Consider the following 133478-nt stretch of genomic DNA (forward strand, 5'->3'; position numbering starts at 1 on the left):
AAACACACTGGTTTGTAACTTACAAGAGAAGGCCTTAGAAGCATGATGCTTATACCAGTATTGCAGCTGCATATGTTTTTCTCCATTTCCTGTAACATTTCTAGTTTGGGCTTTGATAAAGAGAATAACCAGGAAATTTTCTACATACAGAAAATCCCCATTTCCAGAAGCTTAAAAGGGCTGCTAAAACACAGCATAGCCGTAAATTTGAAATAAATTATCGTGCCTATACTAATTACCTCCAAAGCACAGAACTATTTTCGTTCTTTGCAACAAACTGTAAATTGCATCAGATTTACAACTGATGATAATACTCAAATGCATATGCAATAAAACATGAGTTAAATTAGAAGTGGAAATTGAAGCACTTTTGCCAGAGACATACAGAATACCAACATGGTAGTTGCTTTAAACACCTACTACATAAATAACAAACTGTGAAGGAAGTAGAAACCCTGTCACAATACCTGAAAGGGGGTTCTAGTGAAGTGGGGACTTATTTCTTCTGCTGTGCCTGCACTTGGAGGACCAGAGGAAATGGCCTTAAACTGAGACAGGGGAGATCCAGATTAGCTATTAGGGGGGAAAATATGACATTGTTAGGATGGTCAAGCATTGGAATAGGTTCCTCAGGTAGATGGTGGAGTTGCCATCCCTGGAGGTGCCGTTGGGTGAGGTGGTTTAGAGGTTACAGGAGCAGCGCTGGGTGGACAGTTGGACTGCAGACTACAGGTCTCTTCCAACCTTGACGATTCTATGACTCTAAATTGTATTGCTGATAAAATCCAAAAATCAGTATTAAATACAGCCACGGCATAATACCTGTAAGTTCCAAAGTTAAGTTTATTCTGCAGTGGCAAAACTTTCAGCAAAGAATTCTTGATGTGTGATTTAAGTAACAGAATTCATCTTAAAAACAGATATTGAGAGAGGAATAACTCAAAAATCACTATAATACAACAGGCCCTGGTACAATGTACAGTGATGTACAATGAGTGCAATTGTGTATAGTGGTTTCAGAGAATCACTGAATGGTTGGGGTTGGAAGGGACCTCTAAAGATCATCTAGTATAACCCTTCCGACAAGGCAGGGTCACCTTGAGCAGGTGACACAGGAACACACCCAAGAAGGTTTTTAATGCTTCTATTGACTGAGACTCTACAAGCTCCCTGCAACAGCATGTTCCACTGTTCTGCTATCATTAATATAAAGTTGTTTCTCACATTGAGGTGAAACTTTCGGGTTCTAGTTTATGGCCACTGCTCCTCATCCTTTTGCTGAGCATCACTGAAGAGTCTGGCATCACTCTCTTGTAATCCACCTTTGATATACTTATATGTATTAATGAGATCCCCTCCCAGTCCTCTGTTCTCCAGACTAAACAGGCAAAGCACCCACAGTCTCTCCTCATGCAGACAGATGCTCTGGACTCCAGATTATCTTCGTGGCCTCTTCTGGATCTCTCCAGTACATGAAATCTGACTACAAATGTGTACAGCGATTCCGAGGCAACTCCCAGCACACATCACTTGTTGCTCTCCGATCTCCCCCCAGCCAGCATCCACCTCCCCGTGTGGCACACCGAGTACGGGGCGCGCACATCGCGCTGCTGCCTTCGCCGAGCACAGCATTTGAGCCTTGGTTTCGATTTCCCCGTCGCTCGGGCCTTCCCTTCCCGCCTTCGGGCCCTTCACAGCCGCACGGCCGAGCCCGACGAGCACCCCCGGCACAGCGGCGCCTTGGGATCCCCGCCGGAGCTGCCGGGCAGGCCCGATCCAGCGGGACCCGGTAACCGACCCCGAGCGCCCCGAGCCCGCGGCCCCCCACGGCTGCCCCTGCCGGGGACTCGCTTTTCCCCGCCCGCGCCTTGCGCTGCGCCCGGGCCGAGCCGTGGCCGCCGCCGCTCCGCGCCGCCACTCACCGCCGGCCCTGCGGCTCCGCTCCGCCGCGGCTGCGCCCGTCGCGGGCGAAGGGAGGGCGGGGAAAAGGGGCCTCGCCGCGGGAGGAGCCGCTCGGTGTCGGCAACATGGCAGCGTCCAGCCGTGCCCAGGTGCTGCGGCTGTACCGCGCCCTGCTGCGGGAGAGCCAGCGCTTCAGCAGCTACAACTACAGGTGCGGGGAAGGGCTCCGGGGGCGGTGGACGCGGGGCTCCCCGCCGAGGCGTGGGGTCCCGGCGGTGCTCGGGGTAGGAGCTGCGGCCTCGGGAAGAGCCGAGCCGTGCCCTGGAGCGACAGCGGGACCGGCACCGGGCTTGGGCCCGGCTCCGATCGCAGGGAATGGGCAGCCCCCGGACTCTCTGCCGGGCCCCGGACTGCCGTAAAAGCACCAGGGTGTGGGCTATTTAGGAAGAAGGGACAGGACAGAGAGTGTCCTAGCCTGCTCTGAAGTACTTGTGCTGGGTCTGGGCTCCTCAGTACAAGAAGGACAAGGAGCTGCTGGAGAGGGTCCAGTGGAGTGCCACAAAGATGAGGAATGCTCTGGAGCATCTCTCTTCTGAGGAGATACTGTAGGAGCTGGGCCTGTAGGAGCTGGGTCTGGAGGAGGGAAGACTGAGAGGGGAGGTCGTTAATTCACATAAATATCTCGGGGATGGGTGTCATGAGGATGGTGCCCGGCAACAGGATGAGGAGCAAAGGCCATAAGCTAAAACACAAGTTTCACTTCGACATGACGAAGAACTTCTTTATACTGAGGTTGGCAGGGCACTGGAACAGGCTGCCCATGGAGGTCGTGGAGTCTCTCTCTGGAGAGATTCCAAACCCACCTGATATGTTCCTGTGTCACCTGCTGTAGGTCACCCTCCCTTGTTGGACTAGATGATCTCCAGAGATACATTCCAACCCTAATGATTTTGTAATTTTGTGAACCTGATATAGTTCGTGTCTGATCTGTGTGCTGCCCGTTTCCTGGCAGAGGAGAGCTGGGGTCAGGCTGTAGCCAAAGCCTGGCAGCATGTGCTGTTGTCCACGCTCAGGGTGCAGTGAGGGTTCGGGGTTCACTCTCCCCACCACACAGCATACCGGCTGCCTGCCTTCTCTGGCTGTCAGTGAAAGGCACACACTGTTTTTTTGGCAAAAGATAGGTGTAGGCTTGTTCTCCTTTAGCTATCTGCTGTGCTCACACGAGGTGCTGCTCACCCACACTGGCAGAATTGCATTGCCCAGTGGTAGTTCATTTACTTTACTACTCAGTTGTACCACAGGAAGAGACATGTGAGCTACCTGTGCTGTGAATCACCTCTCAGGTGAGAACAGAAGCCTTTAAACTTGCACAGTTGTGGTGAGCTCTGTGCCCTGCAAGGCACAGGTATTCTACAAACCTCAGGTGCAAGGGGGTGCTCTAGAAGAAGGACTGTGGGGCTGAAAATGAGCTGGTACTAATGAACGCCAGCAGCTGACTCCATGCAGCATTGTGTGTTTGCACCACATTCTGTTGCTATCAAGGCTTTCTCCTGCTCTTTGCTATCCTGAGTGTCCCTGGCTTGGTAGCCTTGCTCTGGCTAGCAAAGACAACATTATATGTAATGGAGATGGCTTGAGATGTGCAGTTGGTGAACAGCTGAATGAAGCTTATGTCTGGTCCACATGGCTTTTTTTCAGCCATGGGTTTGTACTTTGGGGTGAGCAGTGAGGAAGTGAAGTCCACAGCAGATTTTAAAGGGTAGATATTATATGGTGTGCTTACCTTGCAGATCTGGTTTTTTGACACCGTATCACAGTGCAAGTTGTGCCTTTCCTTTAAGGGAAGATCTCTGGTTTTGATGGGCCTGTCCTTAGATACTGTAGTACCAGAAACCATCTAAAACCTTGTGGTGTATACACATCTGTGAGCACAAAAAACCAGCAGTTTCCAGCAAGAAATGATCAGCAGCTGTTATATTTAAAGGTCTGCTGTGACCACAACAATAGTCCTGCCTCGGTGTTTACACCGCACCTATAGGGAAAAGGAACACCCTGCTGGCTTCTTGCCTGCCAAGATAAGCACCCTGTCGTGTCCTCAGGGCTGCTGTAATATGATATGGCAGTGCACGGGAGTTAATGCGAGGACTTTGTGTAAAAACCAACTTGCAGCAGAGTAGAAGGTGTTATAGATTAATATTATTGATTCATGAGTTCAGCTCGACTTCAGATATTTCAGTATCAATACTGTATTACTGCAAATTGTATATTTGTAAGAGTATGTCTGGAGTATGATCAGCTAGTTATTGTCTCTTTATTTGCTTACCGTGCTTTTTCTTCTAATTTGGTTACTCTGGTTTAACTTAGCAGGCAGCTAAACACCACACAAGTGCTCATTTGCGCCCCTCTCCCCAGTGGAATGAGGGAGAGAACTGGGGGGGAAAAATAAAATTAGTGGGTTGAAATGAAGACTTTTTAATAGAACAGAAAAGGAAAGGATGATAATAATAATAATTATTAGAATATATGAAACAAGTGATGCACAGTACAGTTGCTGCCAACCAATGTCCAGCCAGTTCCTGAGCAGCAGCCCCTCTCCGGCTTTCTCCCCGGTGTGTATACTGAGCATGACACTGCATGGTACAGAATATCCCTTTGGCCAGTTTGGAGCATCCTGGCTGTACTTCCTGCCAGCTTCTTGTGCCTCCCAGTCTACTTGCAGGTGGGTTGGTGTGAGAAGCTGAAAACTTCCTGACTTAATGTAAACCCTGCTTGCCAAGAGCTAAGAGATCATCAGCATGTTGTCAACATCACTCCCATGGTGAATCCAAAACACAGAACTGTGCCAGCTACCAGGAAGAAAATCAACTTTGACTTTCCAGAGTACATATAGATTGTGATGGAAAATTCAACTTTTTTGGTTTATGTCTCTCTGAGTAAATATATTCTTTATGTCATCTCATAGCTCCAGATTTTCTTCTGCCACCCAATAGAACTTGTGTGGTAAATGTGAAGAATATCATTCATATCTTAAAGTAACTGAGGTCACCACTGGCAGCCTTCAGAATAACACAGGAACATCTCCAGTGTCCTGAAGTAAATGTCACGGAGTGTTTGGAGACCCAGAAGTGTATGCCAGGTTTTAACAGCAGGGAAAGGGAATTTAGTAGACTGTAAGTAATTTCATGTCTGCCCTTCTGCCCTATTACCCAAGCAGACAGTCTGAGCATGGGAGAGTGATTTGTACTGGAGGAAAATCAATATGCAGAGAGGCAAGATGTAAGGTTTTAAATCAAAAGGGTGGTTTTTAACAAGTGTACTATTTTCTTCTGCTTGGATGACAAAAAGTAGAACCTCTGATGCTTTACAGTTTGTTGGATTATAGTCTCAACTAAATGGATTTAAGGGACATTTCTAAATATCATTAGTGATTTAAATAATGGTATGTTGTAACTGGTTTTGGTACAGAAAACGAAAGAATTTATAAACTTGTGAAAGCCGTTAAAATACATCTGGTTGCAAATGAAGATAATCAAAAGCTTAAAAATTTCTTGTTTGTCTTACATGACTGAAGCTCAGTGGGAATCTAGTGGGAGTTCTCTCCAAGACAGTGCAAGACTGGAGCAGGTCTTCCCTGAGAGAGTTTGTCATCTTCATTTTTGAAGGAGTTTCATAATAGGTTTAGACAAAGAGCACCATGGCTGACCTCACCTTGTTGCATGGAGGCCTCTTTCAAGTATGACATGGATGTGGAAAAGCTCCAAAGAGTCTAGCTAACCAACTTACTATGACTTTCAGATCCCTAGCCTTCCTGGCCCTATGAAGATATGAACAATGGGTAATAAGTTCAGGGTAACATCATATGACATGCTTTCAGCTCATCTGCTTTCTACTTCTTTAATTTCTTGTAGTTATGAGCAGTGTCAGAAGCTTTGAGCCTGTCTGTTGGAATTTTTCTGCAAATAGTTTTTAAGGTCTTTCTTGATTTATTGCAAATTTATTTCAGTTATCCATTATGTTCTCTTTTAACTGGTGGAAGTTGCATTTTTATTTATAGATACATTTCTTTCTTGTCTCTCTAAATTGAATTTTAATGGAATTTGATTTTTCTTTTAGAATGTGCAATATTATTTGGCTAATAAAGCTATCCAGAATATAGAAGAATCAGGGAAGAAAGTTTATCAAAACAAAATTTGTCAAAATAAATTTGTCAATTTGTTTGCATTGGAAACAAGTTAATTGAATGCACGCAGTCTCATCTGAGACATGTCCTTCAAGATTTTGAAATTAGTAAATCTGATTTTTGCAAATGACTGCTAACCTAGGAACAAAACAGAGCAAAAAAATTTGCACTGTTTTTTTTTTCAGTGCCCATTGCTTTTCCTACTTAGACTGACAGTTGTTGATCTGATTTTAGGGAGTCATGGAACATAGAAGTATCAAACAGTCTCAAGATTGCTGCCCCTTGTTTTTGTGGGGACTTCCATTTACCAGATGTCTGCTGGGAATATGATGCCACAAGAAAGGAAGGAGTCTAGGAGGTTCCTGGAGAGTGTGGAAGATATATTCCTAATGCAGCTGGTGAGGGAACCAAACAGGGAAGTCACCCCACTGGACCTGTTGTTTGCCAAGAGAAAAGGACTGTTGTGTGATGAGAAGAATGGAGGATGCCTTGAGCACAGCAGTCCTGAAATGATAGAGTTAGCAATTCTCACAGAAGTAAGGAAGAGGATCAGCATAACTGATCCCCCTTGGACTTCCAAAGGGCAGATTTGGGCCTGTTTAGGAGACCTGTTCAGAGAGTCACTTGGGAGGCAGTCCTGGAGGACAGCGGTGTCCAGGAAGACTGGACATTCTTCGGGACAGAAATCTTCAAGGTGCAGGAGCAGGCTGTCCCCATGTGCTGGAAGATGAGCCAGCAAGGAGGAAAACCAGTCTGGCTGAACAGAGAGCTTTGGAGGGAACTCAGGAGAGGAAAAAAAAAAAAAGAAAAAAAAAAGCAGAGTTTACAGAGTTTTTGACCTGGAGAGGAAAGGGCAGACTGTAACAGAGAACTCCATGGATGTCATGAGGGTTTGCAGGGGCAAGATTAGAAGAGCCAAACCCCAGGTGGAACTTTATCTGGCTACCCCCATAAAATAAAATAAAAAAATGTTTTTATAGATACATCAGCACTAGAAGAAGGGCTAAGGAGAATCTCCACCTTTTTTTGGTTGAAGAGGTAAACATAGTGACAAAGGATGAGGGAAAGACCAAGGTACTGAGTTCCCCATTTTGCCTCAGTCTTGACAGTGAGACTTTTCTGGATACACAGTTCCTTTCATGAGAGCACCTGGATTTTTGCACAAGTGTGGGTTAAGTTGACCCATATTTGCATGATGACCTATTCTTCAAAGGGACATAAAGCTGTTAAGATTCTGCTAACAACTCTTTCAAGAACATACCTCACACCAAGTAAATTTAAAAAAAAAAATTCCTGTCAGTGTTTTTTGTTGCACTTTTCACTTAGGTATTTTAACAGCAGTGTTAAAATTTTACATGTGACAGTTATCCAAGCTGAATAAGCCTTTTGCTTACTGGAATTACTAATGAAGTTTGTGATTGACAAGGCCTGCCAGCAGATGTTTGTTTCTGTGTGTTAGGCAGGAAAAAAGTCTTAATTGTGATTAAACAAATAAAAGTTCAAGACAATAATGAGAAAAAAGAGGCATGGTTTTCTGACCAAAATGGTAGTTTGTAGCTGAGATAAGAAATGCAGGAAAAAAATTAAATTGTCAGTTCTGTCCAGCAAAGATGACTTACTTCTTTTTAGGTGCACAGTGACGGAATTGCAGTTTACAGTATCTGTTTTTCCTCAGCTTTGCAAAGAATGCACATAACTTATTTTTTCTTCTTTGTATGTAATTGCTGACTGTATACTGAGTGGTAATAAGCTTCAGGATTTTTTGAGTTAATTTCCCATTTACTGACTGTGTGGTAATCTCTGTCATGTGTTTGAAAAGTATAAAAATGTCAGGGCTGCAAGCAGCTGTGGTATTCCAGAGTCCAGGGTGGTTCCCATCCTGCATTGGTGCAGACACTTGTTTTGGCCTGGAGCTGCATGACCCAGAGTCAACGTGCAAACAGGCATTGCACGTTTTCCAGTAATTTTGTGGAACAGTCACACAGACTTGTGGTTGGCCTTACTAATACCTCTTTTTTGGGGGAATTAAATTTTAGTTATTATTTCAGTGACCACGTACCATTTTGCCATTATATTATCTCTTTTATATATATATATTCTTATTATCCTTATTCTGTCAGAATCATGTATGCTTGAATAGAGAAGTCAGCATTTTAAAGAGTATAAGAGTATCTTAATGGAAATATATGCAGTTTTTGGGAAAATCTGAAGGTATAAGAACCTGGTTTTGGATTGGGGTCTGATGTTGTTAAGTATTTTCATTTTACATAAGTGTTGTATATGTATAAAATATTTTGGAAAGGCAGCCAAAGCACTCTGTTTCAAAAATGATAAAACATAGCCATTAGTTACCCTCAGAACATATTTCTCTGAAATTTTAAAATTAATGGAAGTTTTATCAAATACTTTGATTTCTTAATAATAACGTTACCCAAATGAAAATCATTGCATCAAAATTCTGTTGATCTTGTTCATTAGGAGTTGTCTTTGGTTTAAATGTGCAATTTGTCATTTTCCAAATACATTCACTTTACCCTTGTAAAGTTACACTCTTCCTAAACAATTAAATGACATCTGTGCATCAGGTCTGATGTAACTTTGTTGATTTTTGGTTTTTTTGTTGGTTTTTGGGGTTTTTTTTGGTTGGGGTTTTCTTTGGGGGGGCAGGGTTTGCTGGGATTTTTAGTGGTTTTTTGGTGTTTTCTAGTTTTGTTACTGTTTTGGTTTTTTGCAGAGGAGAACTTTGAACAGTAGTAACTTGGAGGGAGAGCTTGAAGCACATACAGAGTGTACAGAGTTCTGGAAAAATTGAAATTGAATATTTAGAAGACAAAGCTTCCTCAAAAGACTTATCTACTGTTTTAGTTATTTTATTTTATTTGAGTAAAGGCACCCAAAATGAGTAAATCTGCTGTGGCTGTTTGCTATTCTTTGTATAGAACTGAAGAACAGGGACATACTTCTTTTTACATAGGATTTAATTACCAATAGTGTTTGCTTGAGAACTAATGAGAGTAGAAAAAATACTGCCTCTGGTAGTGGCTCATACCCATATATATATGCTTATGATTTCTGGTAAATGAAAAGCACTTTGTTATGTAGCTGTAGTATTAAAATTCATTAAAATGCTGTCCCAGTTGACCTCCTTTCCTTACTCTTGGATGTGGCTTTCACACTTAGTTCCTCTGTCTTCATCTCTTTGCTGCCCATAATGAAAAGGTGCTGGCCTCTTAACTTCCAGATGTTTTGAGATACAGTAGACACGGGCTATTATAATTTCAAGTGTTCTTTAGAAGATCAGCATTCTGGATTAAAAAAAAAATCGAAGCAATTTAAAAATAAAAAAGGAAACTGCAGTCAATGAGGCAATGCTTAGAACCGCTTGCTGTAGTACTGGATGGCAAGGATGCTCTCTGAGCTACCTCTTCAGTAAAGCTCTTCCCTGTGTTCTTGGGTTCGCTGACCAACAAAGTATAGTCCTAGATGATACATAGTTGTCTGCTTTTCAAAAAGGAAGTGGGGATCAAAGGAGACTTTCTTGGTAGTTACCTTGTGTTTGTAAATACTTGAGCCAGCTGTTCTATTTTGCACAGAATTCAGTACAAAAATGTACTTAGTGAGAAGTATTCTTGGGGATTCTTGATACAGTTTTTTCTCAAGGATGGAGATTCCACAAGTCATCCAGACAGTATTCTGGCTCGGGTGGCATTATGGACTACAGCTTTTTTCCCTTAATTTTTTTCTGCATTCTATTCTGTTCTCTTCTAGTCTGTTCTATTCCTTTTTACCTGCTCTCCATATAAAAATTTAACATTTTTCTCAGGATACAATGCAACTGAACATTTAATATGATAAAAGAATTCAGTTGAGTTCCTATGCTTTCTTCTTGAACAGAATGTGTCCAACATAAAATCCTTAAAACATTCATCAGGAAAATTTGAAGATCCTGTGCTGGGAATGGTATTCAGAGACTCAGGGCTCAGTCCAGTACTTAGGGCTACACTTTCTTCAGCATCCTGTTTGTTACAAAGTCCTGGGAACTTAAGATTTTTTTAAAAAAACTTTTTAAATAAACAGCAATTGGTTAAATCTCCTTTTAGTTTCTGAAGAAGCCTATGCACAAGATAAATATTATGTGTGTGTATGCATATTGTATGTATTGGTATCAAGAAATCTAGAATTCACTTCTGCTCAAACCCTTTTGCAAAATCAGTTTGAAGCATGCTATGAATCCACTGTGGAGACTAGAGAGTGTATGAAAGGTGTGTTAGTCTTATTAGAAAATAATGTCTATCAACAGGTCTTGACAGTACTTCTGAGTGTGCTTGTCTGGCATGTCCTGGTCTGGAACCATTAAAGACCTGTTTCTAAATCATTAGCTTGTTTAAAAGTAATGCTGTCTTATTTTTACTGCCAAAGAAAATGTGTATCTGAAAAATGAAGTTAAAATATTTCCCTGAGACTATAATTCATTCTAGTATATTGTTAATAATCACTAATCCTTTATGGTATTGAAGCTTTTATAATTAAACTTCTGTGACTTTACGAGCCTTTGAAAATAACTCATTTTATCCTAAGACTTCAGTCTTTGCAGAATTGTCTCTATCTCTGTCATGCACAGGGTGTGATTTCTGCTAGCTGGGATTTGCTTGCAGGATATACATGGTATTGTTACTTGGTAGTGTTTTTTTACAGGCCTTATATGTTTCCTCAGCAAACGTACAGATTATCACAACACTCAGCTGCAGTCACACACAGATGTAAACATCCATTTATTGTTTGCCTGAGCAGGAGGGCGAAACGTGTGGGCAGATTTCCACAGAGCTTTGGTGTTGGAGAAATTGGTTTATCTTGTGAAGGTTACACGTTGTGTGAATGTTAAATTTCTGCAGACTATGTTAGAATAGCAATGAAAGAGCCAAATGTGGTTGGGGTGGGTGGTTGGGGGTGTGGTTCAGAGCCATCATTTATTTGCATTGTTAGTCACAGCTAAAAAGAGAGGAACTAAAAGTTGAAGGGGCCAGGTACAAACCATCACATTCCATAAAGTTTCAGGTTGAATCACTAATAGAATTCTTTGTGAAAAAATAATTCATTCATCCATCCATAAAATATATTCAGTGTTTTTATTTATTTGAATAACATCAGACTGCCTCCATCTCAGGAAAATGTTTTAAAGTCAATATAGCTCAAAGGAAATGCATAAAACAGTCCTTGAAGCTTATAGCTTGAATTATACTGACAATGTCAAATTGAACTGTATTGTGTTGCCATGAAACTAACCTGCTACTAAGTTTCAGAAAACATCTTTGACTCATCTAGAATATCACAGCATTTTCCTAGTACAATAAGTTAGCAAATAGGTTTTCAAATTAATGGTCTTCATGTGTAAACTACTTTTGAAGGGAAGAACATTGATTGATTGATCTAAGTAGTTTTATCACTGGCCAAAATAAATTAGATGTCTCACTCATAATGTTTTTTCCCTGATCTGACTAATTTACAGTATGAAAATAAATGTTCAAGTGTTTTGTTTACACAACAGTAATAAGTAATGCATTTCACATAGAACTCTAAATAGGTTTCTTGATTTCCAGAGCTATTGAGCACATTTTTTACTGAATTTAATTTATTATTTTCAGTCCATAATTTATCCCTAAAATTGCTGCCCATTATTTGCAGATTTTGTATGGAAATATGAATACTTATCAAACTGCTGCTGGCACTCTCACAGTCACTTCCAAAAACAAATTCAACATGGGATGAACATAGTCCTATAAACTACAGCAATACAGGGTTGGACAAAAAAGTGTACTGTACAAAACTCCTTGTTCTGCGAGCTAGTGGCAATGCTTACTTACCTGCATGGTCTTTGAGGCTTGGTTCTGGGCTTTTATTTCACAACAATTTGTTGAAACCCTTGAAGGAGAAATTTTCTGTCAGTGCAAGTTATTGCTGCCATTAGCTGGGGACCTTATGCCTCTGCAACTTGTGTTGGTAATTTGTTCGTAGATTGGAAACTTTTTTTGCTACTCCAGGGAGTGGAAGGTCATGTCTCATGTGAAAGGTAAGGTAATCTGCCCTGATCATAATGTTATGCAGAAAACTGTATGATAAGTAGATCACTCCTAATACCTCTTTTCCTCTCCTAATATCTCCTGCAGTAACCGTAGCCAGTACTTGTCTGAGTTATTGAGTTTTGAGCCAGATGTTAATTCTGCATTTAGAGTAAATGTTATCTGAGAAGAAATTCTTGCAGCCAGCAGCCATGCGCTTATGGGAGGAAAAGGAGCTGGTGTTTACTGTATGTTTTCTTTTTCTTTACTTCCACACAGAGGACAAAAAGTGCTACCAGCACTCATGTGAGTGACTAATTTTCTGTAACTTTTAGCTAGCTATTAAATATTATATGGGAGGTTTTGTAGCCCATTTTTGGCTTGACATACAAAATCTTTTATGATATATAAATGTACCAGTCTGAACCTAGCCTTATTAAATAGAATGTATAGAGATATATAATATGGTAATTTTTTTTCATTCATAGTGTATGACTCTTAGAGAGAGTGTTAAGAGGTTGACTGGAGGACTCTTCAAAAATTACTGACCTTAGCATAGGTTCACCTCTAAATTTTAATGTCTGTATTTAGCATACTTGGACTTGACTAGATTAAAAGGTGTTTGTCAATGCTTCTCTTCTTTAAAAAGGAAAATTGACTCTTCTCTTGTCTTCCCAAATACTTCTGATTTCCTTTTCAGTTAGAGTAGTTAAACTGCATAAGTGCACAGAAGATCTGACAGCAGGTTTATTGAATGACTTCTGTTCACTGGACTAGAATACCTCAAGTTTAAATTTAAACTCTTTTTTATGTCTGATATTAAAGTATATCTTGTCAGATCAAAGTATTGTGTTGTGTGCTGGGATCTACAGTTTGGGAAGTAGAAGTGTATGCACCACAGTTTTAGAGGTGGAGCTCATACATAGCCCAGAAGAAACATTTTGTCTAGTAGCTGCTCTTTGCTTCATGTTTGGCAGACAGATAATCTGTAGGAAAAATACTAGGAAAAAGCATGTAACCCGGATTTTTTCTCTCTTTCTTTAATGTGAAGTAGCTTTGTAGAATGTTACTTCACTTGGGTTTAGTATTGCTTTGATTCCTGTTTTACTTCTGGACTTCAGAGAAATGCATAGGATCTGTAGGTCCTGAGAAGCCGAATTTACTTTACTGGAGCTATCAGAGGTCTCAGGTATGTCTTAGCTGGACACCATCCCGCCCCAAAGATAAAGAGCTGTGGACATATTGTTCCATAATTTTCCTGTAAATGGTCTGGCTTTTTTAAGTGCTCACTTGTGCTGGTAGCACCTGGGAGGTGAGAGCTGTGGAGTGCAGAAAGTCAGGGTGGGCAGTTCTGGCACGTTATGCCTGGTGCACAGGGGTGTTGTGTTATTTACAGGGATGAAGATCGAGTGTGCCTACCTGAAAACCTCAAATCTGTCTCACTGCATGGTACATCAGTTATTCAGCTTTAATGAGCAGAATATTCTTTTTCCTTCAATCCTTGCCTCTGTTTACCATGGGTCCTCCTGGTCTTTTTTTCATGTAAGAAGCTGCGTCTGATTTCCTTTGGGGATGAAGTGACACCCAGAATCTGTATCTTTTGCATTTCTGGGTCACTGTTCAACTCAGGATGGGGATTTTAGCCTCTTTTTCTTTAGTCCGGATGTAATCATCTCTAAAGTCTGTGAAGACTTTCATATCCTGTAACTAATTAAATAGAGAGAATACAAAAGGAAATACCTAGTTCGCTTGACTTTCTCTGCCTTAAGTAGTGTTCAGAATGTACAAAATAACCCGCATTTCTTTTTTTCTGAGCCTTTGGTAATAGAGTCATCTGGATCTGAGCTTCCTGACAGATTGCATGCATTGTCCAAAGGCATATATTTACAATCCCAAATGTCTGAAAATAATACTCAGCACTCTGTTGTATGCACGAAGTAGGATGCTGATACTATTACAAATTCCAAATTCATTTTTTTAGGCTGTAGATTTGACTAATAGGCTTTGCATATATTATAATTTTATGTGCTGCTAAGAAATTTCAGATATCCATCATTGTTGTGAAAATTGATGTTGTAAATTTGCTAAACTGAATGAGGGAAGGTCATTGAGCCAAATGGGGGTAGGAAGTGCAGTGGGTGGATGTTTGTCATTGCTGACTGAGTTATAAGGAACAAAGATTTTTGAATAAGCTGTAAAGCTGATAGAAATGGATGAGAGAATAACTTTTGGATAGTAACTTCAATATTCTAAATCCTGTAACTTCCAGTATGTTGTTTATAAATAGAGCAGGTGGTGTGTTACTTCATGAGAGTAGCTTAATAAATTTTATTTGTAGTTTATTGTTGCTTTTCTTGTGAGATTACTGGACCCTATCTAATTTCAATGCAACGTCTTCCACTTGAACCTATGATGTTTACATCTGTCTCAGGAATCCCAGGTTTACTTGAGCAAAAATCAATGGGTAAAATTAACTGTCTTTATTGCTAGAATCCAAGGATCACTTCTGCAAAGTAAAACTTTGTTTGGAGTCTGTTCAGTATACTGAAAATTACTAGTCTGTCAAAATGGCCAATGAAGTTTCACCTCAGATGATGTTCAGAGAAGTGTTTCTCTAAATCTTTCCTAAGTCAAAATATCTCATTTATTTTAAAACTCTATGCTGTTAACATATTTGTGATACTTGACCTCGTTTCTCTTCTAAGAAACTGACATAATTTCCATATTAAAATACTATGTGTCTTGCAACTAGATATTTACTTTTTCTTTACTTTCAGAAATAATATTGTGCTTCAGAAATGTCCTATCAAAATCTTATCATCATCCAGACCAACCATACTGCAGACCAAGAAGTTAGAATATCCCAAGACTGTATGTTCTGCTGCTTAATTAAAATAATCTTAGCAACTATTGCTTCATCGAAGGCAAATCATTTTCCACTTTGAAGTGTAAAATATTTGCATCCAGAAAGGCTGATTAGCACCCAGTGCTTCCCTAAATAAAATCACCAAGAGGTGCAGTATGTTTAGCCCTCTTCAGCGTACCCAAGTCACAGAATCAGAGAACCTGGAGAGTTGGCATGCATCCACAAGGATCATCGAGTCCATCTCCTGGCCCTGCATAGGACCATCCTCAAAAGTCACACCATGCTCCTGAGAGCATTGTCCAAACACTTCTTGAACTCTGCCAGGCTGGTGCTTTGACCACTGCCCTGGGGAGCCATTCCAGTGCCCAACCGCTCTCTAGGGGAAAAAACACTTTTCTAACTAAATCTCCCCTGACAACTCCAGGCCATTCCCTTGGGCCCTGCCACATGGAGCAGATCAGTGTCTGCCCCTCCTCTTCCCCTCATGAGAAGTTGTTACTGCAATGAGGTCTCCCCTCAGTGTTCTCTTATCCAGGCTGAGCAGACCAAGTGACCTCAGGCACTCCTCATGGCTTCCCCTCAAGGCTCTACACCATCTTTGCTGGCCTCCTTTGGATGCTCTCTAATAGCTTAGTATTTGTTCTTATCTTGTGGTGACTAAAACTGCACACAGTATTCAAGGTGAGGCCATACCAGTGCGGGGAGAACCTCTAGCCATGCTGAAAAGAGAAATGTTGGCCACAGCATTGGACTAAAACTTATCTTTCCAGAAAAATACTGTAGTGGCTATACACAGCAGGTCAGGCCTTTTTTATGAACTCTTCAGAAACAGCAGCACAGAAAATGGAGGGGTATATATCTGTCTCAAAAGGAAAAAGAGAGAAATCAGCCTTATCAGGTTTTGAACTTGTCATTTCAAGGCATTCCCTGCCTTGTAATTGGACTGCTGAGCTACCCCGGTGTCCTGGCTGTAGAGCAGTTGGCAGGGGCTTGGCAGTGAAAGCTCAGCAGAGAGCTATTACTCATTTCAGGCCATCAGGACACTTTTCATCTGTGGCAAATTCAGGTTATAGTTCCTGCAGCACATCCTTGCCTGCTGCCTCATTAACTGAACAACTTGTGCAGTTGGGTCCTTCACTGATAACCCTCTTTTTAGCCTCTTCTGCGATATAACATTGAAATTGCAACTCCAATTAAGATTAAAAGGATACTTTCATTTGGATATCTTTACTTTTTTCTTATAACCCTGACCTTCTGAAAAGCACTCCCTTCTGCAGAGATTCCTTATGTTTAGAATTAGGCCAATAACTGCTTTTATTTTAGAAATATGGCAACAAAAATATATGTTTCAGTGAATTGCAAAAATAACCATAGTTAACTATGAATAACACCAGTAGTATTCTGGGAATAAGAAAGTCTTTGGGAACAGAGCTGTGTGCTCTGGCACACAGATGTGTCAGGAGTTGCTCAGCCAGCTGATTGATGGGAAGGAGTTCACATCTGAAGTTCTGCATCCAGTCTTGCCCTCCTCAGCCCCCCATCAGAAAAGGCACAGACAACCCGTAACAGCTCAGCAGGAGCTACCAAGGGGCTGTAGTACTTGTCCTGTGAGCAAAGGCTGAGGGTACTGGTCTGGTTCAGCCTGGAGAAGAAACAACATTGAGAGAACCTGAAAGCATCCAGTACCTCAAAGTATCCAGAGGGGCCTGAGAGGAGAAAAAATGACAGCAGATGTAAAGTGAAGGAAGAGAGGCTTTTCAGACTGGCTTTGAGAAGCTTCTTCCCCACACTGGCAGCCAAGCAATGGAGCTTGTTGTCTGGTCAATGTCCTGTTTTTCAAGACTTGACTGGACAAAGCTGTGAATAATCTGATCTGGTGCCATCACTGACCCTCCTTTCAGCAGGAGGTGGGACTAGAGACCTAGACACATTTCCTATGTGAATGATTTGGTGATCCTGTTGGTCAGGTGGTCATCCGCGCTCTCTGCTTTGAAATGGGTACAGACATAAACTGATGAAAAGATATAGTCAGAAAATATAAGCTCTCCTTCTCCAAAAACACCCACAGGTCTTTCCCTCTAAAAATCTAGGGAGGCTTTTTTAGGTTTAGATTGAAAAAAAAAATTAAAATAAACTAATGGAAAAGGTTCAAGGTTTTAGTAGACATTTTGAGATCTGGGATGCAAAATAGCAAAATTTATTTTAGAAAAAAGCTACAAATCCTTGTATCTGATCTTACAGCATGTGTTATATGCACTGGGTTACAGTCACCCTCTCTCAAATGTATTTTCTAATGTTCATCAGTCTTTATTCCTATTCTCTGTTATTTTGGGTTAATCCTCTCTCATAAATTATCTCTAGTGCTGTTCTATTCCAGTTCTATTCTATATTTCTTAGCAGTTGCATTGGAATTCATGTTTTGTATGTTAGCAGAGAAACCGAATAGTGGCTGGTAGGTTTCTTTCTGTAGGCTTTTTGTGAAGACTGTGTAGTGACTGTGCTTTGTTAAAAAATTCATGGAAATAATATTGAGTTAACTAGAAGTTCCAGTCTTTCTTTTTCTTTACTCTTCTTTCCTCTCTTCCCAACATCCCTCCCACCACCCTGATTCCCCCAAAGAAATCCTGGTTTCAAGAATGGGCTTTGCTTTGATTTTTTAGAAAACAGGCAGATGTAGTTGTTGTTGTGCTGTAACTTGAGGTGGCAATGCTGAAAGTGTGTCTAGTGATGGAGTTTGAGGAACAACTTGTTGATAAAATGTTGTGTCCATGCCCCTCTCTTGGTCTTGGGTTTAAATTAGACCAGTCACAACTACTTCCCTGTGAGGCACCTATCTTTCAGTCTCAAACACATACCTGTTGTAAAGTGTTTCTTTATTTAGTCTTAGATGGTAATTGCATGCAGCTTTTACTTCACCTTAATTGGCGTTTTAATAAGACCTTTATAGTGGAAAAAATACTGTAAATACATACATACACATATATATGGAAATATGCATGTGTACATATATACATATGTGTAAATAAGCATTCCCTCAGAAGTAATTCTGTACATGAACACATCTTCACTAATGCAAATAAAACTTTACTGTGAGCTAAAATTATTTTTCTGCAGATGCTTTTTTGTTATAAAAACTTTACCTTTTTAAATTATACATAATTCTGAAAATTTAATTGGGCAAACCTCATCTAGCCTTCATTTTGCTAGTAATAATGGGAAATTCTGAAAATTCATCCCGTTGCTACCATAAGTTAATAGATGTTACTTGGAAGGCAGCAGCGGTTAAGAAAATACAGTTTAGTAAAAGCAAGCTGATCTTCTATGAAAAGAGTCCCTCACTTGGTGTAATGCTACTCCATTGTAAAGGAGTATCTCACTTTTACGCATTGTGTCTTTAAGTAAAAGCATCCTATCCTTCATTCCAGAGCTGTTAATCCCAGTGGGCTTCCTAGAGCTCGGCTACTGCTCGCTTGCCTTAATGTGTTGAATGCAACTCAAGCTAATAAGGAGAAATGCATTTTACTCTAGATGAATTCCAAAAGTCTTGAATATGAATATTCTAACCTGGCCCCTTCCCTTGTGATCTGTTTTGCTTGCATAGATTGTGTACCACAACTGTCCTTTCCTATCCTCATGTGCGTGCTCAATGGCCAACAAACTTGTAGTAGCCGTTGTGTCCTGCAGTGTTGTGCCTGTGACTATGATGTGACCTATTAATATGTTGCATTTGTTGACAGGCACAAAGCCAAGATGTCAACATGTTTGTAAAGATGTCTTGTAAAGATGACTTAAACCTTTAGTGTAGTGCGATACTGGCGAATGCAAAGCAGTGCTGAGAAAAATATTGCTTGGCCAGGTTTATTTTGAAAGTTTGGAACTGTGTACTTAACCAAATATGTTTGTGTGATGTTTCAGCTTCTTTTCATTTACCAGAGCACGAAGATTTTTTTTTTTTTTTTGGGTCAGGCATGACATAAGTAAACATTTTGAAATAAAATAGATAAATCCCCAAGCAGTTATTATTTTCTGAAGTACCTGGATTGTGATTTCATTTTTCATTAACAGTCATTGTTTCAGATTTTGCTTCCTGTAAGACTTCATTTTTATGAGTACACGTTAGGCTTTTGATTGTGCTTCAGGGAAGAAAACAGGAACTCTTTGAAGGTAGAGTATTGGGCCAAAGACTGCTTTCTCTTTAGTTTTTGCTATTATTTGGCAGCACTATAGTCTCATAACATTAGCAGGCAATGCCCATTGCCTGAGAGTCTGTGATAATGTTTTGGCCCTGACCTTGTTCTCGTATTAACCCCCACCTACTCCTGTTTTCTGCTGATGTGCATCTGTTGCTTTGTGTAGTCATCCACCTGCAGTGGCTTTGGTCTGAAGCCATCACACCGAGTCTACTGCCCATTGAGGACATTATTTTGATATAATTGGGAATTAATTGTGTGGCAGATCCACGTAAGTAGGGTTCACAAGAGGTGTTTTGAGTGTGCATATGTATGAGACCGCTGAGTGAATATATTCAACTGTACACTCTTGCTTGGGTCCTGCTGTCACTAGGTCACAGGTCCTGCTGTCACTAGGTCACTGGAGAAGTCTTTGCAGAAGATAAAATCAAAGGTGTTCTCTATTCAAATTTCAGTGCACTTGGAAGATAAAAACAAAATATCTTGTTGCATCTTTCAGCCATTTTTCAATAACTGTTTTCAAAGAAGAGGTGGGGGAAATAATGAATTGTGAAATGTAGTTTAAGACTTAATTTAAATTATGTTTCCTAATTAATACCACTGCATTAGGAGCTAGGCTTTCCCCACAGGTCTGTAGGAGCTCTTTGAGTGTACTGTATCCAATACTGTTCTGTTCTGTTTCTCTGGAGAGCTAGCTTGGTACCTTCTCACTGAAAGGTCCCCTCTGTGTGACTCGCTTGGCCTTTCTGATGGAATCAATTGCAAACTCTGTCCATCAAAATCAGTACTGCTCTATTCCCTCCTCCTTAGTGATGTTGCTTATATAGTTCCATGGAGAGCTGATGAAGCTCACTCATCTGCAAAAAAAGCCCAAAACAACAAAAAACGAAGTTAACTCTTGTAGTAGGTTGGCCTTCTCTCCATTTCCCAAGCTGGACTGGCTCAGCTGGAGCCAAATATCAGACTGTGCTGGTCTGAAGGGGGCAGAGGGACGGTTTGTGCCTGCCAGGGTGGAAAAATTGCAGTAGCTCCTCTTCACATTGGCTTAAACTTGGTGCAGTTCCTTTGTGCCCCTTTGGGTAAATAATCATCTGTAAGGTACAGCCATCACTTCACTTGCCAGTCTTCTTTTCAGCTCTCACACTGGCTGCAGATAGTGCTTCTTTTAGGATTATGTAAAGTTCATGAAGACAGCCATGCATTCGCAGCCACTGGCATTTCTAGGTGTGCCTTCAAATGTGACAGGTTTGGGTTTGGTGTGTTATGCTCATTGAACTGTAGATACACTCCATTAGAGTGGCTGATCAGCAGACCAGTCTGTTCATCAGCCAGAAGATCTCTGTAGCAGTGCTCTGCAAAAAACAAACCCCAACAGATGCATGTCTGAATGAACAGGTTATTCTCATACATGTATGTCTTTACTATGTGTTGCTTACACACATGATTTTCAGAAAGGCTGTTTTTCATAGATTTGAAGCAATATTGCATTTCTTATGGTAGTTCTAGCTTTTAATGCATTCTCAGTTCAAAAACTGTTGAAATATAGTGTTGAGGTGCTGAATTGACACTGCTCACAACTGTTGTTGCATATAAAAAGATGTTCTTTAAAAGAAAAAAAAAAACACACACACAGACAAAAAAAAAGCCTTCCAGTTTGTTTATATCTTGACTTAACACTTTTTACATAATTTTAGAGAATTTGAATGTTGGTAAAATATTTCCCTGGCACCTCTCAATTGGGAAGAAAGGATACTTTGCAGTCATTATAGTATTGGATTTGAGCTCTGAATTGAACTCATCCTTATTTTAAGTGACACATTAAATCTCAGCGTGACTTTGGTAAAGAGTAGTGCCAGGCTATAGAGCTAGTCTTTGAAGTGTGCTTAGAGAGATATGGATTTACCTGTAGAATTAAGATTGTGTTAAAGCCTACGTAAAATAACTTCCTGTGGGTGTTAAAACTCCTAAAGTTTTAAAAAATTAGAAGGTAAAAAGAAAAGGAAGGTAAAAGCAGTGCAACTTTGTGATTATAGATAAAAATTGGTCTTTTTTCTATGTGCATATCTTTTTTTTCTCAACAATTGTTGGATGCAATTAGAGGAAGAGAGAGAAAATGGAACAATTAACACACCATATGTACAAAATAAAACAAACACTTCCAGTCTGTAGGTGTTACACTGAACAAGAATTGGGTTTTGTCCCATCTATATTTTTTTAATGTAGATAACATTTACTCGTTTGTATTGCATTTTGAAAGACTTGTACCCACTAATAGATACTTGCTGTTGTTGTTTTTCTCTTTTAAGCTAAATATATATATTTTTATCATCGTGTCTCTTGGAAATCTGTCCTTTCTTTCAGAAAATATTGTATCTTTTGGACAGTTTAACCCTCCATATGTATATAGGGTGATTTGAAATCTCTCCGTTATCAAGCAACAGAAATACACTACATATTAATGATTTGGGGTTGTTTCCTTTCTAGAAGAAATAATCAGCTTCCCCTTCATGTTTTGCTAGGACAACAGCTGCAGATGAGATTGAGCTTCCATACTTAACACATTCTATTAACTTGACACATCCAAACACACACTGGCTCGCTCCCTCCCGCACCCCGGTGTCACATTAGAGGTGAACAGGCCCTAATTAAAAGCACACACCATCTGCCGGAGAGTGGCGGCAGAGTGGCACTCCACAACCATCCTGATTCCTGTGATTGAAATGTATTATTTATGAGCTCAAAGACAAAATACGCTGCTTGGCTGGCGAAAGCTGCAATTAGGAGCTGGATAGCACCATCTAATGGAATGGAGTGCCACTGGCTATTCATCTGTCCTCTTCTTCCTCTCTCATCAGTCTCCTCCCCCAGTAATTCCACGTTTCAGTCCTGTCCTTGGATTTTCTATGATACTGTTTCAGACAATTTTGTCTCTTGTGTTCCACTTTTATGCGAGATTGGAAAGGGTTGTTGAAATATTAAACTAATTGTGGGGGCTTTTTGCAGCCTTTTGTTTCCTTCCAGTGCCACAATGCAGGGTTTTACTTTCTGTAGTAAAAGTGATACTGATGTGATGTGGTGGTACAGAATTAGAACGTGAGGAAGATAGATGAGCAAGATTGGTTTAGTGCATTTCTCCAGCCCTCCCAAGGACCCATGTAGTGGAAGTATCCACTGCTCCATCTGAAAATTTTATTTTCATATGGAATTTGGCCCTGTTTAGGGAGGGAGGGAAGGGAAGATGACAGTACACTACAAATTGTGTGAAAGTTCTTTACTGTGTTGGAAAGAAAGGGCAGGATTTGGGGAAAGCTGTAGCTTTGGACCTTCGTCTCTGGAAGTAGAGATCATAACCCCTTCTAGCTTGCAGAAATCATGTCCTGTTATTGCTTCTTCGTGGGGAAATGGATGAGGAGGTGTTGGGCTGAGGGGTGAAATACACCTTGTCAGGAGAGCAAAAAGATGAGGGAAAGGAGCTCTTTTTGTGTTAATTGGTCCACCAATCTCCCTTTGTTGACCACTAGATTGCAACATTGCATCTAGTAGAAATGTATATTGTATTTAGTGTCTAGCTCAGTGACCTTTAGAATATCCAGGTTAAGAATAATCAAAACATTCAAAATTATTCAAAATAATCTGGGGAGTGATTTTCTGGTCCTTAGCCTTTTCCTATGTTCTTGAGTTTTGCAGTATTCCATGCTGGGCATCCAACAGCATGGCTTCAGCACAAGCAAGTGGTTAGGACTAGAGTGATACTTGAAATATGACTTTTTTTAGAGTAACCTCCAATAGAACCACTTTTTTAAAATTATTGGTCACTACTGGTGACTGGTCTGGTCACTACTTCAGCTAGTGACATCTGGTCACTACTTCAACTCTGCAAGAGAAAACACTGAATAAAAAGATGTATGTCTAAAACTGAGCAAAATATATATGTGTGGGGGGGTGTGTTTTATTTTTTATATCAACATTTTAAAGAATGTTGAAATGACATAAATCATGGCACATCAATGAATACATGTCCTCTTATTGTTTGTCTTTAGAACATACGCCATCAGAAGGATAAGAGATGCCTTTAGAGAAAACAAGAACATAGCAGATTCTGAAAAAATAGAAGAACTGCTGAATAAAGCCAAAGCAAACCTAGAGGTTATTCAACGGCAGGTATGTATATTGCTCTCATTTTTATAGGAGTTGTCCACTACTCATTTAACTGTCTTATGCCACTAGAGATGGAAAAAAATAGCTCATTGCTCAAAACATTTCTAGATGAACATCAGTTTTGGTCTCAATTTGTTTGTCCTCCCATCCATAGGTTCAGAAGGGTGACTTTGACACTCACTTCGTCTCACTTCCTTCTGTGTTCTTTTTTTCCTATGTCCAAATAGTGTTAGAATAGTAACAGAACAAGAAAATCTTGAAGTCAATTAAGTAAATGCTGACTAAATGTGTCCAAACAGGCTGATAGGTTTTTCTTTGGAAAATGTGAGTCACAAAGTTTTCTTCAACCTTGTCTGAGTAGCATTTACAGTATCACTCTTCCTTCCACTAGGTACTATGTTACCAAGAAATTAAATAGCTTGGTTGAACTTTTTAACTTCTGATTCTTACCCACTGTCTATCTGAAGTGACCACTAAAAATTGGAAGAAAGCAAGTTTCTATGCCTGAACTCCCTGTGGGCGTTTGCAATGCTTAAGCTGCTCCTCCTTGAAAAATCTGTGCTTGCTGGCACCAGTCAGGGCTCAGTAGTACTTTTATTAAACTCTGAATGAATATGTGCACCTCCGTGCTTTGTTTTAATGTGACTCTTTAAACAACTAGCAGGTCAGTTAGATGGATTCTTATTTTAGAAGGGAGCTGGGCCCTTTGATTTGACAATTAAGTATGGATACTAAGGTACAAGTTCCCAGGAATTTAGGTACTTATTCCAGGAACAGGTGTTGTTTTGTGCTACCATAGTTTTGCTATCTTTTTTTAACCCAAACACTGCTATTTTTTTATTTAAGTGTTTCTTTAATTTAAGAAGCAATTTGGATTGGATTGTTCCAATGCAATTACATTTGAATGTTGGGATTTTTTTTTCTTAGACCTCTAGGTGATAATTGGCATTTTCAGCTCTTCTAATTCTTGCTTAAGATAAAGTCTTTCCAACTTTTTCTCATCAAAACATGATTCTCCTGATCTGAGTCCTGATAGATATCACACAGATTTTAAAATAAAACTCCTCTTTCCTCTTTTAAGTCCTGTGTAAGCCCATATGACCTTGTTTCTGTAGACCCTAAAAAAAAGATATTATTTCTCTAAAACAGACTCTTGACGGGCTGGGCTCTTGTCTAGGGTGGGGTTCTTGCCTTGCACATTTTATGAAGTTTTCTTTTAGCCTAAAAATTGCCCCTCAGCATCAGTCAGCATCTTTCTGTTATGCATTTGTTACTGTGTCACTAGGACATAGCAGAGTAATTCAGAATGGCCTCAGATATTGGTAAGCCTGCAGGGTTTTGCATGTTTGTTTCAAACATCAGCTATTTAAGAGACTTCTCCAACCTGAAAAACCAAATTGCTAAAGTTGGCTTTAAATTGGATCATTATCATCACATGTAAGAATTTCAGGAAAAATACACTTGAAAAGCAAGGAGTATTAAAGATACTGACATCATTTCCCATTTTTAACACTGCTAAGACAGTGAAGCTTACATTGAAATATCTCTTTAGTGATGAACTTCTAGACATTTTCCAGACAAAGTACAATCACATTGCATTCATTTTTGGAAGGGTTTATCTTACATGTTTTCAAGTGTATTGGATAATAAAATGTTATTATATGGTAACAAAATAGGAAATGGAAATTTTTGACAAAAAATAATCAGATAGAAGAAAACTATTTTATCAAGATAATTTTTATATGCATCCCTGCAAGAGTTGATTGTTTTGGTACTAAAGGCTTTTTTTTCCTAAAAAATTGCAAACTGTTGTGTTTTGCAGAACTTCTGTTATGTTTCGGTGTCATCTCACTCCCATCTGTAAAGCAAGAGATACATTTTGTAAAAATAGCAACACTGTCTTAAAAGCTTTTCATCAGGACTATTAAAAACCCGGGCATCTAAGTTCACATTAATATGTACTTGCTGTTGAATTTCATCATGCTCTATAGAAAAAGTTCATTCTTCCTCTGTTTAATTGAAGATCTAAGTAATGAAGTCATCTGACATTATTAAAATTTTATATTTAAAACTAACCAAGCATATTATAAAGTGCTTTTATTTTTAAGTGCAGAAACACTGAAACAAACATGAGATCTAGCATACAGTTTTTTGCTAAGTTTGGGCTTTATTATGATGTGGTTCATCTTGGTATTGCTGACTTTTTTCTAGTATGTCAGTAGAAATTAAATAATACCCCTCTTTCTGACAATTTGTTGTTACTTTAAAATCAAATTTATATTCACTTTACATTCTAATTTATGGTTTAGTCATCAAAGTGACCATTGAAGTGTAAGGTTCATAAATAACTATTTGAATCAGCCTAGTGGGAAATGTGAAGTAGTGACAGATTACTGTCATTTTGTTCATGTCAGTCACTGTACAATTTGCTTGAGTATTATAAAAGTAGCTTTATAATGCTGAAAAGCATGGGCGAACATTAATCTCCAGCTTAGTTCCCCTCTGGTTATTATTGGTTTCAATTTTATTATAGCCCAGCTAAAGGAAGGAACAATTAATTTTCAACATTGTTGGCAAAGATTTTTCTGCTTGTGTTTACTGTGTAAACAACAAAATTTTGTGACATCCTTCCTGTAGTGAAGGGTGTTGTGAGAAATGCATTGTCACAAATAAGTGTGAAATAGAAAGTTTTAAAAAAGTTTTGAGGTGAAGTCTTGAAGTTGTTTGAGGATTGTCGTAACAGCCATTCCCCACCTATGCTGATACAATTTCATTTGTGAGTTTCTATTACTGTTAGTAATGTTAGTATGTTAGTGGTAGAAGAATTTGTACTGAAATGTACTGCTGCTGCTGAAATTCAAGATTTATAAAAGCCTCTTATAAAAAACTTTGAAGATTGGCTAATACTGTTTTGAAGTTTTCTTTATGTCATTCTGTCCCTCGGTTTTTGAACTGAAAACATAACAGTGAAGTTCAAAAGCTATAGTAGACGTGTGTGCTCTGATTAAAGCCTTGTTTTTGTTTATAGGATGTCTCATTCTTCCATATTCCTTTGTAGTGCTTTCTCCTCAGTTTCCTCAGTTTTATATTGTAGCTAGAAACCGTCAGTCATCTTGTTGTCCAGCTAAGAAGGATTATTTTGTTTTTCTTGGCAGCTCTGAGCCTTTATTAACAATTTTACTGGTTGTAACATCACACAACTACAGTACTCTTCAATGAAAGGATTTTAATATTTCATAGCTTTTATTTGTCTCCTTAAATAATCCAAACTGATGAGAATCCTGGTTTGCACAAACCTTGGTCAGGGAGACAAGATGTACCGTGAATGCTCAGACAGGGCCTTGTGGATCTGCCTCCTTTACAGTTGTCTGGTCATCTGTGTTTTTTAAGGGAACAAATAAACTTTTCTTTCCAGTGTGAGTTGTTTTTCCTCAGGCTTGACCTCTCTTACTGTACCCTTCAGATGTGTAGAGCAAAGGAATGTGGTCTTGAAGCACGAAGCCTCAATTAGAAAGGTCCCGTTGGTAATGATAAATACTGAGTACTTACAGCATTTTTCATGTTTGCAGCATGTCATAAAGTACATTCTAATCCTTGAAATATCTGTTGCTTGTAGTAATTTTAGCTCCATTTCTCTTAATGGAATGCTTCATGAATATACTTTGATAAAAGCCCTTGTCACACTTAGTGGAAGATTTTGGTCTCATATGCCTTTATTTCTCCATAGTCAAAGTTATTAATGTGGTCTTGTACTGAAACTTGTGCAAAATAAGAACAATTCTTCTGGATCTTTTATTTTTCAGCAAGCCAAGTTGCCAGTGCAGTTGTGTGCAGCCAAGTACTGTGCCTTCTTGAGGTGTTCATTAGCAGTATCTTATATTGGCAGTATTGAGAATTTGAGTAACACTTGAATGGAAGTGGAAATTAAACTGCATCAGTGTACTAATACAGCACTCATATGACTATGAATTGATGACAATATAGCCATAAGGAAACTTTCTGTTAATCAAAATAACATAAATGTTAAAGCATGTTTAATAAATATTAGCAAGACAGGCAACTTCAGTTATAGTTGCTATAAAAAATTAAAGGTAGAAGTACTACCCTAGTTTACTAGACCTGGTTTGAATTGACTGCTTATCCTTTAAACAGCAGATATTCCTATATTAGTAATTGCCAAGGTGTATGTACTTCTGAACTGAAAGCATTTTGTTGAGTAATTGGAGGACTGGTACCAATTTACACAGTTTTGAGTTTCTGAAATTGGAATTGACTGTCTGAAGGAAGTTACCAAACTTTAAGAAATGTTCTGGCTATCTGAACAAGTTGCGTTTACACTGCAGAGCACTTGTAAGCTGGCCTTTACAGAAGATTAGTTTTGAAAACTCTTCTTAGTATTAATTTTGGGTTACAGGTCATACGTATGTATTCTAATTTTTATGAATATATAAGAAAGTTGCAAAATGCTGTGTAACATATTTCATTATGTTGGCAGCAGTTCTGAGGCCAACAGGAAAGAATAGCTGGAAAAGCTCTTTGGACACACGGGGCAGCACTGTGCTACTGCTCAGGAATGTGTATGGTATTGGCAAGTCATGTCTTCCTGCTGGCAGACAATTCTGTTGGAGTTCTAATACAGTTTATTCTTATCAAGCTTGCCACTGCAAGGAAGTTTTAAAATCGCAGATTATTTTACTGCTTTTCTTAAGAAGCTCTTTGAATTTTATCTCTTTTTTTTTTTCCAGCTTCACAATGGCAAATACCCATTTCTCTATAAAAATATATTTTTTTCTACCACAAAATTGTAGACTTACAGTTTTTAGATAAGAGGATTGCCCTTGGAAGTTTGCTGGGGCTTTCACTTGTGCCATGTATTTTTATTTATTACAGTTGGACATCATTTTCCAGCAAGGATAGAACTGACATTATACCCAGAGAATTTTTCTTACCTCTCCAGCCATTTACCTATATTTAAAACAAGTGTAGACACAGTAAAGTTTTTAAATGCTTCATTCACAGTAGAAGAGCAGGAGTGAGTGGCATAATCAAACAATGAACAAATATCCTGGTAAAACAGCTTTATCAAGTCTCTGCGGAGAATCCATGAACTACCCATAGACTTCTAAATCCTTGGACTGGCAGCTAGAATACATTTCTCTTGCTCCTAGCCTGTTGCAGTCCAGGTAATCAGTTTTTAATTGTTTTACCACATCATGAGTTCTCACTTGTTTGGTTCCTTACCTGCAATTACAAAAATTATGCTGGAAGCTGTGGCAAAGCCACAAACTGAATTCAAATCAGCTGACTTAGGATTTAGAAGCCACTGGGGGCATTTTCCTGTGTTTATTGGTGGTTTTAATTTTAAGTTTTTTAAATTTCAAAGCTCTTTGGGGTGATATTTTTAGGTATTTTCCTTGAGGTAGTTTAAATCCTTTTGTCATGTTCATGTTGCATTTACTTTACATGGGGTTTGAAAATTTCAAATACTTAATAACAGTAGCCTACCAGGAAGAATATGATTAAGAAAGCAATGGAAATCCTTAACATACATTAAAATTCAGAGCTCTTGACTTAGAAAGAGGCACAGATGCAGATGAAGAAATGTAAAGCATAGGATGGATAATACCTGTCCTTCAGAAAACAAAAGAAAGCTTCAAACTGAAATTGGGAAACAGTAAATAGAGATATTAAATGTAAATAAATACTGGTTTTGTATTTCAGTAGGAGAGTAAATATATTTTATGTACAGTAAATACCCATAAGGTTTTGGGGGTTGAAAAGGAGGAGGAACAAAGAAAAAGGTGTTGTAGGAGTGACTTTGAAAAAGGTTTGGTAAATTTAAACAGAAACCCAGCTGAATCAGAACTTGTCATTTCACAGAACTTGTCAGCAATGAGGTCTGCTTTGGCCAGTTTTTCCAAATACCTTTTTCATCTTGGCATGTAGGCTAGCTTCGGAGATGTGCAACATTGGAACAGATGCCAAAAGCCCAGAGCTGTCATATCAGCTTAATTTCTGGCATCTGAGGGCACAGGAAGTATAATAGACATTTTACTCCTCTTCAGGTGGCATGGCTCTCCAGTTTACACCTGCATGAGTCTCCAGAGCAGTGTTACTCCTTAGGCTTTCATTTAACTCTCCTGATGGAGAACAAGATTGTGTTTTCACAAGTGATTTGCTGCTGTTCATTCTGCTGACTAAACTACAAATGGCAGGTTCTGTCCGCAGTATTAAATTCCAAAGTAGACCATGCATTGAAAATAACTTTTAGGCTACCAGCAGCACAGGTGATTCTGAGGTAGAATGAGGCTTTGTCTTTCTCATGTAAGAGATTAGGGTAAAACACAGCATTTGATGCATGCAGTAACCTTTCCTAAAAATAAAGACTTCTGAGTGTTGGTGAATGCATTTAAAATATTGTAATTATCTATCATAAAGAACTATTATTATTTTTGTTGAATGTGTTTAATGGCTACTCCAGTGAGGTTGGGGCTTTATCATAAATAGTAACAGTAGTTATGTAATACATCCAGAGCTGTGAGTACCTGATGTTCTGTACAGATGAGGTCTGTCTGAAGGACAGGAGAAGGACTTGCTTTCTAGCGAGCAACTCAGCATGGCAGTATGTCACATCCAATAAAGCAAATGCTGGGTGTAAACTTCCACATGGAAAAGAGTAAGTTTTATCAGTCTGGCTGGTCAGTAGCTCCTTGAAACAGTTAGGAGCATTAACCATTCTGTGCTGAAGAAAGCTCCAGAAGCAAGGAAAGATCACATTTTCGAGCAGATTCGTCCCTCTGCCATTTGCCCCTTTACATTTTCTGCTTTGCTGTGTTTGGTGTCCCAAGGGTTTCAGCCCAGGGTGTAAATGAATATGGCTTTTAGAGGTGGCTGTTGTAACAAAACTTCAAGGAGGCTTTTCCAAATAAGGTAACAGCAAGTGTGTGTGTCTTAGTACAAATAAAAAATACTGTCAAGAGAGGGAAAGCAGAAATAAGTTCTTCAGTTTTGATCACAGAGCAAATTACTTCTGCTGTGTTTCTAATCTGACTGTGTGATCTTGCTTTGATGCCTGTCGGTCTGGTTTGCTGTGGTGCCCATTGAGGGAGGGTTTGAAGACTGAGTTTCTCACACTGAAGTGTATTAACCTTTGAGCAACTTCTTTTCTTTCTTGCTTTGTGATGTCTGCTGCAGAGCAAAACGTTTGTGGAGGTTCTCTTTTTTACTGAATAGGAAAAGGAGACGTATGGCTATCTTGCATGTTATTTAGAAAACTTATAACCTTGTAAAAGCCTTGTGTATGTATTGTGACTTACATTCACATCAGAATATTGATCTCTCGTGGGAGTCCCCTCTCAGGGGTAAACCAATCTAAGTACAGGTAGACCTTGAGGAAGTTAGAGGGATTGCTGTTTTGAGGACTTCTAAAAAAGGGAGAGAGACAAAAGTGCTGTTATTGAAACAGTGTTCTCTTGATGTCTCATTGTTTGTAGGTTGCTTTTTAATCTGTTGTAGTTTCATTTGTTGGTTACTTTTTAATCTGTTGTAGTTTTATTTCTTTTTTCATTAGTGTGAAAATTTTCCATCCTGATTTGGTACTGCTTGTTGGAAGGCGACACTGTCAGATTCATTGGCACTGCAGCTAAGCAGGCACACTTCCCTCCAGGAGGAGCTTTGGCACATTTGTCTGGTACCTCTGGTCCCAAGGACTGTGTTCTGCTGTCCTTGAAATGCAGTCTGTAATTCAGGATAACAATGTTGGTGTTGGCACCCTTACTGTCTGACAAGTCACCTGGTTCCATAGCTATGGTAAAATGGGTTTTTTTGATTACATTTCCTCCCCAACCCCTTGTTCAATCATCAGTGTCTCTGCATATCACAATTACAGTTTCTCCATTTTCAGCTAACAGAGGGAAGAGGAGGCATTTTAGCTCCTCCTGAAGCTACTTGCATTCTTTTCTGGCCTTTCAGATAAACATTGCTTATCCCCACAACACACTGAAAATATGTTTTAAAATTGTCCCCTGCCACTGTAAATCAAATGCCCTATTTTGTTTCTTCCACAGATGGTTTTTCAGGTCTAAAGAATTTACTCTTTTCTTGATTCTTAAGGGCAGTCTGAAAAGACCTCCATTTGCCTTATTTGCTCCAAGTTTCATGACTGCTTCATTTTTGCCCATCTATCTTATCTTTTTGCTTCTGTTGTTTGTCACTAAAACTTTTCCATTTTCTAGTTTCAAAGGTGACATTTGCTTTCTTATTTTAAAATTGCTTGTCCAAATGAAAGCTGTTTATACAGTCCACCAACATTAACTGTCATTTTACAAAACTCTGGAAAAAAACAGTTACTTTAAAAAGGAGCAATCTTCTTCATGTTCCTTTGTGTCTAGTATGTCTGCATATATTGTAATCTTCTGGGCATCCACTGAATACCCCTGTGGGTTATCATAGCACCAAATATGATCTCTGTCACCAATACTGTTTGACTGAATTTGCAGCCAGGTAAATTCACAGTGATCTGCTTTTGTTTTGACAATAAACATATATGTGGCCTTCACCTAAAAGCTCTTTCAAGCAAAGAAGCTTTATCATTGATGTGTTATTTCACAATTTTATCTTTTTTGCAGTAATTCAGATTCTATCTAGTGTGTCTGTAGTTAGTAATCTGCTTGTGTTTGAGGGAAATGTGTTTGATCCATGAAGTTGTGATGAAGGCCAAGCTTAGGGAAGAAAGTTGCTAGACTCGAATAGCAGCTTGTCTGATCAGGCCCTTGGAAGTTTAGGCAGGGAAAGCTGTTTTCTAGACAAGAGTGTACAGTGAAGTTTAATTAGTGTTTACGCAGTCTCCTTGGTACTTGGTGCATTGCTGCTGTCTTTAGCTTTGTGCTTTCTGAGGTGAGCCTGGGTTTTTTTTGGCCATTAAGAGCTACAGCTGCAGTACCCTTCATCTTCGTGACAGGCATTATGCCAGTACATTAATTCTGAAAGCAAGTAAAAAGAAGAAGAAAGAAGAAGCCCAAACTCTTCCACTCACATTTAAATCACAATTTGACTGATACCTGTTGTTATGCTTTCTGGGGTGTGTCACATAACATGTTTCCCCTCTGAGGTATGTGCTGCCTGAATGTCCGTCCTTGGCTGTTTGCTTGGCAGGAAGTGAAGCATTGCTAAGAGTTTTCAACTCACCTTTATAATTTTGCCACAAGTAGAAAATGCATAAGTGCATAGTTTAAAATAAAGAGCTGCTGTTTATGCTGTAAAAATAAGGTCCTGTCCCTCATCAAGGCAGTTATGAATATTGCAGTGTAGTGGCTAAATAATACATTCATCGTTTTTCTTCTGTGAGCATAATTGATTTGCTGAGCAGTTGCTTTGATAATTCTAATCGTATTTTCACCCAAGTATGTGGTAAATGAGAACATTATATGACCTAATCACTTAGCATTTCATGTTAATACAGATCTTGTTTATAATTATCTTGATTTTGTTGCTGAACCAATAGTTTGGTTCTGTGTTCAAATTATCTTAATTTTAAATGAAAATATTTCTTTTCTTGAAGAAGTCTAATTTCTATGCACATTTGTCAGAAGTGAATACTTAGTGGGAGTGATTGCTTTCTAACTGCTCGTGCCAGTATACCTCTGGGAGGTTAATCAATCTTGTGCTTTTTAATTGACATCAATAATGTGTTTACATTTATCAATATTTCTTAATTGTCAAGTTATAAGTGTGGAACTTCAATAATAAATCATGCCAATGGTTAACTTCATACATTAGATTTTTAAGAGTCTCCTTAAGCACTTTGACATGTTGTAAATTGCTTTTAAAATTATGTATGTATACTCATGGGAGAAGAGGAGAAGAAAATTGGTATGCAAATTCATGCTGTCAAATAATACTGCAGAACTGACAGTAACATACCTTTACCACATGTAGGATATGCTTTATGGGGAAAAAAATGGGGAGCAAGTCTTTTCAAACTGCTTGTTTTATTACTAATAATTTTGTGACTGTGACAGTGCTCATACATTTGTTGTGTCATCCCCAGGGAATTGTCAGGGCTGGAACTTTTTCCATTCTCTCAGCTGTAGACAGAGGACAAAGAGAATTACCAGTTCTAGATCAAGGCATCCTGATCTTGATGGTGCATTTCACCAGTGTCCTCAAGATACTGAGGTGGAAATTAAGGAGGCTAGCTCTGTTTAAATATAAGCATAAATTTAAAGGCTTGGGTGCACAGGGAAACAAATTATTTGCCCAAGTTCACAAAATATGCCTACAGCAGGAATTAAGGCATTATAGTCCAAGTCTTACAACACTGTCTATCTCAGAAGGTATACCTTCATCATCTGCCTTGCTCTCTTTACTGTCTCCTTTAAACCCAAGGAGCAGTATTCTGAAGAAGGAAATCTGCACAGACAGAAAGCTTGGCAGGATGCTGACCACATTGTGTCAGTTTTACCATGTTTTATGGGCTACATCAAAGACAGTATAAGAATTAAAAACCAAGCCTAATGAGCATGAAGATGATTCTGTTTTCTAGGTAAGTGAAAACCAGTGTAAACACCAGGAACATCGAGGCTGCTTTTTGTTTGAAAAGGCTAAGTATTAAATATTCCAGTTTAGTCTAGCAGTCATTTTGTTGACTTCTTGCAAATGTCATAAGTCATAAATTAAACCTCTCCCTCCTTTTTTGAATGAGACAAGGCTGATAAGAAACAGCTATTAAACAAAATTACAGTAGTTACCAAATCCAATTGCATTTAGAGCAAGTGTGTGTAATCAATCTCTTTTGAAGAGTAAAGCAATTCACAAGACAAATCCATTGGCACTTTCTTTAGTATGGCAGATTAAGTACCTTCATGCTGCATGGGGGCTTTGCATTAAGTTGCTTGTGTGAATAAGTGATATTTAGGTTCAAAAGCAGACATCCTGGAGTGCAGCTGGTTTGCCACAACAGCCCAGACACTGCTGCACAGGTTCTGAGCTAGAGGTCATTCATATCCTCACCTAGAAAAGTAAACTTGGATCAGTGTATGAATGTGTGCATGAAGACAAATCTTTAAGAAATGGTGACCTTTCAGCAGCATTGAAATTTTATTTGTGCTTTTGGTTTCAAACCTACTAAGGTACTTGAGATGTGTATGAAACTAAATTTAGTGTGTCTGTGTGGTTGGTTGACCCTGACTGGACACCAGGTGCCCACCAAAGCTGCTCTGTCTCCTCAGCTGGACAGGGGAGAGAAAATACAATGATATGTTCATGGGTTAGGATAAGTTAGGGAGAGATCACTCACCAGTTACCCTCATGAGCAAAGCAGACTCATATTGGAGAAATTAGTATAATTTATTACCAATCAAATCAGAGAAGAGTAATGAAAAATAAAACTAAATCTTAAAAACTGCTTACTTCCACTCCTCCCTTCTTCCCAGGCTTAAAATTACTCCCAATTTTCTCTGCTTCCTCTGTGCAGAGGCTGGGAAATGCAGGCTGTGGTCAGTTCATCATAAATCATCTCTGCTGCTCCCTTCTTCTCAAAAGGGACCCCTCACAGTCTTTCTTTCTCTGTCTCATCATGAGGTCTCTCCTGCAGGAGACAGTCTTTTATGAACTTCTGCAGTGTGAGGCATTCCCGTGGGGTGCAGTCCATCAGGAACAGACTGCTCCAGCTTGTGTTTCTCGCAAGGTCACAAATCCTGCCAGAAAACCTGCTCCTCTCCACCAGTCCAAAGGTCCTGACAGGAGCCTGCTTCCCATGGGGTCCCAGCCTCCTTCTGCACTGCAGGCTGCAAGGGAGTCTCTGCTTTGGCACCTGTAGCACCTCCTGGCTCTCCTACACTGACCTAGGTGTCTGCCGATGAGTTCATCTCGCATACTCTCATTCTTCTCTCCTGGATGCAATTGTGAAGGTTTCTTTTTTTTTTTCTCCTTCTTAAATATCCCAGAGGCACTACCACAGCTGCTGACCTTGACCAGTGGCAGGTTTCTCTTGGAACCAGCTGGCTTTGGCTCGCTCAGACACTGCGGGAAGCTTCTGGCACCATCTTAAAGAAGCTACTCCTGTACTCTCTCCTCTACCAAAACCTTGCCACAGGCTGTTAGCATGAAGAGCATAAAACCTTGTATGAACTGAGTTCAGAAAAAAATATTTTTTTTTCACTGTCCTCCACAAATATATTTAATGCCATCATAGCCTGAAGTGTAAGTAAATTTAGCTCTGTTGTCAGGTTTTCCAGTACTTTGGAGGAAAACTGAAATAGCTGCTACCAGGTCATCAGGTGGGATGTGTTTTCAAATATAAGTGGGCCTGATACAGGAAACTTGTGTTTCAACCTTCTTCAGTTTCTCAGACATCCTACAATGAGTGCATACTGGAGCTACTGAGAAAGTAAGGAGTGTCATTATTATACATAATGTATATTCTCATAGGCTGAGAGGATGACTCTTGTTCAGAGGGTAGATGAGCAGATTGAAAACAAGTACTGGGACTTGTGTTCACACATTTATGCTGACTAATATGGGTATTTTAGAGCTCAAGGTACTCTGGAAGTCACAAGAATGTAAGCTACAAAATTATTTAACGATTCAAGAACATGAGCTTTTCCCCTCTATTACAGTTTCATATTTGAATAAGATCAATACAGTGTAAAAGTAGAACTTGTGGTCTTTTTCATCTTTTGGTTAAGTACAGGCCATCTGTGATTCTATTCTTTCCTAAATCTTCAACTGAAAGGAAAGTAACTTTATGCTACAAATCTTTCAAGGAATACTTCCTTCAGGGAAGCTGAAGAGCACTGTAGAGCTTCACAGTGCACTTTATATTTCTACAGGTGCTTAGCATATGCATGTCCTGTTGTAAAGCTGAAAGCTTTGGGTAGAGCAGTGATGGGGCTTAAGAAGTTCGCAGTAGCAATCACCACAGACAAACAAGGAGCCTTTCATGGAGTAACAGAATGGTTTGGATTTGAAGGGACCTTAAAGACCATCTAGACCCAATCCAAGTCCCCTGCCATGGTCAGGGACACCTTCCACTAGAGCACTGAAGCTCAGCTGTTCAGGATTCAGTGATGGTACTTGTAATTTCAAATGTTTGTAACAGTCTACAGTTAAGAATTTATTTTTTAAAAACACTACACAACTTATGCTATTGTGTGCAAGTCAGTAGCCAGTTCATACCTGGCCCCCTGACAGGAGGACAGTTGCTCTGGAAGTAGCAAAGTAGTAGATAATTCAGTCTACATCACATAGGTCACGTATTTTTTATATCCACTTATGATAGTTAAATTCAGCTTCATAGTGCATTAGTTTCATAAGTTCTGCTTGAATTTGGTTTTTTGTTTTTAAACTTTTTTTCTTAAAGAAAAAAGTTCTTTCTTTGACTTGCTGGCTAAGGCTTTTTAAAATGTAAATAACAGTCTTGTACCTCTAATACAGAGTGCTGTGAAGCTGAGAGGAGAGCCTGACCTACTCTTACGAAAGAAAACAAAATTGAGAAAGGGTGGAACACAGGAACAGAGAGATCCAAGGTTTCCCACAGTATAGTAATGGATATGACCTTTAATATTGAGGCCTTTGGATCAAATTTAAGTTGACATTAAAATTTTCTAATAAATTCCCTGCTGAATCTCAGAGTTTTTTCCTCAGATTTAATTCAGTAAGGTCACAGTAAAGCAAGTGCTGTCTGTGCTATTGTAATTGCTCTCAGCAGGCTGATAATGTTATAGCAGAGAAGTACCAGCTACTGTGCTTTTATTCTATTCTTCAGGCACTCTCCTTCCTCCACATTTGCTCCTCCTGCTCTCAAGTCTGCCCTAAGTAGGAATTGAAACTGTTTTAAATGCCATTTCCTTCTCATTTTAACATATTTTTATAGTGATGCTTTCCTGGGTCTCTTCAACAATGGGAATAAAATTAGAGACAGTCTTATTGCAGAATAATTGGAGGCTTGTATTTCCTTTCCTTAATTTTCATCCAAACTTTAAATTCAGCCTCTTCAGTTCTTAAAAACTGATAGTTCTAAACATGCAATGCTTAGTTCATTTTAGACTAGTGGTTTTAGGATTGTGGAATAGATGTACAGCTAAATGAGTTTCCCTTAGACACATAGGGAGAAACACTGAATACTCACAGTACTGTGTTTTGTTTAAAAACAATTACAAATCACAGCTCACCACAGTGAGGCAGTTGTAGTTTGGGTCCAACACCACATCTTTTACAGCTTTCAGAAGAGTGTTGTTTATGTTTATTGTATGAGTGCAAATTTATGCTTGGCATGCTACTGGTAGATCTGTTACTGCTGTATGGGAGGTAAATAATGCCCAGCAGAGTGCTGTGATCGTGGTTCTCCCTGAAATGTGACTGTGAGAGACTCAGGGCAATTCTGCATGAGTTTCCAGATGCAGCATCCTCCTTTTCAAAATCAGACAGTCTGTCTAAAATGTCAGCTTTCTGTCTCTAGTGGTGTAGCTGTATCATAGCTATTCCTTTTTTAACAAATGGAAAGGTATCTTAAAACTCTGTAATTGGATCACATGATGGGGCCCTGATGGGCCAGTCTTTTAAGTGTGGGGCTGGATACACTTTTCTTGACTGTGGACACAAAGTAGTAATAGTTAATCTTCCTCAGCATAACTGGTAGCTCAGGCCTCTGCTGTTTCAAAGGCTCAGACTGGACCAGCCATTCTTATTTGGTTTCTGACACCTTACCTGGCTTCAGATTTCCCCATCTCTACCCTCCTGATCCATTATCTTCTTGCACTGTCTTTCCCTGAGGCCCAGAATTTCTTACTTAAAATGTCATGCACAGGCACATGTGCATGTCTCTGGCTACATGCTGGCATTGACTGTTCAGTGCCCATGGCATTTGTTGCTGCTAGAGAAACCAGTCTGGGTAGAACAGAAAATTACTGGCATGGGTATTCCACTTCTTACAAGCATAGTCAGATAACATATGTTCAGTGTGTGATAATTGATAAAAGATTTGTGTTAATCATAAAAGTATTGCGGTTTGTGTATACCAGAATGCTAAGGTCTGAAGTGAAGCATGGACACTAAATAGAGGAAAATATATGATTAAATCATTCTGTTTTAAATTGCCCCGTTATGAATATTATGTTTTCTAAGTAAGTTGCATCTATTACCAGTTTGCAAAATCAGACTTTCCAATAGTCTGATAGATTTTGCAAAATCAGACTTCTGCCTTTGTTTGATCAATGCTGCCTATCTACAGAGACCAGACTTCCTGATTTTTGCTAGTTTTTATCTACCAAGACTAGATGGTTATCTGTGAGACTGACTATCGCCCAAAGACTTTACGGATGTTTATTCGGCCACCACTGCTTACCTGGCAAAGTTATGACAACAAAAAAACAAAAATTATTGATTACAATGAGAGACCATACTGTAAGAAGAGGCTGTCAACCAAGGTTCAGTGGAGCATGGAGTGGGCAGTGACCCCTCACATTCCCCAGCGCTGCTTTTCCACCTATATCAAATAAGCAATCTAAATTTTGCTGAATATTGAGACTTTTTGTTTCTCATTTCTAACAAGTGGGATATGTCCTCTTGCCCACATGCGATTGATTGGAAATTAGGAGCAACAAAAGATGTTTTACAAAGGTAATTCTAGCATGCAGCTGTATTCTGCTGACCTCCAAACCCCATGGCAAGCAGAATTCATCAGGACATGTGGACAGTTTTGATAACACATAGTGCTGCATACCTGTGCTAAGTCTGCTTTGGTAATTGAAAACAACAGATGATGATCTTCAGCCATAACATTTCACCATTTCACCTGCTTGGTTGTTGCTTGTCGTTTTTTCTCTCTTTTTACCTGCTCTTGATGTCTACTCTCAGACATGGACCATACGGTGCTGGTGGAATGTATACCACAGTGCCAGCATGTTTGATGAGCTTAAGTGAGAAAAGCCATCACTTCTGCAGTGTGTGGAATTTCTCCCAGTCACTGTGCAAGCATGTGACAGGAGATCATTCCCGATCAATAACTGCCCATTGGTTTTTACTTAGGACATACACATTTTAATTTATACATCCTGCTGCTGCCAGAGGAAGCTAATTTCCTGTGCCAGAGATGCAGCATAGCTACTTTAAAGCAGAATGGTCCTGAGGTGGAATGATGTTACTGACCTGAAACACTTCAAAAAGCTTGATTTTGAAGCCTGCTGTGGTTTGAGCTTGCAGTTTCTGAGATAGGTTAACACTGCTGTGAATCATTGTGAGGCATGATCAGACTGTTGCTTTGTAAATTAAATAATGAAGCGTTTATGTGTGAGAGTTTCTACTGTAATTGGTAGTTAGACTGTGCTTTGAAAAGATCAGAGTCTGCATCATATGATGGTAGGATCTGGAATTTGTTTTGCAAACTTGACTTTTAGTCATAGAGACATGAAGTCTTCCAAAGTCTAGGTTTGATTTATAATACTTCATGTACTAACTGTAGCAACAGGAGTGAATAATCAAATAACCCTTTGGGTAGCATGATTTTTTTCATCTAAATTAATAATCGGGCTTGAGTTATTTAGATAAAAGCTCCTCGAGAGAGAGACTTTCCCTTAGTTTTCCCATAGATCTCAACTGTGAAGAAGGGGTTTCTTTGAAGGATTTTGATAAAGCAGCAAAAGTAAAACCTATCATCCTTGCCAATTCATGGCAATTTACATGTATGAGTTGCCATTGCCCTGGGACTTCTGAAGTGCTGTATGAATTGTAATAGCATTTGTGAATCAGTCTACTTTGAGATGTCAAATGGCATGTATTTAACACTTACTAACCTGGATACAACATTTTTAAATCCTGCATTCTTGCAAAAAAATCCAATTCCATACGCCAACTTTACCCTGGCTATTACAATCTTACCTCAACCTGCATGTGGGATATGGGATATCCCAGTGTGGGGTATGAATCCAGTAGTGAAGAAAACTCACTGCAGCAAACATCTGGGATTTTTTTTTTTTTTTAAATTTCTAGGCAGAATGTCCCTTATTGTGGTAAATAATAGAAAGTTTATCTCCCTTGCACAGAAAGTAAGACTTGAGTAGATTTGACTGTGATATTTTCTCCTGAATTTTAACCTGTGGTATTTTTGCATTATTTATAAATGTTCCTCTCTACTACTCTCAGTCTCTAAAGATGGTGTTCACAGCTTAACCCATCAGGTCAGAACACTTTTGTAGTAAAAACCATTAAATGCTTCCCAGTCCATCTAAAAATTTTCAAAGAACTGGCAACTTCATATCATGCTTCATTCAACACAATGAATCTTTCAGTGCCATTTGATTGGAGTGAAAATAGGGGCTTTTCAGATTTCTGGTTTTTTTCTTTTTTTATAGTGATGGATAAGCAGGGCAGTTTGTAGAAATTACGTTGAGAGGGGAATTAGAATTTCTGTCTTACTGAGATCCATTTAAGCAGTATCTGTTCTGGAAATATATCTATATTAAAAGAATCAATTGCATGTATTTCTAATTTGGACATTCTAGGGGTTTGAACAGATAAGGCAAGCTATGAGTCCTGCATCATATGGTCCACTGGACTTCTATGTTTGGTTTCTTTATGTGACTGTTAATCCTAGGATCAGTGGAAGGTGAAAAACAAATAAAGTTACAAACATTCACAAATTTTTGGTGTACTCAATCCTCACGAAGAAGACTGCATACAGAGATTTTATCTCTACTGGAGTTGCTCTTGCAATTTTTCTCATATCTTTAATGGCTATGAGTAGTCTGTCCTTGTTTGGGTGCTGTGCTCTCCTTTCTTTTCAGTGCTCTCTGTATGCGGTCATCCACCTCCAGATGATTTTAAACCTTAATCTTGAACCGTATTTTTCTTCAATCCATGTTTTAAAAGAAGTATTAAAAAAAATACCCCCCCCAAAAAAAAGAAAAAAAAACGAAACAAACAAACAAAAAAAACCAGAAGAGCAATTTAGAGTCAAAAGAAGACTTCTGTAAGTCCTGAAATAGGAAACCATGTCTGCTCTAATCCAAATGCCTGTTCTGCCAGTCTTTGGGTCACATTTGTATTGGTTTTGGATCAAGTAACATAACAAGTGCCAAAAAACCCAAGAAGAGGAGAAGAAGCTGATGAAATTTTTTGCATTAGTTTTCCTGCTCTCTATTATCACATTCAGGAGACTGTGACTCAAATGATGCTGAAATGCTGGTTCCAAGATCCCATTGAGATAAAGATTGCACCCTTAATAAGAATCCATGCTGTACTGTATTGATATACTAGGCCACTTTTAGAAATTTTTTTTTTTTCATTTTTAGATGAATTTTAGATGTGATTCAGACTTTGGAGATATTAGCCTGTTTATAAAGCCATTATTGTTGCTCATCTGATTTTGGAAGAAAAGGAAGTTTTGGGAGGCAGGAATGGAAATACCACTTTTCAAGGATTTGCTTGGATTGTGATACTATGTATTTAGAATTAAGCATTTCGTTGCTATTGTAGTAAATACAAAAATGCACTATACTTGTGGTTTCTAGGAATATTTAGTCTGTTGTTGTTAGCAGACTGTCCTCTTGTGCTGTAGTTATCAACACAAGTATTTTGGGTTGTTCTTCCATTTGTTACTAACTGAAATAAATTGCTTGAAGTTTCCAGTTATATATCAGGAGGTACAAGATAGGCAGCAAAGCAATTCCATCTGCATGTGGCAGTGAATGATACCAAAAGTACAGAACAGTGACTACACCATTCAGGGGGCTGCTCCCCTCACCTTGAAGTTTTCCTGCTTCCCTGCCCTGCAGAAGGCTGCACTCCTCACATGGTCCCACACCTGCTCTCTCCAGCACTTCTCTGGAGGGAATAGGGAGCAAGTTGTGACTCACAGGTAGAGACAGAGAGTGTCTCTGTATCCCAGGGCTCAGGCATGGGATGCTGAGGGTCTGTACCATGCACAGGTGGGAAGGATGAAGAGGATGTCAGTATCACATTGTATTTTGCACATGGAGTGCTCTTTCTTGACTCCCAGTGTGATGAACGTCTTGTTCCCGCAGGGACCCCACCAGAGGAATGAGGGAAATTCCCCCTCATGGCAGTGCTACCTTGCAGCCTCCTTGAGACCTGAAACCATCAATCCAAATGAAGTTTTTTCTGTCAAAAACAAGTATTTTAGGGGGTTTGATTCTTGTCAGTATTTTGTGGGCTTGCTAGGTTTACGAATTATTAGTGTTAGTATTTGACTGCATTAACCATCAGCCAAATTCAGACTTCCTTTTCATCAGAAATCTTTTAGAAAACAATGGCTAAGGCATGTCATGCATTCTTCTCCCCAGAATTTTCAAAAACATTTTAAGAGAGAGTTACATGTTTGCTGTGTAGCCCTTTCTCATGGGAACACATTTCTTTCAAAGCTGTCTCTGAGCACTTAACTAGAAGGCACAAAGAGATGTTGTTGTAACATTCCTCTTAATAAAATATTGAGGGTTTTTTTACCCATGGTACAAATACTTGTTGGCATAGTCTTTTCATTTTGAAAGATTTAAACACACATGTGAGGATAGTGCTTCTGTGACACAACTTTGGATCAACTATTGATATTTTTGCAGTAAGTTAGACTAAACAGTAGTCATCTTTTTAGTGAAAAAGATGAGGCATGGAGAGTAATGTCATGATTTGAAGAACATGACACCAAAAATAAGTCTGTTCTGAGATTAATTTAAATAGCCTTAATGAAACTTAGCAAGGGTAAAATAGTGCAGTCCCTTTGTCCTGTAACTGAGTGAAAAAGCAGTGTATATTTATGCTTATTCTTTTTTTTTTTTTGAATATCCAAGAAACTTGCAAAGGTTATGAGATAGTCAAGACAAGAATTTTTGAAAAATGACCTCTTAATTCTGATTCTGTCACATACTTCAGTCATGTAGAACATCAGTTTTGCTTTTTGTCTCTACCCATTGCCTTGGATTCTCCCTATTTTAAAACAGGTAATTCTTCAGTTGTATATATAACAAAGTTGGTTTACTGCTCACTTAATATGAAAATGCTTTTTAGTGTGGGGTGCTGTGAATATATTTTTCATTTAGGAAATGCCTTTAAGATTTTTCATCTTTGCTTTAGAGAGTTTGCAGTCATTTGGACTCAAAGTTCATTTGAGATATTGTGAATAGGGAAATCAAAGCATTACAAACCATACTGTTAGAAGAATGAACAGTATTTTACAATTACCACTGCACTGATAGTGTCAGGCTGGAAATGTTATTCATTCTCCAATTGATATCACATGTGAAAATGGCTTTCAGTTGACCTCAGTCAGAAAGAGCTTGAATTTTACCTCCATACAATGTTCTGTCCCTGAGGTTTCTATACTCCTTACCAAAGAATGTACAATTGGGGATTAGGTATATGTCTAGCCTAATTATTGACTACCAGTAAAGTAAATTATGCCTCTGAAAAAAATGGAACCTTTTTTTTCCCACCAATTTAGCTTTCATTGCACTAAGAGGATCTTAAAGTGTTTGCTGTTATTTTATATATCACTTTGTCAGTATATCCCTTTGTACTATGTGTATGTAATGGGCAGGTGATATTTTATAAACAAAATTTGATGTTTAAATTTTATTGATGGCACATTGCAGTTAATTCTTCTGGAATTTGATAGAGTCTTTCTGGGTTTTCTGCTTTTGCTTGAGTTGGGTTGTTTGTGGGGTTTGGGTAGGTTTTGTTGTAGTTTTGGCTTTCAGGGGTTTCTTTCTGTACTGCCTTTCATAGTTTTATTTATCATGCTGTGTCAGAACAACTGCAGGACTGGAGCATTCTTTAAATCCAAGGGCTTTTTATTCTTACTATTTGAGCTTCGTTGAACACTCAAACAGTATTTTAAAACTGCAGCAAATTTTCTGTAGTTTTAGAAAAAAATATTTTGCTTGTTGACAGTAATTTTCTGTGTCTGGCTATGAAATTCCTCCAAATTTCTGCCCCTAACATGGTTTAAATAGATTTAGGAAGTGGTGTATGTATTGGAGGTATCTTTATTTATCAACAGAGAAACCACATTTTGGAAAAACATTTAGGAAAATTAGTGGATCTTTTTTGAAGGAATATAGAAATGGTATGTAGAGTGACAGAAAGTGGCAGATTCACTTTCTGTTTCATTAGAATGCAAGCCTAAATGATTGGCTTAACAGAAAAATTAATATAGTCTGCTTTTTCCTTTAGAGAAGCAAAACTCCCCAGTAATCTATTTTAGGCTACATGACATTCTTTGTTCTCAAAAGACTGACTTAGCTGTCCTATGACATCCTGATATTTAGCATACTAGTGAGACTCTGAATTCTTGTAGACCCAATTGTGGAAAGTCAGGTAGGTGGCATTTTTCTTTGTTATATTCACAGCTTTTAAGTTGTACAGTGTTGCTCTACAGATACACTGTAAAACTTACAAAGGAGAAAAGCACAATATAATAATAATCAAAAGCCTCTTACCCACCTTCCTGTTTGCGTATGGCCCATTTCCATGCATGGTGTGGTGGGCATGAAGCCCCTGTACAGTGTACAGTGGGACACACAGCTGGTTGAGAACTGGGTCAGTCTTTCCTCTGTGTATCTGAGGCACGAAAGGGCAAACACAAGGGCAGCTGTTACTCAGCTTCTGTGCACTGAGAGCACAGCTTGTTTGCTTTGGTGCTGTTTGACCACTGATGCTCAAACTCAGGTTTTCTTACAGCAGAAGGCCTGGAAGGCCACATGACATAGGCTGGAAATCACTACAAAGCTATCCTGGTTTGCTAGTGCCAGTACCCTTTTGCACTACCATATCAACAAGCATCATCAGTGACTCATTTAGCTTACAGAACTAAAAGCTGCTCTTACTGCTAGTGCCTTGAGGACTTTGGTTTTTATTTTGTTCTATACCTGTGCTCCAGTAACAAAGAAACTTTACAACAACAGCTTCAACAAACTGAGGATAACATTATTATATAGCTACACAAGGAGCTAGGGAGCTGGGGCAGATATAATGTTACATGGTTTTATTGTTCTATAAACAATTTCCAAATAGGAGTATTGTTTAAAAAGCAAATTCTATGTCTGTAAATGATGCAGAGCGGAAAAGCAGTGTTTAATTTTATTATGGTATATAAAACCTGTAATTTTATTTGTTCTCTCTTTGAAGTAATCAAGTGACTGCTCTGTGATATATGTGCTACAGTTTATTTTTCATGCAGAAAGTGACATATAAGCAGTACTTAGGATAGATTTCTATCCATTGTGGCTTTCAGTTATTACGCATATTTGTTCTAGCATTAGTTTCCATACAAATATTTCAAATCTTTTTTAAAAAGATAAGTTGTTTTAATTTATGGCTCCACTGTATGCCCTACTGGATCTAGGAAGAATCTTGCTCATATTCCATGGGAAAAAATACATCTTTGGGAATAGATAAACACTGGAATTTCAATCAATATCCCAACATCATTATTTTTTCTGAAAACCTTTTCAGGGTAAGAACAGAAATTTGGCTAAAACAGCTCCTTTGTCTTAGCTATTGTAGCATCATCACTTGCCATAACAAATGAAAAATAAAGTTGTGGGCATAAAACAGCAGTGTATCCATAAGGTTGCACCAGAGGCAGAAGTTGTAATTCCTAAGTTGTTTCTACAAAAATCTGTTTGTTTTTTTTTCCCCCAGTGGAAGTAGAAATTAAGGTGTATTCTTGAACTTCAGTTTGTGGAAAGCTGTGCATGTTTCATTCCAGTGGCAGAGAAGTTTTGACAAGGCAAGAAAAGTGTTTTAATATCACCTTCAGTGCCACCCTTGCCTGTCATAATGAGAAAGATGCCTGTTTGGTGACTGTTTTTACCCAGCTCAAGCCAGCTGCCTCCAGCTAGATCTTTCTTTGGGAAGATCAATCACCAAATTACATCTATATCTCTTGGGAAGTTCAGTGTGTGTGAGCAGTAAGCACAAACATCAGTGAAAATTCCCTATTTCAAAATTTTCACTGACTTTGAAAGATTTGCTAGTCATCCTGGTAATATTTAACAACCATAAATAAAGAGCACTCTTTATGACTTAAATAAACAGCAAAGCATTTTTATTAATTATTGGGCTTGAAAACAAACCTTTTTTTTCCTCTCCAGGATTGGTCCTCCAGATAAGGTTATAAGATATGTTGTCATACAAGATATATGTTGTCCTGACAATGTAGGTAATTTATGATACAGCCAGAGGTGTAATTGTTCTGTGAATAAAGAGAAGCCTTTAGCTTCCAGGGATACAAAGTGTTTTTCATGAATATTAAGTAAACTTTAATGATTGAAGAAAAGAGCAAAATGGAGGACAGTCGTTTATACCCTGTCTAAACTGACCTACAGCCACATTAATGTTTATAACATTATTAGATTTAGAGCGTAGCTAAAATAACAGTAAGGATTTCCTCCTCTTTTTCCATACCTTTTTCAGCACTATTTAAACATACATGTAGCTAAAAGGCTGAAGGCTGTCTGCTTATTTACTGTAATTTACAGGACTCATTAACGAAAAATGAAAAGTAACTGTAATCACTGCTGTTTGAGAAGTGGTGATAGATGGCAATTGAATGGTTTGAGGCTGTTAATTGCGATGAGATTATACTAGTTTAGATACCCCTGATGTCAGGTGCTTGAATTATTAGTTATTTCAAAGACAAATTGGATTATAAATTATTAGTAAATCCGTACTGAGGTGATTAAACTCACTTATAAACTGTCAAACATGTAACTCCGTCATTTGTATACTAGAAAGGGAGTTAAGAGGTAAATTTAGGGGTTATATGGGAATATTTGGAATAACTAGTTACTTTTGAGACTGAGTATTTCCTGTGCTTTCTAATCCCGTAATGAATTTTTGTTCAGCCTTCAAGTTTTCATAGACCTCTACTGGCCTTTTCAGCTGACTGGAAGATCATCTGGAGAGGAAGGAGCCACTTCTCTAAGGCAGACTTACTAACTTGCTTAACCACATGGGGGAGATAACAAACAGCAGATCCGAGCAGCCTTCATGCAGGTCACAAATAAAGTTATGGCATCTTCGAATTTCCACTGTGGGGTCTGCCATTGCCAGACAGTACTGCTCTCAATAAAGCAGTAATTTCTTCCAGTACAATGAACAAAATATATTGCACTGCATGGGTCTTCTTGGTAATACCACCCCATCCCATTCTTCGTATCATTAATCAAATTTTGCTTATTGAAGCAGATACAGGATTGCTTAATGGTTTGGTATTGGATTTATTGAACTTTAAGGAATAACAAATTGAAACAGTAGAAGCTGAGGAATTGTTCTGTAGTTTAAAAAAATTCCTATCACTTTGTTCATGTAGCTACTAAATTTCACCATGTGTTTACAGTCTCACATGCACATACAGACGCTTAAAGGATTCCAATCCCCTGCACAATATAATAAAACAAAACTGAAAGGCTGAAGTGTGTACATTCAAAGTGGTGAAGGAAAAAAATACAAGAGGACATTCTTCTCCATTTATCTTCTCCCCGTCAGTGTTGTTTCATTCCAAGCTTGAGGCTTTCTCATCAATATGTTGTATGTGGCATGTGGACGTTTGTAGGAGGATGTCAGCAGAGCAACAGGCATTTTGGATTGCTATTTTTTGCTCATCATTTTTTTACATAAAAGGTTTAGTTTGGTCATTGCTAAACTTGGCATTTTAGATAGTCTTTTATATGTGCTATTAAAAGTGCAGTCAACCATGGGAAATATTCCCCAAAATTTTTGTTGGTAACTAAAGTAATAAATAGCTGTAGTTTATACAAAATAAAACCTCTGTGATAGGCATCACAGTTCCTCTTACATGCCCTGAGCTGGAGCTAGGATTAAGTGACGGGCGAGCTCCTGTTTTCATTCTGCTTTCATTTTTGTCTTGTGATATTTCCATTTTTATTTGGTTTTAGCCATTTCTTGTAGCTGAGGAACAATTCTCTCCTCCTCACTCCTGCTGAGTATCTGACGTTTGGACTCTGCTCAGTTGCTGAAGCAGTTTGCTCCTTTTTTTCATTTTGCTTCTCGTGAATGCTCAAAAAGTGTTCCTCTTTGGGTATTGTGACTCGTGGCCTACAGTGGCTTCTTCCCTTCCTCCCTGGAGCCCAGCATGAGTCCTTCCTCTGCTGCTTGTAAAAGGCAAGGTCACCTGGCTGCTGCTGGGGATATCCCAAGCATGCACAGGACATTTTGGCTCCTTGTCCAGAGATCCTGGGCTTCAAACCACTTCACAGAGCTGTCTGTCGGTAATGCCATATTTAGCCAACTTCCAGAGATGCTAATTGCCTGGAACTCCCAAGATCCCCTCTCTACATAAGCTCCTTCCTCAGGCTGCCCACTGTAAATGCGTGTATGGCAAGTTATTAAAAGAGAAAGATTGTTTATCAGTCTTTGATGTTTAAAGATACGTGACAGTCATTAAAAAATCCATAGCCCACCATCATTCCTCTATTCATTGGAGAAGCTGTAGCATACATTTCAGCCATCCTTAAACAAGTTGCCTCTAAAAGGACTAATCTTTCCAGTTATTTTAGGTAGTTCTCTCAACTAAGAAAATAAATCTATTTCAGTATTGCTTGTACTCCCATGCCTACCTCCTGGGTTGTTGCCTTTCTTGCCAGGACTTACAGCATTTTATGTCACTTTTACTTACTCCATCACAGAAACCCCTGATTGCATCCTCCATGCGTGCTCCAGAATCTTTTAAGCTGAAGAAGAAGCATGAATCATCAGCCATTCCTTTGCAATTTGGTGTTGAAATGGAAGTCCGATGTCCCTGGAAGTTGCAGCATTTTACCAGGAAGGGGCATCAGTATTTCATTCCTTCTTTTTTAACCTTTCTCACACTTTCCTTAAAGCTGTATAATTGTTAACACAAAATTGTAGTGTAGTATGAATGACATTTCAGTTAGGGAAGGACATGTGGTTGATTCAAGTGGGTGATAACACTACCTATGATTTGAATGTCTTTTCTTGTGGGTGAGGGAAGAGCTTTCAGATTTTTAATGTCTTGTCTTTTCAATTAAAGCAAAAGTTAATTGCTAAAGCCATAACAAGAATTGTAAGAGAGGTTTGCTGCTACCCTGCTCTATCTCACATGTCCACCTCCCTCTGTTCAGCGTGGGTGTAGCAGGCTGTGTCACTGCAGGTGAGGAGCTCTGAATCAGCATTCTGTGCTTGCTCAACGCTCAGAAATGTAAGGTGTGGCTGTAAATATAACCCAACAGGGAAGGGCAAAGCTGGCTGAGAATTTTGGTCTTAACATAAAGCTCCTTTCCCTGTAGCACATCGTTTGTCACTTAGGAAGCAATTGTAGACTAAGCTGAGAATGAAAATTTGTCTTCCAAAATAAATACATAGAGGGCAAAGTGAAGAAAAGTATATGTCATTCTTACCAAGAGAGGAAAGTGATCACAGCAATGCTTTTGTTTTCTAAAAATGGGTTTAAAGGGTGCCTCCTCCACATTAGGCAGTTCCCTGAATGACCATTTTCAGTCTATTTTTGCATGTCTGGGATTAAGAAAAATACTGTTCCTTGTACATAACTGTTTGTACCAGTACACAAGGTTAGCTACCTCTTCTTGGATGTAGGATAAGGAAGATGGCACAGGTCATATATTGGTGAATACTGACAAATGATTGCTGACCTTGTGATAATGCATGTAAAAGTGATTTTTTTTTTGTATTTATTGTCTCCTGTGCTGTCACACAGGTAACATCCACACAGACAGATATTCCTATTAATGGCCAGGCTGTTGCACCACTTTTTGGGCTGGCAAATGCTTTGAAGAATGGGGAGAACTGTGTCTTCTTTCACCAGCCTCTTCTTCCTTGCTGTTACCTGGCATCCATTGAAACCATTGCCAACACTGAGCTATACCTGGTGAAGTTTTAACAGATGTGCAAGCCACCTACAGTTATTACACCACAGGTCTTGATGATGCATTTCCTGCTGCTACCACCTCGTATATGACCAGTGACCCTTATAGAAGTAGGGTCCATTTCTCCACAAAATTACTTCAGTTTTTTACAGTTGGTTATTCTTTGTGTATGCATTTGGTTTTGGGGTACTGCAAGAACTTTTGTGTTTCACTTCACAGATTGTTGGGTCTACATCTACTGTATTTGGATCTCAGTTTTGCTCTACAGGTAGTAACAGTGGTGTTCTGCGGTGTAGAGTATGCCCAGAAAGAAACAGGAGTTTTCAGTGAAGCCTTCTGGTTTGTCCCATTCTTTTTATTATTATGAATAAGATTAGAATGCATCGTAGCCAAATTAATACATACATGCTGTTTTAAGTCAGCTTTACTTTTGGCAATAGAGTTGTGGTAGCCCTTGGTATCTGATAAAACACCTGATTATGGAGCTATAATGTGAAGCAAAATATGCTTATGCTTCAGATTTGTCTGGGAACAAGTTGAGAGATTTGGTGGGGCATTTTAAGTTGCCTACAGTGAAACCTGTGATCATTTCTGATTGTAAATTGATGGAGAATTCTTCACAGTAATCATCATTGTGTTGGCATTGCTGAACTGCTGTGGCAGTGAATTGTGATTTTTAAGAACCACATTGTTACATCAAGGGAATCATTACAGCTGAGCAATCCAACCAAAACACCCTGAACAAATGAAACTGCTTGTTTAACAGCACGCTGCCAATCAGTGCTGTATAACTATTTCATGTTTCAGTCTGCAAAGGCTCTGAGGACTGAGGTATTAGACAGAGAAGTGGCATGAGAGAAAGGCTTAATCTGAGAGTTGCTGCACAGTGTGGGTAAGGTAGAACTCAACCTGATGCAGTTGTTGTTTTCTGCATGACAGCAAATTAATTGGACATGTCTGTTTAGCTAAAGTGAGAAGCCAGTAAAGTTTCTTTTAATGGGATTGTACCCATACTAACTGAGACAGTATTCAGTAATTGTCTTTACTTTTTAAAAAAATATCAAGCATGGCAATTTCTTTTCTTAAAAAGACATGCCAGTATATAAAAATATTTTTCTTCTTTCTTTGATAGTGTATGTTTGCTGCTAAAGAAAAGTTCACTCAAAGAGTAATTGGTTTATAAGAACTTGACTTACTCTTCTTTGTCTTTAGTATGTGATTTTTTGTATTAGTTGATGTTACTTTGATGCTAGCAAAAATAATAGCTTGAAAATTAAAATTAGAAGAGGTACCATCTGTAAGTTTGGTGCTACACAGTACCACAGATATATAGGTGAACAACATAAATAACTATACCCCTTTTGCAGTGGATTCTTTTCATTATTCCACTAAAAGTGTAGTGCTGAAACTCGCGCTTTGTGCCTGTGTCTCCCTTGATCTGCTGTTATTTAAACTTTTCATCAGTGTCCGCAGGTTTGGGATCACTCACTGATTAAACTTGATGTGTTCAGGCTTCAGTCATAGCTGAGGGTAGCCCAATCAGCATCTTCATGCTGGGGTGTAAGATAATAAATTGAATGTACAGAAGAAGGAAAATGGAGGAAATCTTAAAATTCTTTCTTGTGCAAATATTTGATTATCACATTTTTGTCATTTTCTCCTGCAAACCATTTTGATAGAGCTGAGAACAGAATGTAGCCAATCTGCAATATGAATAGCAGAAATCTGTATTTGTATCTTGTTTTGCAGGCAGAGCTTCCCTGAATGAAACAAGGGGGTCTCATACAAACACAGAGCATGGCAGAAAATCCTACTTAGATTGCAGTACCATTTTGGGCAAATAGTCTGGTATATTTAATTCTTGCTGTAATTAAAGGGTCTTTCAGAGCAGTGATTAATGTGGAATCCAGAGGTTCACTGTGGGAATTGTTACTTTCACATTTATACAGACAAGATTGATTAGAACTAAACTGTGTTTATATGACAGAAGGTCTAAAAATACGAAATATGCTGTAAACCCTGCATAATTCAGCATATCAATGTCAAGTCATCTTTTGTGGCTTTGGTTTTGCATTTGTAACGTTGCTTTAACATGTTAGCAATTCTGTATTTTATTCTATGGAGGGGAAGAAAGAAAAGAGACACTTTCTGGTCTTGCGAATTACATACTGCTAGAATCAGAAACCTCTCCTGAATCTGACTTCCATAACAGATTAGAATAGCGGTCTCTCTGATCTCCTGAGGCTTCCAATTATGATTTTATTTTTTTTTTTTTTACATTTACTGAGCTAGTACTTGAAGTAATACAGAATTCAGAAATGCAGCCCCTCAGCAGTTTGCTGAATTCAGGTTTCTGCCTGCAGAATAATAAGGAAGTAAGAATGAAGTTTAGTAAAATACATTGAGGCATTCTGCAGCTATATATTGCTGCTGCAAAAATATTACAAGTATTTTGTAGGAAATAAAAGGCTATCATCCTATTAACATGAAATAAAATCTGTCCTGAAATTCATAAACAAAATCTAATTATGAATGCCAGTATGTGAAATTAAGGGAAGGAAGTAGTAGGATGCAGTTTTTCAGTGCATCCTTTTTAGTGATTTTGCCATACAGAAAGTACAAAGGGAGAGACAGCATTAGAAGATGCAAGTCAGAGTCTCCCCTGGCTATCCTTTGTTCTCCAGCACCTCTCCAAGGCTCTTACATATTCTTCTGAGACAGACTGGTATGTGCCTGCTTCATGGAGGAAGTTCATTTTGGAAATGAGACATTAAAAGGAAGTAGTTCACAGCTTCTGCTTTTGGAGAGGAGGAAGCCCTGTTAATAGAGATTCTCCTCTTAATAGGAGAAATGATGAAAGGAAGGGAAGAGTTAAGGGCACAAGGGCAAAGAATTAATTGATGGACAGAATGAAGCAGGGTGGGAAAGGAAAAATAGTTGCTGCTGCAGTCCCTCAATTTTTCAAGATTTTCAGCTCCCTGGTATTATTTATGTGGGTTTGACCAACATTTTGTAGAAAGAAAAAAACAGAAGGATGCAAATCTTTACCAATTAGTGTCTGCCTAAGAAATAACCTACTTTTTAATTATTTTTCTACTTCTTCTAGGCTGCTGTCCTGAATATGTCAGTTTTTACCACCTCCTTTGTAAATTATATGCCCTGATGTCAGCCAAAAAAAAGTACCTTGTTTAATAGCTGATGATTTGACATAGATACAAAATCACCAGTGTTACAGAGACAGTTTTCCACCTGTGGTAGTTGTACCTATTCTGCCCATCCTACCATTGTACGAGACATATTAAATCAGAGCAGGTTCTTTAGAATCAGTTTTATGTCTCTGCTTGAAAGATGTATGTTGATTTGGTATATAAATGAAATGAAAGAGAAAGACTCCACCAGGGTTTTTGTGTGCTTTCCCCCCTGTGTAATTAAGGTCTTGTGTTGATTTCACAGTTCTGCATATTGCTGTTGGTCAATGGCAGTAGCTCTCTCAGAAACCAAGGAAAATTGAAATTACTTTTTTTAAAATAAATTAGCACCAGTCCAATTACAAGATACTCTGGTGCTGGAAAGCAGGAAGCAATACATCTTGCTTCCTAGGAAGAAACTTCATTTTATTTTTAATCAGTGCTATTAAGGAAGACTTCCTTGGGAGCAAGCTTCACTGAGGGTTTGTTCATTATCAGCTCAAGGTGAAGCCAAGGGAAGCCTTTCTTATTTCATACCAGAATTGATTTTTAAAAAAGAATAAATAACAAGTACATGCACAGGAGGTTGGTGCATGTATTAAAAAGTGAGTTGCCACTGGTAACACAGCTGATTTCCTTTGTTGGACAAGTCGTTGTTCATTACTTACCTGAAGTGAAAGGTTAATGGCCTGTAGCAATCTGAAGAAACCCCTACAAAAATGCACAGCAAGGATCTAATGTTGTTGTACATTAGTGCTTTCCATGTACTTTTCCTCCAGTAAGACAGACACAGAAGATAGTGGCTGCTGTTCTAATAAATATACCTCATTTAAAGAAGTACCCAGTAAACTGGAAAATGAAAAGGTCCCTGCCACTGTCAAACAGACAGCTGTCACCACAGGCACAAATTTTCATTTCTTTACTGAGGTTTGCAAAACATGCTGAACTGCTGAAGTTTTCCTTAAAAAACATCTTTGGTGTAGTAGAAGTAACTTTTTTTGTAGTATGCCTGTTGCTTTAATTGCTTTCTCGATAGCTTAAAACTATTACTTTGGCACACTTTTTTTTTTCTTGCAGTTTGAACACAATTAAAATTGAGATCTTGTTTGGTGTATTTGATACTGGGGTATTCCGAAGAATTCTGTTGGCTCTTGAGCACAAACTCGAGCATTTCAGGAGCATCAATTAAGCGCCTCACTGAGACATGCCGGTGATGTCAGATTAAGCCAAGTCACTCAACAGCTCAGGAGAAAATGCAGCATATGTGTTTCAAACGTAAGAAGAATTTAATGGGTATAGACTGCAACCGTTGGTCTGTCATTGAAGAAAAACCTCTAGTTGCCACTGCCTCTGGAAATGACAGTGCTGCCCGGTCCCTTATGTATGTGTGGGTAATTGGTGTGGTAGTTGGGAAAGGGAATCAGGCTGGCTAGGAAGAAGTTTTTGCCAGGCAGGTACCATAATGATGTTTAGTAACTTGACCGCTTTCCAAGTCACTTCACCAAAAAGCTGTACGGATTTTGGTGTCAGCAGGAGCGGAGAGGGGAAGAGAAAATGCAGGAAGAGGTATAGAGGTATGACTGCTTTTTTTGAGTGAGAGGCATAGCCAGTAACAGGATAAAATGTGCATCAAATGAAAGCAGCTGATCTTTAAAGCTGTGAAATATCATCCCTCATCTTCTAAAAGATGTAAATGAAGCTTAGTCAGAGGTATCCGAAGAGCAGTAGTGCTGGTACGAGCAGTTCCAACACGGGGCTGGTTTCCCAATGAAGGTATCTAGGCAGCCCCCAGACCAGAGGAACAGTCCCTTACCAGGGGCTCATGGCAGGGGGGGAGCCCGTGGTGGGCTGCACTGCTACAGAGAGAAACCTCAACCAAACCAGGTGGGTGAGGACATCCTCAGGGCCATGACTCCTCAGGATATAAAGATAACAGGGAAGTGGTCTCCTCAATGCTTCTGAGTAAGAATTCTGCTAAGGGCTAACTTGAAGTAAGTGAAGCCACATATTAAATCATTAGAACTTTTTTTGCGGTGCTCAGATTTTCCTCCTATGCTGACCAGTCTCAGCTGAACCATAGTTTGAGAGGAGTTGCCATTAGGTATGAAATATGTATCAGCAGTTTCAATTTATTCAGTGCCAGGTGCTGCCAAAATGTCTGTTTGTCAATGATATTATCATAGTCATTGGAATACTGTATGAAATTACTTTTTCATCTGCCCCTACAAGCCAATAGCTGAGTGTTACATAGATCACAGTCTGTTTGAATCTAAAATTATTGCTTTAGTCTGACTTTTCCATATTGAATAAGAATTTATACAAGGCACAGATCTTTATCTTGATTTCCTGGAGTAATATTTGATGAACCTACGAATTTTGACCATGTCACTTAATATACATTCATGCTTCCCTGACATAAATGAAAATTTTTGAACCCAGTTGTCTACCTCCTTTTTGGTACATACCTTCCTCTCCAGTCTTCTCCCTTTTCCAGCATTATCATCTTACTTACTGTAAATTGTTCCTTACTTCTTGTTCGGTAATTTTTGCTTAATTAGTTACAGAACTCACTGTACAAGTGTTTAAACTTTGTTGCTGTACAGAGATGGGGCTGGAAAGACCTTTGGGAGGTGAGTGAAGTCTGGTAAAACAGAACCTTCTGGTGAAAGTTGCTGCTGCCTTGGCTGAGGTGCATCACCCAGCTGCAGGGACATCCCCATCCTGCTGCAGTGCAAATAAAAACTACTGGTGCTTAAGTAAGCTTGCTTCATTTTGCATCATGGTAGACTAGCAACGTAGATGCAGTCAGTTGCTGTCTGCCAGGCTGGAAGGTTAGAACTTTTACACCACCTTGATGTGTACTTAGATTGTCAGGCCATGTGTCGTGCTGGAAATGCTTCTTGGAATTGGCTGTGTGAAAAAGCAGCTTGTAAATTAACTTTGGGAAAAGCCCTCAGTGACAAACGTTGGTGGTGAAACTGATTGTCGTAAGGCAGGGAAAAAGATATACTTCTTATGCAGGGAATAGTGAGGAAAACTGTGGGCTTGCTCAGCACCACTGCAGCTCACAAATACATCCCTACCAAAGCAATGAAATACACCATTTATGTGTGATGGTTGCATTGTACAGAATTGCCCTTCAGCTGTGTGTAATGTATGTATTAGCTTTGGTTTTAGCTGCCATTCTAAAAAGGAACAGCATAAAAGGGAAGAACAAATCACTTTATTTTCCGTATGTGAGTCTTTTCCTTCTGCATAATCCTTCTCTACTTCAGTGAATGATTTGTCAATCCCATTGCTCCTACCTGGGAGTTAGCCTTCTTTTGACTTGTCAGTTTGCAGCAGCCTTTCTCTAATGATGTATGTAAATAAACCTGGGTGTACTACTTCACATAATCCCCCTTATCTGCATAAAGATGTTTGCTTTCTAAGTTTTCCCTTATTTATTTTATGTGCTGTTCATTTTGCTCAACTGAGGAGGAATGCAGAGAAGGGCATGAAAAGAGTAGCATAACACTAAGTTAAACAACAGTGGACAGGAGGTTACATATTAATAGAGAATAATAAATTTCAACAGCAGGATTCCAAAGAAAAACCTCGACAAGGTTTTGCAAATCTTTTTGAAATCATTGCTGGTGGAACTGTTGCTTTTCATTCTGAACTTGCAGGTCGTATATTGTGCCCTTGCTTTTTATCCTAGTATTTAAAGTCATCTCTATTGCAAATAGAATAAATTTAATAAATATTATGAATGAAAATTTCTTATTTGTTCTGGAGGGTTTTGTGGCACTTTTATGTGTGTGCTTCAGGCTGTTGTTTGGTTATGTTTTCAGTGTCAAAATAAGCAGCTCCCCTATTTTTATTTTTTTTTTTTTTTGTAATACTGTCTCAATTTGTAAAGCCAAAACAGTGATTTAGATCAACAAAGCTGGTCCAGCTGAAAAATACCATGTTTTATCCTTGTGGAAGATAGGAGGTGTCTTTCACCTTCTCATCTCATGGCAATGAAAGTATACACTGTAATAATCAAGGAATAAAGGTGGTTAGAGGAAGAACTGCTGGAGCTGGTACAAGCAGCACTGCCAAATAGGTGTGGGCTCAAACATCACCACCCTCAAAAGATACAGTCCTTCTCAGGAGCTGAAAACGTTGAGTAATGTCCACATTAATCATTGAGCAGACTTCTACAAACATATCAGAAAAACAAAATACTTTGTGTCAAGAACCTGACATCCACACTGTATATGCTTTGTGGTTTTTTGTTTTTTTTTACTGTGGACTACCTCTTGTCTAGTCTTGATAGCTTAAAGCTCAGTTACTGCTGGAGCACAGTCAGCATGGTTCTGGAGGTCTCCCAGGCAGCTTAGAGAAGAATCCAGCCCATGTGCCCCAAGATGCTGGGCCACAATATGAAACAAAGCATAGGGAGTGAAGAAATTCACTTTGCAAGTGCACACTGTGTACAAAGTAAAACCTCGGTATAGGTGCTTGACTTACTTGTCCATAGTGACAAAAGCATGCAGTCAAACAACTTAGTAATGGCCTTTCAGGTCTTATCAGCATGTTGCAACTTCCAGACAAGCTTCCTTCTTGATTCCCTCTGTGGAGGTTAGGAGAAACCTTAAATTAGAATGATGTCTTAAAAATTAGCAGGCCCTAGCTGTATACACAACTGAGTTGTGCTTCTGCTGATGGAAAAAGGCTGACCTGGAACAGAGAGTAGACACAGCAAAAGGAATAAAACAGGTATTTATTGAAAGGATACACTTTTGGCAGTACAAGAGCCCAACTGGGGTTACACCTAAATCAAATCTAAGATGGAGCCTGGTCATGAGTTTTTACATTTTTCTAAGTTTTGGTTCATCTACATATTGGGGTCAATTACCAGCCACAGCCCCAGTCTGTGAAGTCTCAGCCCCCTGGCTTGCCCCTTTCCCTCACTGTTGTTTATGCTTTTTGGGTACCAGCTGTCCTTGGTTCTCTAGCTAGGAAGGGATTGTTTTGTCTAACTACCCTGTGAAGAGAAATTACTAAGACCTAATATGAAGTTTCAGAGTTAATACACCAAGCAGCACAGATTCTGGAAAATTTGAAAGCTAAAACCCAAGGCATCACTGCCAGGGTAAGTTCAGCAGTTCCTACCTGTGACACCAGTGATATGTTTAATTGGTGTATTGATACCAAGAAGTATGTGGTGGTGTAAAGGATAGAGACTTGCATTACAGTTTTGGCAAACCTGAGCTGAAAGAAAAAGCAGCAGAGATGGCTGAAAATAGTAATAAAATATTTCATTTCACGTCTGCAGAAATCATTATACAGCAGTTCAAGGGTTGTTACTACTGCATCAGATTCACTTGGGAAGTTACGTTTCTGTAATGTCCACTAAAACAATGATTCTTCTGTTTTTAACTGGAGCCCGTGCCAAGTGCAGATGTGTTTTTGTGCAGCCATTAAAAAATTTGTCAACAGTAAAGATGCAGATTCTCTCAGTGGCTTCTGTTTCCCTTCTGCCAGCTCAGCACAGTAAGCAAACAGCAGCATGGCATGTCGTCTGCTGTCCATCATTGCCAAAATTCAGCCTTATCAGTTTTAGAGTTATCTCAAATGTAGAATGTTGGTTTCATGCTGGCAGTAAACAAACATGACAAGTTTTTATATGGTGAATCATACGATCAAAATATGACCTATGACACATTGCAACACACAAGCAGCTTAAATGCAATACTTTGTAATAAGGGAACCTTTGAAACTTTTTGCAGAGCTTAGGAGGGTGCTGGGCTGTACAAGTCTTTGATAAAGACTGAGTTTTAGGGCAAAATGCATGTGATTAGCCAGTGTTTTATCATGGGTGCTGAACACTTCTCACATTACTGCAAGAAATGAGCTAAAAGTCTCTCAACTTTTTCTTGGCTGCAGAGTTAAAAAGCATAGTTTTATCATGGTGTGTGACAAAGTTGCCCAGCACCAGTCGGCCCTGTAATCACATTTGCTCTGGAATGCTAGCAGAATCCTTTACAGGCATCACTAAACTATTACAGGGTCATTTATTGATCTTTATTCTCCATGAAGAACCACAGTTTTATTGATTCATCTACCATTTACAAGTCTCTATCTTGGTCTTAAAACCTTTATTTATTGGTACAATTTGGTAGTTTCTCTTTGGTTTATAGGTGTACTTTCTTGTTCTTCAGCGGCAGAGAGGTAAACAGATGTGAATAGGTAATCTTATAAATTTGAATCTTTCCAAGAGAATTCAGCCTCTCCAAGCTAATTTATTTTTTCTATACATGGATATTTTTGAACTTACTGAGGCAACAAGTTTGTCTTGAGCCTGAAGCAGCCTCTGTGTTTCTAGAAAATCTAAGATACAACAATTTTAAAATTCTTTAATGTCTCAAATTTAATTAAAAAATCATAAAAACAAATTAAAAAATACTGTCTCCTAAACAACATTTTTATCCAATCTAAAGCAAATGGATTCAGCAAGAAAAGCATCTAGCTTCCACCATTTCCTCCACTAAGTCTGTAGAACAAGGCTCTTCCTGAAAAGTACATCCTTTATAATAACAAATACACTGAGCCATGAATTCAGAGTTTAGTAGGGTTAAACCACCACTGTTAACTTCTTATTTGTCCTATAAATTGTTGTCTCCCCACGTGCTTGTCCTGCTGAGCTGTACTGCTGTTATTTTTGTCTGTGATGATCACAGTGGAAGTTTGGCTGTGCAGCTCCAGCTTCGTTTATATGTTATATCTGGCAAGTTTCACTGCCAAAGGCTGTGATGAGGCCTTGGTAACTAGAAATAGACTGAGCTAATGCTGCGCCTTGTACCTCCCAGGACAGAAATTCCATGGTTTTTCCAGTTTGAATGAATGCATTGTGTGTTTCTTGTTTTATGAAGAGTATGCTGAGAAAAACAAGAGCTCCTGGAAAGATTGTATGCTAGTGCCTCTGTGTAGAGGTCCTGAGTTTCAGTCGGTGGCTTACTTGGGTTGAATGTGAATTTTCAGTCTGTTTCTAATGGATGCAGATGTGAGTAGGTGGTTTTCTGGAGCAGTCTCATGAGTTTCAGAGTGGTGGTTACAAAATTAAAGGCAGACTGCACCTGAAATTCAATTTTTTTACATTTTTGCATTGGTCCAGGACAATTGCATGTTCAGTCTTAGGAATTCTAAATGAGCAATGTATTGATAGAAGAGCATCTGAATTTCAAAATGACTGTACCTGAAAACTATGTAATCTCTTTCACTTACTGTCAGTTATCTAAACAGGTGGCAAACTTAACCACATTTTTAGATGTTTTAAAAGGTATTGTCACTGGCTTGCCCTGGATAACTTACACACACACTTTGGAAAGCATCAGTGTCACTGCTGAGAAGTGCACTTTCTTAAAACAAGACTGGTTTACAGTTTCTCATTCTTCGGAAATGTGTATGTTAATCCTCTGGGATGAAGTAATTTTCTACTACAGTTATGTTGCCCTTGAAAAAATTATATATATTCAAACCATCCTGGGGGTTTAGATTTCTATCTGCTAATGAGTACAGACTTCAAACAAGACTTAACTTTCTTTCCCACAGTTAAAACAACTGTGTTGCTTTTTCAAATCAGTGACTTTAAATCTTTTTGAAGAGCAGATCCATGAAAGCTGCTTCAATGTTTTGTTAAAGTTGCTGCCTTTTGTGAAATATTGAAGCTGATGCTTTACCAGCATCAGCTGGTATGCATCTGGCAATCCATATCTGCAATGTTGCTGTTCTGGGAATGTCAAAATCTAGCAGAATTCTGTGCATTGTTCTCCAACACCTCTTTTTTACTTAAAATAGTTGTGGATAAGAGATTTATGTCATAGGTGAAGAGCTTAAAATGGTACTTGTATTTTTTATATTGATTCAGTTGTCAATTTGCCAAGTGTCTTCCTTTCCACTACCTCCTCCTCAGTATCTGCTTTTCAGTGTTCACAAGTGAAAGTTTTAGACATTAGTACACTTGTAAATCAATAGTTTGTAATTTCATTACACTAGTAGTGTCTAGATTTTGTGGTTATTCAAAGTGACAAAGCCAATTGCACACCCAAATCCCACTGTAAACACTCTAGACTAAGCTGTGGAGGAGCGGATGTGGAGAATCCATTTTTGAACTCCATAGCACTTGCAGGTGGTTCAGGCATGACTCATCTCATGCACCCAGCAGCACATCTTGTCAAAACTAGGGATGCTGGATGGGTCACTAAGCTCCCAGGACTTGTGAAGCTTCTTCAGGGATACAGGTGAAGTCCTCTCTCTCTCATTCTCAGTTCAGCTCAGTATGTAGTGTGTGCATCTACCAACTCTTCAGCTGGAGTTGTATGGGGACTGAGGGCACTGGCTACCATGCCTGCAGCAATTATCCAGTTTTGGATAATCTGCTCCACCTGAAGCTGCTTGGATTCTAGAAAACTCAGTGTCTTCATCACAGCTGGAGAGATGTGTAAGCAAGAACATAAGCAATGGTAGCTGATAACATCCTACTTTTAGGTAATCTGTGATTATTTGTACCACTTTCAGTAGTGTGCTTTTCAGTTTTTCTATACATATGCTTCTAATTTTTCATAGTTCATAAGTGGACATTTACATAATTAAGGGAGAAATTTCCAGTGGGTGTTTGCAAAATATTTCACGTGACATTGAAATAGTGAAAAAAAAACAACCAGTTTACATCTTTCCCCATTCACCCCAGAAAATTGCTTCTTAAGTTGAAGTAGTCAGTACCATCAGATGGACCAGACACAGTATCACAGTTCCCAGTATTTCCTTCTGGTAATGGTTAAGATACTCTATCAGTGCATTTTTCTACTCCTATTGTTCTATTTTCATCTTTCTAAATATCTTCTGATAGCTTACAGCTATGAATGCAGTCTAATATGGTCTGTTCTGAATATTGTACATCTGACTCAACCTGTATCACTTAGTCCTCATTTTCCAAAGCTCACCTGATCAACTCCCAGCTATTACTCAGTTTTGAATTTCTGCAGTGAAACACAAAAATATACAAGCTATTTCTGTGCTTTACATATGGATGTGTACAGAAATTGGCTGGTAGGAAAGTACAGTAGTGAATTCCCTTCTCCTCCAGGACAGTTTCAATCCAGAGAGCAGTAAAAACCACTATGGAAAGCATTTACAGGATTTATGAACTGCTGGGTGGATCCTGTTATAAAAGAAGGTGAGAAACAAAGCAGGGAATGGGCATCCATGGGGACTGGTTGCTTGGTTAGTGGTTTTAGAGGTTTATGGAAAAGCTTATCAAGCGATAAGGTGACCACAAACTCTACTGGATCATTTTTTATAAGGTAAAGTACTTGATCTTTCTGACTTCAACATTTTTTCTTTTGACGTTTTAAGACACTATGTATGCTTTTTGGTCAGAGGTATCAAGTGTTGAGAGGCTGGTCTGTCTGTGTGTATTTCTTGTGTGATTCTTTCAGGGACAAGTATGAAATTCACAGCAATTTTGCTGAGATGGGTTTCCACTGAGAATGTGGATCAGAGCTCAGTAAATAGCAATCCACATAAGCAAATTTTCTGTGTTTATAAGAACCAAGCTTTAACATAAAGACAGTAATAGTCATTTTGCTATTAATGTTGTATATGAAAGAAAGACTCAGAACCAAAAGTCATACAAATTGGCATCCAAAAGGACATGCTTTATGCTGTCTTCCATTGTCATGCTAATAAATGCTGTTTCTAGATTTGTGTATGGTAGAAATCCTCCTATTTCATCTACATGGTTCTCTAGAAAGGGAGAAATTCACTGCCAAAAATACTAAAGCAAGTCGTTATAAATGCAGTTAATTTCAGAAAGGTATTTCTTGCCTAAATAGATGCCATTTCGTATTACATCGATCTGTCTTGTGAAAGTGGATGATATTTATTCTTGATTCAGTCATAAAACGAGCTCCCAATTCCTTTTATTTAACAGAACAGGGTCAGACAGAGAGTTAGAGAAGAAGAGGATTTGATCTTCATGGATCTGAAAGAATCATAACTTATGCAAGGACGCTGTTGTTGTTGTTGTTGATGTTGATGTTGTTGTTGTTGTTGTTGACTAGGTATACCAAAATAGTGAGACCTGAGAATGTAGTGGTATTATTATATAAGCTGTCCTACATAAGACCACAACAACAAATTCTCTTCCACACTACCACACTAATATTTCTGTTGTTTAAAGGCTACTGTGTTAGGTAGACATATATCCTGATTTTTCATGGTGCACATGGAAAGATGTAGTCTTTTAGGTCTGCATGATGTTAGGTGTATTAGAGACAAAAGTACAGATAGAATTACTACTTAATGTCCTAATGTGCCCTTTTTTCTCATAAGAAAATACTTTATAATGCTTGTAAATGCAGTTACTAATTCTGTGGTAGAGCAGTGGAACATAGTACAGTGGAACATAGTGCATCCAAAAAGTTGGAAATCATGTGCTAATTTTAGTCAGTGATGGCTCAAAGGGTCAAATCTTAGTAATAATGTGGAGAAGAGCACCCACTCACCACCACCTCCTCTTCTCCTACATGAAAACCTGTTTTAGATTAGATTCTGTTGTGCTGTTTCATACACAGAATGGAGTTCATGGTTTAAACACGTGTGGAATGGAGAGTTTGTTTTCATGGATTGCAAATATTTTTAATAAATATTCCAAGCTTGATATATACTGTAGAGTTGTTTTACCATACACTTAATGTTGGGGAGCTGCCTAGTAAGGTCAGTGAAATGAAAATATTTTCTCTGGCATGTAAGCAAGTTCTAAAAGAGCTGAGGCAATATTTCTGCTGCAGAAAGTGTTGATTTAGAACTGCCCAAGTTCTGCTCTAACTTGTGAATTTTATTTTTCTAAAATAAAATTTTTTGGTTGTTCTTGATCTTTCTTCCATATGGAATTCTTTTATCAGATACGCTGTATGACTCTCTTATATTGCTTTGTTGTGTTGGTGGGGTTTTTTTATTTATTTCAAGGCCACTTTATGCTGTCTCAGAAAACACAGCAGGTAAACAACTTGGGGAATTTGAGCTATGTGTTAAAAGTCTTCTCTTAAATGTAACCTGGTTTAAGGTACTCAGTTAATGAACACATACAAGAAATAGATCGGTGATTCTACCTTGTGTTTTAGTTAATGAGGGGAGAAAAGAGCCTGTGGGAATATTTGCACTCTCTGCTGCCACATTCTCATGACCATTGAAGGTCATTAAGGTGCGGAGACCTCCTGGAGTCAGAACCCCTGCATTTCCATAACAAAGGTGAAAAGATGAGTGTATTTATCAGTATGTCATTATTCTTAATGTATTTGGCATGAGGCACTAGTATTTTGCTGGGTTAATTTTGTTTTATTTTGCATAATAAAATGCTCCTAGGTTACATGGCACCAACATTTATCATGCATTTGACACACAATATAGAAGTTACAAGTTAATATATTAAGTTATGCTTTGCTGAAGAGAGAGAGATTGGATGCCATTCCTTGCACAGAGGTGGAGTGAGTGGATATGTTCCCAGTCATGAACCAGCTGTGAAAATTAAAGTAGTTTATCAGGAAGGGAGGACATGGACAAAGGCTGGAAACCTGCCTTGTAATGAAAGGAAAAGGTGAGGTATCTCTGATGTAACCTAGCTCAGTGGAGATACTTGTATACTTGTGTTTTCTCTTTAATTTCCAAGCCTTTAATAAATGTTTGAATTTGTCAGTTTTGAATTTTATTAATTAGTAACTTATGTCCACTTTATTGTAATTTGAATTCATGCTGGATAACAGCAAAGCATAAAGTGAACCAGGACCAATAGAACACTTCAGACGTCCTTGTCCTCCAGCATATTTTTCATGACACAAAAAGAATAATAACAGGGAATCCATTTGAGCTGCTTGAGCCATGCAGTGAATTGGCACTCACTGCAAAAGAAAAAGAACTAGCCAAGGCAGCAGTTTCTTCTGTCTCCTGTTGGTTAACATTCCTGATGTGGATCCATGTATCAAAGACTGTGGGAAAAGTAACACTGTACAAATGTATTCACTTTTTTTGTCTCGCATAAGGTAAGGAACTGCTGCAAGGTTGTATCAATACATTACAACTGAGAGAAATATATTTCTTTTTGTTGTAACTGGTGGCAGTAGTTCCACTTGGCTTGTAGTTGTGTTTTTGAACCATCAGTCTCATGCTTAAGACCTTAAGCTTGCAAGAAATCTAGTCATTAGATATCTACCTGTTCACATGGAATAATACCATGTGGAACAATGCCTGCTTGGAGAGGCAATAGATTTCTAGGAAAAAATGCAGTCATTTCCATATTTCCTTTCTACAATATGTCATCCTTATGAGCTTCACCAGTTTGGAGAAATTGGTGAAGTGTATAGTTGCCTCATACATGCACAGTCTCTGGCATTATTCGTCTACAACCTCATCTTCTGCAACTACTAGAAGTTTTCAGAATTTGGGAAGTCTTCAATTTTTCAGCTGTAAATCAATTATCAACCTTTTTCTTTTGGGATCAGGAACTTATGCCAACAGAAAAAAAAAAGGACAAAAGTTACAATTGGTAAAGAATATTTTAAACAAAATAGTAACATTTAACCTTCATTCATGCAGTGCTTGGTCCCCTGATTCACTTTCTAAAAATTTATCGGTTTACTTTGCATATCCTGATTCAGAGACAGGAGCATGGATCTTACTGGCAGGAACTAAAAGTAGCTTGTGAGTGCTGACGACATTCTTCTCAATTCCAAGTGGTTCTGCTGGCTGAAAAATCATATTTTGTTTACATGCAAATGTTCAAGTTCTCTACCAGAAAGTTTAACCAGGTAGGGGTTAAGAAAGTTGGTCTCATTGCATTGCCTCACAGCAAATTTGTGAAATTAGCTAATCCACTCCGAAAAATGTTTTGAGCTACCTGTAATGAAATGTGGTGTCACAGAACTGAATATATGTTTTCCAAATTACTGATTTAAGAAAGAAGTTTGCAGTGCTGAAAACACTACAAAATGTTTGGTACAAAACACTAAAAAAAGTCAGAATTGGGAGCTTTAGTAGCATTTATGAATCAGTACCCATTCTATTTCAGTTGTTGCAATTGTATGGATTATGACCTGGAAACTGCTTTCTCTATAGGAATCTATTTATGTAATTATTTTAAGTAGATAATATTTTATTTCTGTTTGCATTCCTTGACTTACTAACTAAGTCCATGCATCTGCCTGTCTTGTGCATTAAATTCTCTGTAAATTCTACTAACTAAGGAACATAAGTCAAGTTTTTTCTAGTAAAGAGCTAAAGATCAGTACAAACAGCATGCTGCATTTATGAGTTTTATTAGGAGCCTTAAGGACTCATTTGTCAGGTCCTAGATAACCTTTGAAAGTGCCATTTATATACAGAAGCAAGTTCTGATAAATCTGGTTTTCATTAGTAGTCTTCTCAATAAAATCAATGGATGAAAAACAAGCACACACCTAAAGCTGAAACAGAAGGAAAACTTCTAAACTTTTGGAAGCTGGGGGTGACTGTAGTTGTGTATTTTGTCTAGCCTAGAGCCATCACCCAGGAAATCCCAAAATTGGCTGCCCTCTGGCTACCTTTCTCACAGTTAGTCTGTTGTTGACAACAGGGAGAGGCACCATGTGTCAGCTCGTTACTGATACTGACAGTCCTACAACTCTTCATTAAATGTCCTTTAGGATTGTGCTTACATTGGCAGTGCCCCCAGTTTACCTTTTGCATTGAACTAAGAACAGTTGTTCTGTTGGAAGTGGGACTGAAAGGGAGTGGGCAGCTTCCCTTTCAGGAAAAACTTCCTTTGGCCATCTCTTGCATATATACCATCATGGGAGGGTTTTAATACTTTCCATAGCTTGCCCCACTATTTATTTTTGTCTGTGCTTGGTATGCATTTTTCTGGAGAAGTAAAGGACTCATGGCTCAGGGTCTTGGTTCTTATAAGTGGGAAGGCAATGTGTCAGTGTTTGCTCTGCCTGAGGTAGCATTTCAGAGCCCTGGCTGTGTTGCACTGTGTACATGACTCGTAGCAAGCCTTATGGACATGTCTGTGCGCCCCCCTCGCAGCACCACCTGATAACTCTTATTTTGGGGAACAGCACGTGTGGAGCTGCTCTGCACAGCTCCCTGCCAGCAGGTGCCCAGGCCCCAGTGCTGCTCCTCTCCAGCAGCAGGGAGGGGTTGTGCTCTGGCAACCCTCAGAACATTCAGAACCAGCCACTGACACCAGCAGTTCCAGAAGTCTCCCCAAAAGGAAAATAGGGGGGGATATGAGTCCCCAAGCTGATTTGAACACAAACATGATTTGTCAAATGGGCTGCATCTCAGTAGGTCTCACTGCCTTCCACATGTTGGGTCGCTTGAGAATTTAAGGTACTGGCTTTGATGCTGAAATAGTAACTGAAGCCTCTTCCACACACATTTCTGGTAATGCTGATGCCACCACTTGCTGTTGTCCTGTTGATCTTTTTTGTTGTTACTGTTACACAGACTGTTGGTTTTTAATCTCTTCAACAGCTGACATAGTGGTTTACCATTTAATCATTCTGCCACCGTCCTTGCAGACCTCGGTATTTCCATAAGGCAGCAACTGTCAAATATTAGCCAGGATTTAGTTATTTGCTTTAATTCTTTACATAAGGACTTACAGCTAAGACATGCTTTTTACCTGTTCCGAAAGATACACTTGGCCTCAACGAAGAATGGATTAAATTGTGGGGGTTTTATGTAAAACTGTTTGCTCCTTCCTTTTCTATGAGAGCTGGTGGTGTAGGTTGGTCCTTTATAAAAATGAGAAAAAGGGAAAGTGTTGAATGTGTGTCCTCTTTTTGCTAGTACTTAGGCAGGGAAAAGTGTCTTCCCTTAAGCGATCATTTTGGGCACTTAATGAGAATGCTTTGTCTGTTTTCATAGAAGGCTGGTAACATTTTATTTCAAAAATGCTTGTGCAAATACAGAATTTAAAAGAAGTGAAGGACCTATATCTAAATAGTTACAGCTTGATCTCAGGAATTACTGGCAGTGTTATGTATGCTTTAAAACAGACAGTGTTAAGCTTTCCCTTCAGACTTAAGAGCGTGTCTGTTAATGTTAAACATATGTCCATTGACTGTAGCTGTGCTATGGTTTCTAAGACAGAAAAGATGCTCAGAATTTCCTATTCTTACAAAAGAAAAGGAGAATTTTCATTTTTATGAGATAGAAGTCTGGAAACTTTTCTTTTTGTATGCTGAATGAAAAAGCACTAACGTTCTGCTATTCTTTCAAAAAAAACACTAAATTTGGACCAGGTTGTTTTTCTCCTTGATAGGAAAAGCTTGTCAGCTAGACCTTTGGTACTGTTTGCTTTGTGCTATGACTCTATTATACTTTGGGGAGAATATTTTGAACCAGACGTTATGTTGTGGCAACAGTACAATCACATACTCTCAAGGAGCTCTTGGTGACTTGCTTGGCAAGGCAGCATTCCATAAGTGATTGCCTCAGCAAGATTCAAGCTAAAATTTTAAAATGTTATCTATTGTAACTCAATTTAGGTCCAGGAGGGCGTTTTCCCTTTTTTACAATTTTATTACTGTATCAGTTTAATTTTTTTTTTTAATTCAGGACTAGGTTTATCAGCTCATATTTCTTAAGCTTGTGGGACTGAACATTGTAAAATCAATATTTCTGCTAATTAAGGTGGGTTTGGGGAGTGGATAATCAAACAGTGTAGTGAATCATTAAAAACTTACATGCTAATATTGACTAGCATTATTGGCAAAAGGAGACGAATTCTCTAAGCCAGGCATTTCTTACTTACATTTTTAAGGCAGAAGCAAAATACGTTCAGTAAAAATTGATGCTCTCAGCATTTAATAGTGTAGTGGTGGTCCTTTTTGGATGCAAAAGCAATGTGTTAAAATTCTGAGCACTCATATGCAGCATTTTCTTTTCCATCATTTAACTTAGCAGTGATTGGTTTCTGCCTTCAAAGAGTCTTACTGTGTTTGGAAATAGGTGGAAAGCTATGTTCATGCCTCTTATGAACATAATGGATCATTTCTAATTATTGCAAATTTTCACCAGTAACTTTTTACCCTCCCAATGACAATGTATTATTCTTGCCTGACATTGGCTAATGTTGGGTTTGGTTTATTTGTTTACATTAGCTGTGGCCTTACTCATGTGTGCATCTGGTCTTCTCAGAGGGTGTTACTGAACAGACCAGTAAGTGATGATTTGCTTCAACATCAGGAAATAATTTCCCTTCCTCCAGTTCCCTTACAATGGAACTAGTGGCTGCCAGTGGGACATTGGATGCTGTTGAATGCCATAATTTTATTTCGTGGCATTTGACTGACTTTCACCTTACAAGCACATTCTCAAGAACCTCAGGTCTGCAGTCTGATTCAGAGTGACCTGACTCTATGCTTCCCTCCTGGGTCAGATTCTTGCATAAGCAAGCTCCTCAAGTTCCTTTCTGTAAGAGTGATACCTCTTCATCAGGGTTACTTAATGGCTGTCTCATGTGCAGGGGCTGCACCTCTTTTTTAAAGGAAAGAGCAGTAAGAAAAAGACTGAAAATACATTCTGAAAATATATTCATATACTCTTCAGGTATGAAAATATAAAGTAGAAAACTCGATCCAACGTGAGCCAAGCTCCACATTGCATCTCCTCAGTTTATCTCTGTGCTTGTGCAACTAGATCACAACTTAAGGAGCTATTCTGTGGTTCTTCATAACCTTCTTAATTAAAGGAAACTTGGAATCACTGTGGAATTGAGGCATGAGAGTTTAGCTGGCTGGAGGGAAGGAGGGTCCTAAGGAGAAATTATGTCAAATACTATCTGAGAAAATGATAAATATGTTATCACTGTATTTCCTGAGAAAATTTCTCCCTAAAATGCTTAATACATTTTGATTGCCTAATTAGAAGTTCAAAGGAGAAGCTTTTTTTGATGAAAGCACAGCATTTATCATTATTTCTAAGATTAACTTCTTCAGTTTGCATGAGAAGCTTTGTAACACTTGCATATTGATTCAAGCAGGCTGTAGTAATTAGGGCAAGTTTTAGTCCATCTCTTACAATGTCCCTTAAGAATTCAACATTTCCCTCTGTGACTGAGAGAAATTGAATTTGTGTCCCTTAACATCAACTGGGACGAAGTAACAGTGAGACACAAGCTCCTGTGGCAGGTGCTAGAGGGTTTGTATCTGAACTAGAGATGGGCAGGTATTTGTCACCCTCTGGGACAAGCTACAATGTGACTTTTCAGGGAAGAAGTGACCTCAGTCTGCAGCCATCACATTGAGAAACTTTTGCCCTGTGTCCATTAAAAGGTAGTTTAAACTGGGACTGGAAGTGAGGGCCAGTAAAGAAGGGTGGGTGATGAGGTCTGTAGCCAATTCAAGGGCAAGGAACACCAGGGAGCTGGCAGTGACTCTGAATGTCCCTTCCCTTATTTCGTGGTAGCTTGTTGGTCTGTCCTGTCTGAACTTTAAAATGACGGTTTGTGGACGTCGGAATTTAGGAAATCACCTTTTCTACATTGCTGGGCCCCGTGGCTTGATGTCTGTGGTTACCTCATCACTTAAAAGATCTTGTGTAAGCTTACCCTGTAGTTGCAGCATTTACAACTGCCCTCTGCTGCACTGATTGTCCGGTGAGTAAACAGAAGGACTTGCACTCAAGCTGTAGCCTTTCTTCCAGCGGAGTCATTAATTGGGTGTTCTTTTTTAGGTGATTGCCAGGTGTCCATAGGAACTTGAGAGAACATATCTTTATTCTGCTGTGAAAGTGAGGTGCAGCTTCAGAAGTTACTACCAGCACAAATGTAGACAGCATAACCATAAAACCCTACCAGGTTTAGAAAAATGGTTTAAATGTCATTTAGAAGAATTTCTCTATAACTAACAGTGCAGCCAAAGATTGAGTTTATGGAGGGAAGAATGCTCAAAAATCAAGTTTAAAAATTTTAATTTAGTAGTTCAATTTGATTTGCATGCTTTCAGCTTAAAGGAATTCCTAATTGGTTAGCTCCGCTTTGTATTTTTTCCTTGCTGGTGTATTTTAATGTAATTATTGATTGGACTGTGAGCTTGAAACAAAGTGAGAAATACTAGCCTGTAAATGCTGATTTGTACAGAAAAACCAAGGCACCTGTTAGTAAGATGTTTTATTTTTTTCTTTAAGAAACAAAATTCTTGCTGAGTTGAGAACTTTTTCTTTTGCTTGTGAACAGTAGACATTATTGTGCCTCACACAGATTTGCTGTAGGCAGTGTTGGAGTGCCTGGAAAAATATGTCAAACTGCCTTCAGAAATGGCAAGACATTGTCAATTAACCCTGCAATTGTACAGCAAATTAGCAAATGTAGTATCTTGAGGATAATACTTTTTCTGTCGATCTGCTTTTCTTAGTGAGAGCATTGAGAGCCCCAGTGATTTAGCCCAATATTTAGGACTGAGAAGTACTGTCACATAATTAACTCTTTAATTTACCCAGGGGGTTTAATTAGCCTTATTAATTTCATTTATTATTATTTATCTGCCCAAGTGACTGGTGTAAAGGACATCAGGTCAGGCAGGCAGAAAAGTCTGGAGAAGTTGGCCATCTGTTTCTCCTTCTGGACAGATGTTGTAATTGGGATGCCTCCAGCCTGAGGGAATGGTGAGCCTGAGCTCCCTGCCTGGTCCAGATGCTCCATGGCTGTATGTGTGTGCATGGTTTAGAAAGTTGCTCTTTCACAAATAGTTACCAATCCTACAAGCAGTGGAACACTTCAGAGATTATGTTAGCGGGAGGTCTAGCACAGATCTTCCTTACGCAAGTAAGAGCAGGCTTGGTTGAGTTTTTCTCTAACTAATTTTGGTCTGGAAGAGCAGTGAAAGCCTGTAACACCACCAGAGTTGTCACCATTTCTTTAGTATCCGAGAAAATTCCCATTGACTAATGCTGGGTTTAACAGTGGCCTCTGCTCTGGTGAATCAGCACCATGTCCATTGTAAAGTTTCAAAATTTGTACCACTTGTTTATAATGTGGACTTCTGAAACAATAGTCATCTTCCAAAAAAACTCTTGTCTTTGGGATTAGCTGTATTTGCCATTCTCTAAAACAAACAGATACTAAATATGGAATGATTTGTTTAGATGTGGCTGAGCACAGCATCAGGAGCCACTGAATGGGTTGAGAAAATACCACCTGGCATGATGAGAGTATGAATCCTTTTGCATATATGCTCCAGCTCTTATTGTGTTGAAGCATTGGCTGCATGAGAAGAACCAGTATTTATGAGTACGTCAAAGGACAAAAAGTTCAAACACTTGGATGGGTTTGGAAGGAAATCAAATTCTGTGGATTCAGCTACAAGGAAATCTTTCCACAAAAAGTTTCTGTCCTTGGTCAGGCTGCTTTCCTCATCAAGGATTCTCATGATAGCAGAGGGTAGCTGATGCACACAAGAAAATTACCAAATTGTTTTTCTCTCTGACGTGTAAGTGGTGTCCCCTGCAAATCACAGCTCAATGCAGGCATTTGTCTTTGATCATGAGGCAACTTTTATGGCCCCTGGCCTGCTGGAATTGGATGAGCTCCATCTTGCTGTTGAGGGCAGAAGGATGTATGCATGTGTGTCATATTCATGCTCCCTTTCTCTGAAGAACTGCTTGTGGACTATGTTGAGCACAAAATACTGGAAAAGGTGGATCCTTAAATTGATCCCGTTATCATTGCTTATGTTCTCCCCCCTACACCATTCTATTCTCTTTGAAATGCTTTTGGGTTTGTGACAGTTTTTGTCTACCTTTAAGGATGGAATCACATTGAAGGAAGTGACATAGGAGGAAGGTACTGTTTTTCCTCTTCTCCTGGGTGCTCCAGCCCAACCTGACCACCTCTATTCCAAAAAGGAAATAGCCATTTTTATTACCTAAACACTCGGAGTAATGCTTGTAACTTCATAGGGGATGAAAGAAACACTTTTCTTGTATCCTTTTGTGGTTTTAAAATCTATTTATAGTCGGAAAAGGGAATTTTCACATATAAACTCCCAGCATTGTTCAAGTGAGGACGATGTTTTGTAGATATTAAATTTGCAAAAATATTTGATCTCTTAGTTTGTGGATGAAGTTTTAGTTGCTTCTTTGTTTCTTAACTCAAGTATTATGCTATCAGGCAGTGGAGACCTGAAGTTGAATCTTTTCCATCAGGAAAACTAAACTGCTTTAGTTTGCTCTAGAACTGGCGCTGTATAGAACTGGACACTTGGAGTATGCTATTGAATTTAATTAGGGTCCTTAAGGTAGTCATATTGATTTACACTATCCTGAAAGTTTTTCCTTCTGAGGATTTTTAGAACTTCCTGAGAAAATGAATACCATAGTGAAACTAGACCTTTTCATGAAGACTAATGTCATGAGGGGCATTGATATATATGCCTCAGAGAATACCTGGGACTGGAAGAGACATCCAGAAATCTCTGCTCCAACCCCCTGTTCAGAGATGATCAAGGTGAAGCAGGTTTATCTATAAAGTAGCTTGCAGATAAATTACTGATAATTGCAAGTCTTGCTTCAGTTTAAATACGTTTGTCTGTATATGGAATATGATTCTTAAACTCAAAAGGTCTTCTGTATGTTGAGTTCTGCAAAATTACTTCAAATTTGTGTGGTTTGAGCAATAGACAACTGTTGTGTTATACAAGAAACTGGTGGGTTGCTATTGCTACAGTCTTCTCATCTCTAGCTGTGAGGGCGTATCAGCAGCTTAATTGAAACAAAGTGGGAATATTCAGAAAATACTTAAGAAATTTACTTTTAAGGGGTATCTAATCCACAGAAGTTGCTGTATGGCAGAAAATTGTATTATCTGCATTGATTGTAAGATCCTGTATATGATTCCTTTTTAGTAAATATTTTTCCACTAATCACATCTATTCTGCTGTATCTATAATGGCCATGGCTCGTGGGGCATTAGTCATCAAATAAGGATCATCTTTTCAAGACTGGCATTGTAAATCTAGCGTATGGAGCTAATTGGATTTGGGAACCAGAGCAGACAAGATTTGTTTCAGGGCTAGTGCAACAGTGGAGTTACATCATGCAGTTTTGTTTATTCTGTTGTGCATGTGGAGCACAGAGCAGGAGTAAAATACTGCACTGGTTAAGCAGTAAGTGGTTAAACACAGCACTTAGGCTTGCATGTTTTTTAAGTGGAATTTTCTGGAATGTCTTTTGAAGTGCCACAATGCCATCTACTGGCTCACTTTTCTGTGGTTTTTCCCAGAGGGTTTTTGGCTTTTTTTTGTTTTTTGTACACAGGCTTATATGTAAAGTTTTTATACAGTATTTTTGAATAGCAAAACAAACAAGCTGAGATAGAATGAGCAAAGTCATTTTGGATGCATATGTTTGTTGAAGAACATAATTCATTATATACATTAAATAATCATTTTTAATCTCTTACCAGTTAGTCTTGCTCTCTTCTTGTTAAAACTGAAATGATTAATGCTGAATGATAAAAGATAGATCTCTGCTTTACATAATAGCTTGTGTGTAGTAACTTCACTGTTTTCTGTTTATAGTCAATCAGTTTCCCTTTCTTTTCCAGTGTTTTTATACAGAAAAATAGAAAGAAAATTAATAAATACTTGAGGTGTCAAGCCACAGAAAGAGGAAAGTGCTGTATTAGAAATTATTCCAGACATGATTTCTCACTGACAAATTCCTGTCTGCCTTCATCCCAACATGTGTTTAAGTAGTCTTTTCAAGATTCATCAACAGCTTTCCTTTGACCAAAAATTCCATGGGCTTTCTTACAACTGTTATGTAGATGTGTGTATTAGAAAATATCGTTCTCATTATCAGACTGTTCAAACTGTAAATGAGCAGCGGGCAATTCTAAGAAGTTTTATTAATTCATGTTTTTCATCAGACTGACTGATATTACCTATAGGAGTAGGTCTCTGTCTTCCATTTGCTGCCAACAGAAAAAAATGGGCAAATAAAAATAATTTTAAAAAAAACAAGACAGGAACAGTAGGTACAGGTAAACACTGTTATTTTTTAGTTTCGTTGCTAGTTTTTCTTTAGGCTATCTGGAAAGTTTACTTATCAGTTGGTCATTTTGTTTGTCTTTATAAAATACACTTCACTTTTAATTTGTCTTTCCCCTTCACATTTAGTTTTTCCTAACAGAAGTATTTCATAATCCTGCCTTTATTCAGTCTATTTAGGAGAAAAAGAAACATTGGTAGTGGCTTGTAACAATTTGAATTGTTTTTTTAATAGATTTGTAACTCGCCCAAGCACAGCTCCAAAATAATTATTCAAAACAACAGAGCTAGAAAAAAAAAAATCCAGCAGTTTCCTAGGTGGCCTATAATGAAGGTAAATTCAAACATCTGTGCCCTTCCTGGCCTTTTACCCTTTATCTCAGTGACATTCAGAGGTCAAGTGTGTGTTGCCAAGCCCAGTTTTTATCTGGTAGGAGCTGTATCCTGCTGACAGCAGTGCTTGTGGCCAGCTCGTATGGGAAGGAAGGTGTGGGTGTGCTCAATAACCCCCTGCTCGCACTGTTAGGGGCAGTGGGTTATTGCCCTGCAGTGCTGCGCTGTACGGCGGGAGCACTGGAGCTGAAATGATCCTGCTCGGCACCCGCGTTGTCTTTTGTCACGTCAGTGATCCGTGGCACAGAGGGTGCGCTGGGGACTGCAACTCGTTGGCAGCTCGGGCTTCCCAGTCTGTGCTAAACAAGGCGCGCAGATGGAACGGGAGCTCTGCCCAGGGGAAAGCCCTCAGTGGTGCTTCCATCACTCTGCTGCTTGGGTTTGGCCGAGGTGTTTTGGGTGAGGAGCGCTCTCCGCTGACATGTGCAGAGGAACAGACGTTGATCCCTGCCTGTGTTTGGAATAAGTGCTAACCTCCCACTCCTAATTATTATCTGTGCTGCAAAATACTAGGGCAAGCCTCTGCTGAGTGTGACAATAGAGGGCCGGCAAAACCCAAAGAGCAAACAGGATGATTTTATACCACATCTTCCATTACAATCTCTTTTTTTTTCTTCTTTGAACTGTCCTATGCTATTGCAAAGGAGGAAGAACTAATTAGGCCAGTTGCTGAAAGTGTTTTGCCACCCACACTACTGAAAAGAACTCTTTGTACAGAATTAGCTCTTATCAGCTGCGCTAAATCCAGTAATTTATCTTTGCCAAAAAATAAAAAAATGCTGCTTTAGTTTAGTCCAATTAAACAAGTCAATGTAAGCTATACCCTATATCCACACAAACTCGGGTATCTCCTGGTCAAAAGCTGCAGGGTTTGCAAATAATTATTTTCTCCCTCGTTAATTCTTCTTACTGTTTTTGTGAAAAGGGCTGGGCGGAGGCGCACTGGGAAGTTAAGCCATTAGTGTGTGGAACTGGCTGAGTGTGAGCTGTGCCCCCAAAGAGCAGTGTGATGGCAGGACACCCAACCTCAGCTTGGGCAGATTGGAGCACGACAGCTTGGCTTTGGTTTGGTGTCATGCTGGAGGGGATGTTTGCCTTGGCACTGAGAGGCAAGGGGAGCAATTCCCACCCCAGGGGAGAGGCTGTAGGAGGTCAGAAGCCTACCTGCCCTCACATGGAGTAACTTGAAGAACAGAGTGGTTCACTGTGTTTGCGGTTATGGCTCCGCAGAGGTTGCTTAATCAAGTAGATCAAAGACATGGTTTTTGACTGGGTTGTTGGTTTGGAAACTGAGCTGGACCTGAGAAGTGATTTCAAGGTGACCCTGGCACAGTGGATAACAAGCAAGAACTCACAGGCCCAAACATTGACTGAAATTCAACAAATCCATCCTCAGACCTAAAACATTAATGTCCTTTCTTCTCACTGGCTTCCTACTCAGTTTTTTTAGAGTGTAGCTAGTCCAGCAATGAGGTTTTTGTATGGCTTTCACTGGAACTATTCTAAAAGAGGGGAGGAAAAGAAAAATGCTCTGTGAAGCTTGGAGGCTTGGAGATAGTAAACCAAGAATGATGGCTGAGCAAGAAAAAAGAAATCATTGGATATCTTCCATCACAGAAAGTAAGATAAACAAGGAAATTATGATTTTGTCAGGAACAGATGACCATAGTTTATTAATCCATAAGAATTTTGCCAAAAAAAAAAGGGAAGTCTTTTTAATGCAGAAAAATAAAAATTTACTCCTGTCCTGATACACTTAGAGATCTTCTAAACACTGCAGTATGGACATGTAAGTATTTGCCTCAATGGGGTGCTCCTTTCTGGGCGAAGATGCAAATTGAATCAAAAACATCCAATACAAAATTTATCTTTGTAAATACAGCTATATTTTCTAAAGATAAATTCAATCTGTTATTTCTGCTCTTTCAAATTTAATTTTGTGATTTGAATGGACACAGAGAAAAGCCCAGCCTGTAATCACATCTGGGGTGTATGTAAGGTAGCATCAGTGCAGAGGAAGAAACATATTGGAACCTTAAAGTAAATTGTACCTCATATAAAATTAAGTTTAATCCTTGGTTATAGCCTTCTTGAAGGATCAGGGAAAATGAATTTTTCTGTCTCTTAGGTCTTGGAAAATTGTATATGTTACAGAATTGACTTTATTTTTTCCTGAAACACAAAAGGCCTTGTTACTTTAAAATGCTAATAAAACACCTGTCAGTTTTACAAAATGCACTGTACCTGGTGCCGTCCTGTAACCAGCACCAGGAGTTTGGTAAGGACAGTTTGGAGTCTTAAAGAAGACACATCACCACCAAACTATGGCTAACATCTATTCAAATCCAAAATTCATCTGGTCACTATGTCTTTCATGTCCCCAAACATAGTTTCAATAGTAGATTAAAGGGCATTTTTAAAACATTCTTCTGGCTCAAAGGACATTAACAAAACAGAAAACTTAAATTGCTAGGTTAAACAATATTATAGTTCTGAGTCACCGGAACTTTTCCCCTTTATGTTTGGTGTTTTGGATAAGATCAGAATAAATAAAGAAAATAAATCCAAGTGTATTTAGTTAATATGATATTCCCTTACCAAGTGTACACAGTGTGTTACACTTGAAAGGAAGGATATTTGATGCATGTTTCTGTAATAGGTGATTATGCCAGCCTGTCTTAATTGATGTAGTTTTCCTGCTAGCTGCAGATAATTCTTTTGATTAAGCGAGTAATCGAAGATCTGAGCTGTGAGAGTAATTATATATCTCTGTACTTCTGCTACCTATATATACTTCCTATAAAATATCAGGCAGGATGCTGCAGAGAGAAGTAGCTCCCACAGGAGAGTCCTCAAGCATAATGCATGTTGTGTACTTGTTATCCATTTGTCTCAGGGAGTTATTACTGCAGGTGTTCGTGCAGCCTCACACTTTGGTACTGCAGATGCTGAGAAAGCTTCTTGTTCAGAAAAATCAAAGTGAAAGTGTGCAAATGTGCACAGGTGACAACTGTGCTGTGTGAGATACTACAGGGATAAACTCTGAGTGGACAAGAGTGGAGGCCCAGCTAGGTCAGAACCACTGCTGGCTTCAAAAGCAGAGGTGACCAACATTTTCTGTGCTGCCAAACCAAATGCATTTTCTGGAGCCATCAGCACTGCTGTGTGCCACAGCGTTTTCTTCACTGAAGAGTCAGTGACTTTAGCTGTTCCCACCACTCTGGGCTCGCTCACTTCTGGGCTGCTTTTGATTTGTGTCAGCTCCAACATATTCTCCAGCATGTTTCTTGTGTGCATCTTCCCAGAACTACATCCAGCCGGTCCTGATTTCCAGTCCTGGGCATCTTGGTGTACCTGCTGTCTTAAAATGTCTTAGCTCCTGAAATCCAGCATTTCCCAAGGAATGTGTTTTATGTACTTTTCCCCTTGCACTTACTTTATATACTGCTCACTTTAAAATGTGGTGAAGACAAAGCTTTTCAAGGCTTTAAACAATCATTTAGATAAGCAAATCTCAGTTAAAAAAAGAGAAAGTCCATGTACCTTTTGCTGCTCTGGAACTTTCTCTGAGTTGGAGTGATTTGGGACAAAATCAGGTATTTTCAGGAACTGGAAGGGAGAATAAATGTTGAAGGTGATGGGCATTAAAAAAAAAAAAAGCAGGGAAGTTCAGGTGGGTAGGTCATTTTCTATAAGACGTTAATCTATAAACATGCCATATGCATATTTGTGTAACTGTTTCACAGCTCTCCCCAGCAGCCAAGTTCCCCAGTTTACATGAGAAATAAGACTAAAGATGGTTCTTTCAGTACCTTGTATTTGTGGCATCTGACTTTAAATACAAATGTTGTAAAAGGTGGTCTTTAAATTATGATTGGTGTCATAATGTTGTGGCAGCTCATTTTAGTACCGTAGTAGTTCACAGTATGAAAGTTTATTAAGGTTACGGAATTGCTTGATCACATTACCCAGCATATTTAGTATCTGCTTATACCTATCTATAATGACATTTTCTTCACTGTTCCATTCCAAAAGTCTCTCAGAAGAAGTGATCCAAGAAAAAACTGAAGAACAAAATATTTTCCTTTAATAATGACAATTTTTTTTTTTATATATGTATTGTGGGGTTAGTATATCTGCAATACACAAACATTACAGCACTTTCGTGGACCTAGTGCAGAATGTGTGTTTTGTGACACTGGCTGTTGTATTATACTACTAACAAAAGTAAGGCAGGCACTCACATTGATGAATTCTGCTTATGTAGTTGCTGCAAAACATAGGGTCCTCTGTGAATGGTCTGGGTATTTACATACCAAATGTCTCAGCATTACTAGACTACCTGTTATACCACACTCAGCACAATGTTATCCAGGTCTTTGTCTCTATATTTTCAAGTACTAATGTTTTATATTCCTTTCCTTGCTACACTCAGCATCTTAACTGAGTGATTTTTTTTTTCTCTTCTTCATGCTATATTGAGAAAAGATCAGGCTATATTAAGTTTTTCCCCTTTACCCACATGGGACTGATTCTTTAGAAGACCTGCTTCTTCTGTATTTGGCTTTTTGAAGAGTTTGAGCTGCTCTGTGACGGTCAAGGCTTTCTATGCAGGTGCAAGAGAAAAAAATAAAAGATGCTGAGATAACATCAGGTAACAAATAGGGAGGGAGAAGAGCTGGGAGCCTGGAGATTGCCAGGATGCTAAAAGCATGAAAAGATCACAGTCAGAGCATCACATCTGCAGACCTGCTTCTTCCTTGGATGCATGTTGTATCAAGCCTTCACCTAGCTGTTTAAGCCCAAAATTAGTCACTGCTTGCTTTCCTGTGGCCCACTCTCTGACATCTTTGTGAGGTGACCTTTGCAGTAGCAGAGGGTTGATTCTTCCCCTTTGCAGCCATCTGCTGTTGGGCCCTGCAAACCTTTGAGATCGTGTTTTTCTTGTCATACTCCTTTTTATATGCAGGCTGAGTGGCCTGCAGGAAACAAGAGAAGTGACACCGGGACTTTACTGAAGGACCACATAATCCAGTCCACTTGGCTTTCATAGAAACCTAGAACAACCCATGTTGGAAGGGGCTTGAAAGATTCCTGTTCTGCCTTCTCTGATGGGGGCCCTCATTACTTCAAGCTACGTCAGGTATAGTTATTTGGAGCAAAGGCCATGTCTGTCATGCCCACGTTGTCTCTAAGGAGAGTAGAATGTTGGGGTAATTTTAAGAAAAAGGGGCTCCCTTAACTGAGAAACAATAAGTGTTTAAAAAGAAGAATCCCTTGTTACTTTAGGTCACCATATACAAAATACATATGAATATATATGCTTACAGTATTTTATGTGTAAATCATTGCTGGAATAGACAAGATTTTCTGTTTCTTTCACTGAAGAGTATGTCTTCAGAGAGCCCAACAGAATAAATTAATGAGAGTGTTAAATAAATACATCATCCTGCTTCTGATAGGCCAAATTAAGGTGTTCAAGATAAAGTGCACATGGTTCGTATGGTTCTGACAAAATTACATAATTTATCATTATTAAGAGAAATAACCTTCAGATACATTCTCACCTATTAGCTGTCTTGCTTTACTTCACACCTTTGTGAAAGCCAGACAAATGGTAGCAATAAATTACTATTTCCTGCCTTTTCAAAAGCTTCATGTAGCAGTGGTTGTAGGATACATTGTGGCACAAAGAAACAAAGAAAACAGCATTTGCAAAGCACAGGCTTACAGAAGTAAAATACACAATAGTTCTAACTTCTCAGCTCTGTGTTTTCCTTCACTTCCTTTCCCATTCTCTGCAGACAAATGGAATTGATTAAAGTAAGGGAAATGTCTCCAAAATATTTTTTTTCCACACTGATTCCAGCTCTGAGGAGCTGGAATAACCTATGTGTTTAAGAAGCCAAATGCAGTTTTTCAACATTCTTTCCTGAGTAAAAATAAATAAGGCTGCTGCTGCTGCAGCATTTAATACTAACACATAGATTTGGCAAGGAGCTAAAGTTATTGATGAGGTTTTGGTTTCATTTGAGTTGTATTAATTACTGTGTACCACACTGGCATGTTTATTATTGCAGTAAAAGATAATTTCAAAAATGGCTGTCCATATTAATTTAAAAGCAAACAAAATCATTAAACTGACCTTAGTAAATGTGAAAAATTATTATAAAGTGTGCTGTGTATAGCATGTCCAATTTTGAGCATGTGGGAGAAAAAGTAATGCTTCTTAAGGGCAATAACCACTTCATTTAAATTTGCAATAAGATTGCAGATTAGTTGGCATCATCTAATAGAAAAGACTCTAGGTAAACAACTTTTAAGACTTCTGCCAGCTCTAAAAATCTCCTTTATTCTTGTATATTTCTGTTCTTGTCAGCATTCACTTAAGATGCATTTTATAGTCACCGTGCCAGAAAATATGAATGTGGAACGTGTTTGTGTAGTGTTAGAGGCCCAGATTAGCAGCCATAAATGCAATGTTACTGTGGTGTCATCGGGGATTTTTCCTCCTAGTTAAGATTCAGTGGTGTGCCCATGAGATACACCTGTTAACTTCCTAGGTGCAACAGGAAAAAATCCCTGATTTTATACATCTATATGTGTGTGTGTATGTGTTGTAATGTAAATATATTATTACACAGGACTTTTACCTTTTCCTCCATAATAAAGAACCATGACAATGCATATGTTTATTTGTAATCCCCGGCTGTAATAAGGTAACCACTTCTTGCCTGAAGATTTGTTACAAAAGAGAGAAGATGGCTATGTTTATTATCTAGAGATTGGTATTTTTCATATATTTATGCATGTGTATATAACAACCTATATATATATTAGATATATAAATGTGTTTAGTATGTAAAGCTATCTGTTGTACATCAGCTTTAGTTATGAGCATTTCTTCATGAAAAACAGGAAACCATTGTTACTTCTCCAGTACTGACTCTCTTGGGAGATCAATTTTTTAAGAAATGACGCCTAAAGAAATTGCTGTCTTGCAGTGTTTTATATTATTCTGCTGTGATGTCACTTTTATGTGTTTAGGCCTTGCATTGTCCATTGAAGTTGATTCTACACAAGGTGAGAGTTTTGCACCCTCTCCTGTTAGGCCGCTCCTGCTTTTTTCTGCCATCAAAAAACAAACAGTGGCAGGAAAAAAAAAAGTAGTTAGTTTGCCTTTGAGGGCAGAAAGGCTGCTGCCTAGCTACTTACCTGAGTAATTGTAGGGCACTCACCCTGAAATTTATCAGTGAGACCTCACTCAAGCAGGTAGCTAGTTGTTTGGAGATTGGCAAGTTTGGCAGAGTGATAAGGATGAGTAATTCAGTGACAGTGAGAAAAAGTATCTTCATCAGGGCTCAGCAGGATTTGTTAGAGCTCGTGGGTTGTACACCACACAATTACAATTCTGTCAAGTACATGTGAAAAAGAGATGTCTGGCCACCTTTGTGCTGCAGAGGATAAGGAAGGAAAAATGTGGTGATTATTGAAGTAGACAGACATTTATACAGAGCTGTCACGGAAAGATGCCATCATACTTTTCAGAGCAGAACTGTGTACCTACCCTGAAGCAAATTTAAAAAAAAAAAATTAAAACCCAGCCACCTTATTTTCAGCCCTGCAGAAATACAAGCAGTCACTTCTACCTCAACTCGGAGCTGCAAAGTAAAATCTTCGTGTGGATAAAATACACAAGACATGCCACATACCTTCAGAAACTGGAGATGATAATCTAGTAGTAATTTGCAAGTAGGAGCAATGGGTCTACAGCCTCTACTCCACCAGCTGTGTCAAGATGGGAAGGCAGCCCCTAGGATTCAGGTTGCCTCCCAAGCCAGCACCATCCCACTGCAATTGCATCTGTCACATGGCTTGACATGGAAGCCACACAAAATCTGCTCACCAGCCACAGGTGTCCCTGTGAGTCAGACACTGGCAGCCAGACACCTTTGGAGAGAGCAAAGCTCAGAGCTGTCAATTTGACTGGATTTCTTGAATTTTTTTACTAATGTCATGTTCTTTCAATGTCTGCAGGACATTCAGATTTTGCTTCTATAATTCTTCTTAATTCTGTGATTTAATTCTTTCTGCACCTCCCCATACATATCTCTGATGCTCTGTTATATAGGGAAAACCTTTCCTGCATGCTTTTCCTCCCCAATAGCAGTGAAAGATTCCATGAAGTGGCTAGTTCTTTTGGTTGCTTCCTGCCAGCTATGACAAAGGACTAGTACTTATTTCCCTACGAACACACAAATACCTAATAACCAGAGAATTGTTGGGTTATAAAATGGATTAGTGCTTACTCTTCAGTGATTTCTTTTTCCCCATTTGTTGTCTCACATCTGCTGATAAATCCCATTCCGCAGCCGAAAGCCTTCTCCTGGATTCAGGCAGAAGGCAATAGTAGGGTTTTCAAGAACAAGTCTTCTGTTCACAAGAAATAGCTGACCACATAGACTCATACTAAATCTTTGAACAAAGACAAATTGTCAGGTTTTGAGGGCTGGACCTGTCAGAACCAAAGTACATAGTTTTGCAGGCAGAATTTAAACACCAAATAATTCAAAAGGAGCTGAGAAGCAACTTCTGTATTTCTATTTATTGTCTTCTTCTGGTGACAAAGCAGTTCTTTATTACACAATCTTTACTGGGGAATTCAGTTGCAATGTGTTACCTAAAGAGGTAAATAAACTTTTGGGTAACCAAGTGGCAGGGCAAGTTATAAAGCCTTTTTCCCCAAAAGTATCCTGTGCTCAGTGAAACTCCCCTGGCACTGACCTATGCACTGGCTGCCAGCCACCTCCCAGAAGAGTAAATGCAGTGTACAAGCTACAAACATGCAGTATGAAGAAAGAGCACAATAGGTACCCAGTTAAGTCTCTAATTTGGGAGAATGATCCACAGTGAGTGTGTGCTGCTGAAGTGCTTTCTTTGGACCCGGGTGTGGAGAACACTGTAAGAAAGCTGTTGTGGTTCGTAGGGTTAATGAGTGTCAGTGTGTAAATACTGGTGCAGTCCTTCTGCTGAGGCAGGGGATGTTTATAGATGGGAAATTTTCAGCAACTATAAATGGAAGGTCTGTTTGTTTTGTCAAAGACACATGGGAAAGGCTTGATCATAACTTTAAAAATTCAATGCTAATAGCTTAAAAAAATCCTTATGTTTCAAAGTACAGCTTACAGTGCCATGGCAGAGGTTCTGGAAGGGAGGCAGCAGAGCAGGCAAGCTGCAGCAGCCCAGCAAAGGCTGACAGCACAGCACTGGTTGGCTCTGCACTTGCTGAAATGCCTGCACGCCTGTGGTTTGCTAAGGAAGCAGCTCACACATAAATCCGTGCTTTTATTGCGTTGGAGTCAAGAGGTGCAGCAGTAGATAACATCACCTGTTGGCACAGGGACAGCAAACAGCAGCTTGTACCTTTCTCCTACAAAGCCATCTGCCCCAGCTGAGTATGATTGACTGAGAAGTCACGTACTCAGTCTCATCTATCTCCCCAGTTGGGGGAGGAAAAAAAAAAACGCAATTCAGGTTTCAGCATTTTTGTAATCCCTCTGAGCCTCCCATTAAATTTGCTCTACTGTGTGGGAAAGGATTAAAGATTCTTTGGGCTCCAAAACACAGTATACAAAAATTAAGTACTTCAGCATGGTCTGTGGTAAGGCAGCAACTAAAGTGTATAGCCTGCCACATAACCCAGAGCAGCAAGTTCTCTTTGACAAGTAACACTTGTTGACAGCTTAAAATTTCTGTTGGTAACACATGCCACAGTTGTGTATGGCCTTTGTTTTAAATATTCTGTATGCAACATATTTCATGAGTGACTTCGAAAATAATCAGAGTTGTTCATATGCTGTTACTAACTTAGCTCAGAGTGCCAAAAGAAGGAAATATTTTCTGGCAAGGAAAACTTCTGTTCCTTTACCAACAGCTTCATAAATGCTCCCTTGTAATAAATATTTCAAGATTAAAATCAATGTGTTACAAGTTTCAGACAAGGCTGTTTATCAAAATTAAATAGTCCATTTCCTAAAAGGCAATATTATTCACATTTTATGTCAGTATGACCATAGATGAGAAATTTTTATTCAAGAGCAGACAGGAATTTTTCCCCACAAAAACTGGTAAATGGAAAATGCCAAAAGCATTCCTTCCCTGATTTTTTAGCCTGACTTGCTGTTAGGCTTCATTTGCACAATATTAAATTCTACTAAATATACCATGCTTAGTGTCATTCAGCATCTAACCTTTTCTGTCCTAATTCAACACTTAAATGTATGAAACTTTTCTATTTTGTGAAAATGACACAGAGCTACTGAGCACCCAGACCTGAAGGAGAAAGCAGGGGCAAGAAAGGGCATAACAGATATTAAAAAGTAGACTCCAAAATCCATACTTTTAAAAATAAATGTTGTCCTCTGCTTTCATTACCCTACTTGCATGAAACTTCTTCCTTCCCCATCTCAGCTGCTAAGCCAAGAGCTGTGTGTGACAACTGCCAGCTGCTCATCCAACCACAATTTACCAATGTTATGGGGCAGACTAGAAAGTGCTGAAGAACAAGAGGAGTTAAAGCATCAGTGTTGCATTTCTGTCATATTTCATTCCCACTTTGCACTAGAAAGCACAAATTTAGCAGGTCTGAATTCATTTCGTGAAAAAGAGGTTGCTCCAGTGTGTGTAAAATGCTACTGCTGATCTAACAACTATTGAACTGCTTTCACCATTTGTAAGGCGAATTAAATTAGGATCCCAGCAAATTAAATTAGGATCCCAAAAGAACTGGAAAATAATACCATGCCATGCAATTTATATCTAGGGTCTCCACCCAAAAAGCATAAGAAATATCTGCTGATTATATCCATATTTATTCTTTTTCATTATATTTGCTTTTTCATTTTTCTAAATGTAGAACCTGCTTGCTCTTTCTCTGTAGTAACTTCTAATGTTATTTTTTGAGACTTTAAACAGTATTCTTCAGTGTCATTATTTCAAGATTTTGTATGTGCTGGTATTTTACGTATTGGTTATTTTTCTTAAGGTCTAGACAAGTGTATTAATTACAAAAAAGAAATGTTTATAGAAAGAAATATGCAGTTATGAAAAAGCTTAATATCTGGGTTGTTCAGTTCCTGGGATGTTTTGTGCAGCCTAAATTATAACATGTTTACTGATATTTTGGTTTGATTTCAGGTTAGCATTGGCCAGCTATACTCCACAGAAAAATTGGTCATTGAGAGTCCAGGAAACACATAGCCAAGAAGAGCCTCTGATCCTGAAGCAGCACTGGACCATCTTAAACATCCTACAATGCTACATACAGAAGTACAAACTCACTGCACATGTCTGAGCTTGTCTATTCCGCAGAAGAAATGCCTGAGAGACTCATTTTTGGCAACCAAAGTACTATTTTCTAATGGGTCACATGTTCTAAGATAAATGGCTGTGATTTATAATGGTATGTAAGATAGTCTTGAAGTCTGTTTGCCTGTGTGTCCCATGTGATGGAGTAGTTCCTGCCCTATTTCGACAATAAAACTTCATTAAACTGCCTGTAACCAGAGACATTATTCTGCTGTTGGCCTTGTCTCTCACTGACCACAAAAAACATGCTAGATTTAAAACCCCTCACCCAGTTACTAAGTTTCTGTTGATCCTGTTGCATTTTAAAATACCCAGCATCTCAATTAAATAAGTATATATTTTATTTAAAGTATTAAGACCAGAGATGGTCAGAATTTTTGTCTCCTGGACTTTGATGCTTTCAAATACAACAAATAGGCTGCATTGTGTGGTTTCCTTGAAGAGCATCCCTTGACATTTCAGGAGGTGACATAAGAATTTCACTAGTTCTTTCTTTAGTTTCCAAGAGTTAAATACCAGTATTGTCCTACTTTTAACAATTAACTGATCAGAATAGCAGAATGTAAGACTTGAATTACTGAGGCTTGGGAACTTTCAAATGTTTTTTCACGACCAAGTCCTTTAATTTGTTGAGGTGCAGCTATTAGCAGAAAGATCCACATCACTTTATGAAAGATTCCCTTTTTCACAAACATAGTGAGTTTTGGCAGAAGATAAAGAACCGAACTGGAACAGTAACTCAAGTGCTGTAAGTCATGAAGTGGCAACAAGCTTTGCCTAGAAAAAGTGGAACACTCAGCATAGCATTTTATTGGTTATTCTTAAATTTCTTAAAATATTCTTAAAGACCACAGATTAATAAAAAAGCAGGCAAAAATTTTGATCAGGTTCTGCTCAAGTCATTACTTTGCTTAAATTTGTTTTCTGTTAGAAATCTGCAGAAAAAATAAACAGTGCAAAGCTGGCATACAGGGAGAAAAAATGTTTCCTTTTATTTCAGTGAATTGTTGTGGTTTTTTTAAGCAGGGAAATAGAAGTTCAAAACTACTTCCATGACACTGTGGACTTTGAAATCCAACCCTTATTTTTCTTGCTTCACAAAATTCATCTTTGTTTATGTTCTTCTGTGTTGTTCATGCTCTGTGAAAACATTACTAAAATGGAGTGTCTAATTAAAGTGTCTAATTTAGAACAAACTCCCATTCCTCACTGCCACTTAAAGTGTATTTTACCATATTGTACAGTTAGATTGAGATGTATAGTAATGGATTTCATATGGACAATACAGTGTACAAAATAAAATAGTGTGTACCTGAGACTGCAAATGTAGCCCCTTCTCAATTTCAGACAAAAAGCAAATACAGTAATAATTCTCCCCCTATTAGGTGTATAAGTATTGCAATGTGATATAAGTGATATAAGTATTGCAATTGCAATTTGCTTTTAGTGAACATTTTATTAAAATGGAATTTAATTACTCTAATAGGTAATATGCATTAGATTCTGTATTTGAAATCTCCACATTCACAACTAGATAATTAAGTGCACTTAAGTTAATGGTGAAAGTGCAGGGGAGGAAGGGTTTGATTGCTCTTTAAGCTTCCAGTCTGCTCACAGAAAAGCAGTAACGTCTTACACTCTCGGCTGACACAGGCTTGGAAGGGCTGCCAGTTTTATACTGTAAGAAACTTGGTTGCTAAAACAGTACATGTAAAATCCTTGTCTAAAACAGCTTAATTACTGGAAGAAGCATTGCATACCATTTCAAGGTCTGAGAATGTATGCTAGGAAGCAAAATAAACATATTTATAAATAGCATAGCCCTGATTTATAAAGAAGGACAACTCCATCGGTAACATTTTTACTATTCAAATCTATTTTTTCACCATATTTGCAAAAAAATAAAGGAATTATTTCAATGCGTAATCAGTTCTTCCACAATACCTTTCCACTGCAGCTGTGGATGGTACGTGCTGTCATACAGGCAGGCAGTCACAGGAACATGAAATGTCTTATTAATTCCCTCCAAAGTATGAAGGAGATTACTTCTCCATTAATGCCTGAAAACTCTGTTGTTAAGTTTTTGTGGTAGATAGAACTGCAGTCCCGGCTCATGCCATCTGCTCCAACCTTCTTTCTCAAGGTTACCACTCAGATTCTCTCTCCTTTTACTTATTTCTACCTTCAGAGGAGCAGTAGCAACCTTCAGGTACAGTCTACAGAGAGGACCATCAAGGTGGGAGAGGGGAAAAGTAATGGGGGTCTGTAATTTCCCTCTGTCCCCAGTCCATACTGCAGAGGGTAAGAGAGCTGACCTTCTCAGTAAAGGACAAATTAGTTCATACTCAAAATTACTGATCAGCTTGTCATAGAATATTTATACTGTACTTATGTAGTATTTATACATTACTTATTAGAAGCAAGGTAAGAATGCCTCTGCTGCTACAGTCCAAAAGTCTGCGTACCACTATCTAGCTTGTTAACAGGAGTGCAAAGCTAGCAAAGATATTATCACTTACTCTTCAAACCCAATGGCATTTTAGATGCTTGTTCTCTGTTTTGGACAGGCCTGTATGTTTCCTTTGCTTGTAACATACATGTAAGTGCACGGTCAGTTAGTGTTCATTAAGTACATATCAGTTGTACATGATTCAAAGAGACCTACAAATATATGTTTTCCTTGCCTGATGTCCATTTTAAGGTATTTTTCCAAAACGTGCCCAGTTCTGTTAACAACAGCTTAACAAATGCTTTATCATTGAAATGCTACAAGCTATGGAAGGAAAATACTTGCTAACCACACTTGGCTTAGGAAGTCGAGCCTAGTTGCAGGCTGGGATGACTTCAGTGTTGTGTTGGTGCTCTGTTCTTACTCTCAGTTAGGGATGTGCTCATCACCACCCGTGGAGAGAGCAGCCTGGAGAGCTGGCAGTGTGGTCCAGCCTCAGAGCTGCTGTGCTCTTACAGCTGCACCTTCTGTGCTTCACCAGTTCCGTTTACGTTGCAATACTCATTAAATCTCTCTTGGCAAGCTGTCAGAAGCTTTGTTGGATTTTGTCAAAGCAGTGTAAACAACAGGAATAGTTAAAACACAAAGGAATGATCCCATGACTTACGTACAATGTCCCCTACAATAAAAAGTATATATTTTTTCCTTAGAACAGAGTGCAATAAATATCTTTACTGATGCTCCAATGTCTTAGCAAAATAAGTTTGCTTTTGTATTATATTTAAAATGTTTTTTTCCCAATCTCGGCATTTTAGCAAACTATTGACCTCAGCAGTATGAACCAAAAATTTGAGTGTGTGCCTATACTGAAGTTTGTCCTTACTTTTACAGGATAAACTTGCAAACAGCACTCTGAAAGGAAAAAAGGAACCATATGATTAATATTAGTAACTGTTCAAAGGACAGGCATTTCTGTTGTGTGCTACAACCACCAAGAAATTTTTCTGCAGTTGAAAGCACAGCTTCAAAATGCCCAGATTTATCAGAGGTACAGATTTTCAGGAGAGAAACCCAATTGGAAGTATATAAACACTTTACATACAGTGTTTAAACAGGATAAGAAGGATTATAACTTACTACTCCATTTTCTCAAAAGGTATTTTTGTTGAAAAAAAAAAAAAACCTTCCAAGTTTCCAGGCTCTAAAAGCAAAATTTTACCCTCTAATACCGGCAGAGAGAATAACTTTATGGAGAAGCACCAGCCCCTCAACTTTACTTCCTGTAATGCAACATAAATGCATCTTTCCCAATACTCAGCACAGACCATACATACACGTAAACAGAGCCATGAAAGAGCTGTGCACTGACTGTTTTCCTGAGTTTTCCATAATGATCTACAGTGAAATCCTGCCATTATTCAAGTCAGGACTATACTGTTCGCTTTGTTCCACTATTCTTAACACAGGCATAATTATTTCATACTCTTGGGAATATTTTGCTTGATGACCTTTATAAAAAAAAAAGAGCTAAGCTCTGCAGCTCTTTAGCTGAGCACTTACGTTCCTGCTTTTTCTTTTTTCACTATTTTATAATGTAAGAATAGTGCATGAGGCCTTAATGTGAAAGCATGGGGAGAAAAAAGAGAGAAGCCAGTAATTCTTCCAAAACTGTGTATTTTCTACAACTGTATAAGGAAAAAATTTGGAACTCTCAAACCTGTTTCACAAACATATGCACCTTCAAAAGATACTGCAGCTTACAGAGGTAACTAAATATGTTTTGCAAGAGATGCTTCTTTCTAAACTACTTACCTTTTTTTATTGCTAAACCAGTATCTACTGAAGCTTTGCAAGAGGGGGAAATAATGGTAATTAGCGCATTCAAGTAACTACTCTTCTGTGTTTGAGAAAAAGAACTATGGAGACCTGTGAAGAATGTACAGGCTTTCTATTGAAAGAGTACACCCCATAAATATTTATAACAGTCTCTGGCAATATGCTAATCCAAGGCAAGTAATTTTCCTTCTCTCAGAAAGAATCATGAAAAAACAATTAAGGTGATTTAATTACTGCCATGCACAGACAGCAGATTTTGAACTCTGGACAGATGAACATTCATCACAGTGCCATGTTATCCTAACCCCATAACACAAGACTCTGAACAGAATGGACAATTAAACCTAGATCATTTCCCTTACCTTCCTGCAGAACTTTGGGCTGGATCCAAATCCTAGGGAAGCCAATAGGAGCAGAAGCCAGACTTCCCAAGTACTGACTGAAAGCTCCAATTTTAAATAAAACAGAAGTGGTTTTCATGCAAGCTTACAGATCTTCATGACACCAAAGTAAATTTAGCTTTGCAGTCCTTTTCTGAATCATTTAAGTCTGAATTTAAAAGTAAGCGTACATGGCAAAAAATTTCTTCAGGAAGATTTAACTTTTATGTCCTTCACAGTTACCCCTACAGAGTTTCAACTATATTAAACTTCCTTCATTTATATACACCTATAAAACCAGTTATTCCTACCCAAGTCCTTAATCCATGGTGGGGGAACAAAAATCTGCATAAAATAAAAATCTTTGGAGCTGGAGTTTTTCCAAAAGTGCAATAAATCTTGAATTTCTTATTTAGGTTAGGGGAGGGAGCATGTTTATGAGAACATTCTCCAAAAGTTATGCTTTGAATCTTTATGAAATATATTAACAGTAATGCAACCAAACAGAAAGAGTGTTTCACTTAACATTTTACTCTACTGGCCTTTAGATTTTAATGGAATTAAAACTACTTTGTTTTGATTACATTCCTTCGAGAATAATGTTGCAGTTATGCCATGTGTCTCAACCTCTGACCAGGAGTAGGAGCTCTGGGTTTTGCTGATACAGGCTTGCAAACCTTTGATACACACATGGTTCAGCTGGATTTTTACAACTGCTGCCCAGTGTAAACTTTGATAAAGGCTTGCATTTTCATAACTCTCAGTAACTTCAGCTATGGAAATACAGACAACTGTGATTAGGCTGTCTTTGAACCCTGCTTTGGAAATCTACGCTTCTGTAAAATCTTAAGACTAGAGAAATGTACTCTCTGTCAAAAGGTGAGTATGTCTGACTCCATCTACAGGTTTTCTCCTTCTTTTCACAAAAAGTAGTTCTTAATAACAAATAAAAGCACTTTACCAGGTATCAGAGCACAAAAATGTTCTGCTTTAATTAACACAATTAGCAGGATTTTCGATTGGCACTGATTCTCTGACGCACTCAGATTTTACTGTCTAACCTCAGCAAGTACCTTCTTGCATTTTGAATTTCAGGTCACACATCTGAAAAGCACACAGAAACTTTACATGTTCTGGATGTTTACAGTGGACCAGAGAACCTTTCCAGGCCTCTATCACTAGGCACAGCTAGCCAGGATTCTTCTCGGTATCACCTCTGCCCAGACACAGCCATCAGAATATGGCCTTATTCATTTTAAATCCTTTAAATTCTGCTAAGGAAAGATCACTCCCCTCCTTTTTCTGGTGATGTTTCCTTCTTCTCTGAAGCAACTAATAAACAAAGCACAAAATATGGAATGGGCTTCAGAAATCCCAAATATTACATTGCACTTAAATGAAGGCTCCATCTTGACATGGCACTACACATCAGTTTAAGAGCACACTATTTCATTGATGCAGCAATCTGAAGAAAGGCTAATTCATACCAGGTTATCCCATGTAACATCCTATAATGCATGATAGACTTAAACTTGTGTAGGGAAGTAGCAGTTTTTCCCCCACTATTTTCCCTTTAAACCTTTTTTGGCGGGGGTTCACATGTAACTTGAAGGACAACAGTACAAACTTCTGTTTGCCGGCAGAGAATTTTCCCTCTGTGCATTGTCAAAGCAACTGATACAGTCTAAGAGCAGAATGGTTTCTGAAGGAATTAAAAACTTCCTTGTCTCTGGCTGCATTTTCACACTGTGCTGTACATACAGGCTTTTTTGGGAGGAGGGAGGACAGGCTGTGTTGCAGCACCAGTGCGCATGCGAGCAGAACTGCAGGACCTTTAGTCTGAAACTCCCTCTGCTTCGCATCTTTCCCCCAACAACCCCGTTATTAGCTCTGGGTCTATTCCAGCCATCTCAAAAGGCAAACTAGCTGTAGTCTTGGAAATATTCTCAAGTATGGGGAATTTTATAACAAAGCTATATTTTTCTAATGTTCTCATAATAGCCTTTGAGATATTTTATATCTTCAGAGGAAATGAACACCTGAGAAATCTGGTGGTATGCTCTGTTTCAAAAAAGGAAAATGATACTCCATGATCTTACTGAAGACCATACATCCATGTCAGGGAATTTTCTGCACTCTGGCAATGTCTAATCTATTCTTCATTAGCCAAAAATAACCCATATTTTGAGATACTGCAAAAGAAAACAAGAAGAGTCAAAGTTGCAGAAGAGCCAGAACAAAACTTGACCAAAACCCATGTACTTTCTACCCATGCTAGTAAAGTTCACTCACACCACAGCTCTGCTCAAGATGCCTGTCACAGGAGCTTAGAGGGTGATTTGCCTTGTGGCTCTGGCAGGACAAAGTCATTTCCAGCCCTAAATGCTGCTTTCAGATGGGATCATTCCTGGTCAGGAAACACGCACGCGACAGGTTGCAAAACTGTGAAGCTTCCTGTTACATTTTGCTAAATAGAAAACAAAAAACAAACAAAAAAAAGTGTAATGGTGAGCTTTATGGCTTTTTTTAAAACTTTTTTTTTATTCGTACAAACCCATTTGCATTGGTAGTTTTTTGCTTAATTTCAAGAGTTGGGACACTAGTAGTAGTCAGCCTCTAGGCTTGCAGTGCAAGAGTGAAGACTGTAAAATCAATTCAAGTGTTCAGCGCCATGAAGTCCAACTGTGTGCACAACAAAGTCCTTTCCAGCAACATACAAATACAGAAAAATATGTAGCAAAAAAGCTGAATAAATTATAAATACTTGAGAAGTGTGGTGAAAAATGTAACATAAGGAGAGCTGAACTAAGGCACTTGTTTCCACTTGTTACTGTTTCCATTCCTCTCTGTATCTCAGGGTCACTCCTCAATGAGAAGGGTCGTCCAAACCAGACCCAAATCTGAAAATACAGAACCGTGTGTGAGACGCACAACGTCTTTCACTTCACAGTGCACAACTCAAAGGTGTTACCAAAGTTCTCCTGATAAACACAGCATCAGCAAGTATTTTAGCTCCTCCTTCGTCCTGGTTTTAGACTTGTCAGTTGTGTGAAAAGAAGTCACCAGTCTATTTTAAGCAAAAGCATTTCTGCAGAAGTCCCTGTTGGCTGCTATTAGCCAGACGGGATGTACATGCGAGCCTGGGGAGCGGATTCAAAGTGTGTTGAGTGACAAAAACCAGGGCAGCCCAGTCCAGCCCCAGATCCAGCCCCAAAACAGAATGCCTGCTCTTCAGAGCCGCCGCAGCCATGGCAAAGGTGGGACGGGCACACAAGCCTGTCACGGGTTTGACAGGTGCTCACAACAGTGAATCGTGTTGTTACCGAGTCCATTGAACTAAAAGAAAATAACAAAAAAAGGACAAAGCACACCACTGCTGTCGCAGTACTGTGTCTTTCAAATGGATCTGAGAACAGGAAAACTGGGATCCTCAGTTAAATCTGTAGCGAACACGCCACCAAGATCTCACACGAGTGCTGTTGAGTAACCGGGTAAGTGGAGTCAAGCCCAAATCAAGACCTCAAAAATTCACTTCAAGAGGGGAAAAGCAAAGCCCACGCTACTCAGTCTCCTTACTCTCTCGCTCTCTCTCTCTCTCTTTCAAAAAAAAAAAATAATAAAAAGACAAAATCCAAAAAGGAGAACAATTCCACAAGCCACAGCAATGCGAGCCTACGCACATCCATCTTTCGCTGGCAGAAACGGAAGCTCCCGCTTAAAAATCCCCAGACTTGGGGCAGTCCCCGGGACGGGGCCCTGGGAGCGCCGGCTGTCTCCCTCCCGAGCCGGGCCTCACTCCGGGCGCGGGGTGCGGCCGCCTGCCCCTGCCCGGCCGGGTGCCCTCGGCTCCCCTCGCCCGCCCGCCCGGCGTCAGTAGCGGGGGGCGGCGGGGGCCGGCGGGGCGGCGGCGGGGCCGCCCCCGGGGCAGCCGCAGCAGCGCAGCGTGTAGTTGCGGCCGCCGTTGTTGTCCCAGAACTCGCCCTGCGGACTGCGGTAGCGGATGGCGAAGTGCAGGGCCGAGCCCTCCCGCAGGCTCGGCGGGACGCACAGGGTGAAGCCGTAGCGCTCGGCCGGCGGCTCGGGGGGCAGGGGCGCGGCCGGGACGTCCACGAAGGAGAGCCACTCGTTGAAGGTGTAGCGCACCGTCACCTCCTTGGGGCCGGGGCCGCCCAGCACTTGCACCGTGCCCCGCACGTCGGTGGGCGCCGCGGGCCGCCCCAGGCGCTCCAGGCAGACGCGCTGCCGCCGCAGCCGCTCGGCGCCGGGCTCCCCGCCGTCGGGGAAGTCGGGCACCAGGAGCAGCGCGGGCGGCGGCGGGTCGGCGCCGGGCGGCGGCGGGTCCCGCTCCTCGCCGGGCGGGCTCTGCAGGTGCGACAGCGCGGCGGGCGGCACCTGCGGGTCCTCGGCGTCGCTGAAGTGCTTGACGCTGGCGAGGCTCAGCCCCAGCGAGTCGGCGAACTGCACCCGCTTCTTGCACTTGCCGCAACAATCTTCGCCCGCCGCCGCCTCCCCCTCCTCTTCCTCCTCCTCCCCCTCCTCCTGCCGCTCGCCGGGGCCGGGGGACGGCGGCCGCCCGCAGCGGCGCAGCTCCAGCAGCCCCGGCCGCTCCCCCGCCGCCTCCCGCTTGGCGTCGCGGGGCACCGTCGGGGCCGCGCCGCGGAGCCGCCGCTCCTCGGCCGCCAGCTCCTGCCGCGGGCGTGCGGGGCTCGCCATGGCGGGGCGCCCCGCTGGGCCCGTCCCGGCCGCCCCTGTGCCGGCAGGCGGACGGGCCGGCACCGCTTTATCCGGCGCCCCCGTCGCAGGCCCCGGGCTGGGGGCGCGCCCCCCCCGCCGGCCCCGGAGCCTCCCCGCGGGGCCGGGGCCGGGTCTGGGGCGGCCGCGGGCGGGGGCGGGACCTCCCTGGACGGGCAACGCGGAAACAGCCGCGACGGGCGGCCCCGCACGTCCTCCCGCCCGCCGGGGGCCGCCGTTACCAGGGCGCGGAGCAGCGAGCAGCGAGCAACGCTCCGAGTTTTACGGGCTTGGAGCAGAGACGGGCAGCGGGGAGAGAGCCGCCCCGCCCCGCCCCGCACACCCAGGCCGGGGGGCTGCTGGAGCAGGCTTCGTTAGTACTGCGATTAATTATTTATTGTGATCACCATCGCCGTCGTCGTTATTCAGGCTTCCACCCGTCGGAGGTTCACCGAAGAAAGAGCCCGGAGGGTGACGATCGAGCAGAAGCACCCCAGCCGCAGGCTGGCATCGCCGAGGAGTTCCATCCATTCAGGGAACGGGAGGCGGTGGGAGGTGAGCGGCCCCTCGGGACCGGGGCTGAGCCGCCGCCCTCCCCGCCGGCCTGGGCGTAAGAAAGGCTGGGTCAGTGCTGCCCCTGAGCCGCGCTCGTCTGCTGCTGGGAGTTTGTGAGACCCCCCTGCTTTCCTGTGTAAAACAGTTACCCACCATCCCAACTGCAGAGAAAACCTTTGAGACCAGAGCTCGAGGACAAAACCCCGAAGGTAAAACAAACTCCGAAGGCATTAACTTTTTAAAGTACGGTATGTTTTGCAAGCAGATCTCTACTTTTTACCCACACCCGGTACTAATTGTACTGTTACTTGTGTAAAATCAAGTTCGAAGGCTCAGGAGGCATACACGTGTGTGCAAACATCCTTCTAGAAGGCCACGCTATCTCCAAAGTTTCCAATTAAAAACAGAAAATCAAGAAGGGAAAACAAAACACAGGAATTGACGCTAAATAAACAAAGAGAAGTAGTATCCCTCGCAGTTTTATTTTGTAGGCATGACGTATAGTAAACAGCATCCTAAGTAGGATGAGGTCCATATCTGAGAAGTTTCCAAACTTGATTCTATACATTGTGCGTGCCACAGCTATTGTCTGGGGTGATTTGCACGGATGATTGTAAAAATACTATATTATTAAACTTCCCTCCATTTTCTCATGGAAGAGACACCAAAAACATATGCAGACAACCCAGTGCTTTTTGAAGCAACGTACTCCCACTATGGATTTAGCAAGGAGGTTTTTTGTTTGTTTTGCACAGGTTGTTTTATTTTTAGCATCAGTCTGGTTGCCAAAAAAGCAGTCTCCCAGTGTGAGCGAATACACTGCAGTTCAACTGAGTGTGCAGTCTGGGTGTCACAGAGGAATGAATGTCAAAGCAGCAGAAACATCACCAAACAGTTTCTCAGCAGACACTGCTGTGAGGGTATTCTTGCTACACCTTGACAGAAGAGCTGCAGGGCGAGCAGTGCCGGACATTTGTTTGTTGTTCAGTTTAGGGCATTGTAAGAAGAGGAACGAAGGAAACCATCCTGGCTGACACCTGCTGTGCTGGTGGAAACCATGATGAACACCAGTTTGCCATCGTCTGCTGATGACCAGCTCTGCTGGGAGCTGCCGGGTTTGGCAGGCCGTTGGCTAAACCCTTCAAGGGAGCCTGGTCTGCTCCAAGGGAGCTGGTGTGCCACCATTTCAGCCCTTCGAATCAAGCAGCCTCAACTTAATGTTGCTAAACCACAGACCATGGTCCTGAGTTACTCAGCTGACCTCCGTGGTGTAGCACAGGAAGGAGGAACACAATTGTCCTCTTCCTGGATGTGGCAGTAAAGGTGCTGGTGTCACCTGTTTGCATCCTCACTCCCAACCTGCTGGTGTCTCTAGCAGAGCAGTGGACGGAAATGTTGGGTCTCTCCCAAAGTAACATTGACTTGATGAAAACAGGTTGCAAGCACTTTGTTACTTGTGCCTGGAAGCGAGACCTCCTCACTCACCTGTCTGAGGCTTGTGGCACCTCAAATTACCAAGCTGGAAAGAAGAAAAATGAATAGATGATGTGCATAGATGATGTGCAGGATGAGTCCTGCACATCATCTATTCATTTTTCTTCTTTCCAGCTTAGTACTTAAAATATGTTCAAGAACCCTAACCTAAAATACAACACTTCTACTTTAATTTCTTGAAGTGCTATCTATTATACGGTGAGGAAAGCAGAAATGAAGAAACCAGCCCTTACTTCCTCATGTGGAAGCTATCCCAGCCTACCAGATCATTAACAAATGTTTTAAACAGCAAATGGGAAAAAATGTGCCATTTGCTCATAAGGCAAAACCATTTGGACTACTAGAAATTTCAGAGTAATGTGAAAAGTTTAAGCAAAATAAGGGACAGCAAAAAGATAAAACAACTGTAAATATTGATAAGAGTTAAGTAATATGGTAGCAATTAATACACATTTCTTACATGCTCCATAACTCTGGGAGATAGGCCTGCAAAAAGAACTACAATTCATAGAAAAATAAGCAAAATAAGTCAATGAAGCCATATTGCAGGAAAATAATTAAAATCAGGCAATTAACAGCACACAAACTCATATTTCAGTGGGAATCAGTTGCTACCATTTTGAAAGGAGTAATTTAAAATCAGGTAAACCTTTAAAACAGATGTTCAACTACACACCAAACCCTGCCAGACGACATTAGTCAGGGAGGCATTTAGTATTCTCTTACATGTTTTAAAATAGCTTCTCCTAAAAGAATGGTGCAAACCAGGTCTCAGGGTCTAAGCACTATTTACCACATTTGCTATTAAAGAAAATGTTGTGTGGTAAAAGCTGAGGGATTTCCTAGTAAAAGAGAGATAGCATTATTAGCAGCCATGAAGCTTTGTGCATTCCCTGAGCTAGGATCAGATATGTTTAGGGTTATCAACTACACACAGGATCGACACAGCACTTTCTTTCATTTCCCTGCTTCTTGTTTCACAACAGCCCACCTTCACCCCATCCCGCAATCAGCATACACATTTTGCAGAAGCATTTGCATCCTAAGATGATTTCTGAAAATGACGTTGAAAAAAAGAATGCAAAAATCACTGGTAAGCAATCCATGATATTGTTTTTCAATTCTCACTATGAATGCATGGGAATATATTTCTCTGGACCATTAGATCAGTGATTTTGGGCTGGAGCTATATTTGATATGGAGTTTGATAAATTGGTCAAGCTGCTTGGATCAAGTTGTTATCATTTGAACAGAAAATTAATGTGAAAATATTTGTTTGCAGACACCCAGAGTCAAGTAACTGGAGGAATCTGTGGATTCCACTCAACCTCACAATGTAAAACAGAAACCCATTCAAATACTGTTCATAATTTCTTTTAATGCACTTTTAATATTACCTTCAACCCCAGGGCTAGCAGATTTTCCAATTAGTCCAAGGTAAAGTATTCAATTTTTTGGATGTACCTTGTTCAAATATGCCAGATCTCTCCAATTTCCTACTTATGTGTTAGATCTCCAGTGACAATAGCTTGTCAGAAAATGTGAATGAGTCATAACTTGTAAGCCCTATGAAACAATTTACAGGGATTTAGAAATAGTCAGGGATTATAACAGTTCACACACAAAATTAATACCACCTTTTTCAAATGCTAGCAGCATTCATTCAAACAATATTGTTGCTTTGCTTTGAAAATTATGTAGCTCTTTAACCCAGTTTTAGCAGTCTTTTTTTTTTGGTACAAAAATACCAGCAAGGATATTAATAGCCTCCTCAATTATTAAAAAAAAAAAAATGCTCCCTATCCCATATGAAATTCTAGCTTCTCTGTGTTTCTAATAAAGATAGGATTTTCAGTTTATTATGTTTATGAGGATGGTCAAACACTGAGAAACTCAGTTGATCTATACAATATGAATAGGAATTATTCATGAGTTAGATTATTAGACCTAATTTTCTTCTTTATTTAGGAAAACCAAGCAGCTGTATTTTAAAAAGGTATGCATTAGGTCCGAAATGGAAGCAAATAGATGGAAGTGATTACTTTAATTTCCAAATCTTAAATACAGATATTTTAATGTAATTTCTGCAGGATGCCCAGCAAGCAAAACCCTTCAGAGCTTTGAGTCTCTCAGGCAGCACTTTTAGAGATCTTTCTGTATAGGTTTTCTTGTGTCTCAACAGACTTTCATCTGATGCTCCTAATGAGATTAAATGCATGAAAATACCCCTATTCAGTTTTTCTGAACTACAGCAATGGCTGTGTTTCTTATAATGATGTTGAATATCCTTTTCAATTACTAAGACCAAGTCTTTGGCAGTAAGGCAAGGAATGTCTCCTCATTTGGGTGAAATGCTGACCTCCTCGAAGGTGGAGTTTTGCTTTCATTGATTTCAGTAGGTCCAAGATTTCCCTACATCTATATATACATATATATATATATATATACACACATATATACATATATATATTTATACATCTGGTATAAAATCACAGCCATTCTTCGTGATAAGTAAATATATAGTAATGGCACAAAGAATTCTAAATTCAGAATGAAACTGGCATTAACTGTGACAAAACCACGTTGCACAAAAACTTTCCATGCACTAAGATTTCAGAAATACTGCTTTCATCTTATGGTTCATAAAGGTGTCAAGATTGGTTTAATGCCTTTTGTATTTATAAGGTATTTATCTAAACTTTTTATGTTCTAAACTTTTTATGTGGTACACTGAAAATCTTAGGCCATTTGTCAAGCTTTTAATTTGTAAATTGTATGGTTATAAAAACCCCCTCCCATGTACAAGTTGTCATCCTGCCTTCCTTATAGGCTGTTGTTGCATTTCAACAATTTAACTCAAATAAACACTCTCTGAAAAGGAAAAGTTCAGATTACCAGTGAGAAAAAATGGTTTCAGCTTCTAAAGGGTATTCACAGCATAGGAGCTGAAAAGGGTTTTGTTTTATGGGTTTTGTTTGTTTTAATGTGGATCTCCAGAAAGTTGCAGAACCGCATCTCTTTCAAAAGTTTCTGATGAACACTAGGATCCAGGTTCTCACATGTAAAACCTCTATGTTTATGTGGGGTTTTGTTTAGTTGTTTCAGGATTATTTTTTTTTCCAGTTTAGGAGAAGTATAATTTGGTCAAATTCTTGCCCTACATTATGCTAGTACACTGCTTTGGGCTTGAGTGAGGAAGAAACTCAGAAGCTCAGAACCTAATCTTACCCAGAGTAGGTTGATATAAAGGACATTCTACCCCCAGAACTATTGCTGAAGTATTAAAATAATTAACTTTTTTTTCTTGCCTTCTTTCTTAAGTTGCTGGATTTTGCTCCTGCCCTGCCACCTAGCAGCCTGCCTTTGGAAAACATAACCCAGTATCTTCTTAAAATTCTGTAAGGAAACTTATTCAGACAGAAGATGTTTACCTCTTGTCTAAGGACACTCAGAGATTCCAAATGTTTTACACACCCTCCAAAATTAACTACTAGAAAGGATATAAAACATGACAAAACAACACATCTCTAGATCACCTTTTTGAGTTGTTAGCACATGACTATTACATGTCTGAGTCATTAGGTCCCTCCCCACTTCTTTGCCCCCTCTAGCATTAGATTTTTTTTACCCATTGCAATTGCAACATGAAAATGGAAAGCAAGGTGAACTTGTAGCCACATTAATTCTGTTTTGTATTTTTGTGTTTGCCTTTGTTACAAGCAGCACTCAATAGCTCACTCAAAATCAATAGCGGCATGAACTCATTTGGTCTCTCCCAGGATAACAGAATTTGCCAGCTGGTCAGAAGGACCTTCGTGACGTCAGCTGGCAAAACCTTGCTGGGCTTTAGAGTCGTGTTTGACGTGGCACAATGGAATGCTAACCTGACCTCATCAGCTCAGGTACCTCCCTGTCCTTTGGGAAAACACAGTTGGGCAATCTAGCCTGTTCTAACAACTCCTGGCAAATGCAGGCCAACCTTTTCAGTCCAGCAGTCACAGCTGGATAAGTTGTACATCAGCCCCATTTCTTGGGTCAAAAAGGGAACAGGCTTCCAAGCAGTCTTGCTGTATATATGCTACATTAACATTTGTTAGCTTGAATGTGTGTTTTTTCACACTGTCGAAAAAGGAATAAATTCAACCACGTCTCTCTGCATTTTCCCCAACTGCCTCAGTTACAGTCAGTTCTCAATAGCTCAGCTATAATACCAGATAGCAAAACAGGTATCTGATAGGGTATATCATGTAAAGAGAGAGAATGTTTATCACAGTCAGTTATATAGTTTCTCATGACTTACGAATATCATAACTTCAATTAATGTATATAAAAACCAGTGACTAGGAATCTGTAACACAAGATTGATAAAAGCACACAACTTCAGAGATTAATTTCAGTGAATAAAATAGATTATGTAGTGGGTTGAACACAGAGAGGTTTGCTTTTCTAAAGACTGCTAATAGTTTTTACAGTAGGAAAGAAAAAAAAGAAAGAGCAGAAATATGCAGTGCTTTAATATTCCTGTGCCATTGTAATAAGTGAGCCTGCACTTGAAAACTCTCAAGTGCATGAATAAGAAATGGGACTGCATGATAAGAGCCTAACCCTGTAAATGCAAATAACTGGCACAATAGCTGTCATTAACAGTACACAAATAAAAATCGCTGAAGTAGCCATCTATGAATGCAGGGATGCTAAGTCCTGCATCACCAGAAATGAAAATAGAGAGTTTTCTATTTCATTGGCTATAAAAACAGGTAAAGTCCCCAGTCCTAGAGAGCTCAGTTCCACAGCTTCAGCACCTTCAGCAGGAAAGGCAGAAAAGAAGCTCCATCTGGTGGTGTGGCTGATTGTAATTGCTTTTCAGTTTCATCTGATTGCAAATACATTCCTCTCCAACAACAAAATGAAAAATTGAAATAATATGTAAAAGATCACCTGTCATGCAAATGGAACCGGCGTTATCTAACATCTTTAATATCTTTAAAATCAGAAAACATTCTAAAACCTGGACTTTCTATTTGAAGCAAATCAGAGTTGAAGCTTTTCAATACAACACACACACATGATCCTATCAGGGTAGTAATCTAACAAACATGAAGGGGTGCATTAGCACATTTCAAGAGGTGACCTACTGCAGCCTGGGGCAGGTGAACATGAAGTCAGGGTTGCTGCTGCACCTGTCATATAAAACTTTATTATTATTATTATTATTATTATTATTATTATTATTATTATTATTATTACTACTACTACTACTGGTACTATTTGCAAATATTTGCTGAACAAACTGCAGCGATGCTGGTAGTCAGGTAAAATGATTTGACCTAAGCTTACAAGTAATTTTACCATGTTTTTAATTCTAAGTATCTGTGTACACGATTTCAGCAAAGTCACGGCTTTGCAGGACTGGGAAACATGTTCCCCCAGGTTGATGTTATCAAATGTAATAAGCATTGAATAAGCATTGTAAAGTATAAGCCTAATTGGGCAGATGATACTAGGTGGAGCCTCTGGAATTCTATGCTTACTTTCACGCACAAATTCATGTCTGCTACTGCTCCTTCAAGAACCCATGGAAATTTTCTCAAGACATGTTCCTAGTCCAAGTTTGTGTTAAACAACAGCAATTTTAAACACAGATGCACATAAACCTTGTTCTGTGGACTCAAGTAAATAAAATGGGCTTTGTCTACTCTTCTGTAGTGCCCACATTTCAAAGGGCAATATGCTGCATTTCATCAAACCAGTGTGTCATTACTTCTTTCCTAAGTAGTAGAACAGAGCTTAATATTAATTACCCACAAAAAAACACGTTAAAAGAATGATGGGAATACAGTTTCAAGCATCAATACACTAAAAATTGCCTGAAGTTATGTTTCCTTTATAACCTTAATGCAGCCTTTTTTTTTTTTTTTTAGCCCACCATTAAGGTTACAGCCTTTAATTATGCATTTTGAGACCATTTTTCTTTCTGGACTGTCTCATTAAGCACATAGGATAGACAGCTACTTAATGGTGTTGTCACTGCTTTCCTCCACATTGCTCAAAGTGTAGCTGCAGGCCTGACCTATTGAACAGTATTCCAGTCCTGCTCTGGAGATGTGATCAGATTTCCTCACGGGATCCTCCATTGTGATCAGCACCACAGGATCTTCAAGTGCTTCAGAAACAGAAGTGTTCCTGATTGTTAGCATTAGAGAGCTGAGCTGCAGAGAGGTCAAGGTAAAAAGTGTCCCTTTATTCTAAGTGCTCATTTTGGAAGTATGAAACTTGACTTTTGAAATTGCTTATAAGAATAGAAGATTTTTCATGGACTCAGTGCATTACTCCTTTTGATTTCAGCTAAAGCTCAGTATTTCTGAATCTGATTGCTTGGGTTATTGGGCCAGTATGCATTAGGTAGTCAAGTTAGTTTGAGCGATTTGCATAGTACTGCCCGGTGCTTAATGTCTGGAGCAGCAATAAAATTTAGTCCCTTTAGGCTAGAAAATCACTTGCCTCTGTGGCAGGACCATCCTTTCCCTTCATGCATTCTTTGTAATTTGAAGAAAATGAAGTCCAGGTCCTCCAGCCATGTAATATGTGATCATGGCATTAAAACCTTACTGAAGAATATTATCATTATTGATATCACCATGAATTGGAATTGCAACCTTAATAAAGCTCTTTTAGACCTTTTGTTCCTACTGGCTTGGCACAGTTCAGGGCAGTTCCTTTTACAAGTCATCTGCAGATAATACATAGTTCAATACACTTTCATACAGTAAATATTTAAGAATAAGTTTAGCAAAATATGTTTCCTTTGCTGGTATCTAGACTACTAATTTGCTGTAACTCCACTTCCGTCTCCATTTTTATATCCAACTAAAACAAAAAGACAAATCCCATGTCTCCTATTTGTTTTCACTCCCAAACTGAGGAGACATTTAAAGGCTGCTGCTTCCATGATTCAGTACAACTTTTCTAATGTCTCTGTAATATGATAGACTGTGAATGCAACCTAGTGGTGCCAAAACTGAGTTGTTTATCTTTTTACCCTGTGAAGCAGAAGGACTCACTTCAGTTTGAAAATACTTCAAGAAGTCACACTGTGAGGAGTTCAAAAACAATTCAGTTGAAAGAAGACACTTTGTTTTCAAAATAAAGATGTTCTCGAGGAAGAAGAAGAAGAAGAAGTGGTGCCATTCACACTCTGCTCCGTCTCCCATCCAAGAAACAGAAGTGCCTGAGCACAGTTAAAGTGAACAGGAAGTTTTCACTGTTCCAAGTTACCCTCCTCCCAACAGCAGTAAGTCCATGGCTGCCCACTCATCCCACTGAAGTTGTTGCTTTGATTTCTGGTAGTTAATGTCCCTCTCCTGTACATACCACTACTTCCTAATCACATAAGCAGTGCTACCCAGACCCCTTCCATCTGAGCATTTAACTTGCAAATCTACAGATAACTCAACAAGAGCAAGATTGGCCAGACTAGTCTTAGGGAACCAATATTTTGAGCCCTTAGTTATCTTGTGAATTATTAATCATGCTGGAGACATGAGGAGGAGCAATTTAACAACCAAGGGGGATTAATGAATTGATAAACTGAGCAAGACTTTTAAGAGCAATGGATTAATTTTTGTTGTGAATATTAAAAGGATTCAGTGATTAAAAAAGCTAAATTACCTCAAAAACCTATTTCAAGAGTAATTTTCTCTCCTTTGCAGTTTTCCTTTTTTACCTGTTGTGTTTGAAGATCGCATTTAATTTCACTTAATTTTATATGTTGTTTTCTAGTTATCCTGGCAAATGAAATAAAAATGGCATTTCTTATTTCTCCCACAAGAAGGATGCATTCATTCCCCAACAGAAATCACTTCCTTTGCACTCCAAGAGCAAAAAGTTTATCTTGGCCAAAGGCAGAGTGTTTTATTTAACTGTGATGCCTGTCTTACTTTCTAATTTGAAAATTAACTACTGCGCAAAATTCTGTCTCTTTCCTGCCATATGTTCAGGGGATTGTCTTATCACTATGGTTTACAAATGAACCCATGTAGTCATCATTTCTTGGTTCACCTTACAGAACAGGAAGAACCACAAAGTTTTGTCACTCAGCTGCAACAGGTTGCAAGTCGCCTTCTTTATTTTTCACCTTTAAATGCAGTGGATAAAAGCAGTGAGGTGGCCACCTTTCCATGTGTTCTGCAGAGAGCTCTAATTCTCCAGGCAACCAGTGAAGTCTAAAAGTTTATTTGAGATGCCATGTCTTCACACTGATCCAATTTTTGCTGTTTGCTTAATTTAACGGATTGTGCAGTTTCTTATCTGGATTTTTTGCCTAAAACAAAAACCCAGGCACATACAAAGGTTTGCCTGTTCCTTAACATGTTCCCAAACAAAGCAGCACCTACAGGAAGAAGTTAATCTGAGTGCAATCTACTAGACAGCTGAATACAAAGTCATGAATTCTAAATACGAAATTAATTTTCCTTCTCATCATTGCTATCAGTAGCATATTTTGTGTCAATGGGTTGTACAGGCAAAGAGCCAACTTGCAGTGGCGGAGCTTTTATTCAAAATTTTTTTTCAAACACTCAGGCATGAAAAAATAATAGAGGAAATCTCACAAACTTTTCCCAGTTGTTTGGATAAAACTGCATTTATAGAAAATAGAATTGTTTTAAATTCATCAAAAATTAAGTTTAAACCATAATCCCCAGATTGCTGTTCTTTGAAAGTAGCATTTTTAATATTTCCTTTGAAATATGGGCTTAAAAAAGAAATGCAAAGACCTCAGAGTCATTCTGGACAAAAACCTAACCAAACCAAACCAAACAAACAAAAAAAAAAAAAACCTAAACAAAACAAAAACAAAAACAACAAAAAAAGAAACAACCAAACAAACAAAAAAAAAAGTAAATGAGAATGTGAGTATGGACATTCATGGGAAGAAAAATAGAAAAAGGAGATTAGAACAGGCTGCTTGCATAACAACTTAACTGTGCATACCTCCCAGGAAGGTGCTTGGGAGGCCTCCAGTCTTCAAAATCATGGGGACCACAGGAAAAAAATAACCTCATGTCTGTAGTGTTGGCTTCAACTCACATATGCATACATATTTCTATGTTTATACTCTTATCTGCGTTCCTGGCTTCTCATACTACTCTCATGTGTTTGTAGTCATATCTGTGTGTGTATTTACCTTAACTTGATGGTCAACCTTCACATAGTCTTCTAAAAACTTCCTGTACTAAACTTGCTTCCATTGTTCCTATGAGCCAGTTTAACATTGGCCTAGTCGGAAGGTGAGGGAAGGGATAATATTTTTAGTGTACTTCTAGGTTGAAACTTTGAATCTTGCTTCAATGAAGTAAATGTACAATTTTCATTTTAAACTTTTGATAATACCACACTGGTCTTAGATCTTGCTGAAAATACTACTCTTACCAAAGAATGTGGTTTTGGTTTGTTTGTGGGTTTTGGTCTTTTTTTTAAATATTGGGTTATTTAAAATACTACACAGTTTCTGTTGCTTGATTTCACAAATAATATTAGGGAGAGAAATTGTGAATCCAGGCACTCCAGTAACTGCTTTTGGAGAACCTATGGGTAGGCAGGGTGCCTGAGGCACACTCTCCACCCAGCCATAGAGAAACAGGCTTCCAGCTGGCTGAGAGAACAGGCTGCTCTCCCTGTGACTTTCTTCCTCTGCTGGCACCATCTCCAGCTTCTCTGTGCTTGAAACCAGCAACCACGCTGGCTCCGATGTTGCACTGCAAAAGGATGATTGAAATTTTACTGCACTAAACTTGCAGGGCCAAACTTTGGCACCCATCCTTGGTGGGAACAACTACAGCCAGCCCCACACAAAACTGAGGTGCAGTGCAACACAGGACCTTTTATAATTTGGGGGTGTCAGAGAAACACCCTAAGTCAGAGTTCAGCAAGGGAAAAATGCCAGTGGCCTTGCAATCCCAATACTTATTAATTACATGCAGTAATATACAAAAGAATGAACAATAACAGGTACAAGTAGTAATTTATTAGTATTAATTTATTGGTGGGAATGGCAAATTGGAGCAGTCTGGAAGTTTGAGCTGTGACAGGAAGGAAGTACTCTGCACTGATCCTAAGAGAAAATGCACCCTACTTTTAAATTTCTGTGCCATCTTTTTTTCTTTTCTTTTCTTTTCTTTTCTTTTCTTTTCTTTTCTTTTCTTTTCTTTTCTTTTCTTTTCTTTTCTTTTAAAGGTGTGGACAGGAAGGAATGCTTAGTTATATTTTCTCTTTGCTTTGCATTCTGTATCTTCATGATGGTGCATTAAAGTGACTGTGATTTTCTGCAATCTCAGGAACAGCACTAACATTACTAGAAATAAAATGTTCTAAGGATATTATCAAGACAATTTCTGCAATTGATATCCTTTTAGCATATCAGGTCATATAACTGGGAAAATTATGTACAGATTGAGAACAAAACTGCTCTAATGAGTTTAACACCATCCTGTTAATTGGTTACTCAGTTTGAGGGGAAATGGTGTCTGTTACCTGTGGAAAATGCAGCATTTTCCCTATTTGTTATGGTATCTTTACTGTCCATGGAAGGTCGAGTTGGGTGTGGAAGTGTTCCCTAGGATGTTTCCCAGCAGATGAAGGGGCAACCAGAGGAACATGGCCACAGTTTCTTACCTACTGCAAGGAAGTGTGAACAGAAAACAGAGTACATGTGCCTCATATTAGCCATAATGTGAAGGACAATTAATTTGTTTAGGAGGAGAGAGAAAGTGCATGAAAATTCCCCACTATTATGCAGGACCCTGACAAAATCTGATCCTTGGGAGGCAAGTGAAGGTGATAACCCTGCCTGAACATAGATGAAACACACTCCTGCTCCCCAGAACCCTGCTGGAGGAATTATCCCTCTCTTCTTCTACCACTGTAATACCACAAAACTGAGTGAGTAGGTTTCTCAGATTACCGAGGGTTTAACTCTAAGGAAAACAGTTCAGATGGTTGTTTAGGGGTTTTTAATGGCATTTCAAACCAAATCAAATTTGGCCCATGGTTAGCATTCACAGATCTTCCTGGCTTGAATGGCTGCTTTGGGGAGTAGCTCGGCAGAACAAGTCTGAGTGGGACCTTTTTTTGCAGTCCATCACTGCTCTGAATGTATGGACTAAAGTGTGTAAGAAACGGGATCTCAAGTAAATTGCTGTTTTTCAGTTTTATGCATTTTATTATTTTTAGATTAAAACGGTGCCAGAGGCACATGATTGTTTTTGTTTTGCCAAGTACTAATTATAATAGCCAAGGTTAAAATACTTATACAACTTCCTTCTCTTCTGCGGTCAACACTATTTAAGAAAAACAGTGACTGAAAAGCAAAATACTTTGATTCATCTTAAAGACACAAACCAATATCAAAAATCTGTAACAAATACTTGTTTAGATTTGATTTAATGAAACTCTTAAGGATTTTAATAATGTTGTTTTTTAAATCAGAAAATCCAGCATTTAAGACAGTTCTTCCATAGTGAAAAAAGTATATACAAGAAGCAGCTGGGCTTCACAAAAGGAGGTACCATACCTAATGTGAAGATCAGACTTTTCTTTCCAAACTGTCATTTTATACAAAATCAGAATCAAATTTCACCAGTCCCACCAGGAAGTATTTGAGAGATCCTTCCATATTCCAACCTATTACCACAAGTTGCCTCAAGGCAATCCTTTCCTCTTTGCTATATCCTGTAACTGTCTTTAAGCATGCAGAAACTAAATTGCTGTAAAACTGCATTACCCTGTCACAGGTTTGAAGTCCTTTGGAAAATTGTGATAGATTTACACCTTAAATTATTTAAAATATTTAAAGTTTAAAAGGTCTTTTTTTAACCATATAAAGAAATCCCACACCAAATTACTCATAAAACTGTACTAACAACTGTAAAAATGTCAGCATTAACTAACAATTTGTATACGCACACACACATATGTATGTATACATGATTTATGTCTAGTTTAAAATTTGGGAAATTCCATATGTTACAACACAAGACTACTGGACTTCTAAATGGGGTTTTTAATGTAGTCCAGTGTCTTCAAGGAGTTCTCTATAACATACATACTCCATAGTAGGACAGCCAGTATCTATGACTAAGGTGGGTTAAAATTAATTGCCTGACATATGAACCAAACTGACTGAACAGTGATGTGAATCCTTCAGTGCTCCACTGTGCTGCAGAGAACTACACTCCTGCCAGAATCCATAAAATACTGACTTAACACTGAATATGCAACCATGATCTTGACTCTCTTGACCCTTCCCCAGCATGATTTTTTCCTCAATTCTCTTCCCATCCGTTCTTATCCCCAGCAGAAAGCTTAAATTTTATTAGCATAGAGAAGCTCATAAAGAGCCCAAACACAACCCACAAAAACAGCCCCCTCCCCCGGCCAAAAAAAATTAATCAAATCAAACAAACAATTAAAAAAAAAAAAAAAACACCCTCCAGCGCTGCTCTGAGTATAGCTGAGATTTCCTGCCTGACTCTCGGGGTTTATTGATCAGAGGCGTGAACTTTTCATCCCTTCGGTAGCACAGGCTTCCCGGTGGCCGCAGTGCGGGGCTGTGTGCCCGCAGAGGCTTCTGCCCGCGGGTGTGAGAGCAGCCCACAAGAACCGGGCAGCTCCTTCCCCGCTCACGTCGGCGTGCTTAGAAGGCTGCTCTGATTACACAGCCCTTTGTGGTTCCAATAATTCATAATCCGCTCCGATTTATACAGAATTCAGCCCTCCTGCCCGGCTTCGCCTCCAGGCAGGGCACAAGCGCCGATCCGCGGTGTCCCGGTGTCACTCCAGCACTCGGGAAGCTGAAAACCCTGGAAGGCGGCGGCCGAGGCGGCCTGACGAGCCAGCTGCACTAGCGGCTGTGCTGGGTTCAGAAACAGCGACTACCCAGAAAGCTGCTCGGTGCCATTTTAAATTGAACTGGGAGCCGCGGAGCCGGGGCACGGGCGAAAGAAACGCAGCCGGAAGGCGGAAAAGCCGGGATTTCTGTGCGCTCTTCGTGTGAAATCTACACGGCGGTGGGTGGGACAAGGCAGCGCATCCGAGGCAGGTCCCACTCCGTGGATCCTGTGTAGTGTCCTTTAGCCGTCAGGACTGTCAGGACATTGCTGCCCGGCAGTGCATGAGACACAGGGAAATATAATTATTTTGTTTAAATCACTTTGCTGTGAATTGTTGTTTGGGGTTTTTTTAATGTATTTTTTATTATTATTTTGCCACTATAATTATGAACTGTATCCACTTTTTATGAATAAGGAGAACATGGGCTTGTGTGAACATGAACAGGCTTGTCACTGCTGTTACCTGCTTGCTAGGAGTGTAAGCCGAGAACACCTTCGAGCCTTCTCCAGACCTGGTGGGGGCTTGTAGCCGCTGCTGCTTGAGTGCTAGCCAATATGTTCGGGCTTGCTGGGACTTGTACCCCAGGACGGTGGGCATGATACAGACCACCAGAGACTGCCTACAAAAAGGTCAGTGACCGCAGCTGAGATGGACGAGTTGGTGGAAAGCAGACTCCCCGCATCCCCAGTGCTGCTTGCCCGTTCCTTATCAACGATTGACCTACCTGATTGTGGTGAGTAATTTAGAACACACACCTTCCACTAGACCAGGTTGCTCAGAGCCCCATCCAGCCTGGCCTTGAACGCTTCCAGGGATGGGGCATCCACAGCTTCTCTGGGCAACCTGTTAGAGTGCCTCGCCACCCTCACAGTAAAGAGTTTAATCTCAATATCCAATCTAACCCTACTCTCTCTCAGTTTGAAGCCATTGTCCCTTGTCCTTCACTCCAGGCTCTTGGAAAAGGTCCCTCTCCAGCCTGCGTGCTCCCTCCGGGCACGGCCCGCTCCCTCAGCGGATGCACACCCATGCCCTGCGGTGTCGGTGTCCGATCCGTGCCGGGGCTGCTCGGAGGCCGCAAGGACCGAGAGCCCCGAGCGGTCCCCGGCGCTGGGCTGGGCAGGCCAGGACAGCGCCCACCGCGGCCCCGCCGCCGCCACAGCGGAAGCGGCTGCGCCGCCGGAACCGGCGGACGTGACCTCACGGCACGGCCCCTTCCCGGCCCTCCTCGCCGCGTCTGGCCGCTCCCGGTCGGCGGCAGAGGAGGGAGGAGGAGGAGGAGGAAGGCGGGCGGGATCCGGGATGCTGCCGGCGCAGCTCGGGCGCGCGCCGCGGCACCTGCTGGTGTGCGAGCGGGGCCACGCGCGCCACCCGCGCTCGCGGCACGCGGCGCACGTGCGGGACCACGCCTACAGCTGCCGCGTGAGTGGCGCGAGCGCGGGCCCGCGGCCTCGGCGGGATCCCCTCAGGGAGACGGGGAAGGGAAAGGAAGAGGAAAAGGAAAGGGAAAAGTCGGAGCTGCCTGAGACCCCGGGGGCTGGGCCCGCCGGCCGCTCCAGGAGCGCGTTGCCGGTACCCCGCTCTCGCCGGGCTCGGTGTTCTGAGGGGGGCTCCTCCGTCTTTGCCAAAGCTGGCCCGAGCGCCCCACTTTTGGGAAGGGGAAAAAAAAAAGGCAAATTAGCCTTCCCTTTGTGTTTGTGGCCTTGCGCAGCGTGAGAGAAACAGCCGAATTGTTTCCTTGGTCCAGGGCAGGAGGAGGGAGAGGGGTGAGGCAGCGGGAGAGGCGGTGGTGCCGATTTTAGGAGCGCTCTGAGCATGGGCGCGGGGTCCGCTGGGGGAAGGAGACACTGTTTATTCCGCGCAGATCGCGGGGCGGAGGATTGCCACAAATCAAGTACACCGCCTGTCAAAGCTTTTCACTATTTGTACATTTTCGCAAACGAAGGAATTCGTATCGGTTGGCTACAAGTTACGCGGTTCTCTTATTATTAATTAGAGTTCTGTCTTCTCTTGGTTAATGTGTCTGCCGTGCTAATTAACCCGCATGCTCATTCCTTCCCTGCTTAGGACTCAGGGGTTCCTGGGGTCGCTGGTCTGTGAGTCGGTGGCAGTGATCTCCACCTGTCGGAATTTCCTTTTATCCCCTCGGAGCTGACTCAGCACAGTTGCTGGGTTTATTAAGTTTCATCCTTATCTTGGGAGTTTGCCATATGTCCTTGTGGCCCATAAATTCTGCATTCTTTCTGCCCACTGTCAGTGGTACATCCTTCTCCCTGAGCTTTTGTTGACTTCACCCTAGGTCTGACATCACTGAAGCTTGTTCAGCCCTGAACTTTAACAGAGACCTGGACATCACTTAGGGCTTGTTAGCTGTGCTCTTGTTTCATGGATTAAATCTCCCTTCTTGTTGATTAGGCCTGAAAGTGTACAAATACCAAACATCAAAGAACATCCTTCCTTAAGAAAACTTTTAGGTATTCCACGTTTTGCAGTAATCAGACCCTGATTGGTAATCCTTTTCCCATTCCCTGTAACTCTTCAGGCTAATTGTTAACTGTTTGTGACTTCTGAGATGCTTTTTAGCAGCTAATCAGAAAGCTTTCTACTGGTGTGGTAGGCAGCTCGTTTGTCAGTCCTTACTTCTTTTGAACATGTGTGCGGAGGGACCTACCTTTATCCAAGAGCTTTGGGAAAGAGGCTTTTTAAGGGATGGAGGGAGGAGCAAGGGGACAGACCCTTATGCTGCTGGGGAGGCTTCCTACTTGCCCATGTACTGCTTGCCATGGTTTTACCTTGTTTTCCCTGGTCTGCCAGACTTCAGGGTTCTCTTGGTCTATGGAAGATGTGCAGGAAAAGTTTTAACCAAAAGGTAAATTAATGATTCTACTTTGGTCTTTGCTTTTTTACTAAGATTACAGAAATGCTTAGTGTTAACACTGCTTCAGCAAGTACTCCAGCAAGGCCTGAAGGAGGTGTCCCAGTGTGACATCAAGCTAAATGTATAGTGATGTGAAACAAGATCTTCTGTTAACTCATGCTGTGTAGGATCACATCTTTACACAATACATCAAATGCTATTGTATAGCAAAAACAAACAAACCACCAAATAATGTATTTGGTGTACATAGAGACTGTTAAAGCTGATACATTTCAAAGGCCTGATACTACTTTTTTCCATTTCATTTTGATATAAATTACTGATACATCTTTGAAAAGTAGAGGTTTTCTTTTGTATTTCTTGTTGTTTTGTTTGGTTGGGTTTTTTTCAGAGCAGGTTTTAGTATAGAATTTACATTACAAATATGTTCCTAATAGGTGTCTTTTCTGATCCCGGAATGTGGCATGCTACCTGAAGTTCTGAAAAGCACAATTGCAGATATTGGAGAGTACTACCTGGTGAGGAATTTACCCCTTCATGAATTGGTTGCTCATGAATTCATTGATGCTTTCGTAAAGAAAGGTAAGGAGAAAATCAGAGCAGAAAAAATGCAGTCGTAATGTACTTTTTTATAGTACAGTAAAGTATTTAATAGTCTTATTTATTTTGAAAAGTGTTTCAAAGGAAGGAAAGGAAAGTACTAAGCAAATTTTGCATATATTTGTTTGTATGCTTTTTTTTTGCCTTGTCATGTGTGACATTTGTTTACATGCACGGGGTCCAAAAACTCCTGTGATTCTTCCTTATAAATTTCTCCCTATTCCACCTCAGTTCTGAAAGCTAGATATCAAGAGGACATCCATGTATCCTCACACCTGTTTCTCCTACATCTCACCTTTATGCACATTCCTGTAGAAATCTTGCTTCTCCCTTTCTTGTTCCTTCATACTTCAGCACGGAACTGTGCTGAGCTGTGTTTCACAGCAGGCAAGAGAAAAATGTGCTTCCTTATTTTTTATTTTTCACTAAGAGAGCTGTGACAGCTCATCCTTACCCAGTAAGGGCAAGGAGGATGCAAAGAAAGATAGACCCTCTGCCCAGCCACCTTGCTATTGCATAGTCAGACCATGCTGTTTTCATCTAGCAGAGCCCACTCCTTTGGCTTATGATAGCTGTTGTACCCTTCAGCTGATAGCCAGAGAGAAAAAGAAAATTACAGAGAAAAGAGAGGAGAACAGAGAACATGTAGATGAAACAGGAGAGTAAGAGATCCATTACTGGCTAAATATGGGACTCTTTTCTTTCTTCCTTTAACCTCATTAATGTTTTTTATGCTAGTAGTGTTATGGAAGCAATACAACATTTGTACACAGAGTACACAGCATCTGACACTTGTATTGTAAAAACGGAATTGATTAGTGGCTGATAATGTGACAAAAGTATTTATGTAATATGAGCATCTTCCACCTTGTCTTTGTGTGAGCTGATAATAAAAATATGTCTGGGAAGAAACTGGGTTTTCCATTTGCTGACTAGGGAGAGTCACGGGTGGAAGGAAAGAAAATGCTCTCATACTGGAACATACTATTAACATTATCCCTATTATAGGTCCTTTAAAATATAGCCAGAACAGGGTTTATAAAAATAATAACAATGTCATTTTGCTTGAGAAGGTGGAAGAAAGTGTGTTGGTGAAAACTCGAGAACGATTCAGATGGTGTTTATCATGTTTGGTTGTCTTGAAGTGAATTGTTTATCTTGTCATGTCTGTCTTTACAGACTGTGTAATCTCATGTTTTTCTTCTTTACTCTTAAAGGTTCATGCTATGCACTTACCTATAAGACAAAAATTGATCAAGATAATACTGCAGCTCTGCTACCAAATGGTATGGGGGATTTCTTTTAGTTTCAGTAATACGTGTCAGTTTTGGTCGGGGTTGTTTCTGTTTTGTTTGTTTTGTTGTTTTTTTTTTTTAATTTGGAATTATGTCAACTGGAATATAATGCTTCCTGTATACTTGCCAGCTTTGTTAGAAATATGTGTAAATTGGAAAAAAATAATTCTAGCTTTTCTTCATTCGTGCTGTTAAATTATTTATTTCCTCTAAAGAAAATTATAAAGCAATAAAAAACAGCTTCACTTATGTATAATCAGATTGTTAATGCTTCAGCCATAATTACAATTGCTACAGGGGGTTATTTTTGTCAAAACATTGCATTCCAACTTCTTGTTTCCTTCTGGCCTTTAAGACAGAATTTGTACCAAAAAGAAAGTTATCAGCACTGCTTACGAATGCTTTTAAAATATTAAGTGTTTATTCTGATGAGACCCTACCTTGGCTACTTCATTCTACTCTGGGTCCCCAGCACAGGAAAGGCATGGACCTGCTGGAGCAAGTCCAGAGGAGGTCACAAAGGTGCTCACAGGGCTGGATCACCTCTCCTGTGAAGACAGGCTGAGAGAGCTGGGGTTGTTTAGCCTGGAGAAGAGAAGGCTCTGGGGAGAATTAGAGCACCTGCCTGTACCTAAAGGAAGCCTGATAGAACAACAGAGGAAATTTTTACTAGGTCATGTAATAATAGGGCAGGGGGAAATGGATTCAAACCGAAGGAGGGTAGGGTTAGATTAGATATTAGGAAAAAATTCTTCACTGAAAGGATGGTGAGGCCCTGGAAGGGGTTGCCCAGAGAAGTTGTGGTGCCCCATCTCTGGAAGTGTTCAAGGTCAGGCTGGATGGAAGTCTGTGACTAAGATGCTGGTCTAGTGGAAGGTGTTCATGGCAGGGGATGGAACTGGGTGACCTTTACTGTCCCTTCCAACCCAAACAGTTTTCTGATTCTGTGAAGATTCTGTGATTCCCTGAGAGCTATCTCACACGTTAAAAGTCTATTTCAATTGCATCACAGTTTTACGAGAAGACACAAAATGTCCCACATCTCAGGTGAGAAAATGAAGGTATTTTGAGCTTCAACTACATTGTTTTATTTCTGTTTAACAGTATATAAGAGATAATAGAAATGCAAACTGGTCTACCTGCCCTCTAGCCTAAGAAGCTGTAATATGACAAGCGCCCATGAGGGCATGAGTGAATTCAGATTGTTCAGAAGAATTCTTTTATGTGTTTGTTAGCACAGTCCTGGCACAATGGATACCTGATAGCAATGAAGTGGTGTGATACGGGTGTTACAAGCTGTGCACAATTATTGCAGAGGCAGTTACAGTTCCTGGTGATGTCAGTCTGAACTCTTCAGTTTTATTTGTGTTCTGTGCTGTGCTGTTACTTGTGCAGTAGAACCCAAGGACTGTCGTAGAGAGAGAGCTGTTGTGTGAAGCTCTGTACCAAGTAGCAGCAGCCAGATCTGGTTTGTGAGCACAGAAGCAGAGTTGTTCCAGCATGTTCAGCTCATCACTAACAAGCATAGTTTACTCAGTGTGACTTAGAAGAACTGCTTTTATTTATTTAGTTGAGCAGTGCATGTTGAGCATGAATGTTTACTAAATCAGGTCCTTGTGCAATTTAGTGCTCAGCTAATGACACAGCAAGTACTAAAGGATGAGTGGAGGAAGGATGGAGACAATGAACTGAGTAGTACAGTAAAAAAAGTTTGATTAACTCAGGAATAATATTATGCTTTTCTTACTCTGGTTCACAAGATCTCTTTGATAAAAAAAGAATAATTGAGTTATAACATTTTTTTTTTTAAGGATTAAACTGGTAATCCATTTAACCTGTACTGAGGAGTTTTCATTACATTAGTTATACCATTGATCTGAAGCTAACATTGTAAAAGGTGTATGGTTCACAAAAGACTTCAAAGGGAACCAAGTAGACGATTATTTCTAGTAAAATCTGGTTTGTTTATAGGTAAACTAATTCTGTCAGTGGATAAGGATACTTACGAGGAGCTTGGACTGCAAGGTCGCCCTTCTCGGTATTCAGGAAAAAAAGTAATGAGATACAGTAAGTATGATTTATATAAACAGGGCTTATCAAAGAAGCACCCTTGTTAGGATGTTGAAATTTCCCTTTCTCTAAAATTAGTTATTTGTTGTAACTTGGATAGCCGTTAAGATGGTTGCAAGTAAAGAGGCAGGAAGGGCTTTTGTATAAGTTCCACAGAAATGTTTATTTCAGCCACGTGCGTGGATAGTCCAGAGACTGAGGCAAAGGCAAAAGCAGACTCCTGGTGAGGGTCCAGGTTCAAGTACATCGCTCTTTGGGGCAGGGGGACACATCAGAGACCAATGACCACGGGACGTGGGGGTGGCACAAAGTTGGGGTTAGGGCATGGGACCCAACAGGGACACAGGATGGGAGTGACCAGAAGACTGAGAGACAGGGACCAGGGATGGGACTGACCCAGGGAACAGAACAGGGGGACATTTGCATTACAGAACAGGGTTTGCTATGAGAGAAGCCACTTGTGTCTCCCTAACTAGGGAATGCCTTTTAGGGTCTCCACGGTTACTGTCTAGGTTATATTTTCCCAGATGCAAATACAAGGAATGCCTGAAGAGAGGAAGCAGTTTTTCTTCAAGTAGTTAAGCAGCTTTAAGAACACAAATACATCATGTTTTCAGTACTCTATAAAATTTTTAATTTCAGGGGTTCTCTCTGTGTTGTTTGCACTGAAGAATTTTTGCATACTCTGCATAGTATCTATACATTCTGATTTAAGTCAGAAGATTTTAAACTGGTCAAGGAGGTGTTTAAAGTGTGTGCACTATACAAAATCAGTGAAGAGCCTCACCCAAGGCTGCTTGCTTGAAAGGGAGAATTGTACTATGTTTCACACATTTAAAATGGTAATCTCCATGTATCAAGTACTTGGAAAGCATTATTTTTTTTAACGGCTGCAGAGGAGACATCTTCAGTGTGAATTTTATTAATTTGTCTTTTTAGGAAATAAAAAATCCAAACATGAACACTGTCTCATCTCAAATGTATTGGAACTTGCAGCAGTTGATAGGTATAGTTATATAAAACCTTTAGGAGGGAAAACTTATTATACCTAGTAAGTATTCTGGCATAATGGGACATCATTTTATCATTCTGATCATCAAAATATATAATGAAATTTCCATTTGAAAAATAAATACAACTTACCCATGGGACAGTTCACCTAGGAAAAAAACAACCTATTGGAAAAAGTGTCATTGCTGTATGCATTGCTTTTGTTGTTAGAAATTCTAGTTTGGGGTTTTGTTGTTTTTTTTTTTTAACTGTTAATAGCTCACCTAATTACCAAGATATTTTTAAGACACTGTTCAGGGACTTCTGTCAGTGCCATTTCAAGAGGAATCTGTCCCTCTAGTCACCAGGAAGCCGTTCCAGATAATATCAAAATAAGGACAACAGGAAGAGAATATTTATTTACATAATGGGGAGTCATATTAGCCTAATCAAATACTTTGAAAGGATTCTGTAGATGTAAAGAGGAATTTTAATGTTCTTTCATTTCTTTGTGCTCATCTAATTTAATAATAAAATTTATTTCAACTGAGTACCAATGGCTGTTGTGCGTTTTCTGCAGTTATCACTATTGACTTGACTGATGCTGGCTTTCACCCTGAGAGCAAGAAACATAACAGAGTGCTTTGGGCCTTGAAAGAAAAGAAACCTTTAGAATTTGACTTCCTACTGGCTTGGTATAATACAGGTAATAAGAGCTAAATGTAAAACTAAAATGCAACTGACATGAAGTCCAAATATTTTTAGTTTACTGTTTTTCTCTAGTAATTGTCCAAATGCATTTTCAGTGGAGGGAAAAATTAAGATGAAAATGTATATGGGTGGGATTTTTTGTTTGTTTTGTTTATTTGTTTGGGGTGGGGAAGGTGTTGCTTCCTGTGCACAGAACATCTCAGTTCAGGGACACAACAGTGATTCATAGGAGATGTATTAGTTGCTTCATTTCCTTTCTCTATGTTGCCCAGGCTTTCTGGCAAAACTTTGCCTATTTGATGGTGTTGCCTCTTCTTTGTAAATCATGACATACATAACCATTATCAATACCCTTTCTTTGGTTTGTTTGCTTTTATTAATACATGGAAGTTGTGTATGTGGTTACATACTTAGGATGGGGAGCTTTGATTTCCTCAGAAGTGACAGGACGTGTGCAGATTCCCTGTTTACATCGTGTGCCATGTGCCTGCATGCACAGAGTGCTGTTTGATCACTTTATTCTCAGGCACTTGTTTGAGGTTGGAGCCAAGTAAAAGGTTGCTATAAGAAACTATACTGTCTCCAATAATCTTCTAGTATTTATCTGCTGATTTCTAATTACACTAAATTTTTGGACTCGAGTATTTTTCCTTCTCTGAGGGAAATTTTTCAAAGTCCCTAGTTTATATTACCTCAGAACAGGCTGTATGTAGGGATATGTAACATTTGCATAGAACTGATTAAAACTGCAAGTGTCTGTACTGAAAAACATGGGGTTTTTTTAATCACAGATGTATAGCTTTTGGTGTTGTTTTTGCTTTGAGTCTCCACACTAGGGAGAAAGGTCCCTGAGAATGCTTTCCCATCTGCTCTTTACATTGTTATTTTTCCTGGCTCTTCAAGGCCAGGTCTGAGAAGGAGTTAACAGATCTGAGAAATGGAAGCTGCTCACAAGCTCCTTTAGGAGTGTCCCATGTTTCACTTTATTCCTTCATGTTTCCTCTCCCCCTTTCTAAGTACTAATCATATGAGAAGGATCTGTATGACAATTGTTTGTCATACAGAAATTGTTTAAAGGCTTGCAATTCCCATCCTTGTAGTCTTCAGGAAAGAGTCACAGTGAAGGCTGTTGCTACCATAAATGGTGACATAAATCCAACTGAGGTGGCAGATCTTCACGCTCAGCTTGCTTGGATTTATTGACCCTGGAGAGAGAGCAAAACGCCTCTAGGGCCACTATTTTTCTTATGTTTGCTGCTGCCCACGTTAACAGCATTCAGGAAGAATAGCATTTTTTTTTCCCCTCACTTTGTTACATCCCAAAAACAGGTCAGGTCAATCATTTCCTGAATATGGAGTTAAATGTGGATGTCTTTCTGTGCAAGAATCTTGTGCTCATAACACACAAAAAGACTATTAGTTCCTTCGTACTGACAAAAATAAAACTTTTATAGGATTTTATTAATAGATATGAGACATTGAGTAGATTCTACTGGAAGGGAAAAAGTGGGCTGTGTTTTGTCAAGAGAATCTGTGTCCTCTGTGAACATTCTGCTTTCAGCCTTCCTGCTGAAAACTGGTGTTTCTTGCTGTGGCCAGCACTGCAGGATTTTTGGTTTTCATACCCAGTTTTCCCACATTGTGGTTTTGGCACCAAGAACAGGGAAGGGCAATGTGGAGCTTCTCATGTCTTTAATGACAGAGGCAATACAATCCTGTTTTCTGTTGCTGTAATTTCTATCACAATTTTATGTGTTTATTGGATGAAATTCAGTGACCTCTGAAAAGCTTTGATAATGTGCCTGGTTGCTGTTAATATAGAAAGCTGTGCTTAGCTAGAGGAATTAGCTAGAGGTTCTGTTAGGGTTTTGACTGTAGTCTTTGAGATTTCCTGCATTTAGGGCTATAGCTGAGGTTCCCACATGCAGCAGGCATGTAAAATGTATGATTTTCTATATTTTAATAGGAACTCTAGGGCAATGTTATACATGATTTGAACCTATTAGGCTAATGAATGCCAAGAGAATGTAAGGAAGATCATCTCTTCTGGCACTCTTCAGACTTAAATATATTTATATAAAAATACTAAATTAAGAAGAATTCAGTGATTGCCTCTCTTTGTGGCCTTTGGAACAACATTTTTTTTAAAGAATGACTGAAGAAAATGAGCTTAACCCTCCTTCTCATTCCCCCAAATGATTGTCCTTGATGACATAAATATGGCTGATAGACTTGAGGCAGTCCATATTTTCTGATAGAAAATTTTAGATACAATATTCCATAGTGAACTCTACCCTATTGTTGAATTTCTGCTGTTTACACATGCCTTTTCTGTGGTATTTAGATGTTGCTCTTCAGACTTTTCATGAGTAAGGCATTATTTCTTGGTCTCCTAGACACCCATGGTTCCTTTTTTGACAATATCACACATTATCTGGAATTTGAAATTTAGAAGAATTTATTCCATATCAATTACCTTCCTGCTTCAAAAGCAAGTTGGAAATATCTCTGAATTTAAAATATGCCTGCTTAGGTTAGTTTTTCAGTCTAGGTACCTGCTGTTTTGGATCTCCTGTTAGTACTTTCTCAAAAGTCCACTGAAGTACATTCAACTCTTATAGCCATACTGCATTTGAAGAGTTATCAGGGAGAAGGGAGGAGGGATGAGTTTATTCTTCTAGTAAAGTGACATTTGTGATGTATTTTGATTTCTTTACACTCTCCTCTCTCATCAGTCCTTATGCTCCAGATTATTCTGGAATTTCTCTTGACATCACTGATCTATCTGTTCTTAAACCTATAATCACATGCTCACTTTTCTATTATTCAGGGAAAATGCTGTTCTGAGGTGATGTTCCTGCTCCATTTTATCTGTTCCTTTTCAGGAACACTGAGTTCCTCTTTTTAATGAGCTCATGTTATTACTTGCACAGTTAATTCTGCTTGAATTTTCTATGGGCAAATCTACACGTTGCAGTTAGATAGCAAATTTGCTGAGCTGTACTAAGTTGCTGAATCTTGCACTAGTTTTTATTTCCAAGAAAATAAGGAAGCTTAAGATTCTAAGGTTTTGCCATGGATTAAAAGCACACAAGCAGTTTCACATGCATTTTTTGTTTATGTACAACTGTTTCATGTATTCACTGCTTCTTTTGTTCAGTAGTTTCATAACAGCTGTTTGTGGTACTGTGTTGTTAAGGTGCAGAGGGATCATCAACATTGATGTCATACTTTTCAAAAAACCAAATACAGGCCCTGAAGCCAAAAGTAACATTCAGCACCTTAAGGGACTTGCAATGTCCAGTGTTACAAAGTAATGATCTACAAGGAAAACCAGAGGAGTCCTGCAGTACGGAGGAGCTCTTTGAATGGCTGGGTGCTGTCTTGAACCGAGTTAGCTTGTAAGTACTTGAATTTGTTTGATCTTTAAAAATGTTTTAAGTAAGGAAAGCCACAGTTTATTATAAGAACTAGTTGATGAATAATTAAAACAGACACTATTTTGTAAGTGGTAGTCTTTTATGCACTTAAATGTTTGTTGTGAGTCTTGAATGATTTTATCTGTGTTTTTAGGGGTTACCCATATGTACTGGATTGTTCTGGGATAGAGTTAATTTTCTTTGTAGTAACTGGTATGGTGCTGTGCTTTGGATCAAGAGTGACCAGGAGTGTTGGTAACAGGAGATGTTCTAGCTATTGATGGGCAGGGCTTGCACAGTCTGAAGGCCTTTTTCTGTCTCCTATGGCCCTGCCAGTGAGGAGGCTGGAGTTGGGCAGGAGGCTGGGAGAGAACCCAGCCAGGCCAGCAGACCCCTCTGAGCAGAGATATCCCACACCATGGGATATGGTGACATGCCCAGCAGCAAAAGCTGGGGTGAGGATAGATGGGAAATGTTCTGAGTTCCAGTGTTTGCCTTCCCAAGTCAGTTAGAAGCCCTGCCTTCCTGGAGATGTCTGCACATCTGCCTGCCCGTGGGAAGTAGTAAATTAATTCCTTTGTGTGCTTTGCTTTCCTGTGGAACTTTTCCTCTGCTTGTTAAATTGTCTTTATCTTAACCCATGCATTTTTTTCCCATTACCCTTTCAGTTCCATGTGGGAATGAGTGAGGGAGCAGCTGTGTGGTGTTTGGGTGATTACGGAATTAACTCACGGCACCATGAGACGTTTTGTATTGTTCACTTGATCATTAGTTACTTTGGCATTAATTTAGATGATATACATAGATCCTACTTTTTTGGTACAAATTCTGATTACTAAGGCATCCTATAGAATATTTAAAGCGTATTTATTTCAGTTGCTTTATTCTTTCTTCCAGAGACAACAAATCCTCCAGCTTCTTATCAACCTATTGCTGCCCTGAACCCAACACAGTGGTGGAAAAAGCTTTTTTGTGCACAATCACAGGCTTTATCATTCCTGAGAAGATTATTCAGTTATTGGAGCAGCTGTGGTAAGGGTGACAGGAGCACATTACTATAACACTTGTACTCAAACACTTCTTATTTGAAATCACTTTTAAATACTTTCCAGTTGAAAATAAATAGCAAAATATATAAATGTAGACTTTTGTTTTAATTAGGAAATGAGTGGAAACTTAAGATCAGTATAAAAAAAAAGTAATAAACAATTTTGGATGCCTTGAATTTGAAAAAGCTTGCCCTGTATTCTAGTCATTACTGTTTTTTATCTGAATTTCTAAGAAACTGGCCGTATGGTACTCCTACATTTTTAAAATGCGGAGTGGATAATACCTGGCTTTGATAATTCATAATCTATTTCCTCTCTGGTGGTAAAAGTATTTGTATCAAGCATAGCCTTAGACTGTATTACTTCCTCCAATGTCTTTTTTCTTCCCTGATAGCAATTGTTCTCATTAAATGTTCAATTTTCTGAAGGACAGTGCATGCTGTAGCAAAGTCAGAACTGCTACTACTCTACTTTACAACTTAGAACTTTTTCTAGTTTAATGCTAAAACTTGCAGGTTTGCTATGTATAAAACTACGGTAGAAATAATAGATAGTCAATCTTACTTTGTTCCCTAATGTATTCTGAATATTTTCTTTTGAGTTTATTTATTATGGACTAAACTTTTTAACTGTTAAAAATTTTTCACTGAAGTGTGTCTTTGATTGTTTTAGTTCATACTGTAGTCTTGAATGTGCTGCCTATTCCATTATAATCACTGATTATCTTGTCTTCTTGCTTGTAGTTGCTATTTTGGTGAACCAAAACTGGCATATTGGCTGACCTTAACTGTGCATGGCTTTGCAGACAGCCCTGTTTCCTGGAGAGAAAGTGAACATGGTTTCCACAAAGGAGGAGAGAACTTGTACAACTTCGTCATTTTTAGGAATCTGGACTACTGGCTTCAGATGGCTGTAGGAGCTCATGATGATTGCCCTCCATAAAGCTGTGTCCACAGAAGAAGTTCTCTAATAGTCCCTTGTTACTGACAGAAAAATAATAAAGTATTTTTGTACAAATAGTAATGTAACAGATTAAGTACTAAGAGTCTGTTCATGTTTTTGTTATTTTTAGCCAATGAAAGGAACGGATTTTTGTTTCTTCTGCTGTCATATGGTGCCTTCTGAAAAACTTCACAAAATGTCACAGCTTTTAGGAGAATTTAAATTTTTGAGGGTTTTTCTCGAGAATTGACTGTAGGTAGTCCTGTTTTCCAGGAGAAAATTTGGAATTTGAAAGTTAGCTTTACAGATCGCTAGCTAAAATATTTGACAGGAAAGCTCGTTTTGGGATTATTTCTTTACATTAAGAAACCTTCATATCCATGTTTAAGATATTTCAGCGTACGTGCTAGCAAAAAAAAACAAAGGGGGAGGTGTGTTCTCCCTGATTTGGTAGGGGGTAGGAGAATAAAGGTGAGGAGGAAGTGTGTGGCACTGGGAGGAGCACCCATTAAACATGGAAAAAGTGAAGGCTTACTGACCTGCCCCCCTGAATTTGCAGATCACAGCTGGTTATCAGAAGTCTGTTTCTGACAGTGATGCAAAAGCCTGCTGCTTCCTTTCTTGACCTACGAACGGTCTCTACTTTCAAAAGGAGGGTGTGGTTCTTCCTTACAGGACAACTCATGGAGCTGAGTCCCGTCGTAATATTGTTGCAGACACATTTCTGGGAAGGAAGCTGTGGACATGCCCTCACATGATGCACTTGATGTGAAACAGGTTTCATTAACAGTAACTAGTAAGGCTGAGAGCATAGGCAGCTATAAAAAATCCCTGCTACTCCTGTTGGAATTAATGGAAAGGTGGATGGTGGTTTGGGGAAGGCAGGATTTGGGGTTTGTTTTGAGGAGTGGGTATGTCATTAAAGTACTAATGCAGTCCTAAAATTGAAGTTGTTCACTTGATGGAGTGACAGAGTGATACTGGAAATTGGAGAAAAGCTGTAGTGGAAGTATCCAGTTGAGTGGCACAGAAAAACAGAAAGCCCATGGGAAGCAGCTGAGCTCTGTATTAATCTATTTATTGTTTTTCTCCAGTAAGCAGAATCATGCTGAATGATTTACAAGGTGGTATTTGTCTACCATGCCCCTCCACTGACCATAACACCCCTTTTGCTCAAGTTCTGTTACATGTCCCAGGAACACAACTGTGATGAATCAACCAACACGATGTTGTTTCTCAAAACTGTGCTGCCATGAGAGGTTTCTAGTAGGCTACCAGGAGCACAAGTCACATGTATACAGATTCACACAATCACAAACTGAATAGGCAATGGTACAAGAGTCCGGGGAAAATTCTTGCCTTGGTATTTGACTAGGGAATACTTAACATGGTTGTGTTTCATTATTGTGCATCAGTGTGAAGGGCTTGAGTTGTTGACTGAAGTCTCCTCTTGAAAGTGTCTGTTGAGGCATTATGGACTTTAATAAAAAATACTTGTAACAAGAACTATTTTCCTTTTTCCTCTTGACCTGAAGGTTGAGTTTTTGCTTGAGACTTCCTGGAAGGTACACCTTAGCAAAAAATTTGAATACAAAGTTAAAAATTCTAAATTTTTATGAAAAATTAAAGTTTGTAGCTTCAGAGGTACTAACTATAGGTCCTGTGAATGTGATCACCTTTCTACTAGGTTCTAGAAAAACCTTTTCCTCAACAGTGTGTGTGTGGGCATAAAAGCAGGTCTAGTATATACTGCTTAAGGGGAAGAAAACCTCCCATAAGTAAGAATCTTGTTTGGGTGGGTTTGCTTCCCATAGTTGTTCCAGAAGCAGCTGTGGGATTTGGAAGTGGCAGCAGTAGGACCAGGTGAAGGGATTTTTCTAATGGGTACTTACTTGGGTGCAAGAGCGGGTTGGGCTCCTTGGTGGAGAACAAGCTGCAGAAGTGCTGAGGGGATACACAACGATTGCCTCAGCGAGACCCTTCTGGAAGGCAAGCTGAGAAAAAGGATTTCAGCTCCCAGCTTTCTTCAGCATGTGAGCATTAAGGTGATTTTTTTTTTCTTTTTTTTTTTGTGTCTGTCTAGGGAAATCTCAGCGGATTGGTCAGTAGTTACCTTTGCCTCCTGTGCACATAGGCAATGAACTGCCAGCATTTCTCAAAGCTCAGCGTTGCAGTGGCCGTGCTGTATCCTACAGTCCTTAGCTTTCTGCTGCTGGTGGCTTCAGATGGCTTTTCCAGCTAAGGAAGGGATTAAAACACTGTCTGCGAATCCTGTAACTGGAGATGCTGGGTTGGTTTCTAGCTTTCTCTTGTTTTCTGTAAACCGGTGTAAAGTAAAATTGAAAAACCTCGTGCTGTTAATGGGCACTGCAGTTGGCCTAATCTTAGGCTCTGTGAGGTGATACTGTGCTAACCAGATCCTTGCTTGCTAGCAAGGTCCAACGTTGCGCTCACCTCTAAAGAGACTTTCCTGTGCTTCCTGGATTTTGTAGTTGCAGAGAAGAAAAACTGGGGTGGAATTTACTCCTATCTTAACTCGAGGGAATATATTTTTTTTTTCTCTGGGATGAGGTACAGCAGCCTGTTCTTTACCATATGTACAAGATTCCCAAGCATGGAGGAATTCCCTTCTTTTCCATTCCTTGCTGAGGAGAGGAAGGCATTGCTCACATGTTTGGGGATCCCTTTAGGACAGAAGATCTGAGACTGAGTCAGGTGGGCAGTAGTTCAAGGAGGAATTGGGCAGGGCATGTGAGATGGAGATAAAAGTTTTTGCCTGAGAATGCAAGATGGTTGCTGGTGATGTTCTTGTCCTTTGTGCCTGCCTGTAAGGGAGGACAGGAAAATGCAAAAGGTTCCTGAGAGCTGCAAAAGTAATGGGGAGCAGCTGTGCACCAGCTGCTTCTGAGATCAAAGGCGACTAAGTGCTTACTAAAAAATTTCGCCTCAGGGGAGTGTTTTATCTAGCATGGGGAAGGAGAGCCAAAGATCCTAATGCAGAGACAAGCCTGAGGCTAGCTGCTTGTGTGAGAAGTAGAGGTTTTGTTGTCCTGTAATGCGGACAGATGGTGATAAGCCACTCCTGGAGAGCCAGGGAATTGCTCTGCTTTAGCCTCAGCTTTTCTACAGAGCTGTGCAGTCCTGCCTCTCTGCTGGTGGACAGAGAGGGAATTTTGTTGAGAGGTTACTGGGGGGTAGCAGAACCCTCTGGAAATGGGCCACAAAGACCACATGCTTTTTCAGGCACACTGTGTTTGACTCAGTGTTTGTGTGTGTTCATAGATTGTCCTTTATTTGTTCCACACACACCAAACTTTCATGTTGACAAAGGGAGATTAAAGCTGAGGTAGTTGGATAGCATGTGTTACACAAAATCACTCTAAATAGAACATATCTGCCTTTTTGGTGTGCAAATGCTGCCTGAATGAGAAAACTGTATGTATCCTATAAAGGTGTACATCCCTTTAGGAAGGGTGGGAGACTAATGATGGTGATGGTACCGCCATTGATGGTTGTGGGAGGAAAGGAGCATTAGCATGAAGGAACTCTGAGGAAAGTTAGAGGTAAGTATGTGAAAGAGAAATTGCTTAGATCCTGGACCTGTTGTGGTTGCAGGGGGAAAAACAACAAGACTTGACACAGGCGGAGTTTGGGGAATGCAGGAGAGAAAAGAACCTGTGCTCATCTAAGGCAGCTTGAAAAGGAGGTGACAGAGCTTAATAAAAGAGAAACATCAGCTCTCCTCTGGCTGCATCACGCTGTCATTTACTGGGAAATACCCATCTTGGAGAGGCTAGTCAATATGTAAATTTGGATGGGTGGGGGCGAAGCCAAGTTCACATCTCATCAGCCTGGGGTTTGCATAGCAATTATGGGAGTAAGGAAGGTTTCACAAAGATGGACCATAATGATCTTGTTGGAAGGAATTTGTGTGCTTTTATTATTCATTGCTACAGGCTGCCTCTCTTTGGTTTATAGAGAAGTTATAGAAATGCCAAAAATTTGCAACCCTCTTGAGATAGGTCAGATTCTGTTGATGTTGCTGTTAATTGCAGTTAGCAGCTGGGCTGTTCACCCAATGCTGCAGACCCTCGGTGGAGATTTGGTCATGCAGGGAGTGCCCCGGCTACAGCTAGGACAAAAAGAAATGGGAAGGCAGACAAAAGATATAAAGAAAAAGGAGAATTTAGGGGGGTGTTTCTCTTCCCCCTCTCACGGGAGGTACATAGCAAATCGGTGGCTGATCTGGGATTAGAATGAAGGCTTTTTGTAACTAGTCCAATACTCCAGCTACCAGATTATAGTTCCTCTGATGCTGTTAATTACAGCATGCAATTGACTCTGTCATAATGTGGCAGCGATGCCGGAACATGCTTGAACTGTTTCTCTTTATCATTTTTATTCACAGAGTGGAGCTTAAAGACCAAAACTGGAGACTAATTAAATTAGCGGGATATTAACTAGCCACCACCTTCTGAATAGTAACAAGAACTTCAGAAATATCTACCATAAACTAACGCAACTTCTTATAAAGCAGTGGCCTCTGTTTCACCCTTGGAAGTAGCTTCCAGCACTACTGAACAGTATTTATTTTAATGCAGCTGTAGACAGGAGCAAAAAGGGGAAGCTAGAGTAACTTTGAGCAGTTTTCAGCTTTCCAGAAGGCAAAGAGTGGGGAGCCTTGGCTAAGGCAAGTTTCTTTTAGTTGGCTTTCTTAGAACAATTTAGTTATTAGAATATAGATGAGTTTGACTTGGGTAATTGAAGAATATCCTAAGCAGTGGAAGAGGCTGTTCTGCACCCTCCCCACCCCACTGTAAAATATAGATAAATATTGTTATTAATATTATTGCTGTTAATGCTTAAGGCAGATCTCCAGGTTCTATAGATACCAACAGAATTTCTGCATCATCTATCAGTAGGGTTACAGAGAATGCAAAGGGACTAAGTTTTATTGTGTGGTTACTGTTGAATAACAGCACATTTATTGATTTATCATGAAGACATTTCTGATTTTGTCACTGTTGAAGTTTTTATTCAGTGCTGCCAGAAGAAGTATGCATTTTTAAAAGGCTTTATCTTGAGACTCTACAGGAAGCTAGTGCTATTGCATGGCAATTTTCAGAAGTTTTTGTAGTTTGGCATGGAATAAAATCCTTAATGAGCTAGGCACTACTGTCATTTGGAGAACACTGATTCCTATTTATGAAGAGAGTTTTCTTCTTTGTTATTGATGGGAATTAAGAATTTAAATGGTCAGCTTTTGCAGAGCAGATACAAAACCCAGAAGTGACATATTGGTCCTTGTGCCTGTTTTTTAGTCAGATATTAAATCCATCTTTAGCTCTCCCGGTCAGAACAAGGTGGTGTAGCCCCATAAAATTATTACAAGTGCTCACATCTTTTTGAGCTTTGCAATCATTTGGTATAATTTTATTTCCTATAATTACTTAAATACCATATCATGTGCTTGACTGATTTGACAGGAAGGTGGTGGTGTGTTCCTGGTGTCACTGACATCTGTGCTGCTGTTCAGGATGGCATGACTTGCATCTCTCATGTTAAATACTTCCAAACCACAGTCTGAGACTCCTGGAACCTCTGTGCCTGCACTGATCTTAAAAGTCAGTAGCAATAGCTGGCATTTAGCAATTCAGTTTATTGGTTTGCAAGTTCCATGAATTAAGTATTTAAAATTATATAAGCATCCTCAGAATATATCTGTAAAAAGCAACAGTCCCTACAGAGTTTTGAAGACTAAAAAAGCAGACCATTGTGGTGTTTGTGACAATTAATTCCCCAATGACATAGACAGCCTTCAGGCTGGATACTCAGCCCCGCAAAGTGTATTTCCTCTTCTTAGAACATAGGTGCAGAAAAGTGGGCGTGCTGAGTAGTGAGATACCTACACTATCTGGGAGACAGTGTGAAGGATTACAGTGCTCTTTTGGATTCTAGTGTAGCCTGCTCTGGTGGAGGTTCTTTGGTTGGATTTTTCAGGTTTTTTTGAGGGGTGTGGGACAGGACATGAGGACAGACAGTGTGAGATAGAAAGAGAAGAGTGCCTGAAGTGCAGTGATAGAGACCTCTGGGTTTTACCTGTAGCCCTGGTAACAAATTGCTGGCTGACCTTCTACAAATAGCTCTGCAGTTCTGCGCTGCTCTGACACTTTCCCATTCAATGCAACAGTCTCCGAGTGCTTTGCAAAGCAAGGAGCATCTCTGAGAGAGCCACAGGTTACCATTTAGTGTTCATAGAATTTACCTCAGAACCTGGAATTGGTGCTTGTCACATCCCTTTTCCTCTGAATACTCCTAATCAGAGCCGGGGTGGTTTTGGCCAGGCCTTCAGGGCAAAACAAGTCCTATCTTTCCTCTACCTGCCTGGAGGGTGATGTAAGTGAAGGAAGTGGGATTGGGTTTGCTCTGCTTGAGGCAAGACTGTAATGTGCTGGAAAACCATGGCTCCATTTAGTCGGTGGCATTGCAGGGAACAGAGGGATGAAGGGTAACTAAGGGTAACATGGAGCATTTGGGATATTTATAAAAATGTGAAGTGGCTTTCCTTATTAAAAGAATGGCTGTGCATCATTAAAGGCATCAAAAGCAAAGTGGGAACATGCTTTGTGAATCAGGAGGAAGAGCACTCCTTAGCAGTTGCTAATCTATTTATGTTCCAGTTATGCTCAGAGTGTGGCTTTGAGGTCTGCAGCTCTTGTAATTGCCTGGAATATGTCACTCTGCAGCAAGATTCATTGTTCTGCTCTCCCTGAGAGGAAGGCTGGGATTTTTAGCTGTAGGACTTAGCTTTCAGTCGAGCAGAGAGACATTCCCGAGCATTGTTTTGCTGAAACACTATTAATTATGGCTCCCATTATAAGCATGTCAGTTCTATGTGATCTAGGCAAAAATGGATGCATTTGGTGGGAAGGAGCCAGACCTTTATTTTGGGGATTATACTTGAGGTTTAGGAGCCAAGGTTTGATCCCTGTTGATGGAAGTCCCTTAAACTTTGCAGAATCAGTAGGATGCTTTTTTGGTGCCCTGATTTCTCAAAGGGTCAGAGACTTAATTTTTTTCTTTTCTTTTCCCCTACTTGCTGCCAGGCTTTCTTTGCTATTCCCCAAGCAACGCTCAAAACATTTAGACGTTAAGCTTCTCATTAAATTAGAGTGAAATCAGAGCTCTGTGCTTTGCAACAAAGATTTAGAGGGGCAAGATTCAGCAGGGATTGAACACGTTTTCAGGAAGGCGATACAAGATGTGGCTTCAAAAGGGCTTCCAGCCCAACCTCACCCCTGTTACTTTGCATGGGAACCTCTCTCCTCTCTGCCTTCCCTTGAAGAGAAGTGAGTGCTTTTTTAAATAACGAAGAATTCCTGTAGCTTTCTTTCAAGTCCCCAAGGTATTGTCGATCGTGGGAACCTCTTGTGTAGCTCCTATGGAAGTGGGAGCTTGGAGCGTAGCCATGACACTTCCATGTAAGAAAGCACACAAGCTCTAGGCAAAACTCTTCACTGGTGTTGGCAGACCAGGTGGAAAAGCCAATTTTTATTCTACAGATTAGTTTCTTTTGTGAATGACAGCCAAGGCTGACCTTTCCTCTCTGGGGGCTCAGAGTGAAGTTGCTGCTCAGTTTCAGCTAAACGTGAGATGTTTTTAGATCCAGATGCTGTACCCTCTGCTTCTCCAATGCATGGCTGGATCAAATGAATTCTATGCTAAAGGACCTCTAGAGTGGTGAGCTGTGAAGAAAATGTCTTTAACACGACCTGTCAGAAGGTAGGCATGTCCCATGCAGGGCTGCTTTGGTGCTTCACAATCTGGAACAGCTCCGTCTTGTCTTACTCCAGTGTGCACTGGTGAGTTCCTTCAGGAAGTTCAAGTCCTCTTGGATTCAGATCTGTTTCTAAAAGTTGAAAACTGCAGTGGTAACATACAATGGATATTTGGCTGA

At 39.7% G+C, this 133478-nt stretch overlaps 3 protein-coding genes across 5 annotated transcripts; 2 read left to right on the plus strand and 1 right to left on the minus strand.

Moving 5' to 3' along the window:
* Window positions 1–1976: 1976 nt before the first annotated feature.
* LYRM4 (LYR motif containing 4) lies at window positions 1977–88553 on the plus strand. Its single transcript, XM_062491737.1, has 3 exons — window positions 1977–2113; window positions 23235–23355; window positions 87067–88553. The coding sequence occupies exons 1-3, from the start codon at window positions 2028–2030 to the stop codon at window positions 87127–87129; spliced, it is 270 nt and encodes an 89-aa protein (XP_062347721.1). The 5' UTR covers window positions 1977–2027; the 3' UTR covers window positions 87130–88553.
* A 6393-nt stretch (window positions 88554–94946) lies between these two features.
* PPP1R3G (protein phosphatase 1 regulatory subunit 3G) lies at window positions 94947–96615 on the minus strand. The gene has a single exon (XM_062499213.1). The coding sequence runs from the start codon at window positions 96613–96615 to the stop codon at window positions 95773–95775; it is 843 nt and encodes a 280-aa protein (XP_062355197.1). The 3' UTR covers window positions 94947–95772.
* A 16254-nt stretch (window positions 96616–112869) lies between these two features.
* On the plus strand, window positions 112870–125540 carry RPP40 (ribonuclease P/MRP subunit p40). Of its 3 annotated transcripts, XM_062499235.1 has the most exons (9): window positions 112921–112989; window positions 114382–114436; window positions 114883–115027; window positions 116263–116331; window positions 118312–118407; window positions 119981–120106; window positions 123311–123512; window positions 124428–124562; window positions 125323–125540. In XM_062499235.1, the coding sequence occupies exons 2-9, from the start codon at window positions 114410–114412 to the stop codon at window positions 125519–125521; spliced, it is 999 nt and encodes a 332-aa protein (XP_062355219.1). In that variant the 5' UTR covers window positions 112921–112989; window positions 114382–114409; the 3' UTR covers window positions 125522–125540. The 3 variants fall into 3 exon arrangements, with proteins under 3 accessions (XP_062355229.1, XP_062355219.1, XP_062355210.1); XM_062499226.1 differs by lacking the exon at window positions 112921–112989 and having other exon boundaries at window positions 114329–114436; XM_062499245.1 differs by lacking the exons at window positions 114382–114436; window positions 119981–120106 and having other exon boundaries at window positions 112870–112989.
* The last annotated feature ends 7938 nt before the right edge of the window (window positions 125541–133478 follow it).

The sequence above is a fragment of the Cinclus cinclus genome, chromosome 1, assembly GCF_963662255.1.
Source record: "Cinclus cinclus chromosome 1, bCinCin1.1, whole genome shotgun sequence".
NCBI classification, from domain to species: Eukaryota; Metazoa; Chordata; class Aves; order Passeriformes; family Cinclidae; genus Cinclus; species Cinclus cinclus.

What these genes read in the sequence shown, in the direction of transcription:
- LYRM4 (XM_062491737.1), top strand. Translation starts at nt 2,028, where the DNA reads ATGGCAGCGTCCAGCCGTGCCCAGGTGCTGCGGCTGTACCGCGCCCTG. An exon ending in TTCAGCAGCTACAACTACAG is followed by an intron (nt 2,114 to 23,234) that starts GTGCGGGGAAGG and finishes GTTTGTCTTTAG; the next exon opens with AACATACGCCATCAGAAGGA. An exon ending in TAGAGGTTATTCAACGGCAG is followed by an intron (nt 23,356 to 87,066) that starts GTATGTATATTG and finishes GTTTGATTTCAG; the next exon opens with GTTAGCATTGGCCAGCTATA.
- PPP1R3G (XM_062499213.1), bottom strand. Translation starts at nt 96,615, where the DNA reads ATGGCGAGCCCCGCACGCCCGCGGCAGGAGCTGGCGGCCGAGGAGCGG.
- RPP40 (XM_062499226.1), top strand. Translation starts at nt 114,350, where the DNA reads ATGGTTTTACCTTGTTTTCCCTGGTCTGCCAGACTTCAGGGTTCTCTT. An exon ending in GGAAAAGTTTTAACCAAAAG is followed by an intron (nt 114,437 to 114,882) that starts GTAAATTAATGA and finishes TGTTCCTAATAG; the next exon opens with GTGTCTTTTCTGATCCCGGA. An exon ending in TGCAGCTCTGCTACCAAATG is followed by an intron (nt 116,332 to 118,311) that starts GTATGGGGGATT and finishes GTTTGTTTATAG; the next exon opens with GTAAACTAATTCTGTCAGTG.